This window comes from Candoia aspera, chromosome 8 (assembly GCF_035149785.1).
Source record: "Candoia aspera isolate rCanAsp1 chromosome 8, rCanAsp1.hap2, whole genome shotgun sequence".
NCBI classification, from domain to species: Eukaryota; Metazoa; Chordata; class Lepidosauria; order Squamata; family Boidae; genus Candoia; species Candoia aspera.
The window spans coordinates 75,260,845-75,388,210 of record NC_086160.1 but is presented as its reverse complement, the minus strand read 5'-3'; the positions used below and the strand labels follow the sequence as shown (position 1 = coordinate 75,388,210).

Sequence of the window (127,366 nt, the reverse complement as noted above, 5' to 3'; positions counted from 1 at the left end):
TGCTCTTTTCTCCCCTCCTCCTATGTCTCCTGAGATACCCCTTCCCCATCAGCAGTCTTCTGGCCTCCTTGCCAGTAGGAGATTTAGGGAAGACTCTGAGAAGATAGCTCATTCCTTTAAACTGTTGTGAAGTTACAAGAAACCAAAGACGTAAGAAGAAAGCCCAGGAGGACAATCTCAGGCCAGTCTTCTCATAATGCATATTGAACTCAAGGAGATGGATCAATGTTGACTTGAGAGTAGAGAAACCTGATTTCACGAGCAAATAGAAGAGAATATTTGTAACTCAGGGTTGAACTATGGAGTCCTTGGTGCTCTCTGAGCCTTGCTGTTTTCTTGTGGATGTTTCATTACCCGACTAGGTCACATCATCAGTGCATCATCAGCGCTGATGTTGCCTAGTTGGGTAATGAAACGTCTGCAAGCAGACAACCAAGCTCAGAGAGCACCCAGGACTCCACAGTTCAAGGGCAAAGCTCAAGGGAAGGAAGCAGATGGAAAGTGGCTGTGCCTTCTTTCCAAAGACCTCACAGCGCTGACCTGAAGCTCATTGTAATGGGACATAGTGAATGCTCAATGCAGCATCAATCATTCCTCTGCTGATTGGTTTTTGAAATTCCCACATAGAAGAGCTGGCTAGCTCCTGAGTTGACTTTTGGCCTAGCTGTCTGTCTGTCCAGTAATACATTATTCTGCTCTTTCCCTCCCCACAAGGAAGCCCTTGCTAATATCCCACCCCACTGACTGTTTGTCATGTAGAACCTTGTTCTGCTTTTCAAGTCAAGGCTGGAGCCTCACCACTGGAATGAATGGGACCAGTTCTTCAGTCAAAGAGAAAGTAGATGCTGTCTTGATTCTGATTCTGCCCATGTCTGTACCCTGAGGTTTTCTTCCTTCCCTCAGGGGCTCTGAGAAAAAGGGGACAAAGTCCATGGGGTATCTGGCCAAACTCAGAGATTTGGCAGTCCTAAAGAGCCTTGGTGTCACCACAGCTTAGCTTTCCCCAACTTGACACCTACTGGATGGGTTGGATTTCAACCTTCACAATCTGTGCTGGTTATGGATTGTGGAACCGCACAATGTACCTGGACCAGACCATACCAGGTTTAGAAAACATACTTGGATCATACCAGGTTGGAAAAACCGAACCTTGATGAATTCTGTGCATATGCCTGACAGGGTCAGTTTAATTTAGGAGGGTGCCAGTGTGCTGTGCTCAAAACTCTATTGTTAACAGGGGGCCCTTAATTGTCAGGGGGCCCTTCAGATAGTCACTCATGCCCTGGGCACCTCACAGCTTGACTACTGCAACGTGCTGTACATGGGACTGCCCTTGAAGACCACCCAGAAGCTTCAACTGGTCCAGAATGCAGCAACGTGAGCAGTAGTGGGCAGCCCTTCATCTAGGTTCAGTTTTTCCCAACCTTGTATGATCCAGGTATGTTTTCTAAACCTGGAATGGTCTGGTCCAGGTATGTTGTGTGGTTCCACAATCCTTAACCAGCACAGATTGTGAAGGCTGAAGTCCAACCCACCCAGCTGGTGTTAAGTTGAGATAAGCTAAGCTGTCCATGTAATACCTCTGCTTTGCAATCTGTACTGGTTGCCAGTTTGTTTCTGGGTGCAATTCAAGGTGCAGGTTGTTATAAATAAAGCCCTACAAGGCATAGGGCCTGGTTACTTGAGGGACCACCTGTCTCCCATAACATCTGCCCAACTGGTTTAATTCTGCTGGGCTGGCACACTCCAGAATCCTTCAACTAAGCAATGCCATCTATCGGGACCCCAGAAGTGCATCTTCTCTGTAGCAGCAGCTACCCTCTGGAATGAGGTTCTCCCCAAGATCCAAACAGCCCCCACCCTGCTGGTTTTGAAGGGGCCTGAAGACCTGGCTCCATCCAGCCCTTTGGTAGGGATGACTGAAGCCTCCTTCTAACCTAGGTTGTTTTCTTTTGTTCCCACCCAGTTTTTCTACCATCTCTGCCTTTTTTTTGTTTCTTGTTGTTTTTATTGTCATGTTTTTCTTGTTTTAAATAATTTGTAAAAAGCCTTGAGTTGCTGGGAGTCGGGCAGCATATAAATAATAATAGTAATAATAATAATAATAATAATAATAATGGGCCTGATCTATAAACATCTGTTTTCTCTGCTGACTGGCATTAAAAATTATCTCTGCTCCATTTAAAAGGTTGGGGGTCTTCTTCTTGCATAAAAGGGATTTTTGAACTGATTTTCTGACATACCACTCATGGGTTTTCAAATATGCAGCTTTGATCATCAGACCAGAGAACAAGGAACAACACTGATTAATGGATTTAAATTACAGGAACGTTGTAACTTAATTTTATCAGAATGTTACAAAAACTCCAACTTTCTCACAGTTGGAGTAGTCCAACAGTGGAATTGGCACCCCACTGAGATCCTGATCTCCCCTTCAGATCGAGGCTAAACAACCTTTGGTTGGGGATGTTTTAATCTGGATTTCTGCAGTGAACAGGGAGTTGGACTGGATGACCCTCAAACTTAATTATTCTTTTATTTATTAGCTTGCCTGCTTTATTTAGTATACAGCAAATTGCATACATTTCTCAGTGCTTGAAAAATTAAAATGAAATGAAACATAATGAATCCAGAGATACTGAAAACAAGTGAAATTGACTGCTTTAAAAGAATGCAATTCAGCACCTTTCAGAAAGTCAGCACAAATGTTAGCCCCCCCCCCCCGCCCATTTAGCAGCCCAGAGGACCTAGACGGTGCTACAGTACTTTCCCATTCCCTTACAAACTTAGTGAAGAATATCCCATGCTAAGAGGAAAGATTCAAGCTTTCGGTGTGTTAAACACTGAAGAAGCGTGGGTTTGTTCACAGCATGCTTAATCTCATTGCGGCATTAATTCAGTTTTTAGCTTCGTTCTGTACTTTCAACTGTAATCTAACCAAATCGGCTACTAAGCCACACAAAAACTAGCCAAAATTAGATGTTGCCAGAATGCAGCTCGGAGGTCTTGAACTGACCCACTTCCGTGGATGGGCTAGACAGAGGCACTGTATCATGTCCAGGGCTAAGCAGTACAATAAAAACTCCCCATCACATGCAGCCAGAAACAAGCAGATTACATACATTTCCAAACTACCATTCATTCCATGCCTTTAATTCCAGGAACACCATGCCTTTTAAGCTTGAAATGGTAAGACCTGATCCGTCCATTTCTAGCAATGGGCACAATCCAACATTCATGCACAGTGACCATCAATGGGAACCAGAGAGGAGAAGCACTGATGTTGCCCTTGAGGCAACTGGACTCTATATGGAAGTTGTTAGCCACTGCCTTCTTCTGGGAGGAATGTGCTACAGTCCTGGTATTTCCTGGAGGCTCCCCATCCAGATCCTATCACACTGGATCCTGCTTAGTTTTTGTGCCCAGACAACATTGTCTGGCTGCTGTTCATATTCCACCAAATCCTTTTCTCATTTGACACCAGCTTGGAGAGGGTACAACGAGACTACCATTTTAGGCCAGAGAAATAGGTACTAATGTTTAATATTCCCCCTCTTAAGCATGTTTTTAAAAAATTCAAAGAACAACAACAGCAATGAAAATCCAGTCTTCGTCTTGCTCTGCTCTCTTTTTTTATCTGCGTGCAGTTTTCAAGTGAACCCCATAGTCTGTCTTTTTTTTTCCCCTTCTAAATTCTTCCCCCTTTGTTGACATTTGTAGGATGCTGGAGATGATCCAAGAGGGAAATAAAAGAGACCAGAGACCAAGAGGCCTGGAATTCGGGACCAAGCAGGGAAATTTCAGCACCTCGGACAGCACACAGGAATTGCAGCTGCCCAACCTGATGCTCATCAGACCTCATGGATTTCATGCATGCACACACCCATCACGCTATTCCATTTTGGGACAAGCAGCGCCATGCAAAGCACAGAAAAAGAGTAAGAAACAGTAAGCAAAAGAAACTCAAGGCAGGGGTCTCATCAAGTTTATTGTCAGTCTGTCGGATCTCAAATTCCAGAACCGCTAGCCAGCACTACCATTTTATTTCATCCCACAAGAAGGTACGTCAGGCTACGGTACCCACCGGAATTGGATGGCCAATACATTCAAATAAATAAATAAATAATCAATAGGTCAAGCTGACCGGACATTATGGCCGGTGTAGTCAAAACCTTTGGAGGGGCGCCCCGCATTAGTAGGATGAGAACGGAAGGAAACACTTTCCTGTTTCCATCAGACATTTTATAATAATCTTCGCATCACGAAGGCCTCCTCTGCTGCTTAAGGCGTTCCTTGTTATTGCAAGTGGCTTGACATTTTCACAAAGGTTCAAGTCAGAAAGGGCATCTTTTTCAGTGGGGGCCTTACTTCCTGTAATATCATTTCGTAATTCCTGCACCCTGAAGGGTATGTTTTGACCTACTTCTCTATGGCATGCCTTCAAATATTTGACGAGTGCTATTCTATTCCCACCCACCCCCAGGCTCCACCTCTCAAGAGGGATCATTCCCAGTTCTCAATCCCTCAGCATAGGAGTAACGTCTTATCATTCTTGCTTTCCTCCTCACCTGTTCCAATGTTTTTAAATCCCGCTTAAAATGTGCGCCCAGAACTGGACACAGTATTTCAGGTCTGACCAATGTGGCATAAAGCGATACTTTTATGTCCCATCATCTGGAAACTACCTTTTTCCTAATGCAGCCCAAAACTGTGTTGGCCTTTTTTGCAGCTTTGTTGCAATCTACCTATTACAGGTATTCAGCTTATTAATCGAAGCAAATATTTGTAGCAATCAACCAAGCAGCAAACAACAGCCCAATCAAAGAACTCCCAAGGAGAGAACAACACCCCCACCAACAGAAGCAGGGCAAGCCACGGTATATAAACTGAGAGCAAGGCCCACTCCCTCTTTGCACTGAAGATGTTGGCTAGTCTGACAATGAAACGTCTGCAAGAAAACAACCAGGCTCAGAGAGCACCAGGGACTCCACAGTTCAGCTTATTATCATATACAGTCCCAAGATCCAGTTCACAGGTACTATGACCAAGCCAGATATCCCCATCCAATACCATGCACTTGATTTTTTTTTCACTATGTGAAGAACTTTGTTTTTATTCTTATTAAACTGCATTGTGATTTTCACCCCATTTCTTTAATCTAGCAGGTTGAATTCTGCTTCTGTCTTCTAGAATATTAATTATGCCACTCACTTTCATATTATCTGCAAATATAAGCAATCCCTCCATTTGCTCAATCAAGTCAATCATGAAACTATTGAAGAGTATGGGGCCCAGGAGCGAATAATATACACCCTGTTTGATCAGGAACCACTGATGAGCAATCTTTGAGTATGACTTTTGATCTAGTTATACATTCATTTAATCATCACACACCCCAGCCCACACATCGCTTGCTTGCTAATCAGAATGTCATGGAATGTTTTGTCAAATCTTTTACTGAAATTAAGATATATTATGTTCACAGCATTCCCACCATCTACTGAGGAAGTTATGTGATTGTAAAGGGAGTAAGATTAATTTGACAATACTTGTTCTTGACAAATCCATTCTGATTTCTACTAATCGTGGCATTGTTTTCAAGATGTTTACATATTGATCACTTTATGAGCCGTTTTACCTGTTTTATGACCTGTTTTACAATTCTGACCATGATTTCAGAAACCAAATTTCTCTGATGAGCTATGATATTTGCACAGTTAATATCATTCATTTGCAGGGAATCTTGCAAATTTGCAGGGAATTTTCCCATGTTAATTGGAAGGCCAGGAAGGAAATTAGAATTAGAAAGCTTGAGGAAGGAAGGAAAGGAGGGAGGGAGGGAAGGAGAGAAAAGAAAGATGTTCCAGTATAATATATTAAATATATTAATTTTGCCTCTAAGGAATCCATTATAATGTCTTAATGCTGGCTATTCACAAGTACGCAGACTCCATCAGCATATGTGTGAAGCGATGGGGTTTTTTTCCCCCACGTGTTATGCGCCATCTTTAGATTTCATTACACTTGATCATATTTCACAAACTCAATCCAGGAAACTGCTTTTGAAACTCTTTGCTTCTGTGTTCACTGTCCTGCACCATTTGGCAAACTCAGTCATCCATCCCCCTACAGATTTGCATTGCATTTCACTGCTTCTTAATATTCATTATAGGAGCACTTCATTTACTCCCACCCCCCATCTCCTGTTGTCAAGGTGGTCCCTTTATTTTATGGTGGCTGCGTTTACCCAGAGGCCTTTCAGGATAACTTTTAGCCCTGTGAAGAACACTGTCCAGAGATGGTGGGGTGCAAAAAGAAGGAACACATTTTGTACTCACTGGTCTTGGGAAAAAGACCTAATTTAGGGGAATGACACAGAAGTACCATCTAAAACAGGGGTGTCTGCAAGGTGTGGTCAAAAAAGTCAAAATGGCGGCCATGATGGTGGGATGGAAGCTCTGCCTGCTTTTATGTCCATTGATGCACACAAAAACAGGCAGAGCTTCGATTGCAAGCATTGTGGCTACCTGCTTGACTTTTTTTGACCACACCCTGCAAACACCCCTGACTTAAAATATATCATAAATTATCCCCCTGTTCAGTGGTCTGAATGGATGGAATTCGTCTTTTGCTTTCTAAAAAATCAAACAAATTCCAATCTTCTCTTCTAATCCCACTTATACTGTGGTGTAACTGACAAAAACTATCTGAACTCCACCCAAAGGTTATTAGGAGGGGCGGTTCAACCACTACATAACTTCCTGATTTACTTGCTGGAGGTAGAATATTTTGCTTGATTGACCAAGACTGTTCTCAAAGAGTTTGGATTTCACATGTAATCCATATTTTACCACACAGAGGGTAGAGCTCAGAGGAACAGAGAAAGAAGAAGAAAAGTATATCAAATGCCCACACTTTTTTTTTTTACACTGGAGGTAGGGCATCCTGAAGAAGTCATCGCTGCAGGGAGCTGATGAGAATGGACTCTAGTGTTTGGTCTGGTGGCAGAAGAGAACGCCCTTCCCGGTTTCTGAAAACAGGCCAGGAAGAGAATTTACTGAATAACCGGCCAGAACTCAAAGGCAGCAATAAGGGAAGATATGCTAGACTCTATGCAGAGAGGAAATACTGATGCTTGCCTGCCCAACCCTGTCATAAGGATTTCCCATCCATCCATCCATCCATCCATCCACTCTCAAACAATTCAAGGGAAATCGTAAGTCATCGATGTCTAGATGGGACAAATGCCGTGTTTTTACCGTAGAAAAAGGACATCCAGGTTTAAGTCCAGTGACCCACGTTCCTTCAGAGGAGCCAGGATATACTGCAATGGTCTCTCCCGCTATCCTGCCCCCCAGAGATTACCGGAAATGACAAGCTGTAATAAATTCCTGCTGAAGGATGCATCCAAGGAAGCGCAACAGCTAGTCTCACGATGATTTCTAAAGGAGGCCATGGAGGATCATGCGGCAACCCTAGAGATGTCTCCTGGGGGACATCAGTTGATGGGAGCCATCGGGGCTTCTGACCCACAACTCCCTGTGGAGCAGGCCCACTCTGAGTCTCATACGCTTGTTTGATGAAGGCCTTCCTCCCCTCAGAGAATTAATTGGAATAAATAATCGGAGAGCCTTTGCGACCCTGGTGGGACTGTTGAAGTTAAACTAGCAGGCTGCCTGAGACCCGAATTCCTCTATTCTGCTCAGGTCATTCTTGATGGCGGATCTGACATCTGATCTGGGCCAGTCCTTCTCTAATTTTGACTCAGAGATACAGGAGGAAGAACAGGCTATGGCTGGTCCAGAATGTGGTGCTGCGTGCAGTGTTGGGCATGCCTTGGCATGCACATGAGACACTTCTGCTCTCTGAGCTGCACTGGTTTGACCTTGAGGAACTTCCTGTGGGATGGTGGGACTGGAATCTGTAGAGACGGCTCCTGCCAGTCCAGCACAGCCAGCGTGTCTTTCTTCCAGAGGCGCTCTCCAGTGCATTCAGAGCTTTCATCTGGAACACGCCATATTTGATGGGGCAGCTCACTCATTGGCGTCCATTATTCCTTATTCTTGGGAACAATGCAGAATATGGGTTATGAACTACAGAATCTCTCACTTAGTGGGATCTGTTTAATAGTTTGTATGCTCTGAAGGTATTTACGGCTTTCAGGAGCAACCAAGGTTTAGTTGCTTGGTGTGACCTGGGTAGCGGGGGGGGGGGCAGATGGGAAATTTGAAGATGTAACCATCATTAGTTCATTCATCTCATGTTCTGTAGGTCCATCAGGTGTCCACAGGGAGGCTGAAATGATCACTGTCGTTTCCATCTCCCCACTGACTGAGGGAAAAAGTGTTTGGGATGTGTTTTGGAGTCTCTGCTCTCCAAAGGGAATCTGTGATCAAATGTTTTGGATGAAGTACAGATAAATGGAATGGGATGGATGACCTGACATTCTGCTGCCCTTGCCTGATTTTTTTGTTCGTTAAGGACAGGGTTTTCTTCTTGTCTTTAGTCTCAACTAGGACTTTTCTAAATAGCTTGAACCCCTTTCAATGGGCCAGATATGAGGGCAGATTTGGAGTCTGTATTATTCAAAGTGAGTCACCAAACTTCTGGCTGAGAACTGGGCACTATTTAGACTAGCATCTGCTTGAAAGTCGACCATCTTGGTTTGTTCATCCTGCTGAGCTCTCTCTGGTTTGGAGGGATTACTCTATTGTTTGCTTCCACAGGAAGCTGTTGCCCATCAGGATCTCCATTTTCCTGTCCTCTGAATGTCTGGGGGGGGGTCCTCTCTGTCTTTGTTTACTAATAGCCTCTGAAAGCAGGGCTACCACAAAGGCATCCATGGGTGGCTATTAGTTTGTGGCCACTGTCTCAGCTGGTGGTTCAGAAAAGAAGGCAAAAGGCAAACAGAAATAAATCAAAAATAAACCAAAACAATGAAGTGAAAGTAAGAGGAGACACATCAGCCCTTCAAGGTACTCCAGAAAGAAACCAAAACCGTGAGTACTGACACGTCCCTTATTGTAAGCTTCTGGTAAAAGAGTCTTTCAAGTCTGAATGCACCTCTCCCCTCCCTCCCTTTTACTTTCCCAAGAATTGGGAGGGTCTCTTCTGAGACGCTTTCCCCGTCCCCGTTCCTTCCATCGGCTGAGATACCTCTTGTCTGACCGTTGCCTAGGCTGCGGATCTTCCTCCTGTCTCCCAGGGTTATTCTCATGGGCCATTACAAGGTCTGGGGTTGAGGTGGTCCCGGCTACAAGGACGATAGGCAGAGTTCTCTTCTATACTCTCCAGAGCAAAGCCGAGCAGGAACTGTGAAAGTGAGCTAGGTTGGAACCATTTTTAAACCTGCATTCAGGGTGGGGGGAGGGGGAGATACCCAGATTCCACTCTGGAAGGAGGGCCTGCCTAACAACACCTAAGCATCAGGCCAGCTAATGCCTTCCTAACTATCTCCTCTGCAATGAATTCTGAAGATGTACTAAAGCCCAGTAATTTATTCAAGCAATAAGTAACTGGTTTAGTTACTCTGACAATATTGGCTTTAACTGCCATGCTGGGCATCTCTGACAGTTGCCTTTCCCTGTTTTCCCCTCGTTCCCCTTTCCTCAATAAATTCATTCTTACATCTAGAGATAGGACTTCATCTGTTTAAAAGGGGGATCTCTCATTAAAACCTTTCCCCCGTGCAAGACTACACAGTTGCATTGCTACTTCTCAAGTTGGTTTTGAGCAGGAAGAGCCAAGGCAGAATTCTTCATCTATTTCCCAGGGCTGGGCTGAAGGGAGAAACAGGGATGGGCCTGAAATGGGAAAAGTGTTTTGTTCCAAATTTGAAAAAAAAATCACTGTGGCTCAGAAGTTTGGCTGGACTATTCTGGACAGGTTGCAACCTGGCTAATTCAAAACCAAGAATAAATATCTGGGTTGTTCAGGTTTTGGTTCATATGATGTTCAGAGGGGTCTGGCAGGGCAAACACCTCCACCCTCACTTCTTCTTTTCATGGCCTGTACATCAGCTCACCTACCCATCTTTCCAGCATCTTCCTTTCCTTGGCTTTTCCTGACCCGCTGCCAGCATGCACACATTCAGACCCAGCTCATCTGACCCATCCATTCCTCCCTCCAATCTTATTTATATTTATTTACATTTCAAATTTCTCCCCTGTGAATTACGTGAAATTAATTAAGAACTTTTTAACATCCCCATCATGGATCTTATATTTATATTTTTGTTTAAGAATATTGTTGTCTTTTAATCTTTATTTATTCCAGTTTTATTGTAAACCGCCCAGAGTCGCTCTTTGATAAAAACAATATTCTTAATTAAATTCACGTAATTCACAGGGGCATCTTCAAGGCCCTAACCACCCACAGGATTGATTATCCCTCCTCCCACCCCAAGCAAGGTGGCAAAGCCAGGTCTTCACCCCTTTCCAGAAGGCCGGGAGAGTGGGGGCCTGCCTCACTTCTGGGGGAAGAATGTTCCATAGGGCAGGGGCCACAGCAGAAAAGGCTCTTTTCCTGGGCCCCGCCAAGCAACAGTCTCTCATGGATGGGGTCTGTAACATGTCCTCTCTGCCTGACTGGGTGGGATGGGTTGATGTAATGGGGGTGAATCTTCTTCTGGCTGGGGAATTCTGGGAGTTGAAGTCCACACATATTAAAGTTGCCGAGTTTGAGAAACACTGGTTTACGCCTTCCAAGACAGAATCCTTTTCAGTTGGCAACAGCCTCTTCAGAGAAACGACAGCAGTTTTTTCTCAGGAGGGCTAAGAGAAAAGAATTTTCATGGATGCTTATTTTATTGAATTTAGTACTAGCTTTCTGCCAAAAAAGGCACAAAAAAAGCACTTCAGCAGCTTTCACTATTTCCCCATGGGTTTACCCTGGTTGCCTTTAACCCATGCAATGCAATCAGGTTAACTTTCTGAGAGCGAGGAAGAGTGGAACGGCAAGCCGCCATATTTTGCTAGAAGAATATCAGTTCCACATGAAGCATCCCCTTTTCTGCTTTCCAGACTGAAATCGATTGTTTGAATTGAACCTCCCGCCCCCAAAGCTGCAGGCAAATAGTCAATCTAAGGTTGCAGAACTGAGTCACCCTTCTGACATGCAGACTTGACCCTTTCCTTACTGTGAATTCGACAGCCCTTGAATTCTCAGCTGTTGGGAAGGAAGCCAGCCCAGCACTGGGGCAGGTGTTATTTACATAGTATTACTATCCCCAGCACCCCAGCAGGGTGTCAAATCAGCACAGGTCTCTTGGCATCCACAGGAGCCTTGAATTTGCCAATTTTTGAGTCCAAAACCTGATACTGGGATTACTTCAACTTTATATCTGGCTTTCAACCAAACGGAATAATTGAAATGGAGGGGGGGGGTGCTCCTTCTGCTCATAGCAGTAAAGTCCCATCCAGCCAACAGCAGCATTTTATGTCTGATCTTCCTGCTAGAAAGACAGCAGGCAACCCCACCCCGCTCTTCTCTACAGACTTCCGTAACAGATATTCTTAACGTCCAAATCGAGGATTCGCATGGTCCTGCTGAGAAAGGTGGACTCAGTTACAGTGGCAATGGTTGAAGTGTTGGGAGACCTGAAGGGCCATGTTGGGACAGATCCACCTGGAGAAAACCTACCTATGTGGTTGCTAAGAGTTGACACCATCTTGATGGTACATAATCAATCAATCACTCAATGGAAAGGAAAGAGAAGGACAATCAGCAGCAAGGTGGATAGGCTTAATTACAGCTGTGATGGGTACAGCTTTGGGAGACTTGAAGGAACAGGTTGGGACAGATCCTCCTGGAAAAGATCTACCTATGGTCACAAGAATCAACACCCACAGGATGGCATATCATCAGTCACAGAAAGAGTCATGACCACAACTTGGTTGCTTCCGGTACCTGCAGGCAAGCGTCTGATTTTGCACACCGATGTCAGTTAAAAAGCTAATGGCTGCATTTGCACACCATGCTATAGCACACAAACACACACAAAGTAACCAAATATTTTGTGAGCCCAATTCTTGAGAAGGCAAGAACAGAATTATCAGGTGAGTCTCACTCACCCAAGCATGTTATGTATGCCATGGATATTGGTATGTCAAATGTTAGGAGAGTTATTGTTCCTTCATCGTAGTGGTAACAGTAAGAAACCAGGAACTGGAAAAGAGTAGAGAATACCAAGATTTCCAAAAAGAAATTTGGAAGAAACTGACATGGTATTAATGGTTATTGGGTATTAATGGTTATTGGGGACCCAGGTGCAATACCACAAGGACTTAGAAAGAATTTGGATCGCCTAAATTTGGAATACAGAACCAGGTTGGTGTCGTGGTTAAGGCAACAGGCTAGAAACCAGGAGGCCATGAGTTCTAGTCCTGCCTTGGGCACAAAGCCAGCTGGGTGACTTTGGGCCGATCCCTGCCTCTCAGCCCCAGGAAGAAGAAGGCCAGGGCAAACCACTTCTAAAAACGTTGTCAAGAAAATTGCAGGGACTTGTCCTGGCAAACATCAGGAGTCAAAAGCACCAAAAAAAGAGAGAAAGGAATAATTTATGACAGCCCAGCTACAAAAAAGAACACTGATGGGCACCTCATATTTAATCAGAGGCTGCTTTTATGATTCCAGAATCCTTGATTCGGGCTCGGACCATGAAGAAGAAAACCACCCAGTATCAGCTGGGATGCATGATGGGTGGAACTGGCAATAATAGGAATGGGAAGTAAAGAAGGAAAAGGCGACACAGCTTGGCGCTGAAATTCTTTCCAATCCCTGAAAAAGGATGCCCTTTGGGGCCACATGACCAGGAAGGCAGGGCTGAGAATAGAGGAGACAGCAGCCTTCCGAGCCACTGCCCACCTTCCTCCCAGGGGGATGCCTGGGGCAATGGGGGGATTTTTTCCTCTCTTCAACCCTTGGCTGGGTCTGATCCATCTTCAGCCTAGATCTTTCTTTTGCCGGCTTCTTCCCCCACCCCCAAGAATGGCCCAGTCAGTTGGTTCCTGGAGATTGCTCTTGCAACCAGGCAGTTGGACAGAGCCCCAGTCCTTTGTATAATTTCTTTCCATCACTTTGTTGAGTTGAAAATAATAATAATAATAATAATAACAACAACAGCAGCAGCAGCAGCAGCAGCAGCAGCACTAATTTTCAGACCCAAGTTTAGAAGGGACAGACTGGAGTTTCCACATGTTAAGGGACCACATTAGAAAGGAACCGAGATTAACCATAACTAACCAAGGCTATCCTAACTAGGCTAAGACCCAGAGATGGAATCTGAGGTGGTCTGCATGCAAATCAGGCGCCACCGTAACCATGCCTCTGCTTTTTTTCCCTGCCTGGATGAACACAGCAGGTAAAGAGAGGTTGTCATGGAAATTGTGTGTGGCAGATCGAGATGAAAGTGGTCGGTGAATAATCTAGACCAGCCTTCCACAACTGAGGGCCTCCAGACAGGCTGGAATGTTGATGGCCCTGGCCTGCTGGGAAGAGTGGCCTTGTTGAAGCCCACCTGGAGGGTGGTCGGGGTTTAGAGGCCTCCCTGGTAATGCTGTAAGATCTTACGTTTTTACACAGTTGCCACCATGAAGACAGAGGGGTGTGTCAGTCTCAGAGTTGTGCATATAAAGTTCCTCTATACATTCAATGCAGAGATACATTGTCCCCTCCTTGCAAAATTGGCGGGGGGGGGGGAAATATGGCATGAAGTCCCTTGGTTGCAGACTGAAGAAGAGTCCCAGCCCTACCTTGGCTGTGAAGACCAGAGCTTGTTGTGATCCAGTTGCAGATCTCAGAGCATGTTATTTATAATTAAAGGCAAGTTCCATCTTTTCTCCGGGAGTCTACATGCATGCATAGATCCATCACACCATTCCCTTTCGGGGTAGGCAACCTTATGCACGGTGCAGAAAAGGAGTAAGGGGAAAAAGGCCCAAGATAAGAAAAAGGAAATAGAGCTAAGTCTAGTTTACACCAACACCATTCACTAAACATCTCCAGGCCGTTCTATTCTTGCAAACTATCCTTGTTTCTACCACGTCCAAATACCACTTCATACACCACCTTTGTTCTTTAAACTCCTCCCCTCCCTGTTTTTCAGGATATCATCTGCTCCATCCAACAACTTTCTGGTCTTCCTTGTTCCCACCTCACTGTCTCTTCCTTCACATGCTGGTTTTGCAATTCAGTCCTTATTCCTTCTCTCTATACAACCCATCCCCCTCAACACATTCCTTTCACTTCTATCAATAAAGTGTAACCTTCAAGTTTATGGGGTGTCACCATCATGTTGATTTGCAAGCTGACCCGAGAACCTAGACCAGTGTTTCTCAACCTTGGGAGCTGTAAGAGGTGTGGACTTCAACTCCCAGAATTCCCCAGCCAGCATGGCTGGCTGGGGAATTCTGGGAGTTGAAGTCCACACCTCTTACAGCTCCCAAGGTTGAGAAACACTGACCTAGACTGTGTGCATGAACAAGCTTGGGGTAAAACTGGGCTTTCAATATGCACACTGCCTCCAATGGGCCAGAACTCACCAGTGTCGCAAGTGGTCCTGGTATGACTAAGTCTGGGAAGCTAGCCCACGCTTTATCTTAGTAAAAAGCATGCTGTGAAAACATGCTACAGGCCCCCCCTCTATTTAATCCCCCCAACCATCTCATGAGGCAGGCCAGGCTGAAAGAAGCCATGTGAATGTCACCCCGTTGAGGACAGCCCTGAATTTGGGTCTCCCCATCACCTTTAATCACGCAGGACTGTTTGCCACTTAAGGCGAAGTTTGCCACTGAGCTGCAACCTTCCTCTCTGAAACTCCCACCAAACCCTGGATGAGCATCACTTATCAGGATGGACCAATTGGCTTGGAATTGAGCTGAGCATCTTCTCTACCATCTCTTGCTGTCTTCTGCAGGTAGCGTTTGAGACCTGGTTTTTGGCCGCCGTGTTGTGGGTGTGCATGCATAAAGCATGGGCTTGATGCCCTGAAGGGTTTCGGTGATTTGGGGGCATCCAAAGGGATTCCTCGTCTTTTTTCAGGAAGCTCTGGTTGATGTTGGCTTGACAAGGAAAGCAGACGATGCCACCAAGCTTATCATGAATATGTAAAATACAGTAAATTACAGCGAAAGGTAAAAGCGCTTAGGAAAAAAAGAGAAATCTGACTGGCTTTTTTTGGAATGGCCAGCAATTACACTCTGGCTGCTGCGTCATCTCGAGTTCCTATTTTTTTTTCACAGACTGAGCCACCCCACTATCAAGCTCAACTCCCTTTTGCTCATAAGGACAGATCCCGCAAACTAAATGGATCCGCTGGTTTGCTTTCTCAGCTGCCTGTTCAACCACAGCCAAATGTGGAAGATTAGCACTCGCTCTTAGCACTGACACCACCAAGACCCACAGGCCAGGAGACCCAGTTGCGCTGTCGTGGGGGAAGTGGGTTGAGCGAAGAAAAATCCCAAATAAGCAACTGACATGATGGAGGGAGGGGTGGGAGGCCTGGCACAACCCCTCCTGAGTTGAGGTGCAAAAGATATAAAAGAGAGAGAAAGAAAGCTGCTTCTTAACTTGCTACATATATATATATATATATATATATATATATATGAAAACACAAATGAGATAGCAAAGTGCACAGAGGTGGGGGAAGAGGCATAGGTGATGCCTATTCAGAGCAGGCCCAAAACAACCCAACGAGTTGGGCACCGCCCGAGGTGGCAGGTGGAAATGGGTCACCAGAGCTCCACTCCAAGACCTCCTTCTTGCATGTAATCCTCAGGAAAGTTTACTCAGCAAAACTGTCTCATTTGTTCTCAGGAAAAAAAAAAAGAGAGAGAAAATATATGAAGAAGAAGAGATACGGCATAAGACACTGACCGAAGAGATGTTCGTAAAAAGGCAGAAATGCATAGAAGCGGTGAAGCCAGCCAACAGCTCTTGAAAACGTCTGTCTCGTTTCCAGCCCCCACGTTTTTAAGAATTTGGGGTAGGCGTGGGGTTTAACAGCCGTTTCCTTCATGACATGCAGATTAAACCCACTCAGCGCTGTTCAGACGGAGCCCATATTTGAAATCAGTCCTTTGGAATCAATGGGACTTAGGCCACGCCTGACTAACCTTCATCCAGGGAGCCTACTCTAAAGTAGGTATGCCTGGATCTGCCCTTTTTTCTTTTTAATGCAAACACAGATATAAGACAGCCTGTAGGACTATTTGCCAGCAATCTCGTTAACACCCAAGTACGTCATCCTCCCCACCTTCAGTCGCAAAAATGGATTGTAGCAATAACTTCTCTTGTAAAAGTGAAAAATTAAAATAATTTTTGTTCCAAACTCTAGTGGGAAAATTATGATGACTGCTATTATTGTAGCTGTTCTCACTGTTGTTCTTATGGTTATTTTATAGCAGCTTTAGCTCTTCTAGCACCCCACATATCAAGAAATCCAAACAACAGACATGCTCTTGCAGGATAGCAATTAAATAATCTGCCGTGCATTCCCCAGAACAGGATTAACACAGTATTTCTTTTCTATCCACTGCACCGTTTCCTTTGCGCATCTATAAAACCAGGGTCATCTGCCTTCTATTTTTTAAAGCTCTGAAAGCAAACTACAATTCATCCTCCCCTCCCCAGGAGCAAAGGCATCCATTTCTAAGAATGATGGTTTGTGCACCCAGGTAAGAAGAAAGCCCCCGATTGCAGCGCCAGAGCAACGGAACCGCACATGTGTGGCCATATCTTACAAACAAACCCAGACACCCAGCAAGCGTTTTCCTTTCCAGAATAAGACTTAGGACTCTTCCTTAATGACACAGGAATTGGTGGGATTTGGAACAGGCCACCTGGTTTGTCACAAAAATCCAGAGCAAGAAATGAAACAGCCCCAAGCAAATCCTCCAGCAATTTTTGCATATCTGCACATGTCCAGATCGAAATTCCTAAGACCCCGTCCTGTTTGCAGCCCCGTAGTATGATGGCACCCTGTATAAACAAGCCACAGCACAACCAGCCATTTATAAGGAGCGACCAGAACTGTGAGATCTACCTCGAAAATACCACCCACCCCTTTCCAGCCAACTGATTCTTGTTCTCATGCGCCAATAATCTAGAATTCAAGCATGCCAGACATCAGTTTTTAATGAAATTTCACTCGGTGGAAGGGGAGGGAGATGCATGTGGAGTTTCAGACAGCCCACAATATTTTAAAATGCACAGTCCATCTTGCCCACTGCATATTTTGAGGCATCTCCCACCCCTTCTGGTTTTGCAATATAAATACACAGCCTTCATGATACACTTCCCAGACCAACAGCCCCCGCCCCCAAGCCCACGTTAAGCTTGGTCTTCAACTTGATGACCCATTTCAATCTTTCCTTTGTAAGTCTACATATACCTACTGTACGTATATTCCAATATTAAAGTTTTGCATTTAAGAAGTCTACCCCCGGGGATCTGTATCCCACTTTATTGCATTAAATAAATAAATAAATAAATAACAGGGTTATCGCTGTTATTGTGGCTTAATATTTCTACAACCCACATCAAGAAATACCTGGTACTTGGGGTGGGGGTGGGGAGCGGAAGAGAGCGACTGATTGGTGGGATGGGATCGCAGAAGCTGAAACTGATGAGACTTTCTCGTTTTCTTTTTCTTTTTCTACAATAGCCCACATGGCCGTCCGGATTTCCCGCACGGATAGCGCGCTACCGGGCTGCCGTAGCAAATTCGCACCGGCAAGGGGTGAAGGGGGGGCGTCTGTTTTCTTCCCAGATATTTCAGCCTGAAGAAGAAATTGAGGCGGGGGGCCAGAGGCGCTCCCCGCAATTCCGGAGCCAGTCACCCCTCGCAAAGCCAAGCCGAGAGAGGCAGGGGAAGCGGAGGGGGTGGGGAGGCCGAGAAACCTGCGCGGCGATCGAGAATCCCTTCCCGGGGAGGGGGGGGCGGAAGGAGCCTCGGCCTTGGCATTGACAGCTGCCCCCCGCCCCCAATTTCTGCCGCCCCTTGGACACAGCGAGCCCTTTCCGCCCCTCTCCCGGAGCGAAGGCTTAACCCTCCCCTCGCTGCAACTGCAAGGATTCGCGGGCTCCGGGGAGGCGACACCCCCGCGCCGATCCGCAACTGCCGCCGCGGCTGGCGCTCAGCGGCCCCCTCCGCGGCTCGCCCCGGCCGCCGCCACCGCACCTGCGGGTCGCCGGCGCCTTACCTGCAGCGGCCGCCCTCCTTGCCGGCGTCCTGAGAGCGGCGCGGGGCCGGGGAGCCGCGGGGGGCGCGGCGCGGGAGCGGCCTGGGCGCGCGGGGAGCCGGAGAGGCGCCGCCCGGCCGCGGAAGGGGAGGCGGCCGGCTCCCGACCCGCTGGCCGGCTGGGCAGGAGGGAGCCGCGGAGGCGACGGAGGGAGGCGGGCAGGCGAGCGAGGAGGGGCGCTTCCGCTCCTCTCCCCCAGGGGGCGCCCGCGCTCTCCGCGCGCGCTCAGCAGCTGCGCCCGGGGAGCGCAGCTGGCGGCGCGCAGGGCGGGAGGGGGTCGGAAAGCCCTTTGTTGGCGCCGCGGAGGAAGCAGCCGAGGAGGCTAGCCGGCTTCAGCGCCCCTGGCCGGCGGCGCTCGGCGAGTGGCGGAGGAGGGGAGGAGGAGGAGGAGGAGGAGGAAGGAGCTGCAGCTGCTCCGGCGCCGGGAGGGGAGGGGAGGGGAGGAGGGGGGTTGGGCTGGGAGCCCCCGCCGTCCGCCGTCCGCCCCCCAGCCGGCTGCGCAGCGGGCCACCGGCTGCCTGCGACGCAGCGCCGCTGCCTGGCCAAGCCCCCGCCAGCTGGGGGGCACCTGCCATACGGGCGACTGCCCCCTGCACGCCCCCCGGCCTTCTTCCCTCCCTCCCTCCCCGCCTCGAAAGAGAGTCTGTTCCACCCCCCAAGGTCACCCCAAGCCTCGGGAAGCCGGGAGGGAGCGGCGAGGGGGGCGTGTTCGTGCGCACAGTGGGGGGGGGGCGCAGGTTCGCGCTGTTTCGCAGCGAGCCCGTGCGGCGTGGCCTCCCCCCCAACCCCCCCGAAAGGTTTCCCCCGGGAGACAGCCTCGCGGCCAAGACGCACTTGGAGCCGCGGCGACGCGGCACCGCGCTGTGCTCCAGGGGGCCCGGTCACGCCCCGTCCTTGGCTCGAAGGAGGCTGGAGAAAGGGCTTTGGGTGAATGCAGAAGGTGGGAACGGAGCCTCTGCCCACATGGGTGTACTCCCTTGCGCATGCCACACCAGAGGAAAACCTTGCACACTAACTCTTGCCCCCTGCCCGTCTAGGTGGTACAGCCTACCATCTGGCTGATTCAGGAAGCTCAGGGGGGTTGGACCTCAGTAGGATCTGGATGGGAGACCACCAGGAAGTCCTCTGGTTGTAGTCTGGACTGACACCCTTCTGTTTTGTGGAAAATAAATTAGTGGGCATGTCCATGTTGTTGCTAAGGATTGGATTTGACTCAAAGAGGACTTTACCATATTAATTTAGGAGATCTCTCTACCTGCCCAGGCTGCAGTTCTGTGTGCCTAAATGTCAGTTTTGCATAGCAGAGGAAGGGAAGCTGACAGACCACAAGGATGAGGTTGTACCACTCACAAAGCCATCCACCAGAAGAGTGGATTTGCCCAGACACCAAACCAAAACCAATAACGTGTTCTTACTTTGATGGGTGGCCCACATCCTTAACCTGCTTTACCCATTGCACTCTGCTGTGGTTTGTTTAGCCATGGTTTGTTAAATAATCTGCAACAGAGTTGACTTCACACTTAACGCAAAGCCACACGTCTTGGCTTGTGGTCCCTATGATGTTGTGTGCAAAGCCGTAGCTGTGTTTGCGTAACACAATACATCAAAAAGAAACCAGCTGCATTACAGTAAGGCCTTGTGTAATGTGTAATGTGGGAGAAAACAGGGAAAGAATTGTGTTCTGACACCCTGAGCATGTGCCATTCTCTGCTCCCCTTAAAAACAGTCATTTCTTTCCTTCCTTCCATCTGCACTCGGCTTCAACATTTGTCTTCATGTGTGGTTTAGCTTGTCCTTTTGATTTTCCATAGTTGGGGTGTCACAATTTTCTATTTTCAGCTTATCTCTCTCTGCATGTGTGTGTGTGATTCAGTTTGTACAATCTGTGACTTACGATTTTTTTAAAAAATGTGCTTTTCCTTGCTCTTGAAGAATTTGAGCAAATGGGACCTTCCAAAGTGCATCGGGGTCCACCAGGGCTGTGCTGGAGGCTGCTGAGCATGGAGGAAGGCCTCTCCAAGATTCAGGCAGAGGTGCAGAAGATTCAGCCCAGGGGACAAGCTGGGAAGCCAACCAAGGTGATTTGAAGCAGCAGGAAGCCATGTCTGCAGGAGGAGGCGGCGGTGGTGGCAGCAGGCAGGCACATTTCAAACTAAAACTGGAAGGGGTACAGCTTTGACAGCTATCCTCTTCTGCTCTGGTGGCTTTCAGAGGTTCTCCTGGAACAGTGGCAGAGCCTATTCAGAGTGAGGGCAATGTCCAACCAGGAAAGACTGCCCTTGCTCCCAGTTGACTTAGGACAGTGCCTCTCAACCTTAGCAACTTCAAGATGTGTGGACTTCAGCTCCCAGAATTCCCCAGCCATCTTAAAGTTGAGAAGCACTGGTGTAGGGAGATCGTCACCTGGTCAGATCCCACTGGGTACCTGGGGTTGTGGCACCGTCTTACTCCCTACCTGAGTCTCTGCTCGAATTAAACTCCCACGGAAATGAAGCCATGGGGGCGGGGGGGAGAGATGAAATTCAGAATTCAGCCCTCAGTGCACTAGTGCTGGTTCTCCATTGCTATGCTGAGCCTGGCAAACCAAACATCATGCTTTTCGGGTGTATTCTGGGCTCAAAGCCCAGGCTGCTGGAGAAGTTCATCAGCTGGTCTCACTGGCTCATCTGGATGCATCAGGTCCAAAAAAAAATCTGGGCTTCGAAGGACCTCCTTCCGGATCTCGTTCTCATGGAACTGCCTGGTTCCTGTGGATCCTTTCTTGACCTTCCTCATCTCTCAATCTCTGCTGCCTTAGTTCTTTGTTTCTGCCCGGACTCCGCTGCCCACCTCATCCAATGGATGGATTCCCAGCTGGAATGGGAAGGGTAGGATGGAGTTTCTCTCTATTATGGCCCTTGGGATGACCAGAATGAAGCTTGGATCCTGGAGGCTGCTGAGACCTAGTGATTAGTTCCCTGGGCAACCTACGCAGCCAATGGTCATCAACAAAGGAATCAAGATCTGCTAATCAGCCAGCATTTCAGATCTTTGGAGGGTCCCCTGCTTGTGGCAACTGCAATGGGAAATTTGCAAGGAGAGGGGGAGCGTTGACTGAAGCAGGGCCTTCTTGGGGCAGGGGGCTCCTGACCCTGGAATCTTCAGCCTCTGAAGGTGCAACAAATACCTTCAACACGGCAGTTGCACCCAAGCGGACCAGGGAAGCAATGGTTCTCATCTTCCTGTTTCAAAAGGACACACAAAGGATGGTGCACAAGGAAAAAGTGTGCCAGTGGCCCAGCCCAGGAGGGTCTCTTGCCAGGAAAAGGAGACACAAACTATGACCCCTTCACTGAGACCACTCCAAACTTGGCGTTTCTGTTTGGAGTGGGGGGCTGAGGAGCAGACCCACGACAGCCAGGCCGACCAGCCCAAAGAAGAGGGGTTATTCTGCTGTCTCTTCAGCAGACAAACTGGGGGGGGGGGGGGGGCGGGCTCGCAGAGAATAAGGCTGCAGGAATAGCAGGGGCCCACTGATTCCCTGCGCAGAGCTGTGCACAAAGCTATTTATTCCACTCTGCCTTTTATGGGTCTCCCAATTATCTCCCCCACAGCTAACTGTATCCGGGGAGTTTTAGCAAATACATCTGGGCCTTTATTTTCAGCCCCTGCCTAGCCACCCTGGCTCCTATTCTCAGCTGCGATTGGTTCACTCAGGGGGATGAAAAAGTGCAGCTTGCTAGTCACACCTTGGCCACGAGAGTCCCAGAAAAGGGTGGCCATTCTTGACACGCAGAGAAGTTGGGGGCGGGGGCAAGTGGGTGTTGTAAGCTTTGCAGTTGCTCATAGCACCCATGATGCCCTCTGAAACTCCCATCCCACTCTCATGTGGATCCTGAGCCCACTTGCTTTTGGAGTATGGTGCCCTCAAGTTGACAGATGAGATTCAGTGTTTTTTCAATCAGTAAAATAGTCAAATGCTTTATAGAAGCCTTTTTTTTTAATTCAAGCCATAAATACAACTTGATCTGAAGCCTGCCTGCCTGCCTGCCTGCCTTCCCTCCCTTACTCATGCCTTAGTCTGCTCCTGATTAGGCTACTGCAAGGCACTCTATATGGGGCTGCCCTTGGAGACCATTTGGAAGCTGCGGCTGGTCCAGAATGGGGCATTCCTAGTTTTCCTGTACGGCTCCGCTGAGCGCCGCGCTGGCGGTGGTTGGCTTCTGGGTGCAGTTCAAGCTGCGGGTTGGAAACCCTTTGTGGTTCAGGCCTTGGAGATATGTGGGAACGCCTTCAGCCGTAGCATCTGCACGCCCCCAAAGATCTGATAGTGAGCGCCTCTGGGTCGCTCCTTCTCTCTGGCAGCACCGTCTCCAGGGAGCATGGCAGTAACCCTTCCCAGACGCTGCCCCTGCTGTGGAACAGCCTCCCCTCCTTTTCCAGATGGTCCCTTCCCTCAAAACCCCTGGATTTCAGGGGCCGCAATGCTGCGATCTTGTTCCCTCCAGGCAGGGAAGCCCTTCAAAGCTTTGCTCAAAGCTTGGTGATTATTCCTGATGTTATATGTAGGGTTCGTAACACCGATTTCTTCTATTATTGTACTGTTTTTAGCCCAGTTGATGGAAGTTGGGGCATACATTGCTCAGAGCTGCTTGCATTTGGAATAGCCTATAAGGCCAGTAAAGTAAATAAAGTAAGATAAATAATGGGCATAAGAAAGTGTTGATGGTAGAACACTTCTAAAACATCCACTTAAGACCAGAGGAGCATTTTCAGGGTCCGGACCAAGCCAGCTGATGATCAAACTAGTATCAAGAGCTGATACTTTTCAGAAAATACTTCGAAGGTCTCTGTTGAATTTGACAGCGGGGGCCATCGGGAAAGAATGAAGTTGCAACAGTACTCTGCAAGCATGGGGAATATTTTGTCATTTTTGAAGCCAGCCACTTGAGTTGCATTTTCATTTGCAAAAACAGCTGCTGTGAATTCCAGAAAAGAGCTGCCAATATTTTATTTATTATTGGATTTATTTCCTGCTTTTGAGGCCTGACAACCCTCAAGGTTTGCAATTGAAAAGAATTGGTGACAATATTGACAACACAGCTTGCCCCTGAGTTACCAAACCTATTGTTTAATGATTACTCAATGCCAGCCTGCCTGATCATCTGTTTTGAGCCAGTTCTGGGTGGTGAATTTCAGAGCTGGAAGTCAACAATAGAGTATATGTCTGAAGGCTAGAATCTCCCCACCTCTTGATTGATGGATTGATTGGTTGGTTGATGGATTGATTATGTGCCATTGAGTCGTTTTCGACGGCTAGCGACCACATAGATAGATTTTCTCTATGACAATCTCTCCCTAACCTGGTCCTTCAGGCCGTTCCAACTCTCCAACTCCATCTCCACTGTGATTGAATCCATCCGCCTCGGTGCTGGTCGTCCTCCCCTTCTCTTTCCTTCCACCTCTCCCAGCATCAGAACTTCCTCCAGAGAGCTGGACCTTTGCAGAAGGTGTCCGAAGAAGGATGATTTTAGCCTGGTCATTTGTGCCTCGAGTGAGACCTCTGGGCTGATTTGTTCAAGAATCCATCGGTTTGTTTTCTTGGCTGTCCAGGGTATTCTCTTCTCCAACCCCAGAGTTCAAAACCATCAGTACTGCTGCTTCAGAATCCAAGTTTTCCTTCCATAGAATGTCACAGGGAATGCCATGGCCTGCACAGTTCTGATCTTTGTACTTACAGACGCATGACGGCATCTGAATATCTTTTGCAAAGCCTTCATGGCTGCTGTATCAAGGGCTAGTCTGCAGTGTATTATTTTCTATCTTTTTTAATAAACAATTTTATTAAAAGTTTTAAGATGGAAGATAAAAACTAATACAAACTAATGTGAAGTAAGAAGAAAAAAGAAAAAAATCAAAGAGAAAGCTAAAAGTGCAAGAAAGGGAAAAAAAGTAAAGAAAGAAAGAAAAATATATAAAAAAGTGGCTCCTGTTCTTTACAGCAGTTATAAGTGCAATTATAAATTTACCTCCTTCTCTAAAGTTACAACATGTCTCTCTTCTCTCTATAATCTATCCTATCTAATCATCAAAACCATAAATCATAAATCATAAGTTCTTTTTTTTCTGTTTTCTGCAAAAAGTCCATAAAGGGTTTCAAGTCAGCAGTAAATGAAGATATTGTCTTTTCTGTAATCAAATAAGTCAATTTGACCATCTCCACACGTTCCATCATCTTCACCAGCCATCCCTCCATTGTGGGCAGTGCTGAATCTTTCCATCTTCGTGCATACAATAACCTCGCTGCAGTTGTCATCTACGAAAATAAAGTCCCATGATTTGTCCATCAGTCCCAAAAGAAAAACCTCTCATCTCAATTGTATATTACTCTTTAAAATCCTCTGAATCAGTATATGTATTTGAATCCAAAATTTTCTAGCCTTTTTACACATCCACCCAGCATGATAAAATGTCCCTTGTTCACATTTCCAATATGAATTTGAAATGCAATTACATGTTCATCATTTGTACATAATTCCATTTCAAACTCAGTCTTGTAATGTTCAAAACCAGAAACTCTTTTGTCTACTTTAAATCCTCCTAATAATTGTAAATAAGAAAACCATTGGCAACTATGTCCCTCTGCCACCAGTTCTTCTCTTGATTTTATTTTGTATTCCCCTTGACAAAATTCTAGTATCTCATGATAAGTTAGCCATTTGTGTTTGCCTATCATTTCTCGTCTATAAAATGCTTCTTGTGCTGAGAGCCACAAAGGTGTTTTCGGGCACAACCTGGACCTGTATCTCTTCCATATTCTCAATATGACACATCTTACATAATGATTTTTAAAATCCACATTAACCGTGACTTTGCCATCCAAATCTCAGGTCGTGTCCTTCTAACTCCAAAAGCTATTTCTCAGCAACACCCACTCTTTCATCCAAACCAAACAGCAAGCTGCAAAAGACCATTTCAAATCAGGTAGACCCATCCCTCCTCTTTCCTTTGCATCTTGGGACACCTTATGTTTAATTCGTGTTTTTTTTCCCCTGCCACACAAATTTTTATAGATCCTTTTGCCACTGTTTAAATGGTGCATCAGTTGTTGTCTGAAACAAAACATCATTTTAGGCAGGACATTCATTTTTATCACAGAAATTCTCCCCAGCAATGACAATTGTAGTTTCACCCATCTTAACTAATCTTTTTAAACTTCATTTCATGTCTTAACATAGTTACCTTGAAATAACAAACAATTCATATTTGTCATAGCAATACCCAGATATTTTACTTTCTTCTCAATCTTAAAACCCGTTCTATTCATCAATTCTGTTTGATGTTCTATTTTCATGTTTTTTGTTAATGCCTTCATCTTCTGTTTGCTGATCTTAAAACCTGCCAATGCACCAAATTTTTTAGTTTTCCCATTAATGTTTCAATTCCCTTTAAAGGAGCTTCCAAAACCAACACCAAGTAATCTGCAAAAGCCTTTAACTTAAAAGTTCCTTTTAAAATTTTTACTCTCAGCTTGTCTTACATGTCTATGCAGTATTTCAAGAACCAAAACAAAGAGAGGAGACAGTGGGCACCCTTGACTTGTTCCGTTTTGTATCTCACAAGGCTTTGTTAGATCTCCATTAACAATTGTTCATGCTTTCTGTGAAGTATAAATCGATCTTACCCGTTCTATATAGTTTTCTCCGAAGTTCATTACCTTCCAAAATTTTGAACAGGAAAGCCCAGTTCAAATTGTCAAAGGCCTTCTCTACATTTAAGAAAATCAAACTGACTTATTTTTTCATTATGTTGCTCCAAATATTCCAAAATATCTAACATGTTTCTATGATTGTCCTTTAACTGTCTTTCAGGTAAAAACCCACATTGATCCTCATGAATAAATTCTTGCAAAATTATTTTCAGTCTATCAGCCAGAATCATTGTAAACAACTTGTAGTCATTATTCAATATTATTCAATTATTGAATAATTATTCAAAGCCTATAGTTTTTTGTTAAAGTCAAATCTTGTCCCTCTTTAGGTATTAATGCTATATTGGCCTCTTTCCAACTCTCTGGCATCTTTCTTCCCTGTAAGATAGAGTTCATCATATTTTGTAAAGGTTGTAAAAGTTCATCCTCAAAAGATTTATAATAAGAACCTGATAATCCATCTGGTTCAGGCATCTTTCCTGGTTTAATCTTTTTTTATAGCTTCAGAAACTTCCACTATTGTTATACAGTAGGTCCATTCATAATCTGTTTCTGTTCCTCTGTAATCTTCAGCAAGTTTTGTTTCTTTAGATATTCATCTATTCTCTCCAGAAAGATGTCACATCCTTTATACAAGTTAGAATAATGAAGAAATGCTTTCTGCATGGCGTGCTATCCATTAACACAGTATCTCCCTCTTGTAATTTCAATATCATTTTCTTTTCTTTTTCTTTTCATAACTCATGTGCCAGCCATTTCCCTGGTTTGTTTGCAAACTCAAAGATTTTTTTCTTCTTCATGTAGTTCATTTTTATTTCCATTTCTCTTACAGTTAACATAGATAACTGTCATTGTAAAAATTTGTTGGAAATTTCTTTAATTCTTCTTCTTTTCTCTTTATCTTGTCCAAAATAGCTTGTTTTCTCTTGCCTCTTCTTTCTAAGATCACTGTTATGCCGTATGAAATAAGCTCTGATAAAATCTTAACTTGCATCCCAAGCCATTCTTAAATCAATCCCATTGTCTAAATTGTTTTCAAAAAATTCTTTTAATCTCTTTTTACAATCTTCCACTATTGCTTCTTTCTGTGACAACATCTCATGCAGTCTCCACCTAAAAGAATTGAATTTCCTTTTAAAAATCAAAGGCGCAGGATTATGACCCCAAAAAGTCTTTGGTAATATCTCTACTTTAGAAACCTTAGTAGCCAAATTCTTCCATATTCTTATCATATCTATTCTTGAAAAGGTTCCAAGTCTGCAGCATATTTCTTGTTCCTTTGCTGTTGATGGTTGAGCCTAAAAGGCAGAAGCTCACCACTTTGAAATCACCTCTTCATGATTGACCAGAAAATTTGAGCATTTCTTCTGAGCCCCACTAGGTGGCAGCACATGTTTCCTGTTGTGTTTGAGATTCCTGGCATCCCTTCCTTCCCGCATTCATTTTTGTACCATTTTTCAGCCACTTTTCTAGCCCAGTGCTTAACCCCAAACAATGGTAAATGTGAGATCACTGAACCTGAATTTTTAAAACTGCTTGAGGAACACCTGGTAAGCTCTTTCTGAGCCCGGTTAAAAGTGTTTGCAAGCATTTAGCACAAAGCAGCAATTTGGAATATTTTCTTAAGGAATAAGCGAATGTTTAAAAATCCGCATATCCAGACTTTCTGAGCTATGTTGGCACTAATCTGCACGTTGTAAGGCAGCTTAACTCAAGCTGATGCTCTGCTGATCTGTTGGGTCTACAGCTCTGAGTGCTTAGCCGTTGTAGGCCAAAATAAAATAGAAATGGTTATCATAGACAGTATGCTCTTGATGCAAAGAAGACTAGGCTTTGAAATCTCCAGCCTGCAGGTTTTACATGGCTGAAATGTTTGGTGCATGGATTTTGCATGGGAAAAACCGTAGAGGTGATCTGGGCATCAGTTCTTGCTTCAACATGGGACAGTTGAACCTCAAAGCCACCACTGATACCTTCTGCGATGCCCTGGAGCAGTTTTTCTCAACCTCAGCAGCTTTAAGGTGTGTGGACTTCAACTCCCAGAATTCTCATGGCTGGCTGGAGAATTCTGGGAATTGAAGGCCACACACCTTAAAGTTGCTGAGGTTGAGAAACACTGTCCTGGAGTATGGATTGCAGATTGTTTAAAATGGTACCAGCCACCTGATCTGACAATTCAGCTAGGAAGTAATTATATATCTCACCAGTCCTTTGTGTAGTTTTAAGTGACATCACAAAAACTCCAAAGTGGAACCCTACCCAGACAATAGAAAAACAGCTACACAGCCATAAACCATATTTAACATAACTAGACAACAGTTAAAAAAAGAAACAGCAACAGAGTAATGGATGGAAGATCCTCTTGACAGTGAAGCTTTTACTCCATTTTTAGGGGGCTGTTCGTGAGGAAGGGAGACAGACCCTGCCTTTAAAAGAGCCCTGCTCTCATCTGTTCCAAGCAGATAGATTTAGGTAGGTGCAGATGGGAGAAAGGGGTCCTTCAGATATGGTGGCCCTAAACCAGTCTGTGTTTTAAAGATCATCATCACGCCACCCAGAAACAACATCCTGTGGCATAGGGAAATCGGAACGGGAGGGCCTGGCTGGAATTCTGGCCTAACAGCTATTCAAGGATGGTGCCACCATGTGATGGTTGCAAGGTTCAAACTGTGGCTACGTTTGCACGTTGCGCCCACTCCCGGTGAACAAAAGATTAATCCAGTGTCCCGGGCTCACATGCTGACTGGGTTTAACTTGACAAAAATGGGGTTGGCTAGTTTGTGGATCAGGGGGTCAGGCAACCACAGCAAGGGTGTGTATCTAAGAGGGAAATACTGCACAGAAAGGAAGGAGTAGTTGCTTCTGAAATGTTCAGCTTGTGTGGCTCCACCCCATTAGATGCTTGGGCCAGGTTTCTTCCTCCGGACCATGCAAAGATCTCTGAATGTAGAATATTTTATGTTAGAGGAAAGGATCCAGGTAGCTGCTGTACCTCATCCTCTTCCTTAATGTTGGAGGTTGAAGAGTTCTTTGTGTGAATGGTCTGAATCCTCTAGTAGAGGATCTATGTAGCTCAGGGCCGAATTGTTAGGTTCTCAGCCTTCTCTGAGCTTGGTTGTTTGCTTGTAGACGTTTTATTACCTGGCTAGGTAGCATCATCAGTGTGAGGGAGGGTGGGGTTTGCTAACTGTTTGTATATGGTAGTTGTATATTTGATGGGAGTGTGGTTACCTCCCGATGGTTCCTTGGTTAGGGTATTGTTTCTTCCTGATGTTAGCTAGCCTGGTAATGAAACATCTGGGAAAAACCGACCGAGCTCAGAGAGCACCAAGAATGCAACCGTGCTACGAGTGATACCCTTTTCTTACTCATTTGCACTCTCAGACTAGAGAGCGAATGGGTTCATTCCTCTGGGCCTCAGAATCGCACAAGCCATGATATTATAGGCTGTGGCACTCTGAGGAAGTGAAGGTTGGACTCTGAAGAAGCAGGATGGGAAGAGTATTGACGCCTTTGAACTTTGCTGTTGGAGAAGACTCCTGAGACTACCCTGGACAGCCATGAAAACAAACCGATGGATCATCAAACCAATCAGCCCAGAGTTCTCACTCAAGGCAAATGACCAGGCTCAAATTTCCTGCTTCGGACACCTTATGCAGAGACCCAGCTCTCTGGAGGAGGCTCTGATGCTGGGAGAGGTGGAAGGAAAGAGAAGAGGAGGTTGGCCAGCAGCAAGCGGGGTGGACTCAGTCATGGTGGTGATGGGGGCACCATTGGAAGACCTGAAGGACCAGGTTAGGGACAGACCATCATGGTGAAGGTCTATCTATGTGGTTGCTAGGAGTCAAAAATGACTTGATTCAATCAGTCATACTAGAAACTCCCCCCTTATGGACTTTAAAACAGAAAAAAATGAATTTATGATTTATGGTTTTGATGATTAGACAGGATAGATTGTAGAAAGAAGAGAGTGATGTTGTAACCATGGAGTAAGAGGTAAATCTATAATTGTACTTACCACGGCTGTGAAGATTGGAAGCTGCTTCTTCATATTGTTTTTCTTCCTTTTCTATTTTTCCTTTACCCCCCCCCCCCTTTCTTGCACATTTAGCTTGCCCTTTGATTTCTCTTCTTTTCTTTTTCTTACTTTATATTAGCTGGTGTTAGCTTTTATCTTCCTTTTTAATAAAAATTATATATATAAAAAAATCATACTAGAACCATCCAGACCACCCCTCAAGGAGGGGTTATCTAACTGTATTCCAGCGGTTATATTCACCGCAGACCACTAGGAGGCTCCCTACAACTAGCCTGTGACCTTGCTTGACCAGTTGCACAGTGCCACCTAGTGGTCAACAGTGAATGGATTCATAAACGGTATCACCTACCCTGATGTGGTTCAGGGAAATATTGAAGACCCCGTTGCTGGGTACAGGCTGACGGTGGAGCCCCCGTTGTTGGGTTGAGTTGTTTTGATTGGTTTTGATTTGGTTTTGAATACTTTGCTCTTCCAGTCAATTGTATCTTTTAATCTTTTAAATTAATGAAGCAGTTATATAACTATACAGTATCAGAATATTAGATTTGCTTTCAGGAAGTAAATTGGAAGGATAGGCTATACATCCCTAACTACATCCTACCAGGAGGATATTCTCCATGCAAATGTGCCTGGGAAGAAAGGCAGGAGGGACCGACCTCAGTTAAGAATCTCTTAGACCAGGGTTTCTCAAGCTCAAGTTTCTCAAGATATCTGGACTTCAACTCCCAGAATTCCATAGCCAGCATGCTGGCTGTGGAATTCTGGGAGTTGAAGTCCACACACACTGTGGAATTTTGGGAGTTGAAGTCCACCCATCCTGGCTGGGGAATTCTGGGAGTTGAAGTCCAGACATCTTAGAGTTGCTAACGTTGAGAAACACTGCTGTAGACATTTGTTATGTGTGGCTGCCCTACTGCTATTTTATGTTATTTACAGTTTTAGCTTATTGCTTTTATTTTGTTTTTAATTTTATTTCTTTATTCATTTGATTTATATGGCGGCCCACTTCATCTCAGTGACTCTGGGTGGCTCACAAGTAAAAACAAAAACCAATATACAAACATATAAAAAGATATAAAAAGTCTCCATAATCAATTTAATCATACTCAATTAAAAAAAACCCTAGCAAAGAAAAATATATGCTAGCAGCTAACCAAAAAAAAAATGTTAGCTGCTCAGAGTCATGCATTTGAGATGGGCAGCCATCCACATTTAATCAATCAATAAAAATGGGATAGCAATCTAACATTACAGTAAATCAAACCAATAAAGAGGGGGTAAGTGTATTGGGGAACAGGGAATAAAGTACCTGTCATGTAATACAAATGTTTTGGGGGAAAAAATCTCTGAATCAGGTGCCATTAAAAGGCATAACTCACTAGTCCCCTGAACTTTTCAAGCATACTTAACATAAACCACCTGGCATTTTGCATTTTCATGAGAAAGTCATTAATTGAGGCTGGTGAGTGAAATCTGACTCAGTTGTTTTACAGGTGTTGGGATGGGAAAGAGAAAGGGAATTTGGTGAACAAGCTGTGGATGGGAGCTGAAAGCAGAGGCTGTGCTTTGCAGTAGATTTGAATTCTGGTTTCTTAGAATTTAAATCGGCAGCCCACAGTGTTGTGGGGGGGGAGGGGGCGCTAAGGGCATCCTTTTTTCAGCCACCCCCAAAAGTGGGAGCAGTCAGGAGAAAACCAGACTCCTAAGAGGGTGCTGAGGTTCTGTTTCAGAATAGTCAAGGGGTGCAAGAGCTGATCTGAGCGCTGAAGTTTGAACCATTTCTGCAAAATTCAGGACGGCCCATTTAGGATGGGAACATTCAGCAATGGACCACTCTGCCCTGTTCAATCTCATTCCAGTCATTTAAATGCAATGAAAATCACCTTAAATTAAATGCGCTCCATACGGCTAATAAGGTGCTCCTGGGGTATCGAAGGCTGTAGCAGGTGGGAGCACCCAGCTGACCTCAGCCAATCTCAGAAACTAAGCAAGGCTAGCCCTGGTTAGGATGCAGATGGGAGATGACCAGGAAACTCTTAAAGCAGCAGGTTGTCTGGGAAGTTGAAAGGGGATCCCAGAGGAGGGCACTGGCAAACCCCTTCCATAACTTTACTGAGAAACTGCGTGGATGCAATCTGTGGGCGTCAAGCTCAATCCAAGGGTCTCTTTACCTTTGAATATATTTCATCATCATCCCTGCCTGTTGGAAAAACGTTCCTATTAGCAGCAACCTTTAAGGGGGTTTTAACAGTTGCATTCAGCCTTCAGAGAGTTGCACACAACCAGGAACCACAGGTTGCAGCTGTGGTCGAGAAGATGAAGCAGCAGGGACTGGAAGGCACCGAAGCCTGAAATCTGGTGCAGAAAGGGTAATGGCTTAGTCCTGAATGGGGCACATTCCTGCATTTCTTCTCCTGCTAATGAACAAGGATACATGACCGTGGAGAGAGATTCCAGCCCAAGGCATCTACTTCCCATGCTGAAGGTCCCGAATTGAGTCCTTGACATTTTCTGGCTGAGCTGTGAAGGGTTCCAACCTGAAGCATGGTCCCCAATCTTGTCAAGTGGATGTTTCTGCCCATGGTTTGGTTTAGACCTGACCAGGATTGCTATATGCCTCCCCCTAATGCAGGAAATGTGTCCCTTGTCCCCAGACAGATGCCTACCAAGGACCAGGCCCAAACCTGTAAGTTCAAGGTCATGCTGAGAAGGTCTGCTTTTCAACTTCCTGGAAGTGAGGATTTCTTTCCTGTTGCTTGGTGATAAGGAACAGGCCTTCCTGGGTTAGGTGCTAGAACTGAGAATGGTCTCTGGGGCTAAGCCTTGTGTAGGAGGCTCAGCCTTGGGAGACCACCCCCAGAGCATGGGCTGGTTTGGTATATAAACTATAGGAAGCATCAGGGAGTGGAAACAGCATTCATCATTCAGGGTTTCGTTGTTATGGGAACAACTGCTCTAAATTCCTCACGGGTAAACAAGCCACTTCTGTAGAATGGGGAAAGAACAGGGAGTCTTGTAATGCAAACCCAGGTTCACAAATTCAGTACCATTGATCAGAGTTCCCTGGAAGCCCCAGATCTCCTTTAGGTTTTCCTATCAAGGGTAGACCAACGTGATTATGAGAGGCTACCAATCCGCCAGGCAGACACGCTTTCAGTTTAGTTAGGTCGTGCTCAATCTTACGTTCTGCTGCAACATCTCTTTTCTGGTTTTATCAGTCGCTCTACTCCTTCGGTGTCAGACTTAAAATGGTTGTCCTATCAAGGCCATGTCAAGGAAGCCTCACAAATCAACTAATGATAACAACAATCTTGTGCCAACGTCTGCCTTCTGAGGGCTCAATCTTTCATCCCCTGCAAAAGACGCTAGTGTTTTTCTACTCTTAGGTTTGCTTTTGGCCTTCTCTCAGAGATACTCCTGCAAGCGCATCTCGAGGTAGTCTTCTGTCCTGTTCAGCCTCTTCTGATCGCTCTGTGGTCTACTTGGCTGCTTTCCCACCTGATGGGCAAAGTTTCTTCCTCGTCTCTTTCCTTGGGATCTAACGAAAGCAGGGGGGAAGCCAGGGAGGCTGCAGATCACCAGATCTCCTCCCTCCCGAGATCAAACACGTATCAGGCAAATGACATGCAAAACGTTACGATGTACCAGGAACGTTGGAACGGTGAACATGACACCAGAGCACAGAGTGAAGGACAAATGCTCTTTGGGAGGTTTGATAAAGAGATGGAAAGTGGACCAGAATCACCAAGGAGTTTCATAGCAGGATGGAGATATGAACCCAAGTCTCCCCAGTTCTAATCTCTCTGACTTCTGACCCAGGTATGGGCAAATCATGGCCTGCAGGATGCATGTAAAACCTTAACTTTATTTCTGCAGCCCCCTGGAATTCCTCATATGATGCCACCAGTTTTCAGCAGGGAAAGACTGGTGATTTCTAACCAGCTTTTTTGATGTCTCTAAAAGGAAAGAGAGAAATGGAAGTGGTGTCTTCACACCTTGTCCTTGAAGACACTCCCCCAGATATCTCCTCCTCACCAAAGGGCCAGGCCTTCTCATTTGGGGAGTGGGACCCATGTGTCACCTGCACAGTCCTCTGCTGCCCTTGGCCTCCAAACCATTATTTTCAGAAAAGGGTTTGGTGTCCCGGCTACCGGAAGACTCAGCTATTTAACTGTTACACCGTCCGGAATCTGGGACGCTCTAATTCCCAATTTCTCATCTAGAATGAGATGGTTGTGATGGATTTAGGTGGTCTAGGCACCACACATTTAACCTGGTTACCGGATCAACCCATTTTCTGGGGTTGCACAATCCATTGACAATAACCTCATTCCAATGAGACGGATGCACACAACACACAAGGATACAAAAGCCAAAGCTAACACGAGCCACATTTAGTGGTGTTGGGTCTTTGTCTGAACCTGGGAAAGCCTGTTAATATTTAGGGACTGTTAATTTTGCTAGTCCTTCTGATGGTTTATATGAACCCAAGAGTTCTTGAGGCACCAAGGACCAGGCTCAGACTGTCCTTCTCCAGACACCTTATGCGAAGGTCCAGCTCTCCGGAGGAGGCTCCGATGCTGGGCGAAAGTGGTGCTGATCCCGGTGAGAACTGAAGTGCTTCTGTCCTTTGACTAGCACTTGTGACTGTGGCTGTTCGTAACTGTTGAAAGGAGGAGAAGCAGACAGAGAGGGAGTGACAGGATAATTGAAGGAAGAGTGACGGAAAACCTTTGATTCAGTCAGTGAGCTTGCTGCAAAGGGAGTGATGCAGTCGCCCCATCAGCCTCCTTCACACACGGGAAACAATACTGTACTTAAGCAGCCTGTTTTGAACCCACGAGAAGATGACACGAGGAAGAAAACATCCCTTGGTGTGATCTCACGGCTATCATGCTTGGCTTGTGGCCCTGAAATTTCTGACAATGAAGCTGCTGATTAGGACGAAAGCACTGATTGTTCACCAACACTCAAGTGGCCGAGGAGGCAAAGCAAATGTTTTGGGGAGGGGAGGGGCATTGGCAGTGTGCTGGGCACCAAAGCTTCACCCAAGTTGTTCTCCACTCTTGGCCCACTGCCTTCCGATCTCACTCCTCCCATTATTTTTCTTTTCTGCTTGTCCTGTTCTCCGGTGGGGGCTTTTCACGCTCTTCATGTGTGAGTGTGAAGCCTGCACTGTCCAGCAAACAGATTCCAGATGTGGACTGTATCAGCCTGGTCAACACTTGATACACAGCAACCAGGATTTGCCACATGCTGCCCGGGCATCTGTCAATGAAAAGCAAAACAGGATAGCAGAAAAGGGGCAGCGGGGAGGACAGGACCCCAAGGAGGAACACCGGCAGGTTGGCTGGGACAGTGGACCAAGTGTCATAAAAGCGAAATCAGAACATGAGCTGAGGTTGATGAAGGATTCAAGAACAGCAAACGGGGCAAGTTTGGATAGGTTCAAAATTAAAGATGGAGGGAGGGAACTCGGTGGAGCTGGCAAAACGCTGGCAGGAACTAAAGAAAAGGGGGCAAGGCCTTTCCCACCAGGCACTTGTGGAGAGCCAGTGAAGGGGCGTCGTGGGCAGGGAAGATCCCTCCACTCTGAATGAATTTTTCAGAAGTAAAAGAATCGCAGATGACAGTCCTAGAGGAACTTAGAAATCCTGGCAAACGGGTGAAGAGCTAGACATCTGGAGGAAGGCACATGTTATCCTGAAATAAAATGTGGGAAAGGAGGATCCAGGGAGGTACAAGGCTAGCTAGTCTGACATCAGACCTGAGAAGATTCAAGAGCAGATCACAAAGAGACTGATCTCTAAGCAGTTTGGAAGAAATGCTGAAATTACTCACAATCCACGTGGTTTGAACAAAAGTTGACAGTCAAATTTTATCTTCTTTTTTTTTTGATTGTGTAATATTCTTAGTAGATTGTAAGTATACCGTATGGCTGATTTAGAATATACTGATTTCAGTGAGCCTTTAATCAGGTATCCCATGATGTTCTGATTTGGCAAGTTGCTTAAGTATGGCAAGAAGGCTTTAAGCAAACACACAACTCGCCCAGAAACTGTGCTTTGAAGTGCTCACTGATGATGCCTCATCAAACTGAAGTATTGAGTGCTGCGCCTTAAGGTATGTTCCTGGGTCCTTACTCTTCCTCATTTTTATTAACGACTTGGGTAAAGAAGTGGAGGAAATCCTTGTCAGATTTGCCAATGACACAGAATTGGGTAGCTTGATAATGCTCCAAGACAGAAACAACATTCAGGATGATGAATGGATGGATGGATGGATGGATGGATGGATGGAAGGAAGGAAGGAAGGAAGGAAGGAAGGAAGGAAGGAAGGAAGGAAGGAAGGACAAATGTAATTCTAGGCTGCATTAACAGAATTATTGTTTCCAAATCATGGGAATCAATAGTTCCCTTTGGTCAGACTCTACCTCAAGTATTGTGTCCAGTTCTGGGGTTACAAGAAGGCTTGAAAGAAACTGGAAGAGTTTCAGAAAATTGGAATGAGACTGATCAGAACCCTCACGAAACGCAATGAAGAGAGGCTGGAACTGGGGAGGTTTTGCCTTAAACAGCATTATAATTTCAAGTATCTGAAGGTGTATCCTACAGAAGATCATGACCTATTGTCTGCCAGACTCAGAACAAATGGCTGTAAATTACATAAAAGCTGATTCTGGCTGAATGTTGGGGAAAAAGCTTTCTAACAATAGCAGTGACCCAGAGAGGGGATTGGCTCCCCATGACTGGATGTTCAGGTGAAGGCTGAACATCCATCTGTCCGGGATTCCTGCACTGAGGAGGGCGTCAGACTTGATGGCCTCAAAAGGTGGCCTCCTTCCAGCTCTGTGACTATCATCTCGGTCCAGTGTGCAAATCTGGGCTGGTGGGTCATCTGAAACAGCTCACGAGGTTTCCCCTGGGACCCCGCCCACTTTGGTTACCCTCTCCTTGGGGACCCACCACTCCCCCATTTTCTAGCTGTCCCCACAATATCCTTGTTAAGAGTCTGGCAGGTGTCCTTCTAGAGAGAACTGCTCCTGACTTACTCAGGGCGTGGAACTCTCCCAGGGGGTGACCTGGGCTTTTAAGAGAAACGAGCAATCTCTTCCCCCAGTTTGAAGATGGACATTTGTGTGACCCATCATCTGTCTAGGAAACTCTGGAGAGCAACCTGTGTAGGTACAGAAGACCAGACAGGAGGCTAAAAGGTATTTTGGGAGCTGCATGGAGAAGCAGGGCGATCCGTAGATGGGACACTGATGGGCAGGAACAGTCAAGGACCATAAACAAAACACATTTGCTCTTCCCGCTGTTGCACGTGCACACACACACACAGACACACGTAGCGGCTCTGAGGAAGCCACTGTGAGTTACTCATCTGTCAGCTCTGACTAATACCTTGAAAATCAGCCTCTGTCAGTAAGGACAGGCTGGGTAAGAAACTTGGTGCACTCACTTTTCCCCATCCGTGAAAAGAGCCAGGGTGGTGCTGTTGCTGAGCCACTGAACCAGTGCTGGAGAGGTCTCAGCTCGCAGGGTGGTGTGGGCCAGTCTCAGGGTTGTGTTTGCGGGGCTGCAGCCTCAGGGAGGTTGTTGTGGGGGACAACGCACTGCTTTGAGCTCCAGGAGAAATGGTGGAACATAAATCTAAGGAACAAAAATAAATCTCTACAAGGGCAGAATTGCAGTGATGAGTCCCCAGGGCAATTGTGGATTGTGGGGGGCCTCCCCAGTCATGGAGAAGGTTTCATCTTTGTGCACAGTGGGGCAGAGGACAATACCTGTGGGAAATCTCACCAGAAGCTGGAAGGGTGAAACTGACTGTAGATCACGCTTGGTCTCTCAGGTTGACCAGCTACAGAAAACGAACTCTCTGCAGCCATCTAGAGATCATCCATATTTTAGCAGCCCAGATCCAATCGCTCTAATTCCAAGGCATCTTTAACACTGCAGAGCAACAATAATGTTACTAAACATTTAATTAATAGTAAGAGATAAACTTTTACGTAGTCTTGTATCTGTGTTGGAGAAGGTCAGAAGCCACCTGTCTTATATGTTTTTCTGTCTATTCCTGCATTGTTTTAGTTTTCCTTGCTTCTTTTTTAGACTTGTATTCTATCTGTCCTATAGTCTGTATTCTGAGTTTTAATTGTATCTTGAAAATTAATAAAGCGTTAATTAAAAAAAAACACCACTGCAGAGCACAGGATGAGGTTATTTGGGGGACTTGCCTGATCTTTGATTGTCATGCCAGGATCGGCAGATTCAACACGCTCCAGGTTCTGTCTATTAGGGAGTGTCATCTGGTAGCACCCAGGAGCTGTGACTGGGTCATATGCCTGTTCTATGGGACAGCATCCCCCAGAGATCTGGAGGGATGACCCTGAGCCTGTTAAACTTTTATACGACCATTAAAGACCTGGTGTTCCCAGGTATTTCGGGCCAGGAGGTTAAGACAGCCCTGCTGGCTGATCTGTTTGGTCCTTATCTGATGAATATTTATCTATTTCATTACACTTAGATGCCACCTGACTCCAAAGTGACTCTATAGACCAGAAGTGGGATGGTTTTGGCATTTCTGTGCATGTTTATGTTCATCCTGTTGCTCCTGGCTGTTATTTATACTGGATTTTGTTTTGGCTTTTAATCCTGGTTTGCTGCCTAGAGTCACTGCATTGTGGGATGGGCAGCTGTATAAACTGTATAAGTAAGTAAGTAAGTAAATAAATAAATAAAGGTTCATCAGTGGATTAATATATTGTGGGACCATCTAAGCACTGTCGGTTAGGAAGGGACAGTTTTTACTCAAAATAATCTTGGTTATTTGGGGTTAGTGTCCTCTCCCAATCAGCCGCACCATGTGCCTGTTTCAACTGGGTCAAACGTGGGGCAGTTGCCCAGCCTAGTCTTGTCAGTCCTCCAAGGAAAAGAGTTGGAATGGCAGAGTGGCTGGAAAAACCAGGAATTCCGCTATGAACTCACTGCCAGGATCATGCCAATCTTGGAACACATCTCCCTAATGCTGATTGGCTGCGGGGATAACAAGGGCCATCTATCCCAGTTAAGCTGCTTTTACTCTCTTCTTCTGCAAGTAATTATGAGCAGCAATAACTCCAAATAGGGGAAAAAGCCACAACAAAGCCTCTCACTTCTCAGTGTGGCCAATATCCTGCACTCCCCATAAATTGAATAAATAAATAAATAAAACCATGTCCAAATGCATACATGGGGACGCTCCACACAGTGCTACTCGGGAGCATGGCTGGCATATCCAGTGCAAAGGGTGAGGAGGGTTCTGCCATCTGCAGCCCTCTTAGGGCTGCCTAAGCCTGCAGTCTGTCCCGGATGTTAGGGTTGTGCCCAGAATTATAGGGTGTCTTCCTCTTGCCCACTTTCTCCACCAGGTTGTGTTATGTCTCTCTTGTTGGGGAGACCATCTCTTCTGCAAGAGATTTTGCCCCATTAAGCTTGGTTCTCCTTGCAAGAAGGATGAGTGCATTTTCCTTTCCTTAAACCAGTGTTTCTCAACTTCGGGCACTTTAAGATGTGCGGACTTCAGTTCCCAGAATTCAGATGGGGAATTCTGGGAGTTGAAGTCCACACATCTTAAAGTGCCCAAGGTTGAGAAACACCGCCGTAAACCATTTTGGGGGTGGGGGAGACTGGCCTGAGAGATCGTAAGATGGGTGAGGAGTTTCTTGTCCCCAGTGCTCTGCTGGGGGAAGAGAATATTTTGGGCAGAAAGAAGGGGAAAGGAAGATGAACTGGGAACTGCTGGATGGGAGAACATCAGCAGAGAGCTGGGATTGTAAGGTTTTCTTTCAGTCTGCCTTTTGGAGCAGTAGGACAGACTGGTGGGGTTGAAATTGGCCCAGGCTGTGAGTTAAAAAAAGAAAAAGCTTATCTACATTAAAGCAAGTTTGTTTATTGTAAAAATAAACATGGTTTCCTCTTAACTCAACACATTCCTTTTTTTTTTTTTTTTACAAAGAAAGAGATTTGCATTTATTTAAAAAATTAACCCCCCCCCAATCACAATTTTATGCAAAATGTTCATTAAAGCAGTTTTTCAACTCCAGAGCAACAATTGGGATCGTTCACAAAAGCAATAAATCATGCTGATTTTATACAAGTTCAAAGGGTTCTTCTTACACCCCCTGCTTTTAACATGAGGAAATGTAATCATAGCATTAAAAAAAAAAGCCCCTTCCTTCTCAGGCGGTTCATTAAAGTGCTTATGAAAGAGAAAGGTTCAGTTGATTAAAAATTATAGTGCTTCCAAGGTAATCCTGTATAAAATGTAGGCAGTTATTCACACACACGCACGCACGCACACACACACATATACCTCTTTAACTAAAGCTAAATACAAAAGCGATTTTGGAAAAGGAAATTGCATCCGCTCTCTCTGTCCCCTGTATGCGCCTTCTAGGAGCTGTCCATATGTCATGGTGCTGAAATACATTGAAAAGCTGTAATAGTTGGAAAACCGGCTATTTATCTTTATTGAGGGCCCCCATAGATGAACACATACTGAGTTTCAGCTGCTGTGAAACTGTTGCTGAAAGCCAACAGTCCTTTTCTGCCCCTTCCCTTGGTTTTCTTTCATCCATTCGTCTATGGAAATTGCCTTCTCCTCTGCTTAGCCTGGTGAGTCAACCAGCTGGATGGACAGCCCTTGTGTCCATCAACACTCGTTTCTTTCCCATGCTACCTGTCATGGACAGGTGGTTTGTCTAACCTGAGCATTCCTGCAAAGTGCTTCAAAGAATTTTCACTCCCACCCAAAAAGCAGTGTCCCCTCCAGATCCCCCGGGATGCCGTTTAGAGTGTCCCAAAGGAAAGTCCCATTGTGTAAAACCCAAGTCCCTTGAGCTTCTCTTCTGCTCTAGCTTTCTGCTTCAAGTGGACCTTGCTATGCCTTTTCTTCTCGTCGCTCCTGGCGAACCGGCGGCCACAGTCATCGCAGGAGAAGGGCTTTTCCCCTGTGTGGGTCCTGATGTGGGTGGTCAGGTGGTCACTGCGACTAAAGTTCCTCAGGCAGATGCGACATTGGAAGGGCTTGTGCCCGGTGTGTATTCGGAGGTGTCTGTTGAGTTCATCTGATCTGGCAAAGCTCCTGACACAGTTTTCCACTGGGCAGGCAAATGCCTTCTCGTGGGATTTGGGGCAGAAGCATTTAGAGGAACATTTTCCTCGGCGGCTTTTCTTCTTTGGCCCTGCTGTGCTGCCAGGGGTTCTGCTGAGTGCTAAACTGTTGGCTGAGGAGCTTGGGACATGAGCTAAAAAGTCCGTCATGGAGACTGATGGTGGGGCATGGTTGCCAGGCACCTGGATACTGTTGGGGCTCATCAAGGTTGTGATGGCTTCAGGATGGGGTAAAGAAGCTTCAAATTCCTGGCTGAGCTGAGGTGAGAGTTTAGGGACCTTTGCATCCACAAAGTCATTGGGGAGTTGGCCATGGGTCAGGAATGCTTCAGCGTTGCACCCAAAATCCAAGCGGGGTCCAAAAGACCCTGAATGTTTAGAGAGATTGTTGAGTTCTGACTGGCAGCTTACAGTCAGCACGTTCTCGGTTTTTGAGGCCACTTGGGAAAACATGGTTTGGCTTGCCTCGATGGGATGGAAAGTCTCTGAAGGAGGACATTCGGCCGGCAGGTAATTATGAGATTGGCTGAGGTGCTCCCAGTGGGAACAGGAAGATTTGAACTTCTCCACAGGTGGGGAGATGGAGGACAGCTTAATGTCCTGCTTACTGTCCAAAAGCTTCTCATGAAAGAGACAGTGAGAAGAGCTCCTCACTTCAGGGGGCGCCTGGAACTGCTGAAGGCCATCAGGGGTCGAGAAGGAGGAATAACCTTGTTCAGCTAAAGAAGGCTGTATAGAGACATTCAGTTCAGGTTGGCAGGTGGAATAGAGGTCCAGGTGGTTCTGGAGGGCCTCCGGGACAGTATAGCTGGCCTCTGACTGCCTCTGGTGGGCTTCCAGAGCAGAGAAGGGAGACAGTCCTAGGATCCCGGACATCAGGTTGAAGAGGGATTCCTGGTCTTGGCATTGTTCGGTTTTGATAAAAAGGCTGCCCGTGTAACTGACCGGAGGAGAAGTTTCTCCAGAGAGGAAGTAGTAATCCACCGTTTCAGAGTTCATTGTAGCTCCCATCAAGTCACCTGGAAAATCAGAAGTATGAGAAGTTCAGTTTAAAAGAAACCCCTAGCTTTTCCAGCTAAAAGGGGTGGATTGATCTTCTGTGCCTCACAGCCTGAATCACAGTGACAGTATTGTTAGTACTAACCTAGATTTCTAGAGACTGGCCTAGGATAAGTCAGTTTCCCATGATCATTTGCAATAGTTTAGCTAACATGAGGATCATGAGTTTTCTTCATTTAGGCTGGTTTTGCACCTGAATCCGAGTGTTTGGCATGGGCTGCTGAGATATTTGACTGTAACAGTGGATATTCTTTTTTTTTTTTTTTTTTGTTATCACCATGGCAATCCTTTGGGATAGTCTGGATTCAAAAAATGGCCCAAGACTGCATGAAAGTAAAAATGAAGCAAGTCAGTGCTTCAGAGCACACACAAAGTGCCTCTCTTTGGTCAGTCACAAGTAAGGCTTACAAGTTTAAAATATTAAGAAGTAACATTATCTACAGTATAATAGATGCCCTCCCTTCCCATCAAGCACTGCCTAAGCTGGGAGATGAATGAGTTGCACTAGGGAAAAAACCTTCTTTGGATTTTGGACCAAAATGCAATTCTGCAGTGAGTCTAGCTTAATTATAAACAGATTTAACTGAACTTGAAGCTCATAGCTTCTCAAGCACAGATGGCAAATGGACTTCCTTGAGGGGTCATTGTATTAATAATGGCTTCAACCACTGTCCTGGGAACAAGGTCAGGAGGATAGTGGACAGATCACCCTCCCTGAAATCATATCTCCAAATTACAAAGGAAGTTATTGAAATGGAGCAGATGCAGGGTGGGGGTGGGGGGTAAAAGTGTGTCCTCGCTTGGAAGTTTGGGAAAGACGCACCCAGAATCTCATGAATTTACAGCATGGGTTGAGCCAGATGACATCTTGGGAGCCCTTCTGATTCTACTTTAAGCATCTTCATTGCCTCCCACTCCAAACACACAGCTCTGAGCCCACCTCATGCTTTCTTGGCAGTGGTGGTCACCTACTCACCTCCCAGAAACAACCCTTTTAAAATAATTAATGGACTATTGGAACAGCCTTGCATGAATATTAGCAGTTGAAAAATACTACATTAGCTTGGGGTATTCAGACACTGAATCCTGATATCTGGTGCTTGCAAAAGTGGTGCTTCGGTCATCTAGAACATAGACGGGCAAGCTGGGACCACAGCAGGGTGTGTGCCCAAGCTTTCCTTTCGGTGTGTGGCCTCCAGGGAGCCCCCCAGTCCCAGCTGCTGAAAACCGGTGGCATAGATTCCTGCCATTTTGAGATAGGCATCACTCAAAAACACCACTGAGCCCTTAAGAAAATAAATAACTCCCACGCACACAGTCCCCACTTCTGCCCGTGGCATCATCTCCTGGCTTTCTACCCTTTGGCCCTCTCCCCCAGATGGTGAAAGGCACCCCAAGCCCCCAAAGGTTGCCCACCTCTGGCCTAGAGGAAGGACCTTGGCCAGCGAGGAAGCCGCGATTCTGAACCTCAGCCCGAGCATCCAGGACGGGATCATCCAGAAGTAGGCGCGGAGCCTGGTCACCCCGTCCTTACCTGCAAAATATTCCGGGGCTTCCTCCCGCGAGGGCTGGTTCAGGAGCGGAGGCTGCTGTCCTTGGTCGGGGAACTGGCCATCTTCGGGTCTCGGCGTTTCCTGGTGGGAGAAATCCATGAGGTTCAACATGTCCCGATTGAAGACGAGGAAGAAGAAGAAGAGGAGGAGGAGGAGGGAGGCAGGTGGGTGGAAGAAGCCCCCTCCGCTGCAGAGCTCCAGCGCTGGGCTGAGACGGTCTCCTCCCGGGGTGCACGTGGTGAAGGGGAACCTCGTCGTCCCCACCCGGGGCTTGTTTCGCCTTGCCGGCCCGCCAGCCGGCCTGCCCGCCTGCCCGGCTGCCGGCCTCACCTGGGCTGGCTGGGCTCCGCAGGTGCTTCGCTGCCTCCTGTTGTTTGAAAGCAAAGAGTCCAGGAGCTGCAGGGCCGCTTTTTATATCTGCCTCGGATCTTCCGCTGCAACCCGGCGCTTCCATTTCTGGAGTTCCCAACCAGGCTGCTGTGACGTAAATGCCCATATATGGACTCAGGATGCAGGTCAGGGAGACCCAATAAGGAAATCTCTCCTGGTGACGTTTCCTCTCTCCTCCCCAGCATCTTTTTTGGCACCTCTCTTTACCATCTCACCCTCTTTTTTTTCCAACAATAATTAATCTTTCTCAGTAAAAAAAAAAATAAATCCTGGGAAATGCTGAGCATCAGGAAGTTGCAGGCTGGAGGAGATTCTCTCCCCCCCCCCCCCCATCCCACAAACCTGAGAAACCAGCAGCAACCCACACTTCCCCTACATTTAGCTTCTGGACTGTTGCAAGAGAAGGACAGACTTTGTGGCCCAAAGGGCTCCAACTGGACCCCTCTTCCCCACTGGCAGTTGCTGGGCTGTGGATGCCCCTGGGAGAGAGGCAGTATTTGGGTCACTGGGACAGGAAAGTTTTGGATAAAGGAGGTGGGGTGTGTGTGTGTGAGGGAACAGGAGAAGTGGACCATGTCGCTCTCTCCTTAAAGGCAGATGAGTCATCAGGCATTTTAATGGATGTCTGTCGCACTTTTGTGCCAAGGGAGGGGAAGAAAACTGCTATTTTGCCATTCCTCTGTCTCTGTGGATTTCTCATGATCACCTTCCCCTTCCTTGAAGTGATGGTTGATAATGTGAGCTTTGGAATTGTTTGGGCAAGGGGCGGGTGGGAAACTGGTGGTCTTCCAGTGCTGGAAGAGAATATCAATGCCCCACAGCAAATTATGGACTGTCTGTCTCTCTTCCTCTCTCTCTCTCCAGCCCCACCTTCAGCTGACCCCAACCAGACAAGCGGCATCCAGAAACAGAGTGTTAATGCAAACTAGACAGTGGCTGTGGAGCAAGTAGCGGCAGAAGGTTCGAGGAAGTGAGCCACATTTGCATTCTGGAGGGCAGGGAGTCTGGAATCACTGGACAAGCAGACCTAATGGCAACTTCTTTTAAGCCTGTCCCATTGTCTGATGACAGGTATTTTAAACAACATGCACCATCCATATCAAGAAGCAGGAGCAATCTCACGATTCCTTCTCAGATGCTTGTTTTCAGTTCTGGATCTTAGAGTCCACCCGAGGCATTCATAAAAGTAAGCCTGGACATGTACTGGGTGCTTTCTCCTTATTGCTGAATCAAGGTGACCAACCCACACATTTGGGGAAAGAAAGAAGAGGTGCTTAACGATAGGCCTGGCAAGCGTCCATATACCCCAGGTTTGGCATGTCCATGCATGAACACAGACGTGTTTATATGCATGACCGTCTTGAATATTATGCAAGAAGACATTTGTGTATTTCTGGTGCTTAGATAACCATTTCCTGTAAAAGGAATATGGGTATGCAGAATTCATACAGATGTATAGATGGGTGACTGTTCCTGCCATTGTGGGAAACGCTGGGTTGCATTCTAAGAAGAATTGGGGTGCAACGCTCCAAAAGACAAGAAAACCGGCTCTAGATTTCTCTTTCTCCTAAGCCTAACCAGATGCAGAACAAGAACACAGTAGTCCCCCCCACACACACACACACACCTGCCCCATGTTCTGCAGAAACTGGCACTGAGAAGCAGATACAGCTTAGTCATTAAGAGCCTTATCTAGAAACGAAAGCATATGTGCAAAGTATATGTACTGTAAAATTGCAAGGATGTTGTGACTAGAATAAAGACACACACACACACACACCAGTTACGTTCTCATACAGTATATGCCTCCTGCATATCCTTCCTGGGCAGGCATGAGCCCTATGTTCAGACATCTGACCATACAAAGTAAACACATGTGCATTTCCCAAACATGCAATTATTCACATCATTCATGCATATCATTCTGTGAGTGGACAAATTAGTTTACAAGTATATATCCCATTGCAAATACCTTGCTTATAATAATGCATAAAAATAGGTATTTTTGAATGTCACTCGAACACCCTTGCATGGATGTAATAAACAAGCCTCACTGGATATATGGAGGTATTCAACATGTAAGTACACAGCCTGGTTCATGTATGCCTGAGTGAAAATCCACATGCACCATGCAGTGTCCAATGGATCTTCCCATGCAGGTATGTCTGGAGGGAAAAGTACCACACCTATGCTAGTTACCCATACCCTGCATTTCATTAAAGCTTACATGTATCACTGTATCACTGATATGTATGCTTATAGACTCACCTATGCGAGGAAAAAATATATGTGTTACATACATGGGCCCCATACACAGATATATTTGCACCCCCAGTTTGCAAATCTGGCAGCTTTCCTTGTATGTTTTGAACAACCAGAACCTTGCATAATGAAGCTAACCTATCCCAGGGCCAGGAGCCCAGCAGAACCATGATGAGGACTTAGAAGGTCCAGGTAACTCCAATTCAGGGGAGGCCCTCCTGATCGCTCTTAACCTTTCCTGTCATGAAGCTACAGTCCTCACATCCTCTGGAAGGCTGGGACAGCCAGGTAAACAAACTGATGGATCATCAAACGAATCAGCCCAGAGTTCTCACTCGAGGCCCGAAAGACCAGGCTCAAATCATCCTGCTTCGGACACAGTATGCAGAGACCGAGCTCTCTGGAGGAGGCTCTGATGCTGGGAAAGGTGGAAGGAAAGAGAAGGGGAGGACGGCCAGCACCGAGGCGGGTGGACTCAGTCACGGTGGCGTTGAGTGCAGAGTTGGAAGGACCTGAAGGACCAGGTTAGGGAGAGATCGTCATGGAGAAATTCTACCTATGTGGTCGCTAGCCGTCGAAAACGACTCAATGGCACATAGTCAATCAATCAATCAGTCAGTCAATTCTGCAGATACCCATGCAAAAGTCCAGTGCCTACACTTTGCAGAGGTGGAGTTAAGGTCTCGGCTGAGCTCTGGAAGCCCTTGCAGAAAACACAGCAGCAGCTTTTCCGCCAAGGCTGTGAGTTTTGCCTTGTGCTGAGCTCTAGGCCAGTAACGTGGAAATGCCTGAGGGGTTGAGCTGGCCACTCCTATCCTATCCACCCTATCCTGTCTGGGCTCAGAAGCTAAACTCTGACTGGTGCCTGGATGGGAAATGCCAGCACTACGGGCTAGACTGGATGTCAGCAAGGGATCCAGGACGGAGTGGCAAGGCGCTTCTGTCCTGCTGCCAAGACACCCATGTGGCCAAGTTGACCTCAGTTCCGGCAACTACCTTTATCTTTAGAGGTTTCCTTGAGGTCCTGAGCCCAGACCGTTCATATTCATCAAGCCAGCTTTCCTTGACTTGGTGATCTCCAGTATGTTAGAACTGCAGCAGAAATGGGATGTAATCCAGTCACAACTAGACAGCATCAGTATGGGGAAGCCGGCCAAAATCAATTCCTTCCATCCTTCTGGCATCCCATGTCTAAGTAGTAGTAGTAATAACAACAACAACAACAACAACAATTGTTATCTATTTGATCATGTCCGATTCTCAGAGGCTGCCTGGACAAATCCCTGCAGTTTTCTTGGCAAGGTTTTTCAGAAGTGGTTTGCCATTGCCTCCTTCCTGGGGTTGAGAGAGACTGGCCCAAGGTCACCTAGCTGGCTCCATGCCAAAGGGGGGGACTAGAACTCACAATCTCCCAGATTCTAGCCTGGTGCCTTAACCACTATGCCAAACTGGCTCTTGTGTAAATTATAAACCTCACTAAATAAGCTGAGTGAATTCCCATGCCTGTAATGGTCCTGTTGTTTGTGCAGGGCTGCAGCCTGGTGTTTTAGGTGCAGGACGACAGCAACTTTCTCCAGGCCACCCATCTGCCCTTCAGCTACTACATCTCAGCCAATGCAGCTAACTAATTTGTGTTGCATTCTGGAGAGATGCAGTTTCCAGCCCCTGTCAGGAGCTGACTGAAGCAAAGCAGCTTTTCCTTACACAGCAGAACAGGGCTTAATTACTTTAGGGGAAACAAATGTCAAGGCAGGTTTACACCTCCTCACGCTCGTTGTGCTATTTACACCCAGAATGCACCAGATCTCATCCAACCAGGATCTTCTAGAAGCACCAGGTGATTTTATCTGCTTCCTGTTTGCCCCCCCCCTCCCTTGTTGCTTTTCTGCTTCTGTGCTTTGGGTTGCATTAGGCAGAGACAGCCTTGAGACGGTTAAGGGTGCGTCTCAATTCTTTGCCATTTTGACCCATAGAGACCCCTTCAGAAGCTGTTGCATAACGTGCACTTGCTCTCCTGCACGAGAAAGGATTTCTGCAGATGTTCTGACATTTGAAAATAGGTCAGTAGCAATGGATGAAAAAGGCACACTTGAAAGGCTTACCTATTTGGGGTTCTTCTAGACCCCTTAGTTCTAGATAGGTGGGAACTGGGTTTAGCCGTGTGGGTGACAAGAGAAAGATTTTCCCAAAGGCACTTACTCAGAGGAGTACTTTTCCTTTATTGCTGTTCCTTTAAAGCTCAAGAAATCTGTGCATGTTTTGAAAATGATTTGGAATAGACGCTTTGGACCATCTGTGAACATAGCACCCCTCCACTATTTATTAAAGGATCCTACTTTTTTTTTCTGGTTCTCAAGAGAGCCTGAGTGAAAAAGGAACTGCTTTAATACTCATATTAATCTTAATGAACTGACCTTGAAACCCTCTTCCCCTTCTCCAAGATGTCAAGAAAATAAACGTTCAGATGAAACTGAAAGGGAAACTCGGACTGGTGTTGTCCCAAATGGGTTTTGGTACAAATTTCTGAACAGCCATGAGGACCAGAAAAAATTAACCAAACAGGAGATTGAGAATCTGGATGCTCTTCTAAGGGTGCACTTGTACTTAGTTGCATCCTGACTAAGTGTAATCTAATCTGATATCTTTAAATGTTTCAGCCTAGAACAACCAGGCAAGAAATTCTGTATGACAGTGTATTTAGGCTGATTGAAAGACAGCAGCATAAGAGTCAGTTTGTCATAAGCTGTACAGTTTGTCAGAATAATAAATAATCCCATTAATTAATGCACTGTGTATCAGTATATTAATGTCAGGTTTGGACTGGCCAAACTTTGATGGACTGGTCAAGCCTTGTTAGAAATATAACAATGTCTGGGAACTGAATTGAAAGGGATGTAGAACTGACACTGGAGATAGGAAAGGAAAGAGTGAGCTATTAAGGGGAGAATTTTAGAAATGATTCCTCTGTCCAGAAAAAAAGGAAAGGGTGAGAAAGAAACTCAAGATAATCCTGCCTTGGTTTTGTTTAGTATAAGATGAGACAGAGAGAAACTTGAAGAGATTTTCAAGATTCTATTATTATACCCCCAAACCTGGAATCCTTGCTGTGCCCGTTTCTTGACCTGGCCTACCTCGAAGAGCTGATACTATAATCCTTTGGACTCATCATCCATCACCCCAAACGAGGTATTATGCACCATGTGGGTCTCACTTCCGTTCTTCCAGAACTCAAACCTAACCTGGCCCAGCTAGACTTTAGCCTGGGTGTGTGAAGGAGTGGAACTTTTAGATCAGAAAGTAACAATGAAAGCTTTTAACTTGCCTTTATGTAATGAAATTCTCTGAGCTTAGGTTCAGGATGGCCATTTGCAAAATATTGCAGAACCAAAACAGAGGTACATTTCTAATCTATCTCTGGATTAGTTAGAAAGAGGATCGAAGAGGATCCGCCTTGATGTTCTTATAGGTAAATGGAGGCTAGAACATATATATCTGGTTATACAGTATATCTATTTTCCAAGGTTCTGTAATCTACCCCCTTTCTCCTCGCTATAAATCTGATGGAGAATCTTGCCTTCTTGATTGTGAGGGGTCTTTCAGGGGCTGACAATTGCGTGTGTGTGTGTGTTTTAATCTGAGCTTGTGGCTAAAAAAGAACCAGTAGCACCAGAGTTATGCCCTGGTCCTCCAAGTGATGAGACTGCCTGCCTTCCCCATTCAACAATGTTTGTATTAGAGGGGAACATCTCATTGGCCCTCAAAAGTCACCTGACCTCCCAGATGAAGATGAACATGCAATGTTGTGTGAATGGCCCAGATGGAGCTACCATAATTCCAGCTCTGCATGGTGTAAGGAGACCCACATTCAAGTTTCCACTCTGCTGCATGCCTTGTTTTGATGCCATGTTTTGCTTTTAGGAGAAAAAGCAGGCTGTAAATGCAATGAACAAATATGCCTCCCCTATAACAGCAGTGCCACTGGGGCCAGGATCAGCAACTTCTTCATCCTTGAGCTTTCTCTTCTTCCTAAAGCATGGCATGTTCTCACTCATTTGTTCTGGAGGGCCTATACCGCCCTCCTGCTCACCTCAGTTTGCAGAGGGTTTGTGTCTGGATTGCATAGCTTTCATCTTCCATTAAAGAAACCCAACATAAGAAGCTAGGCCAGAATGTAGAGTGTCAAGAGTTATGAAGCAGTTGCAAGGACTTTGGGTCCAGGTGAATCACGCAAGACACCTCGGTGGTTGCTCGGTGTTAAGCCCAGCATGGCTTGTGCATCATTCACTTGGAGCTTGCAAGCATGCATTTTTTAGCACCTCTGTTAGGGCTAGAGATGATGAGGATGCAGTTGAGGGGAGAATGAAAAGGCCTCCTAGCTGCCCTAGACATTAGGGCAGAAAGCAAACCTCCCCAGATCAATGGATAGCTGATTGGAAACGTATCAACCATTTACCAGGGATAGGAAAACACAGGGCCTCCAGGTGTTGCTGAATGGCAGTTTCTAGGAGGTGACACAGAACTGCCAGTGAGGAAGGATGCTGGGAGTTGTAGTTCAGGGCTCTGTAGAGGACCATAGGCTCCCCACCCATTGAGAAGTAGGTGTTCTACTATTTAAAGGGGACACACCCTATTTTCAAGGCTGTGTTGAGGCTGATAGATCCTGCTGCCTTAGATGCCCGTGTGACAGGAGAGGGGCACGCTGAGCAAGGAGAGGGGCATTTCCTGGCAGAACTGTCAGTAAGTGGGAAAATGATAAGACCACAACAACTTACAAAAGCAGGGGATGCTTAAAACATGAAAATTTGAGGCTAGATCCTTGGCCAGATCTGTTGGATGGGTCACGAGTTGAGAACCTTTCATCTCTGCTTCTGGACTCTGGCCTTTCCAGAGGTGATCTCTCATTCAGCTTTTCAAAATAAACCCTAAATGCATTATTTCTGTTTCTTCCCACTGGTTCTAAGCACTAGCCATTCCTCCCATATGGGCTTGCACCCCCATACTCACGTGCTTGTACACACGCTTTTAAAAAAAAGGAGAGCTCAGAATGCTGGGATTCCATGACAGCCACCACATGTTGCATTTGGAGGCCACGGGGCACTTTGTGGGATGCAGCAACTTCTTTGCACGCCTCTGAAGCCTTCTGGGCCTGGGATGATGGACTTCCATTGTTCTGGTCAAGGCAATCCATCCTGAGAGGTGAACCCCTTGTCCAGCAAAGGAGCATCCCCCTTATTTGTTTTGTAAGTCTTTGACCCCCACCCAAATCGAAGATCAAAGTCGGTGATGGAAAGGCAAATGGAGGTTTCAGAATTGCTTTGCTGCTGGGAAACTCACCAGAACAACCAAGACGTGGCTTTTCATCTGAGGGTGGAGCTGCCCCCTCAAGGCAACTGCCCAACTGACCCGGCTTTGGCTTTCCTTTCAGGAAAAATTCTAGAATGTGCATCCTATGAGTTCCTATAGCAACTGGCCTGGGGCCACCAACCTGACACATTCTGGCACATGTTCTTTCACAGCTTCTCAACATCCCCAGCACAGTCATGACTTTGGGGAGAAAATAAACAAGACAGAGATAAATAAAGGCAGGGTGGATCCTCTTCCTTTCTGGCTGGTCAGCAGCAGACGCAGCCTGGGTCTGCAGGATGCTGGAGATGGACTTCCTTGTGATGCTCCATCCCTTCACAGGAGTGAAAATCTGAAGGGGCTTAAGCTGAAGAAACATCTAGGAGGGCCAGTGAGTTGGACAGGCAGGGATTGCTCCTCAAGAAAGCCACTTTGGTGTAGGGGAGAAGGTGCTGGACAAGGCCAGTTCTGGTTCTTCAAGAGGTGTGAAAGCTGGCTGGGTGACTTTGGCCCGCCCCTTCCTCTCTTGGCCCAGCCCACCTCCCAGGGTTGTTGCTGTGGGGAAAAGAGGAGGCAAGAGCATTATCTACACCAACCTGAGTTGTACAAATAAATGTGGGATAGAAATCTAAAAAGGAATGAATCATGGTAGGTCAGGTGGTGTAGCCCTGACAGGAGCTTGCTTGCAATTTGAGGTCTATCTAGAGCAGCAGTCCTCAGCCTTGGGAACTTTAAGATGTGTGGACTTCAACTCCCAGAATTCTCCAGGAGTTGAAGTCTACACATCTTAAAGTTCCCAGGGTTGAGGAACTCGGATCAAGAGTTCTGCTCTACTTCATTCTCCTGTCTGCTTTCTTGAAGTTGGCTTGTTGGGGGTGGAAAGGAAGAAGATGGAAGCTGCTGTAGGAAAATATGGAGGGGTAGATATGAGTGATGGCTGAATCCCATCCCTGCTCAAACCCAATGAAGGAGGAAGGGCCGTTGAAAATATTGGGGGGCTTTGCACAACCTGGTTCTTAACCAGGTCAGTTTAAAAGGTAGTGGTGCAACGTTCACACAAGGAGCTGAATATGCTGCACCAGTCTAACCCATTAGCTTAGGTTGCGCTTGCATGCCATGTGTGGATGCAGAGAATCCAGTCTTGTGCGAACACAGCTGTTGTAGATGTGGAAAGGATGTGGATCCATTAAATTAAAGGATCCATTAAATCGATCTGCTGGCAGAACAAATAGTCTCCATGTGGCAGGACATTTCCGAGTTTCAGGGCTTTAACTGAAAAGATTGACATGAAAAATAGCCCTAAAAGCATGCATGGAAAATGATCAGGCAGATGGTTTTTCCCTCCTTTTCCTGCAGCTGGCTTACTCACCTACTTGATTCATTGACACAATTATTTGCACCCTGCCTGGGTGCTGAGGGGCTCAAAAAAGTCAAGATGGTGGCCACTTGATCAAAGCCCCTTGCTTTTTAATGTGCATCGCATGGCCCACTCAGGGCCACCATCTTGACTTTTTTGACATTCCCTCCAGCCCAAGACAGCAACCTACAGTAGAAGAACAATAGTCAATAAAGTACGTATTAAATTCCACTTCTGCTCTGCCTCCGAAGCTGGGTTTTGCTCCCCGAAGGCAGATAATGAGCAGGTTTATTTATTTAAATTATTTAGTTTGTATGCTGCCTGACTCCCCGTGACTGTGGGTGGTCACGAAGTGAACACCAGGATCATCTGGTGAAGCTGAACAGTGGGGGATTGAAGGCAGTTTATGGAACTCACTGCCACAAGATGTAGAAAAGGTCACCAACTTGGATGGCCAGGGAAGAGGATTTAACCCAAACCAGGGACCAAATTAGACCAAGTTTTATTCAGTTTTCTACAAGATGCATTGGGGTGGCAACGACCGACAGGAAGCTCTGGCATGGGCTGGTCCATGATGTCACGAAGAGTCGGAAGCGACTGAACGAATAAACAACAAACAAGATGCATGCATGATGGAAAACTGTGTTGAGAAACACTTTTCAGTGAAAGGAGCATTGAAAAAAGCATTATGAGGGAAAATGTCTTGCCCCAAATGCATAGGGTTGACCTGAATTTTAAAATTTCAAACCAGTGTAGTACTGAGATGAATCAAATTTAAACCTAAAATGATGATTAAAAACCAGAAATTTAGATTAACGAGTTTCTTGCCTTTTCCTCCTTTGGCCCTCATGAAAAATCAGATTTTGGCTCTCCGATGATCAAATAGTCTCTCTCTTTAGACTTCAATGGCTACTCCTCAGTGACCAGGCGGGGGTCTTCCTCTATCTCCAACCCTCAGTGTCTCCTTCTCTTTATTTTATTGTAGCCTCCAGCAAACCAAGAGCAAGGAAATGAATCAAGATCATTCCTAATTGGTGGGAGCTGCTCTGTGTGGTGACACTTTGTTCGGTTGGTAGCTTGCCCTAAAAATTGTCCTTTGAAACGTCGGCCTCTAGAGCTGAGCTGGCGTTAGCTGTAAGCGGCAGGGAGGTGTGTGTGTCTCACAGCAGAGGGATGATGAGGGATCTCTTCGGGAAGAACATCATCTTTTCGAATCTCAGGCCCCCAAAGTTGGAAAAGTCCCTTCAGACCATCTAGTCCAGAGTTTCTCAGCCTCGGGAACTGGCTGAGGCATTCTGGGAGTTGAGGTCCACACATCTTAAAGTTGCCAAGATTGAGAAACACTGATCTAGTCCAGCCCACTGCTTAGTTTAGCAATCCAGATTAAAGCCTCCCCAAGAAATGGCTGTCCAGCCTCTCCCTGAGCGTTCCCAACCTCTTAGGGTTGCTTATTCAGCTGTTGAACGGCTCTTGCTGTTAGGAAGTTTTTTCACAATCCACTTTCAATCCATTACGGGTAGTCCTCACTTAATGACCATTCATTTAGTGATGGTTCAGACTTACGATGGTGCTGGAAAAACCGGCTTACAACCGGTGCTCACACTTAACAACCATTGCAAGGTCCCCACGGTTACATGATCATGATTTGGGCACTTGGCAACCAGTTCGCATTTATGACCATCACAGCATCCCACGGTCATGTGATCACCATTTTCTACCTTACTGGCTGGCTTCTGGCAAGCAAAATCAATGGGGAACCATGTGATTTGCTTAACAACCACGTGGCTTGCTTAACGACCATGGTGATTCACTTAATGACTGCCACAAAAAGGTTGTAAAATCGGGTCAGATTCACTTAATGACAGCTTCACTTAGCAATCAAAATTCTGGTCTTGATTGTGGTCATTAAGCGAGGACTATTTGTATTCCATGTCCTGCACTCTAAAGAACAAGTCCAGATCTTCTTCCATGTGACCTTGTTCCAGGTAGAATACCATCGCATCCTCCCCTCCACTGCCCCCATTTCTCAAGGCTACACATACTGCGTCTTTCAATCTTGTGTCATCAGAATGAGTTTCTAATCACCTGAATGACCTCATGGACCTTCTCTGGACCTTCTCAATCTCTCCGAATCCCTCTTGTGGAGTGGTATCCAGAAAACTAGATACAGGTCTAGAAAAAGGGTCTGATCTCAACATCTTGCATCGCTAAGTTGCCTCTTGGCTGTTATATTTGATGCTGCTTTCCAGACAGGCTGCAGGCTCGCAAACTGGCTTGCATCAATTAAATGGAGGGGGAATGGAGGGGAGAGAGAAACAGACAGACAGACAGACGTGGGTTCTGCCCATCAGAAGAAACAGAACAAAGGCCAGGCACCAGACCAGAAAGGAAGGCAAAGGGAAAAGGCCAAAGAAGGGAGAGACAAGATCTTCAGAACTAAACAGCGAACCAGAAGGTGACACTTTCATCCAGCACAGCTTCAGCTGAGCAGCTTTGACCAGGGGCCTTGCTTGCCAGAGGTTCTCGGACAGACATGGCAATAGATTTTTTTTAAATGGGAGAAATGGCCCCCCCTGCAAGGACTTCTTTTCTGTTCAAACCTGGGTGAGATTAAGCATGCTTCCCCTTGGTGCTCTTCCAGGGAAGTGAGGCAATATGGCCACCAAATGGCCCCTTAGTTCTATGACCTACAGGTAGACCAGGCAGGAAACACGGCCAGATGAGCTAATACTACTTTATTGTAAGGCTACATTAACAGAATCTTGCAAGTCTGAAAGTACAGATCTCCCGCCGTCTCCTTTACAGCCTGAGAAAGTAGAGAGGGTCCCTGCTGAGCTTCTTGCCCCTCCCACTATGCAGCTGTGGGCTGTGCCCTCTCTTATCTGACCATTCCCTAGGCAGCATCTCTTCGTCCCGTGCTGGCTGGGGAATTCTGGGAGTTGAAGTCCACATACTGTATCTTAAAGTGGCTAAGGTTGAGAGACTGATCTAGCCCAAACGTTTGCAGTGTGCAGGAAAACCTATTAAATCATCCGTGAGAGACGGCTGATCACATTAAGGGTCAGATTGCAAGCATAAGGAAAATCATTAACCTGATGATCTCTTTGGGCATCTGCGTCCAAGCTGGTTTCCTCCAGATGCGTCGGAATGAGAATCTTGAATTCCTCTTGGGATCTTGCAAAATATGGAATAGGGTCATAACGATAATTTGTTCAATTTATAAAGTTGCCTAATCGAACACCATAAAGGGTCATACAGCGGGTTAAACACAGAATAAAACAAGATGGGAACAAATGGAATCCAGTAATGTTGTATTCTTGCATTCTACTTTTTATTGGCTTATTCTTTCAAACGAAGGTCTGCTGGTCTACCTGGGAAGGAAAATCTTTTGAAAAAGCAGACAAAAATTTGGAAGAAAAGTGCAGGGGCTCCTAATGTAATTGGCATGGCGAGACAGGGAAGAATTTACTCCATCATGTAAGTTCCACGTTCCTGCTGATGCATCAGCCCCCCCTGCTTCACAGACTTAGGGAATTATGCAAAATGTTCCTTTTTTCAAAAGCCTTAGTAAATACCATTAGTTTTTTCCCCCTGTCATGTACTTAACACTTTTAGGTGGTTTATTAACAATAAATGGGAGGCATGACTAAAAACCGTGGGGCCAATGTCTGCACTTACCTGCCCAGTCTTGGCTGAGTCACAATGGTGTCATAGGATGCTCTCAATGATTCTTATTATTCAGAGTGAAGATGACAGTTACAGAATGTTGACAAATAGTACCATTGCCATGAGAGAACTACAAAGATCCGTTTGAAGCGGAGAAATACATCAAACAGGGAGCATAAGAAGCTGAGGAGAGAAGCAGCAGACTGGAAAACTTTTATGATTTGAATTGGAACATGTGTGGGGAAGCTGTGGGTCAGGACGTATGAGCAAAACAGTTTTTTTTTTTTTGAAGTGGATAGCTTACTGAATTTCACAGCCTGAATTTCACAAACTGAACTAAACAGCCAAATTTCAGAGTTGTAGGTCTCTAGTAAATAAGAGATATGGGTATATTTAAGCCAGCTAGAGGCTACCCCGCTCCCAGTGACTCTGGGCGTCTTACAAATTAAAAAAGTAAGAACCAGGGAAGTAAAAAGATTCATCAAATCGGCTAGGATGTTGTTGTAAATTGCATTAGTTACGGAGCAGAGTGTTGCTACTCTAGTATCAGGCAACAGTAGAAGGTGGTGAATGGGGCTACACCAAAATCTTACAGTACTTAAGATTAAGAGCCCATTGGAGCCATGCTGGCTGGGGAATTCTGGGAGCTGAAGTCCACACCTCTTCAAGTGGCCAAGGTTGAGAAACGCTGCCCTAATCCCTTAGCAGGGGTCTTCTCATTCACGTGTCCTCCATTTTCACCCACCCTACCAGTTTCCCATTGTTTCTTTTCCAACAGGCTCTTAATTCGGAAATTACAGAGTTTGGCTCAGCCTTCTTGGCCTATTTCAGGAGTGGGTAAATTCCTCCTTATCAATAAGGGGGTTGAACTACAAAACCTGCAGGATCTCTTCCAGCCCTAGGATTCTATGAACTGACAATGCAGTACAGGTAGTCCTCGCTTAACAACCATTCATTTAGTGACAGTTTGGACTTATGACGGTGCTGGAAAAACTGACTTATGACCGGTCCTCACACTTATGACCATTGCAGCATCCCTATAGTCACATGATCACAATTTGGACACTTGGCAACTGATTCTCATTTATGACTGTCACAGTGTCTTACGGTCACACGATCACCATTTTCAACCTTCCCTGCTGGCTTCTGGCAAGCAAAGTCAATGGGGAACTGCGTGATTTGCTTAACAGCTATGTGTTTCGCTTAACGTCCATGGTGATTCACTTAACGATAACCACAAAAAGGTCATAAAATCAGGTCAGATTCACTTAATGACCAATTCACTTAGCAACCAAAATTCCAGTCCCAATTGTGGTTGTCAAGCAAGGACTACCTGTAACAAGGTCTTGGGACCTGCTGTGTATCTTGTTCAGGAACCTGAAAAGGAACTGGGTAGGAGAGAACTTCGGTTGTCACTGCCAGGAGCACTGCTCGGCTTCTAAGCCAATGGGATGTGGGTGGCAGAGGGGTCGCGTGGATAAGACAAGGAATGGACTGATGCAGTTGTTCTCCCCAAATTAACAGCTCTGCTCACCCATCATAGCGCAGTCACAGGCAATCCGCAGCCATCCGGAGGCTGCAGAACTCCAATCCCCATCCACCTCGGCCAGCCTGGCCAAAGGTGGCTAGGCTGACGGGTGTTGCAGTCCAACGATGATGGAAGGTTGTACGTTGCTCACACCATTTCAACGGCTGTGTGAACCTCTCTTTATGGCCTTCCTGCTTTTAAAGATTCCTTCAGAGCCACCCCTAAATTCAGGAGAAAGGCATGTTTGGAAGGAGAGGGCAATCCGCTACGCCAGAGCAAAATTCCCTGGACGTTTTAAAAATATTATCCTCTTTTGCTTTGAATGTTATGCTTTCAAGAGGACCCTCAGCACAGCAGCGTTCCCAACCCCTGGCACAGGGCAATTTCCTTTCCTTTCCTTCCTTGTTTTCAGGTGGAGTAACAACAACAAAACAAGCACACACAAAAGGCTGGAGCGTCACTGAAAGTGCACAGAAGTATTTCCGTGGAAACAGGAATGCACAATACAGCACAGCCGACAAGGGACGATGGCAGGCAGGGAAGGCTTGACAAAGCACCCTCATGAAGTGCTTGTGTACTGAGGTGGTGTTGCGGCTCTGCCACAAGACTGAGATCCCAGATGACATCACCTCCAGCTCCTCCAGTCACCCTCTGTGATTTTCATTTCTGGTCAAAAATTCTGCTGCGATCTTCCTGAATTAAAGTCGATCCGGTCAGTTTTGATTCTCAGTGGCTGGAGAGACGCATCTACGTAACCTTTGGCAACAATTGTAGGCAACTGTTCCTAACTCTGGCAACGCTAGAACAACAAAGCACAAACTATGATGTCACCATGAAAGCTCTGCCCATTCCTCTTTGCACTGCAACATTGTGATGCGCCCTTGCAGATGCCTCTTTTGACAACATGGAAGTGATTTGCCAATGTCTGTTCTAGTCCATTATTATTATTATAATTATTAATTTCCCAGTTCTACAGTTCTAGGATTCCCCAGTGGTCTCCTTTCCAAGTTGTAAATATATATTAAAAAGAAAAAGAAAGCAGCAAATCCCTGTACATGCTCAAAACATTTGTTTAATGTATAGATGTGAGAAGGAAAGTTTAGTACCCATTTGCTGAATTGCAGAAAGCATATGATAAAGGGAACCAAGCTTCTGAAAGAAAGGGGGGGTATAAATCTAACAAACAAATAAACGAACTATGGAATGTGTTGCGGGAATAGGAAGGTTGGTTTGCTGGAGGTGTAACAATGGTGAAGAGTGGAATTAAGCATACTTGAAATATTTAGTGAATGGTTCAGCATTAAACACAGAAGCAGAGAAGGATATACAGTACAACTCCTGTCCTAACAGCCAGGAACCACGCTGAGACAAGGAACAGGTCTCTAGTGTTTTATTGCTGCTACATAACAGGAAAATCCTAACAAACTGAAGAAGCGTGGGAAAAACCCAGACATATAAACCCCAAAGGTTAAGGCGGGCCCGATCTGTGCCTCTTGGAATGGCTACCTAATTCCTCAGTGCTACGCATGCGCTTGACCGTCTGGATGGGAGCCCCCTGCTCACCATCCTTACTCATGACACCTCCTGTTTGTTTGACATATTTTTGGATCAATGCATAGGGAATGCCCATGGTGATGTTGGGTGTGTTGGTTGGGGAGTGACCACAGGTGAGGCTGTGTCGTTGGCCGAGAACCTGAACGGTTTGCTGCAAATATCCAATAACTTAGCAAATGGAAGCGTGTTCAAAGGAGAGCATTGCAGCAGTTTGGAGAAATGTGAAAATTATGCCTGATGAGCAACCGATGAAAAAATTGGGCCTGTTTTGCCTGAAGAAGACAGGACCCCCTTCTGCAAATATCCTGTTCTCTGCATGGCCAGAGATTAGACGAAATGAATGGGAATTTCAGGGGAGCAGATTTTAGGCTAATCTCTAGGAGCAACTTCGAATGGACAGGAGGTGTTTCACAGCGGAAGGGACCATTGCAACCTATTCTGCTGGAGATGCTTAAGCTGAGACGTGGATGGACATCCATCAGGGATGCCATAATGATATCTTGTACTTTAAGCATGCTTTGAGAGGGTTGGACTAAAGATCTCCAGGAATCTTCCTATCTTCCAACTCTGATTCTAGACTATTAAATCCACCATCTTGTTGCAATGACAGTTCCCTGTCAGGGCTGTACCACTTCCTCCTGCTGCAGCCTTCAGTGCTCCAATACAAAAGAGGCAAAGTTCAGTAAGTGGAATAAGCTTTGAAAATTCCTTGTACCTTTAAAGAGCACTGGATTTTCCCAATCTAGGAAAACGACGCTGATCAAAAAAAGATACAGTATGTGCTTTTGAGAAGGAAGGAAAAATAGCCTATTTCATAACAGAAAGAGAACAGATGAGCTGCAGAAATTAATTGCATGACTAACATGGTCATAATAATTTCCCTTGGTTAATTGCCAGGAAAACAAATCTGTGCAACTGCAAAGTATGAACAGAAGTTGATCATGTAACAAATAAAACTAATTGCAGCAGATGAGTAGCTGTGACATAATATTGCTAAGATTAGGCTTTTGATTTCTTGCCTATTTTTTGTGTGGGGGGGTTTAACCACCTTGGGATTCCTGGCTAGAAAAAAGTCTAATATTTTAATGAAATGAACATTCAATAGCTCTATTCTCACCTTATATGCATAATTATTAGATGCTTAGGGGAGATTTCTCTTTGACTCACCTTCCTGGACATGATAGATATAAAGGGAAGAGGCTGGCCAAGCAGAGACCCAACTTGCCCAATGGGATATAAACCATGGTCCACTCCCACCTTTCCTACAGCTCCCCCACACACCCCATTGCACCATCCTGCTTGGTTGAGACTCTGACTCCAAAAATTCCCAGCTGATGCGGCTGAGAGGCTTTGCAATGCCACCGGTTCCTAAAATTGCCAGCTTGGAGGCGAGGGAGCTATTCTAAAAACCTCCTCCAGATGTTGCAAGATGCCTGTCTTAAAGTAACCAGTATCAGGCTGGCTTGCAAATGGGGAGGAGGGCAGGGAAGGGGGCAACCCTCCCCCCCCTTCCCCTTTTGCAAACCTGCTGAATTCTGGTTGAATGCATGCAGCAACAACCCTCTCCGAAAATGTACGTATTATTAAATGCACATGCCATCTTTCCACTTAGGTACGCTCTCGGTTAAAGAATGCATCCATGCAGCATGCTCTTAGAAACACACAAACAAATGTTGACTTTGGGTCTTTCGCAAGGCTTTGCAAATAACCAGCGTTCCTATTTCTCCCAGTCCCTTTCCCAAATCAGACCAGTTCTCTCACCCTCATTACACATGCATTTCTCTTTATTCTTGCGCTTAGCCCACACAAGGAAGGGCAGCCTGTTCTAAGCTGATGGGCAGGTTATTAAAGCAGCTGATTTTATAATAACCAAGTAACTGAATCGGACTGAATCCCTCTTTGATATTTTCCCATTCTGGAGCGTTAGCAATGTCGTCACATGGGAAGATTTAAAATAGTCTGCTGCCAACACGCTGCCACAAGCAAACAGGGATTGCATAACATGCAAATATTTTATCAGCCTTGCTTGGTTCATCGCAATGGCTTTCTGGAAGGCATCAGAACCCACCAACTTCAGGCTTGTCTGTGTTTTTTCCCTGCTGGAATCTCTCCCAATCTACCTGCCACACTGGGTGGGGATGATGGGAACTGTCATTTGTTACAATGAAGAGCACCCAATTGGGTCTATAGCTCAATCTAAGGGGGTGGGATATCCTGGTGGTCTCCCGTCCATGCACTAAGGGTGTCTGACCATGCTTTTTCTCCCCTGATTTCAGCCAAAGTTGCTGTGTGCAACATGAGTATGGTAACAGGTTGGGGAAGGCAGCTTTAGAGAAGAGGGAGAACAAACACAGTTACAATCTTCTTAACCCACTGTTTGTTTTGCTTAATGCCTTATGTAAATGTTTTTGTGGACTTTTTAAAACATGCCTTCTAGTCAGTGTTGACAACTGGCAACTGCCTGGACTAGTCCCTGCAATTTCTTGGCAGGGTTTTTCAGGAGTGGTTTGCCCTTGCCTGCTTCTTCCTAGGGCTGAGAGAGAGGGACCGGCCCAAGGTCACCCAGCTGGCTTCGTGCCTAAATCAGGACTAGAACTCACAGTCTCCCAGTTTCTGGCCTGGTGCCTGAACCACCACACCAAACTGGCTTTTTTTTGTTGTTGTTGTTGCTTAACACAGATTAATTGGCTGCTTCAGTCAAGGCCCCAAGATCTTGGCTTACGCAAGGCACACCATGAGCCAAGGCCAGCTGCCATGTCTTAAGTGAGTCTGCTTTGTCTCCTGGCTTAAAAACATAAGGCAAGCTTTGCTGGATCAGATCCCAGAAGCTTTTCCAGCTTGGCTTCTCTCTTTTCCTCAGCTTAGAATAGTAGGCTTGGAAGGGACCTTCGTGGTCTTCTAGTCCAACCCAGGGCAGAGATCCTCAGGCCATCTCAAAGGGTTCCCCAAACGCGGCTTGGAAACCTCCAGGGATGGCTTGGAAACCTCCCCATGATCCCAGGCTGTTCCTCTGCTTAAGAGCTCTCATAGACATCCCTGCAAATTTCAAGTTGGGATGTGAAAAGGTTCCACCTCCTGGTTCTTGTCCTACCTTTGTGCACTAAGGAGAATAAATCCACCCCGTATCCTGGGACAGCCCTCGATCCTGGTTTGCACGAAGGACCTGCTTCCTTTTTTCAATGTATTGCTTCCTTGCAATTTCAGGTCTGTCTAGAGCAGTGCTTCTCAACCGTGGCCACTTTAAGATGGGTGGACTTCAACTCCCAGAATTCCTCAGCCAGCGTTTATATTTCCCTCCTCTGTGTTTTTCTGAGTATTGTCAGCACTATTCAATGTTTGCTTTCATCAACCTGGCACCCTCGGAAGATAGCCAGTCTGCAATTCCCATCGCCCCAACCTGCATAATCTGTAGTCCAACACGTGAGAAGGAGCCAGGTTGCAAAAAATGGATCTATGGCCCTCGCTCACAAAGAAGCCGGGTTTGAAGCGCCAGTCGTTAAGTAAATTTTGGTAAACGTTACCTACTTTATTGTATACAGAAGCAAACAATTGCAAAGGCCATTCACGAATTCACGGAGGAAAACTGGAGGACGAAATGGAACCTCCAAAGTTAGGTGCAATCATGCCTGGGGGGGTAGAGAGCGCCTTCCATCCGGGTCTTTCAAGCACTTCCGCCTCCCTCCCTCGGCGGGGATGAGCTAAAGCAGGCGGGAACTGGGGAGCACCGCCTCCTCATCCAGACAAACACACGCGCGCGCCCCACCCCCTCGAAGCGTTTGCCCAATGAAAACCGAAGGCGGGAGCAACTGGCTTGAGTCTATTGGTCCTCGCCTGTCGCACGGGTGGAGGCCGAGTCGACTCGCCTCGGCTCCTCCCCCTCCCCAACGGCTGGAGAGCGCGAGCGCCACAGGGAGGGAGGAGCCGCGCCAAGCCCCGCCCCTTCCCCTTAGAGCGAGTCCCTAACAACCAGGGAGCGGGTCGGGCGGGGCGCATGCGCACATCGATTCCTCTCCGGCGGCCGCGTGAGGGGCGCGCAGGGCTCGGGGCACCCTCGTCCTGCCGCCCCCCCACCCGGTCGTCCTCCCCCTCTGGCTCCCCGCAGCCATGGAGGCGCCTCCGCAGGAGAGCAGCCAGGTGCCTGTGAGTAGGGGGGGAGCTCCCGGGGGGCTGGGGGGGTCTTTGGTCTCCCGCCCCCTCCCCACATTCCTGCTTGGGCTCCTCTTTGCTTTGAGACCCCATACAAGCACTCTCCCCCCTTTGCAGAGTTGCTTTGAGGTGTAAAAAGTTTAAATCCCCCCCATTTGACCCCCTTCCCTGGAAGCCCCCCCCCAGTTACGGCAGGGTCTCCTCACCCCTTTGTGGAATAACTACCCCCACAATAGGATGAAGATCTCCCTGAAGCGTCCAGAATATTGGACTTCAAAGCCCATCGTTCGCCCCTTCCCACCCTGGCTGAGGTAACCCAGCACTCCGGGGACGCCAGGTTGGGGAAGGCTGGTCTCTGGACTAAAGACAGCTGGAAAGCTTGGGCTTGCTGGCCTGTAAAATGTTTATTGCTGGTTGTGGGGCTGTGGGTTGTGCTGTAAAGTGCCCTGGGAAGACTAGAATGTGGTGTGTGTGTGTGTGTATCCCCACACATAGGTATGTGTGTGGGGGGGGATCAAAGTGGGGAATTTAAACTTTTTAAATCTCAAGTGTGTGTGTTTGTGTGTGTGTGTGTAAGCTACCTTGTCTAAAGAAATGTCTTATTCTATATACTGTACTGACCTTGCTCTTTCAGATTGGGTGATAATGGCTTCACACATTTTTTCATTGTCCTCTAGAATTTCTCCTTTCCTTTTGCAGAGTTTCTGATGTCTTTACACAAAGTGGAAGAAGTTTGCTAACTTTCCAAGGACAAATGGCCACCTAACGTTTTATATTGTTAGCAGCCAGGGGCCGAACTTCCACCTGAACTCCTCAGAAGCTTTAGGGACTGCATGCTGAAGTAGCCTCTCTCCCTGATGGCTTACGCAGATTGATAGTAGTTTGTGTGAACACCCTGACTGTATCTTACAAGGAATTAAGATGTATTTTCCTGTTTGCAACTTTAGAGATGACACGGCCATATAATGGGAGTGCATCACAAAAATTAACCTTCGTGCTATGGTGTACATCCCACAGGTGGAAAAGTTGCATTATGTGCAGTCAGAATTTAGCACCCAGGCTGTATTAAACTGCAGTATTTTACACTGTCCCATGATAGAGTTTGGTAAGGGAAGATTCTTGAGAAGATGAGGATTATAGTAAATGGATGCAGGACTGAAGAAGCTTCATGTACAGTATGTTTGAAGCATTTCCATTAGAGGCTTCTAAAAATTAGGAAGTGCTGTGCACTGCTCCCTCCCTGCGTCTTTCTTCTTAGCAGGCTTTTGGTGAGGAAAAAATGTAGGAAGCACGTTAGGGTTAGGGTTAATCCTAACTGTAACCCTACAGTATAGGAGGATTGTAAATGGGGAATGACATATCCTAGAAGCTTTATAAAATTCTCAACCTGCTGAGTGCCTTTGGTAGAGTGTTTTATAATTTTGCTGTATATCTTTTGATGTCAACCTTCAGTAAAAATCACCAGAGCTGTTTCTTTTTTGTAAAATGAGAAACTGGGAGGGGAAAACAGGTACCTCTTCCAGCTCTGACTGAACAAATTAACCTGTGATTTTTCTGCAGGGCTAGCGATAGTAATAAAATGATGTGATGTTTAATTTGACCTTACAGTGAATTAAATATAATAAGCAAATTCTGAATAGTCAGGTCCAGTAACATTGAGAATGAACAACTTTACTGGATGAGTATATAATTATTCTTAGGCTTGAGATGTAGCATGTAAATCTATTAATCCAGAAGGATGGGAGGAAGAAGCCTAGAGTTTAAACCCTGGAGGATGGGTGTCTTAAGTTTCTGAGTTCTTTAGTTTAATGTGCAATCAAGCAGGAAAAAATTTAGTCTAGCCAAGGCATGGCTTGGGGCTGGGTTACTTAAGTGACTGTCCCTCTCCAGTGGTGTCTACTTGTCCTGTTAGATCTGGCAGGAGAGGCATGCTCCAAGTGTCATCTGTCGTGGCCCAGGAAGAGAGCCTTTTCTGCCGTGGCGCCCGCCCTTTGGAATATCATCCCCCCCAGAAATTAGACTTTTCCCCAGCCCTGCTGGCCTTTCACAAGGCACTAAAAACCTGGCTTTGCCATTGAGCCTGGGGCCCTGATAGCATGGGTGAGCTGGTGTTGTGGTTGTGAGTCTTCTTGGCTGTTATTTTTGTTGCTTTTTTGTTCCGTTTTAATTGTAAGCCACCCAGAGTCATGTATCTGAGATGGGTGGCCTATACATTTAGTAAGTAAGTAAGTAAATAAATGTCTATGAAGTCATGCTGAGACGTTGTGGACAGATGGGGTCTATATGAGTCCATCCAGTTTGGATAATAAAGGATCTTTCGGAACAGTGGGGATAGTGAAAGTTGCCACATCTATTCTGTCAGTGCTCACTGGAGGACTTGGAGAGGGAAAACCTTCTACAGGAGACTAGCGGACTTGTGTCAGAAAGTTCTGCTGTGATCTAAGTACCACCCAAAGTGACTTTCCTGAGCTGAGATGCTGCCATCAACTTCTGTGTTCTGATCTCTTGCTTGTTTGCAGCTAGGAAGTTGCCTTCTGTGTTGTGTGGTAATGAGACAGATGTTATGGATTTGTTCAAGTGCAGCTGTTTTCAAATTTATGTGATAAAAGGGACAATCTCTGCCCCACCACCCTTTGCCCTGCTTTGTGCTTATTGAAAGCATTGTTCATAATGGCACCCTGGCTTATACACATTTCAGATGCAAGTCCCACTGAAAAATGGACTTGTAATTAGACATGCTTATGTTTGGGGTATAGACTGTTATCTTCAGCTGTCAATATTCACAGTAGCTTTTGATTTTTATTAAGCATTTAGATGTGTTTATCACACATTGCCAATCTTTAGGTGTAAAAATCCAGGCTCTAATGAATGTAAGGTCTTGTGGTTACTTTCCAACTGTGAGCCAATTAATATTCTTTAAATTTGATCTCTTGCAGTTGCTTTATGGTTTGTGCCAGACTTCACATAGGCATGGCTGCAAATTTTGGCACTCTAGAAATTTACACCTTTATTGAGAAATCCGCTTACTCAGCAGAAGGCTCACGGATATGATTTGGCAAGATTGGTTTCTTTATTGCAGACAGAAATGAAGGTTTGTCCATTGTAATACACAGGAATCAGGTCTGTGCTCCAGAGTTTAAATTCTAAACTTTTTCTTCCCACCTTTCTGAGTCAATTGATACTTGGCTCTTCTCTTGATGGACTTGGAAGGCATCTGATCTGGGCTGATACAAGGGTTCTGTTATGCCTGGGAACTGCTGATTCCTGCCTCTGTTTTATTACTTACTTGTCTGGGTGAGATTGCAAAGTAGTTTTGTTTAGTTCCCATTTGACTTAAAAAAAACCCCACCTTGCTGATAGTTTAGTACTTCCCAAAAGTAATTGGAAGGATGTAGACTTGGGGAAGAATTCTTATATGGAGCCTACTCTTGTGGTAAAATAAAAGAATGTGGCCATATTCCTTCTGTTTCATAGTAACTTTACCAGCTGAATGTGATGGGGAAAAAAAGGAGAACTTTAATGTCTTTGAGTAGTTGGGAGAAACAAAGGCATTGGGTTCACATAACTTGCTATACTGCAAATCGCAGATTACAAACTGCGCTGCCTAAATTCGCATAGTACCCTGTAGCCTCAAAGAAAGAAGCTGCATGACCAAACGCTGTTAGGGGCAGGATACATGCATTGAATCTTCCTTCCCTCCATTGCTAGCATGATGGTGGGAGAAGAGAGGAGCTTTGGCAGTATGGACAACAAAGGAGGGTGAGCCCTGGTGGAGCAGGAGATGTGAATAGGTCTAACAAGGCTCAGTGTGATGATTTGGGATCCTTGAGACAGGATAAACCCCTAATGAGTCTGACCGACCCATGCAGAATTGGGAGTTCCAGCTGAATTTCCTTTCAGGTTCCAGGGTGGACATTAGATTATCATTTCTGGGCTTCTTCATAGAGACAGTCTTCAGAACCAGCCAAATTCAGGGCATCTTACACAGTGGTGAAGCTATTATCTCCCATGAAGAAGATTGTGGAATAGCTGCCTAGGCCTAGCATCAATGAACCAGTAGCAGCTTTGATTTCTAAATCAATTGTTCCAAGTGGTAGAGGAGAGGCACTATGGATCCAACAGGCAGAAGTCAAAGAAAAGGCAGCTTTGAAAATGAGGCTAAAGTCTTCATGAGACCTGTATTAGTGGGTGGTGTTCTAGCATCTGCTCCCTTTGAACCCATCAGACATTTCCTCCTTATCATCCTTTCTGGTAGTCCTAACCTCAGCTAGGAGAGTTGAGTAATGAGGGGCTCCTTCTGTGATCAGGAATCTATGCCGTTCTGTCAAGACCAAGACCAGGTCTCTGCTTGATGCCCAAGTTCAATTCCAAATTCCACCAGGTTCATGAGAGTGTACTCCCCAGCCTCTTGCCCGGACTCTCCTGAACATGGCACGACCTTGATGTGCGTAGGGTGCCAAGAATATGCTTCAGATATACTCTGTAAGGGCGGAGGGCCTGCTTGCCTCTTTTAAAACAGCAGAGCCGAGAAGATGAATTACAGTACATGATCCAACATCGGCAGGTGGGTTAGGGAATGCATATCCAGCTTTGTGGGGTGGCTGCATCAACAAACAGTGGGAACCTCAGTAACAGGTATGGGTAGTGGGGCAATGGCCTGGGTGGAACTGTCTATATTCATGAGGCATGATAACATAGGCAGATTTGCCTCCACAGATGTGGCCTTTGGTGCCTTGAGCAGCAGAGAGTGCTGTAGCCTCCACTGACTCTCCCAGTGATGTCACCCTCTCCGGTTGGTTCCATCTTTGGCGTACATTTCTAGTCACTCAGTGGTTTCATCCTGCAGAAAAAGGATAGAGTCAGAAGCTGTAGAGAGCCACGCAGACGACCTTGGAGAAAGAATGGCGCCACAGTTACAAAAACAACACCTCCGGGAAATGAGGAAAGTAGAAGAAAGAAATGTGACAGACAGACTCAGTTCAAGGGACCATGAATGAAATGGCAGTTGGTTTACTATGTTTGCGAACTCTTGCCTGTGTCCTCTTGCCAGTGGCAAGGTTTTCTGTTATTACAGTGAACTCCTAGTAAAGGCGTTGAACTACACCTGTCTACTGCTGTTGACACTTTGCTGGTTCACACATTATGTTACACCATCATGAGGGGAGGGGAGGAGGACGGGGGGTTGCATACTAGTTGAACCAGCAGAACATGGCTTACTCAACAGATAGTAACGAAGCACACCATGGCTGCTGCTGCTTTTTGTTTTTTTAAAGTTTGGCTTATAATTGGCTAATGCGTAAAATATTACACCCTGCACCAAATGGCACATTTTGGGGCACTTACAGTTCTTCTGCGTTGTTCTTTCATGTGCTGCTGCTGTTGAGGTCTTCCACTGGCTGATGTGGTAGTCTCAGGTTCTAGTGAACGAGCTGTCTTCGAAGGAGTGAGCTTTTCCGTTTTGCTTTTATTCCTGGGGCCAGATTCCTCAGGCTCTGCAAACTAATAATCGTTTAGGCTTCATACAGCCTTTGTCTTGAAAATGGATGAAATCAATATAGCCTGTAACCCTACAGATTTGATGCAGGAGTCCAATATTTTGTAAGCATTTTCTCCCTGGAGATGGGGGAGATGGGGGAAAAGCTTGTCTGCATGTCTCCCCAATACAAGGTGACACTTTGTGTGTTCAGCTAAGCATGGGAGTTTCCTGTCTGCTTGTGTCGGGTATAACGCGGCCTGATAATTTGTGAAAGGTGTCAAGGCGAGGCAGACTGCATCTCACAAAAGGCCTCGGTCTTCACGACTGGAGTGACAAAAGAAGAGGAAGGTGCCTGTGTTGCCGCTCTCCATCCCTGGAGAGTCCGGCTGTTCCTGCATCCATACCTCATGCATCCTCCTGGTGAGGGCCGCTGTGGTAGGCTCCAAGGTTAGTCTCCATGTGCAGCGTGGCTTCAGAACACATCTCCTCCTGCCCCCATGGCTCCTGTTTTCCAAAGGACATGCTGAATTGTCATGAAAAGATGGAAAGGCAGCGGAGCAGAGAACTGAAGAAGGCAGAGATTGAAGGCCTGGTTCCTGCTGGAGAACCGTTTGATACTGGCTGAGCTCCGCTTCCGAATACAGGTTGCCTCTTCCCCCACTCTTTCTAGCCGTCCCCATTTCTTCTGGGTTTGTCATCTTCCACCTTGTCGCCCTGGTGGAAGTCGCACAACATCTAAGAGCTCTTGCAAGGACCAAAGTATGATTTTTTATTTTTGCTTTTAGTGGTTGCTCTGTTTCACTGGTTTGACAGCACGAGGCGTGGAGCCTGCTCTTTCAGAACATGTGCACCTTTGAGGGGGATTCTCGTGTAAGTGGGGCACAGCTGAAGTCTCTGTTTTTGCCTGGAGGTAGCTGCTAACTTGTGGCTTCTGGTGAGAAGAAGCTGGGCTTGCTTTTATCTTGGTCTCTTTCCTGAAAATCAATTCATTTGAAAGCATATTGGAGAAATGGAGAGAGGGAGAGAGAAGGGGGTGGGGAGCTTTCTGGCACAGGGCTTGTTACTGTAATTGTTCATCCTTTGTACGTATGAACCTTACTTCATTTGGAACCTTAAGATTTCCATATGCATAAAGTATATTTTGAAGTGTGTATGAGAGAGCCAGTTTGATGTAGTGGTCAAGGCACCAGGCCAGACACTGGGAGACCGTGAGTTCTAGTCCCGCCTGAGGCACGAAGCCAGCTGGGGGACCGTGGGACAGCCACTCTCTCTCAGCCCCAGGAAGGAGGCAATACTTCTGAAAACCTTGCGAAGAAAACTGCAGGGACTTGTCCAGGCAGTCTCTGAGAATCGGACATGATTGAATGGATAAAAAATACATGTTTATGCTGAGCATTTTTGTGTCACAGTTGAGAAACAGAGCATATTTCACATTTGGTAAATAACATGTGGAAAACCATTTTCTGACAGTCAGTGTGTAGCCCTTAGGCTCCTGTATCTTACAGTTGGAATTTCAGCAAGTGGAATTTCAGCCCTTAGGCTCCTCCACAGTCTGCTAAAAGTTCCTCTTGTACTTCTTCCTGCTATCCAGAGTCATCACCTGTATTTATTTTCAAAAATAGGAAATTGAATTCTATGTGATATGGAGCACACTCCATTTTTATTTATGATTAGTTACTCTTCGAAAACATGCCAATGTGAGTAGATTAATAGGTACTGCTTCGGTGGGCAGGTAACAGCGTTCCGTTCAGTCATGACCATGGAAGTGTCTTCGGACAAATGCCGGCTCTTCGACTTTGAAATGGAGATGAGCACCGCCCCCTAGAGTTGGACACGACTGGACTTCATGCCAAGGGAAACCTTTACCTTTACCTTACTCTTCTGACAACTAGATAGCTAGGTAGCACTGGCTGTGTTCTGGTTGCTTTGGGGCTATTTGGAGTAGTGTGAAGTCCCTACTTCGGCAGAATGACGGTTTCCTAACCTTATGATAGGTGAACTGTTACGTATTTGCTTTGTGCGTTGTAACACAGCAGTGTGGCTGCTGCAGGTGGCTGTCTTATACAAAAACCACCTGGTTTCTTTTGCTTAACAACGGAAATATTAGGCTTTATTCATAAATGCTGGATCTGGTATCCTTTTAGGGAGACTGGATGTATAAAGAGCAAGGGTTCACTAGCATGGCGGTTGTAAATGAAACAGAGTTCCTGTGTTTTCCTGCCTGCATCCTTATGGGGAGGGACGGCGGCTTCAGTTCTCAGAGGCAAGCGGTGGTCGATGTTTGCTCCCGCTTCCTTTCAGTTATTGGGCTGTGCTTTTCGTTTGAGGGTAATGTTTGCTGCTCACCTCACCATCTGAACTGCCTTAAAATAGCCTGGAACACCTTAAAGCTTCCCTCCCTGTATTACTGATTTTAAGCAGTTGTGTTTGTTTCAGCCGATTGCAACCACACCGCCGCATCCTGGACTGAAGGAAGAGCTACTGAGCCAGAGCAGCAGCGGGACCCAAATTTCCATCACCAGCGGCGTTTCCTTGGGAGAAGCCATTAGGCGTAGGTCTCTTATGAATCGGGTAAGGGGAATACCGTCCGTTCCTTCTTTTCCTGGCATCCGGTTGAAATACTCACGTAGCAACACAAAACTTTAGAAAAGCCGTCGTTTAGCCACTTGCCGGGTAGAAGAGACGCCTGCATTTGTGTGGAACTCTTATATAGGTTTCCTTCAGGCCTGTTAACAATGAGGCAGGAGCAGGAGAGGGAGGTGGATTCCAGAAGCTCCTTTTCCTTTTCCCCTTCCCCTGTCAATTCCTGATTTTGCCCCCTGCCCCCCCCACAATAGCTTAGGAGTCTCTTGCAAATGTTGGTTTGCCGAGAAGTACAGTATGTCCGTGCCGAACTGTGCCCAGCCTGCCCAGCTCTGCCAGATGGGTAAGCCCTTGCTATATTACACACCAGACACCCCCGCAGTTCTTTTCAGTAATCTGCTAGCTCTCCAGGAGCCCTGCTACCCTCTTCTTGCCACTTCAAAGATCAGCGAGTACACCTAGAAAGTGGACCAGAGGGATCCGGGCCTTCTAAAATGGGATTTCGTGTATGTGCGTTCAGTTTTGAAAATGTGCCGTAGGAGAACGGGGCAGGCTTTGTTTGCACTGATCTTTTTTCTATATGCCTGTATTTTTGCTCTTCTTTCTTCAGGAGATGGAAGCATGGTATCTTCCTAGTGCAGAAACAGACAACAGCAATCTCATAGTGACTGTGGGATGGAGGGTTGGCCAAACCCAAGGGGGCTGTAACAGAACAGAATTTCCGACTATGGAGGAAGGCTTGGTCACTCCCACCGTAAACTCTAGAAGGCATCAAGCATCTGGAATGAGTCACTCCCCTCTTCTGGGTATGTTCCGTCCTTTTTAAAAACTCTTTACAGAAGTTGGTTTGTAGACCTCAGAAGGGAAGCACAGCACAGTTAGAGCCGCTTCAGATTTGAGGCCATTCCGTACCAGCAGTATTTCGCCTCCAGCCCCGGTCTTCTGCAGGGCAGTTTGAAAGCCCCTGCGGTAGCTTTCAGGTCCGCCTCCTCTTAAACGCAGAGAACATTACGAACCAATTGGTGCTTCCCTTTTTTCCCTCCAGTCGACTAATAGGAGTCTGCAAAAGGCATCATTCCCCCAAGCCACTCAAAAAGAAATAATTTGCTAGCACCCCTTCCACCATCCATTTCTTTCACAGCTGTATTTGTGTGCCTGCGCAGTGTGCCAGGAAATCTGAGTCGGTGTTGTCATGGGGAACTCAGCAAGGGAAGATTGATTGTCAAAAATACAAATATGAGGACTGAAATCCTCCCAAAGCACCTCTCAGCTGTAAAGGTGAAATGATGCAATGTTGACAGGGTGTGAGCAGGCACTTCTCCCGGTAGCTGTGATTCCGGCAGCCAGCTGCTACAGCAGCCAGATGTAGAGGGGAAGATATAGTAGCACTTATAGGAGGAAAGAAGCCGAGGAAGATGGTGCTGAACCTCTGTGGGGAAGGGGAGAGTAGCTCGGCTTGATTTCTACTGCCGTTACTGGGGCTTACGTGCCGCTGCAGTCCAACAGGACTCTAATGGCTGGCTTGAGTTCTCAGGAGCCGGGAGGTAGTGAGAGGTGAAAAGAGAGAAAAGGGACTGTCCGCAAGAGTTGCAGGAGTGCTGTGATTCAGTGGGAAAAGCCGGTTTTTCTGGGGTTTCCATTATACCAGATCAGAGCCGGAAACGTATCAGCTCATCTCTGAAAAACAGACAACGCTGTAATATCTTTGAGTCAATCCTAAAGTGACGGCAGAAGATTGTTGTGGGGTATCCTTGGTCTTCACCTGCCTTCAGGCGATACTACTCAGTTCCTGTTTTGGCTTCTCCATTAAAGGAGAGCTGGGCTTAACCTAACAGGAGAGTAAAAATATGAAAAATTTATCAGGAAATGGTCAGTGGGTACCTATACTTTAAACCTGTTCCAATGTCCTGGGCCAATAACTTACGTTACGGGATGTGGAAGAAGTGTATGAAAAAAATGCCACAATTTCATTTCCCACGAGGGAAAGCCAACAGGGGCTAAGCAGCATCTGGTTAAAAAAGGTGTAGGTATTCTAGAAAATGCTGCTAGCAATAAGGTCCATGCTGGAAATGGGTTAATGAACAGACGTGACAACGAAGAGATAAAAAGACAGTGAAAAAGGTTCACACCATTAACATCTGGAGAAGAGTGAGCTGTGTAAATAGTTCCAGGCTAGCGCTAGAAGTCTCTGAGCAAACGTCAGGGGATTAGAACGCTGGTTTGCAAACAAAAGCGTAAGCATAGTGGGTAGATCAGAAACCTGGTGGAGGGGAGAGATCAGTGGGGTGTATGGACATTTCCTGGGTACTTTATGGCAAGAAGAAGTCAAAAGGGCGTACTAGAGGAATTATTTCTCTTTATATCAAAGAAGGTGTAAATTTAATGTGCAGGAAAACACAGGAAGACCTACATTCTGCTTGGAATCACTATAGATGGCAACCTCCGGCCACAACTGTAAATTAGAACTAGAGATGCGTTATGACAGACTGGCCAGGTTAACGCTAGTCCTGTTTGGGCGAGGAAACCTGGAAGAAATTGCTGAGCAGCTGGTTGGATACTTCTGGAAAACAGTGTATTGATTAATAGAAGCCAGCTTGTGTTTATTAAAATGAGTCACGCCCGGCCAATCTGAATTACTTTTTAAAAACAGAGTTACTAATTGGACAGTTCATGAGCGGACTGTGGCCATAATGCAACACGATTCCAGCTAAGCATGTGGGTTAGATGTCAGCCGTTGGGAGAGCCATGCTTGAAGGGTGCTTATGAAGGGCATTTAACCGAGCAGGAGAAAGGTCTCAAGCAGCGTGCCTCTTCCCCAAGTTTGTAAACGATGGGGATGGTGCAAGTATCTTGGGTTGCTTATCACATTTGTTGGTGGCATGACATGCTTAAGTGTCAGGCTCCACTGATAGTGGAAGAAGCTGGCCTGGAAACCAGTGGGCTTTTCTTTGCTCAGAAAGCTTAGCAGGACAAAAGAACCTCCTGTTTTTTGAGAAAGTGCTATACCGTAAAGAACGTTTCCAGTCTCCCAGGTTTTAAAGTAACATCTTGCGAGAGATCAGGAGGCCCGGCTTTTAAAAAGCCTGTTGGAGAAGCCCCCTTGATGAGGGGCTTAGAGATGGACTGAGTAGTCAGTGGGGCCGGGCACCTGCACTGGGTCACTGCAGTTCTGCCTAGTAGCAAATTGATCAGCATTTCAACAGGAAAGGCAGGCAGACGGACACAATCCACCGACATGTTCTCTGCGGATATGACAGACTGGTTTTTGGACACAGGAGGTTGAAGATACATGAAATATGGCTGACTTTTCTTAAAATGGAGTCTGAACAAGCAAATGATGCTTCACTGGATCTTGGGACAAGATAGGAGGTTTCCTGTTGCCCTGTAAAGACGCTTCTTGAAATTGACCTAATAACTGCAGTCTGTTTTTTCACTACTCAGCCAACAAGGTCAAATAATTTCTGGACTGCTGTTTCCCTGTACATGTCGCTGGACTTCAGGAGGGCAGAATTCATGGAAGTGCCAGCCTGAACATCTCCACTAGCAAAGGAGAGGGTAGTGCTAATGGCTGACCTGGTTAACTCGGGTGTTGACAGGGTCACTGTGAAAAGTAGCTGCTCGGTCCCAAACCCCAACCCACTGTCACTGACGAGCATTCTTTGAGGGTGGTTTGTAAGCTGGCTGTGGACGCACATGATGGGTGTGTCATCCAGCCCAAACTTAATTAGTGTTTTAATCAGAATGTCACGGGGTGCTTTATCAGGTGCTTTGCAGAGTCAAGATACATTCAGAGCAGTGCTGTAATCTAGCAAGGAAGCTACCTGATCAGAGATGAAATAATTGCATTGTGCCAGAGAAACGACAGAGCGGAGAAGCTGAAGGTGACGGCATTTGAAGGAAGAGTTGGGGCCAGTGTGCAGGAGCAGGAACCGTGCTGATGGAGTAGCAGGGCATTGGCTGAAGAGGGCCCAGGAGTGCTAGCGGTCCAGAAGGGGTCCAAGGTGGTCATTGGACAGTGGACTGAGGGTGGCTTCAGTGGCCAGTCAGCAAAGAGATTAGGCACACATGGACCGCTCTTTTACAAGGACGTAGTTGGACTGCCAGTGGCTGACTCAGATTTCCTTTGAAATGTAGCCCTTTATGCTTCAAGAAATGCAAGCTTGGACAACATCTGACCATCAGGAATTTGACAAATGCTTAAACTACTTCCAGGAGACAAGGAGGAGTTGAGAAGTCCTGTGGGCGTAGGAGAGGTCTTGCTTGGCATTTTGGATCCTGGGCTTATTTTTTATTCAGTAGTATGTGCCCACAAAGATTAGGTTGGGTAGCTGAAAAATTAAAATAGACAGAATAGTGCTCCAGAACCAGAATGGTTGTAAGCTAACATATGCAAACTCTTAAAGCATGACTAAGGGAGTTAAATTTGGATTCTATAATACCCAGACATTTTAGAATTTTTTAAAAAAGATACTGAAGATGATATACCTCCTACGGCCTGATGCTTCATATTCTAACTTTGCGTGGCAGCTTCTGCCTCAGTTCAGCTTCAGCACCCAGTCACAACTGGATTTCCTGTTGCAATCGCTTAAGGTTTGGATGGCCACTCCCGCCTCAGTCACGTAGTGCGTGGGCTAGGACAATGTGCTCTATGTGGGGCTTCCCTTGAAGACCACTCAGAAGTTGCAGCTGGTCCACGGCATGCTCATGTAACATCTCTCCTTTGTGAGCTGCCCTGGTTGCCAGTACGCTTCCAGCCTGGCTATCTAAGGGTCTGTCTGTTTCTGGTAGTTTCTACCCATCGTGTATGACCAAACAGTGTCATCTGATGGGACCCAGGAAGCTGGTTTTCTCTGTCACAGCACCTGCCCTCTGGAACAGCATTCCCCCAGAGATTCCCATGGCCCCTGCTCTGCCCTTCTTCAATCAGTCCTTAAAATATGGTTTTCCCCCAGGGCATGGGCTAGGGTCCATGACAGGCCGTTTAGGGGAATAGATATGTTAGGTTGCGTGTTTTATTACTCTGTCTGAGTGTCGTCCTTTCCTCTTTGCAATGCCATTTGCACGCTGATTTTGAGCGTTGTGTGCCACCCAGAGTCATCATGGAGCAGGCGGCCTCATAAATTTGATAAATGAATATCTAAAGCATTGTTCTTAGCACTGGGATGCAATAATGGCTGGTTCTGCCTTTCAGTGGCTTTGAATGGGGACGGGAGCAGCACTGCCTTGTGGTGATTGTGGAAGCATCGGTTTCCCGCCGTAGCAACAGACCTGATTTTCTTCCACCTGTTTTGTGATTAGGGCAATTGGGAACAGGACATGTACAGCCGAGGGACCACTTGCACTTGTTGTTGTTGTTGTTGTTAGTTGCCGTCGAGTCGTCCACGACTCATGGCGACCCCATGTATAACAGAACGAAATGCTGTTCGGACTTGCGCCATGCGCCTGGCTGTTCCAGTGTTTGCATCCTTTGTTGCGGTAATTGTGTCAATCCATCGCACTGAAGGCCTCCCTCTTTTCCGCCGGCCCTCGACTACCTGACACGATGTCCTTTTCGAGCGATCGGCCTTTCCTGACGATGTGCCCAACGTGTGCACATAAGTACAACTTATTCCGCCAACGCCTCACCTTTTCTCTAGTAAGCCCAGGCGATGTACGCGTCTTGTGTATTGTCCAGCCCAGTGTTTTTCAAACCTGGCAACTTTAAAATGTGGGGAGCCACGTTTTCCTCTCCCAGCACAATAGTTTGTGGAGCGTGGACTGTGCTTTACCGAAGACCATGGCGTAATTCCTGTGCTCATCCTTGAGGTACTTGCCCTCGTTTTTAATACAAAGAAGACTTGTTGCTGCTGCCTCCTCAGTCAGCTCCAATGAAGCTTGGCTCTTTTGTCCAGGCCACTGAGAATTCCAGACCGGGTTTTGAGGGAGTTAGCTGTCACTGTCGTAGGAATTGCCACTCACCATAAGAGACTTGGGTGATTTCAGTGTAAGAGCAGAGGTTTGAGATGATCGGCTGGTCACCTAATTCACATTTGAAACCTGTTCCTAGCAGGGCTCCCTGTGAAAAACAGCACCTTGTGACTTCCTGTGGCTTGCAAGTTGATGGCTTTGGCTGTTTCAGCATCAGGTCCTGGAGGGGCAGATAGAATTCATTAACGCAACCGGCACTGTCGTTCTTTCATGTAACTAAGAATTGTATTGTGCTTCTGTGCAGCACCGCAATTTATCCCATTACTAATAGCTGCCTGACAGTACCTAAAACTGGGGGAATAACTGACAGGAGCCAGGCAAAGGCAGACTTAGGATTTTCTTCTTCAGAGACCTGCCAAGTGGAGGCAGCACAAGTGACCCAGCCTTAGAAATAAATAATCCACAAACGCAAGGATTTCTTTGGAGCACCAGAGTTGAGGGCAGCGTCCTGCTGCATATAAGTCCTTTCTGATTAAATCCCATTTTCTTCATTTAAATATAGTACACCCTGATTTTACAAACTCCAGAATCTGTATTTAGACTGTTGCTTGGCAAATCAGGCCAGTGTTCATTTCACATGCATTTATATACATTGACCTTTGACTGACTGGCTTTAATGGGCGTCTCCCTAACTGGTCCACAAAAGTGAACTTTGACATATTGCAATAGAGAGCAAGGGTGGGTGCGTGGGTATGCTTTGTTGTAGGGGTCATTTTTGGGTGCTAATGGTGTCGAGTAATGCCTTACGTGTAACCAGGTCACATCACAGAAATTAAGCCAATTGCATAATTCCACTTTTGTGCTAGATATTTTCAAACTTTTTAATTACTTAGACAAAGTTGTAGAGGATGGGAAATCAGGGAATGGACTGAGGAAATAGTGTACATTCCAGGAATCAGCATCCAGGGATGAGTTGTGGCGAGTTTGCAAAGCTGTCTATCGAATTGGGAGTTTTTGTTCAGCGTTTCTGAAAATGTCAGCTGCTTCCATGAATGTTCCTTCCCCCAGACACGGACTAGGATGTTGATGGAGCTGGCATGGGGTGGGTGGTGGATAATTGTGAGTTTTATTGGGGCCTCAACATTGTTCATTGGTTTAAATTGTCTTTTTAGTATATCTTTTTTTATTTTGTCCATGTCCAGAGTTCTTTCCAGTAGATGGGCAGCTATATAAGTTTGTTAAATAAATGTGCTTTTTTTTTTTTTTTTAACTTTCACCCTATATATAAACTTTTCAAACCCTGAAAGTTTGGGAGTCAAGACTGGTGAATTCTGTGATTTAAGTTTAAATAAGGACTCTGGCTTTCAAAGCAATTTTATCTGACTCTCGTTAGGTCTGTTATATTTGTGTACTGTACTGAAAAGTGAGCATGCAGATTTGTCTTCAGATAGTAAGAGAACACAAATACCACTTGTGTGGCATCTCTTTGTTTCATAAGCAGCACACTCATTTTGCCAGAGTGTGCCTTCTCCGTTGTGAAATCACTTATTCTGTTGTTGAGTTTGACTGCGGTTTTTCCTGCATGCAGAAGTCTGAAAAATAAAGTGACATCCTGAATTAGGCTTACTGGATCTATTCTGAACATTAAAGCATCAGAAAATACGTGCGAGGTAGAAATAAGGAAAACTTCAAGTTTCTTGAAAAATAGAGGGTTACGTATAGCGGGATATGCTTTGTCCTTTCAATCATTGACAGTCACACAAGTCTAAATTCTGGCTGAGGTGCATAATTCTGTGCTTTTGAGCCCGGTGTGGTGGATGCTTCTGAACTGATTTGTGTTATATTCAGTGTGTGTGTGTGTGTGTGTGTGTGTGTGAGAGAGAGAGAGAGAGAGAGAGAGAGAGAGAGAGAGTGTTTTCTGCATTAGATCCATTACCCAGTCACCCCTGATTCAGAGAACAACAGAATTACTTGCCCTTACAGGAGGCTCCCTGTTCCATCTTTGTATAAATCAGTGCTCTGAGTATGTATTTTTTAGATAGGAGGTTTGATTAAAACACTGTTGCACAAACACATACAGAGGAAGGTGAAGAATTTATCTTTGTCGATGTTGTTAGCAGACTGTCTGGCTGTAAGAGTGGTGCATTCTGTCAAATATTAAGCACAGTCTGTCCGAGATGGGGTACGTACCGAACATGAGAATAAAACTGCTGTGGAAAGTAATGGAAGTGGCACAAGATGTTAGCGCATTCCTGGCTGGAGAGAAAGAGGGAGATGCTGCTGGACAAATGTCCTGAGGCTTGTCAGCTCTTCCCGTTCTTTCCTTACAGTGAAAGCAACAGCAAAAGACTATCCAGCTTACATAGAGAGTGTTATGAATGAAGGCTCTCTTGGGCTTGCAATTTTTCCCCCTTCCGTTCTGTCTGCATTTCGGCTGCCTCTTCATATGCCCATGGAAGAATTCTGAGGCGGGAGTGAATCTCCCCCTTTTTTAAAAACGTTATGCAGAGTTAGCAGAAACAATTCCCCAGTTACTGCGCCCCAGCACGACAGCTAAGCAGGCATAACGTCTGAATTCGGCTTACGCTGCTGGGTTGCGATGCAAGGAAGACAATTGTCGGCAGGACAGTTTCAACGAATTATTCCGTCAGCCAATTACTGTACAGGCTACGGGTCGACGAGTGGCTTGTTCAGAGCTGCCTTTTGCATTGGCCTTTGATGATCTCTTTAGCAAATGAAACAACCTCTTCTTGGTTTAAAAGTCTGGTTAAGAATACATTTATTTAAGTATTTTACTGTAGCGAGAAGTTCTCAGATCAGTGTTTCTCAACCTTGGCCACTTCAAGACGTGCGGACTTCAACTCCCAGAACTCCCCAGCCAGCAAAGCTGGCTGGGGAATTCTGGGAGTTGAAGTCCGCACGTCTTGAAGTGGCCAAGGTTGAGAAACACTGTATTAGATCCTCGGTGGGAATCTAACTATCCTGCTTAGGTGAACTAATCCTTCTCTTCGGAGGTTGATACCCTTTGTTATTTTTTGCTATTAGGCTGAACAATTGGTTTAAGGAACCTGCTGTTTTCCTATCAGCTGTTCAGATAGATTCCATTATTAGGTATTCAGAACAGATCAGGCTTCCTACTAAAATAACACGGCCTTCGGTTGAGAAGAAGGGTGATGTGGTGCCCTCAGTACTATTCTGTAAACGTTCTTGAATATTTGAGGCTGTCCTTTAAAACGAGGAGTGTGTTATTCCCCTGCTAGGCTTTGAACTTCTTACGCTTAATGAATTGCATTCTTTTTATACAAAGGCTTTTATTCTCCTTTTTGCCATCAGCATAGCCTGGTTTTATTCTTTATTTCATTGTTCAGTGTTGCTGGGCTTTTGACCAGAGCTGGTTTTTAAAGCCCGTGCTGCTGGGCAGGGCCCTGCATTAGCCAGCTGTATTGATTAGCAAGCTGGGACTTTTCACCTTGCCATCATGGAAATCATAACCTTTACAGAGATTCAGGACAGTCAGCTTTCGCCCAACCTCCCGCTGCTGGCGACGTACGCGACACAAGGCCAGACTTTCTTCAACGAGACCCTCTTTCAGCAAACAGAACTGGATTTCGCTCCACTGAGGTAAGGCTAAACCTTCCACCTGTTTAAACTCTGTTAGCCCCTTCGTTTAAGGCAGTTACTTTCTGTTTGGTCTAATCATCGATTTAAACCCTTTCCAGATCAGGTCCAAAAATCCACAACGTTTAGCTCGCTAGCTAGATGGTCCAGGCCTGCGACCAGCTAGGGCAGCCTCTGCCGCAGACTTAAGTGCTTTGCGCCATTTGCCCCATGGAGTAAAAGCCACACGGAAAGCGAAAAGGCGTAGTTTCTCTCCACAGTCGCTTTTGCTTGCCATGGCGGCAGCGGCAGCAGAAAGGTGTTGTTTATGGTTTTTGGAGTTCTTCTGCAAACACGTTATTTGGAGGAGGACTTGACCTTGGCTTCAGAAGTGCTGTGCGTGCTTTCTGGAAAAGCCAGGCACAGAAGAAAGAATGCCAGCAGCATCCTAGTAGAAACATGCTACTACTTCCTGTAAAGGCCCAGTAGAAAGAGGGAAAAACGATTCTTGCTGAAAGAGGAATGGTTTTTCTTTTTTTCACGTGGATTATCTGAAGGGTGGACTTTCGCAGGAAGTCAAGGCAGTCTCTGATCTTTTTCTTCCCTGGAGGAAGTCACTATTCTGTCTTACAGGCCAAAGTTGCATGAAAGCGAGGAACGCTTGCTAGCTGAGGGAGGTCCTCTCTGCCAAGAAGCAGGCCAGTGTACTTACGGAATATTGATTGTGTGTTTAGTACAGCTTTTTCAACCTTTCAACCTTGGAAGAACCCTTGAAATATTTTTCAGGCCTGGGGGAACCCCTGCACATCCAGGCTCAAATATAGGCCGGAAATTGCAAAATTATTAACTTCGTTTCATGGGTAGGCCTGTCTATATGGATTCACAGTGTTCTTAAACTGAAAATAAAGAATGAAACGTACCTCTTTAATGGAAGTTGCCTGAATTTGAAATAATTTTTTAAATAAATCATGATCTCCCAGGGAAACCCTTAGTGACCTCTCGTGGAATGCTAGGGTTCCACCGAACCCTGGTTGAGAAACCCTGGTTTAGTATATCAAGAATTGACACTTTTCTCTGAAACTTCCCTCCATTCCTTCCCCCAACCTCACTTCTTATTGCCTTGGAGTATTGTGGACAGCTTTTTATATGAAAATTTACCATACTTGTCTGGAACACCTATCCTGTCTTTTCTTATGAAATCAACTCATTGCAGAGAGAAATTCCATGCCAGGCTGGTTTTCCTGGTGATATCCTTCACTAGCATGGAAAATCTGCTGGTTAACTAGAAGGAGGGTTCCAATGGCAAATGTAGAATTAATGCAGACAGGAGAAAGATGACCCAAGATAATTGGAAGAAAATACTCCAAGAATACTTGCATCAAAATAGGATTTCAGGAGAAAGGAAATGATGTTTTGAAAGGAAATATCCAAATAATGAACAACTGCAGGTTAATTTGCTATAGAGTGGCAGTTCAAAAGAGTCGCTCAGACTAAGGCACAGAGAATAGGCAAGGATCTTAAATGGGACTGCAGTGAGCCTTTAAAGCAAGCACAGAAATTTAAATGTTACCAGAAAATAAAAGGAGAAAGTCAATAAAACACTACAAAGAGGGGAAAGCAAAGCAGACAGGAGAAGCAGCAGAAAAGAAGATTGCATTCTTTGTCCTTCTGGCCTGCGAATTCCCTACTTGCCAGCTCTCCAGAGAAAGGGACATTGGGAAGAGACATTTGGCTGCCTGGGTGACCCAGGAATGTCACACCTGTGGAGTGGATGTTGGATGATGATGTGGCCAAGTAGGCTGTGAAAATGCATCTGTTTTCCAACTGGAATATCTGAACATTTATTCAAGAGCCAGACAGAGCTTCTCTTTCTAGTTCTCCCCATCTGATGTCAAATATCCCCAGCACCCAGTAGGCTCCTTTCCTAGGTCTAGAGAGCCCTGCACACCTGAGAGGCTATTTTGCTTAGATAATCAGAAGCCCAGAAGTAATTGGGTTTTCCATATATTAACATACACATCTTGAGGATCAGTGGATTCACTTGGCCGAGTAGGAAAGCCAACCCTTTGTGCCTTTTGCGCCATAAAGCTCTAAACTACTTTAAAGGCTTAAAGAGAAGAGTTAAATAAAGTTTAACGCAGCACTTAGCAGAGGCCTCATTTACACACACTCCTTGCCCCAGCGCCAAGATGGCCTGCAAACTCTTCTTTTGAGGACGCATCCTTGCAATGGAACCTCCACCCCGGGGCCAGCTTGCCAATGAAGATCAAAGTGATCTGGTGGGGAAGTGGTGTTGTCCGTTGGAAGTGTGGTTCAAATTCTTGGGCAAGCTTTCTGATTTGTGGGGAGGAGGACCCTGAGACAGGTTGGCGACCAGCAGTGCTCCACTTGGCCGATAGCAGAACCATCTCCTCCTATCCGGCCATGGGGTTCTGTCCCTCCGTGGCTGCTTCTGCTCTGTTGCAAGAGAGAATAGAATCTCCCCAGCACCTAATTTTCCTTTTTCTTTTTTAGGCTCTGGTAGGAAGATCAGCCTTCTAGAACAGTGTTTCTTAACCTGGGTAACTTCAAGATGTGTCGACTTCAACTCCCAGAATTCTCCAGCCAGCATGTGCTGGCTGGGGAATTCTGGGAGTTGAAGTCCACACATCTTGAAGTTGCCCAGGTTGAGAAACATTGTCTTAGAAGGTGCTCCACAAGCTTCTCCTTGCTAGTAATGTCCACCGCTTGGTTTTTCTCCTTTCTAGCAGCTGCAGAGGTTTGTTAGAAAGCAGAACAAGTGGGGAGCAGGTAGCCTTGCTGGAGAGCAGAAAATCTGGGGAGATGGGTAAATCCTTTGCCCTCTCTGCTGCTCTTGCTGTTGCTGCCCCTCCTCTTACCTCCATCCTTCTCCTACAGTAACCACTGAAAGTTGCAGCTCCTTCCTTGCGAGCTGGCCTCATTTTGGAGCTATGGCAAGAACACTTTCGGTGGAAGTAGGTTCTTGAGGCATGTGCTTTCCTCTTGTCTCAAGGTGAGGAAGAAAGCACAATGTCAGGGGTGTGGGGAAACGCCCCCAGGAAGCAGAATCGTCACTTCTTCAATGACTTCAAAAGAGTAAACTCTAGGTGGTGAGAAATCATCCTCCCAAAAGCCACGTCTGTCTGTCTGTCTGTCTGTCACGGTCTCTGCTAAAATGACCCTATAAAGGGGAGAACCTAGACTGTGTAGTCCTCGGGCCTAGAATTGTTTTCCTTTGGCTTGTTGGACTGTAATACAGGATCTTTTTCCTCCTTCCATTTCAGAGGAACTCCAGATTTTTCAGTTGCAGCTTCTGAGAGGCCTTCAACACATTTGCAGATAAGTGAAGCTGTGCAATTGGCAACCGGAGAAATTGGCCCAGAATGCTCCAGGGAGTGCTTCTCTCTGTCCCAGCATCCCCTGGCTTTCAGCATCATGGCTCAAAACAGTGCCAGTCTGGGTAGCTATTTATCACAACATCCCCTTTCTTTTTCTGAGCAAGTAGCTGTGGAGCAAAGGAATTACAGTGATTGGCAAATGCCTCATGTTGACATGAATGCTAAAACCCTGGACTCTAAGGAGGAGAGTTCTGGAATGCCATGTTCACAGATGTGGCCAAATCAGCAGCTGGCTACACAGCATCTTCCAAAGGAATCTTGGGGAACTGCGCCCAGCCAGGATATGTTCCTTTTGGACAACAGTGTGCCAGCACCTGTCCTGCTTGAATTGCTGGAGGAAGAGATGGGGTTATCTAAGCACGATGGCTTCTTATCTTCTGAAAGTTCTTCTTGTAAAAGTGCTTTGGGAAAGGATCCAGAAGAAAATGTCATTAGTCAGCTAATGAAGAATGTGGATCTGTCAGAGAGTGTGCCAAAATTGTTTGCAGAACTGCGTCAGCCTAAAGGCAAAACCACTCCCAAATCCGAGTCATCAGAACCGCTTTCTGATCCAGCAGGAAAGCTCTTTAGAAATGCCGGTGATTCAGAACGTATATCTGCAAACATTTCACCGATGTTGGTGTCCTCCAGGGGACCTCAGCTGGGTTTGGGTGATTCTTGCATGGTTACTGAGATATCTCCAACTCCTGTGCCAAATAGCCAGCATACGCAGCAGAATTTTAAAAGCGTGTCTGAGGAAGAAAAAAGTAAGTTTGGTCCGGCTCCAGCTGATAGTAAATTTCATGCTCCTGCGCCCTTCCAGCCAATCACTTTGGCTGCAGAGGAAAAGAATGCCATGAGAGAAACCCTGACAAGTGTGAACAAAAGTGAACTAACACCGTCAGACTGGAGCGTAGAGAGTGAGCACAGAAGTGCTAGAATTTCACTTATTAACGAGGGATCGTTCTTTGTACATCTGGCTCATCCAATTCATCATTCTACCCCAGGGTTTTTCACACCCAGAAGCGTGAACTGTGAAGGCCCTGGCGGGGCATTCCCTGCCAAATCAGTACTTCAGGCCCCTCTTTCTTGCTTACGTGAAGAGATGTCAAAGGCTTCTTACGCCAGCGCATGGGCTTCTTCAGTGGAAGAGCCTTGCGTTCCCTCTGCGGAAGACTTTGGAGTATTTCCCGCTAAAGAGAATTTTACATTTCACCGCGGCCAAGGCTTAAAAAATGAAAATAGCAACGGTTCTGCAGTTCTGCAACCTCTTAAAGGTAGAATTCAGTCCATGCCTTCTCTTAATTTTATGGAGAAAGTAGGGGCGTGGAACGTGAGCCGTTCAGCCGAGAAGCTGTCCGATGCGTTGGCTTTACGTGGTTCGGATGGCATTTCTCCCAGGCAGAGGGCCTACAGTGCGATTGCCGATTCCTTAAGCTGCATCTTGTCAAAGCAACAGAGTCTGGCTGACCTTAAGGCAAGGCCGGCAGCCTCTTTTTGCGGGCCAGGCTCCATGACCAATCTTCACTCCCATGATAACAAGTCTCCACAAGCGTTACCATTTACCAGGTCTCAGTCTGAAACCTCCATGGCTGCAACCAGCAGAGAGAGTTCAAGGGCAGAAAGAGGCAATGAAACAAGACAGAAGGATACTCTTAAACAAGCTGAAGTCAATAGCGATGTTTCGAGAGCTTCTAGAATTAAACAAACTGATGTGACCGAAGAAGACTCACTTGGCCAGCATTATAAAGCTACTCCGATCACTGCTGTGTCCAGCGATGAGGAAAGTGTTGGCACAGAGAGACATTCAGGTCGCCTTATTGCAAGCAAAAGGGTCGCTCAACTCCTCAAAGAGGAAGCCAGTTCTCTCAGCGGTAGCAGCAAAGAGGAATCTGGCGGCTCCGAAGAGAATCCGAGAGAACTGCCAGGGCGCTGTTTTCATCCCGAGAAAATTGGGATGGACTATTTTAGAGACCTTTCCCCAGATAATTTAAACCGAGTGACTGATTCCAGAACAGGAAGCTACCCCGACTTGAGGATGTCTTCAGGGCTGTCTTCAGGATCTTCTTCGGGTTTTGGAAAGTTGCAGAGCAGTTTGGAAGATGAATTGCGAACTCCAAGTCACGGTGAACTCAATATAGAAGAGCGAATACCGGTAAGGTCCATCATATGCTTCTTCATCATTTTTTTAATGTTTCCCTTTACTGTTGAATTCACTGCTGGGATGCTTGAGTCACTGCTGTATAAACCTTTGTTTGCCTTGCAAGGCGTATCTATTACGTTTATTACATTTCTTTGTCTACTACCATCATGTTACATCCTTTGCAGGTTTTACTTTTGCAGATTCTACAGATCTGCCTTATACTTGGGTGGACTGTTAGGTTATGTGGTGAATGCCAGCCTCATTGCCAGCCTGCAAGACACAGGCAGACTCCCCCAATACACATTTTTCAAGGGGGAAGGCTGTCACGTACACAAAGAGACTTCCCAGCCATTCCCTCTGCCCAGGAGAAAACCAAGGCAGACGTTGCTGGACTGAGGCTGAGTAAAGAGGGGACAAACTCTGTTCCTCAGACGCTCAGATTAAACACTTCAACAGGGAAGTCCAGGAAATCTGAAGCAGGGGAAAAGACATTTCAGGTATCAGTTTGGAAGGGGTAGGTAATATGTCCACGAAAGAATTGGCAATGAAATTTTAAAATTTTGTTTTCTGTGTTGGGTAAGCCTCCTATCATTTGTTTCTGAGTGCAGGCTCAGTAACTGTGTCTGTTTCATCCTGGCAGTTTTTAAACGCTGCTGTTTTGATTTGAAGAGCTTTCTATTTATCTCTTTCAATAGGGAACATTGGCATTTTAATATCTAAATATTACAGTTTATCTTTTTAATCCTGTTAATAAAGGTTGGTTTATTATTTATCTTTGGAGCAGACTGAAACCTCTAGTTGTATGCCTTGACATTATAAAACCCAGGTGGCGGCACTGTAGAATTTGTTTTCCTGTTAAAACTTTTTTAATGGTCCTAAATGCAGTGCAGAGTTGAGAGCCTTCTCTCTCTCACCTCCTGGGGGTAAGGGGGGCACTCAGTCAGGCACCCCCTGGAACATAGACAGTGGCGGTAGGAACTATTAAGTTGCTACCCCAAAGCAGGAAGTAGGGCCAGGATTAGGAAGATACAGACTGCTCCTGAGACAGGATGCTTGAGACTTCCAGCTTTCTACCATGTGGGCTCAGTTGGGTTTCTGCTACAGTTTGTCTAAATCAGTGTTTCTTAACCTTGGCAACTTTTAAGACGTGTGAACTTCAGCTCCTCGTGCTGGCTGGGGAATTCTGGGAGTTGAAGTCCACCCATCTTAAAGTTGCCAAGGTTGAGAAACACTGCCCTGGAGTCAGTGCAAGCCTGAAAAATGTGAATGAATAGGGAAAGGAGAATCCAGGGGCTTTCTGATGCCGCCAGAGGCGTTCATAGGTATGAATATATCTATAGGCACAGAGACCTCAGAAGTAAAATTCCTGCAGACTAGTGGGAATTCTCTAAATTTAAACTTACATACAGTTTTCTGCAGAGACTTACCAATGGAATTATTCCTCTGTGCATGTTTTGTTTTCTTTTTGTCCTCCTCATAAAATGGTGGTGTGTTGGGTGAAATTTGGGATTGGCCGTTGTCAAAGGCCAGCCGGTTTTGATTGCTTCTGCAGTTTAATTTTCTTCCCTTCTTACATCAGGTGTACCTCCATAACCTGGGGATTGATCAGTCACCTTCGTCTATCCTGACTCCATTTATGCCTCAGGGGCCCATTAGAGAAATCGAATTTTCTCCAACTGAGCTCAGGACACTGAAGGCATCTACTGATTTATTCCACTTACACTTATCGGAAGGTACGATGGGAAGCGCTTGGGCTTCATGCGAGGTGATTGGATTGATCTGGCAGCAGCTCTTAGCCTTGTGAACTGAACGGGACCTGCAGGTTCAGAGGCCCGCTCAGCCTTGGAGCTGGTTGCTGTGATTGGTGTTGGAGGCTAGATTGGATGGAACGCTTTGATCCAGTACAACAAGCGGGTGGCTTGCTCATAACGGCTGCGGATGCTCATCCTGCCAGTGAAGCTGTAGAAGTCTAGCAACTGTCAGGTGTACAGTGAAGTTGCAATAGAATACCCCCGTCCCTGGCTTTTAAAAGCGTTCTGGGCTTGGTAGCAATCTCTCCAGTGCTGCAGTTCTAAAATCAGAAGTTTCCTTCCTGAAAGAAGAGGAAAGGAGGTGAGCGGGGAGCTTTTGTAGCAATACTTCTTTAATCTGACTGTACAGAATCAGATCAATTTGCAGCCATAAATAATCGCATGTACTAGAAACGGATATTCACCTCTGGTGGTTGTCTGAAATATTTGAAACTATTTCTTTTTCCAGGATAATTGCTGGTAGCGTATTTATTTCATTGTCTGTCAACAAATGTATGGGAATTGGCATTAACAAGGAAATCTGATGTTCTTGATTTTTTCAGAAGATTCACAGTCTGTGAAGGATGCTGTGCAGTCAACGCTGAATTCTTCGCTGCTCAGTGGGCCTGCTCTGGCAGGGTCAGCCGTCGTCTCTGACGCCTCACTGCCTACCGAGCCTTCTCCACAACCCTCCAGAGATGGTGATCCCCTCCATCAGAGCAACGCTCACTGGAAATCTCGTGCTGTAGCACCACCTCTCGCAGAGCCTATTCCTAAGTTTCCACCTACTCCCGTTTCAACAGAAGAGAATCAGGTAATCCCAGGAGTTCCATCCAATTTTGGTAAGGAAAGATCAACAAAATACGTAGAGCCGGAGGACAGTTTAGACTCAGACAAACTGGGTGTAAGTCAAGGAAAACCATCGTCCGGCTCTTTGTCTCAGGATAATGTTGAAAAGTGTGTAAGTGAAGAAATCAGACCTTCAGATGCAATTCCTGCTGGAGAAAGAGGTGATTCCTTCACAGGGTCAAACACACCAAAAGAGAGCCAGAAGCTTGTGGCAGAGGTAGACCCTAGAACTTCAAGTGGGGAATTCAGATCTACTCCATCCATCTCTTCTTCCGGCTCATTAAAACATATCAATAGGAGGGATTTGTCTGGAGCTCCTGGATCAGTTAAGAGGAGTAAACTGGGGATTCAGAGAGTCTGGTCATGGGATGAGAGCATGGCCAAGCAGAATATCGCTGGTAGCTTAAAATGGGAAGATTTGCAGATTGCAGACTCCTGCAGCAAGGAGCCAATTGTACCTGAACAGTTGAGGTCAGGATCCTCGAAAGTGAATGAAGAACATGGGATGACAAAACCTGTAATGCGATCAGAACCGGAAGGTTGCAACATGATAGCTGTGAATAAAAGTCTTCCTATTTCAATAGGCAGGTCTGCAGATAGCAAAGTATGCCCCTCTCCAGATCTAAAAGAGATCCAGGCTGTTTCAAATATGGAGCCCTTGGACGGCGTATCTAACATCTTGGGAAATTTTCAGCAAGTTGAGGAGAGAACTAATGAAACTCACAATAAAGGGATAGGCAGTGCTCATGAAAGTGCAAATAGCAGCAGCGTGGACTCTCTGGGTGTCAAAGTGAAGAAACTTCTCCAGTATGAACATTCTGTGGGCCACAGAGCTCCTTGGATGGAGATGAAGGAGCCTGATGGATCTGGTCAGAAACAGCATTCTGTTGCGACCAGTGCTGCCTTCAGCAGAGAGGATGTTGGTGCCCAAGGGAGCGATAACAGCAGCAGTTTGGACTCACTGGCTCACCGTGTCAAAACTCTTCTTGAAGAGGAACGCCCTGTGATGCACGCAGCTCAAATCCTACGGAGCGTAGAGGAGGAAGAAGAAAAAGCACGTGGTAAGTAACTGAACCTGAAGAACTCCAGGATGCGTAATTGCTGGGTTTACACCTTAGAATTCACCTCTGAAATGAAATAAGGTGAATGAAATCTTCTAAATGGTCACTTCTGCCCTTGGGCTTTACGTGTTAGCATGGGGCAGCGTACTTCCAGGATTCCTGAGCCCATGGGAAGCCTCTTGGGAAAAGGAGGGAGATTTCCATGGCATGCAGCTGGAATGCAGTTCTTCTTGTGTAGATGTTTCCAGGGAGACCCTCCCCATCTTATTCCATCATCAAGTAAGTCTGGGGGGAAGAAAAGGGGAAGATGATGGGCTGAAGGGATTCCAGTGCGTGCCTGGAAGGTGCTTACGTCCGATCACGCTCCATATGGCGGAATCAGTGGTTCTTGACAGATGGATCGTGGCTGTAGCCTTCCTTGAGCATGTTTAATTGGGTCCAGCTTGCCTATGCCCCTTTTTTTTCCCTTTCTTTTTTTTAAAATCATTTTTGGAAAGGGAGGAGAGAGAATTTTCCAAAGTTCGGTGGAAATATTTTTTTGATGCTAAGGACAATTACGTCACTTGGGAATGCTAAGGTACTTTAGAGGGTTCTGTAATTGAATCTTTTCAGTAATTCGTAATCGGTCTACAAAACGTTACTAATTTCTTAGGAACAAACCTGCTGCAGTCATTCCTGTATAAGTTGAGGTACGTAACAGAGGTATGATACTAGCATAGATCAGTGAACTTGGGTTGTGCTCACCTTTCCAAGCCACGATTTAATAGCCACTGTTCTGGCCTCACACAAACCCTTCTTCTCCTTTTCTGTGGGCTGTCTAGGAGGGAGGAAGGGGGAGAGACTCAGCTTTTTGCAGGAAGTTTTCCGAAGGGGAGAAGGAATGTGCGTAAGTGCACAAAAAATACACATACTTGTGGATGGAGGGAACTAAAAAAAGGGGAGGGGGACTATAAAAGCCCATACAAAATGCCTGTGGTAGAAGGCACATTACTACATGTGATGGAAAAATAGGTTGGAACAAACAATGCTGGAAAAAAAATCTGAAACTGAAATCAAACACAAGGTTTCTGTCTCTCAGCCTGGGTGAAACTAAAACTGACAGCTCAGCCGCAGGACTCCGTACCTGACTTGAATGAAGAGGACAGGTGGATGATAGAACAGATCAAGAGAGAGCAGCGTTTGTGTTCTGGAAAAAATGAACACTTGGAGGTAAAAACAAAACTTGGGGGACAATTAAATAAAGAAGCTTTAGATCTGGACTAATAACAAGTTTTTGCTTGTGGGAGACCTTTCTCATCTTCAATTTACTAAGAAAAAAGTTAACCCACAGTGCAATCATGTCTTGCCAGTGACGTGCATCGTATTGAAATGAAATGTCCATCTAGCTTGTAAAATGCAATAACTGTTGTGGAGATCTATTAAAGAAATCACATAATTCATGGTATCATGGAATGTAGGCATTGGAAAGGAGCTTCTAGGCCACCTAATCCAATTCCTGTTCAGAGCAGGACCATCCCTCAAAGGTAGATAACCAGATTGAAGACCTCCAGCAATTGGGGGTTCACAACTGTTCTAGGCAGACTGTTCCAACAGCTTTTACTGTCAGGAATTTCTCCTAATACTTTGTAGGGGTGTGCATGAAGTGGAAAATGTGTTTTGTTTTGAGCCCAGAATACATATTGAACCTTGGAAGTTCTGCTGAACAGTTCTGGGTGGGCTGTGGTTCAGGAGAACTGCATCCTGGAACGTCTTGGTTGTTCGAAGCGTCAGTCGAGGAGCCTTATGGACTGAATAGGTTAAGGCTGGTGCACTGGGTTCCTCTCTCCCATCCTCCACTGCTGTTGATCTTCCTGAAGCCTTCCTTTCCCAATCACCTTTTTCATTTGAAGCCCAAGGCATTATCAGTGATGCTGGAAAGTTCGGGGAGGGATGTGCGTAGGCTGGTTGGATATACCACATTTGAAGCCCTCCCAATCTTCCCAGCACTTTCCTTTCCCTACCTCCCCTTACTTGATGTCCCTTAGCTAATATTCTTGATATATTCCCATTTTTCCCCACTAGAACACTCTTCCCAGAACACACGTTTTGATTTGGGCGTGGACCACCAGCTGCTATTGTTCTGTGGATGGAACTGTTTGTGCATAGAACATTTTGCACATCCCCAGTATTCTACCGGAAGTTGTTTAAGAATACCTGGGAGGCCATGTTCTCTACATAAGCCTTGTCTTGTAATCTGAAAGGTTTGGCCCAATTCTATATGCAAAGCAAAGGCCTTGGAAGTTCAGAGTTGGTTCTCCAGATCGCATAACCCCTCTGGTGGCTTAAGGAGTGATTCTCTTTGGCCAACTGGAGAAAGAGTAAGAATCACCTCCCCCCCCCCCAATTTTTGGCCACTGACTTGTAATTAGAGGTGGGATATAATTTTAACATTAAACTATATTTAGTATATAATTGAAACACTTCTGTTTCATGGATTCCAGTTTTTTTTTACAAACGCTGCTGTTGAAGACCCATGGAAGTAAGATTTATGCTCTATGCCCATGGGTTTACCACAAGTAGTAAGGCTTTATTTACTGTTCTTTTTGCTTACTACCACTATAAAAACTTCCCATCGTGTGTCTGCGTATATGCATATGTATGCACCTGAGTGTGTGTGTGTGTGTGTGTGTGCGTGCGAGAGAGAGACCCGTATTCAGATCAGACACACAAGAACAGCATTACTTGGTATTTCTCTGTCGTTCGCTTGCCCTGCAGTCTTATCTAATTAGTATACACAATTAGAATTTAGGGTATAATTACTTGTAATTAGGAGATCTTATGTTGCAGTTTTATATTATGGTTCTGTGATAAATAAATAAATAACCCCCAACCCCTGGCAGCACTGGCAGCCAAAAAGCATTTACAGGCAGACACATGCTCGGTGGAACATTCAGCCAGCGGGGCTCGTGGTGACTCATCCCCAGTTCTTTTTTCCTCTCCCCTCCAGCTTAGCTTTTACACTGGGGCATCGCCAGAGTGCCTACGGAAGCTGATCCGTGGCGATCACCATGCCCGGCCCTCTGTCAGTTGATAATTGCCGCATGATTAAAATACGTGGAGTTGTTTGTTGATCTAGGGCAGCATTTCTATATGTTGGTGTAAACTAGTTTTTCTGTGTGACACTTACTGTAATTTGTATAGTTTTTTTTTCTTCCTTCAGAGTGAGCGTTGAGTCATTAGACAGCATTGCAAATAATGCTGGGTTGATAAAAGTAATTAGAAGTAATGGGAATATATTGGATAGACTAGGAAAACCTCCATGATTTAAATAGTAGATTTTTTATAAATAATATCCAGCCTAAGAAGCCACAATGGAACGGTGGAGCCTAGTGGGATTTTTTTTGCTAAAGGTTATCACCTTGTGCCACAAAAATAAGGAGAAGAATGAAAGAACATTCTACTGGATCTTGAATTAAAACAGATTTGGGGCTATATATATACTTTACAATAAACCTTGATTTATTAATAAGGAACCTAGTAAAAACTCAGGGATGCACATTCCTTTTTACTCTTTTATTCTTTTGACCTAACTAAAAAGAGCATGTCCTTTTTAAAAAGCAAACTAAATGTGCCTTCTTGTTCCATCTGCATTTACTCCAAGCTATGATAATGTAGAACAAATAGCTTTATAATCCATGGCTTATTGTGCATCCCAAATGAATCTAGGTATGTTAACCCCAACATGACTGATGGCATGCATGGTGTTATTATATTACCACATGCTAGTTCAGCAGAGGAAAGAAGTTTTCATTTTTGCTTTTTTGGGGAGTGGTCGTGTCAAAAAGTATTGATCCGTTAACTCTACCAGGGTAGAAATGCAGGGATTGTATAAGTTCCTCGTCAGCATGTACCCTTTGCGCTATAAAACAGTAACTGTCTGCAGCAAAATGAACAGCTGGGCTCATCTGTAAGTTGACATTTCTTGAGGAAACTGGAGAAGCTTCAGAGCCAACCTAAAAATACAGCCAGGTAATCCAGTCTTCCTGATTTCAACATTATCTAAGAGGACTTTTTCATTCTGCATCTACAACTTCTCCTTGGAGGTTTTCTAGACAACACAATTGAGACCTGATTTTTTTCAAATGCTAACAAGCTTCCACACTAACCAAGTTGCCATACTGTGTGTAAGGCATAATTTATCTTAACCATGATTTTTTGAACAAGCCACAAGGTTTGGATTCCCATAATACTTAACCACAAACCATCCTTTATAAGCCACAGGGGCTGGCTTAACCCAACAAGCAAGGTCAAACCCAAGAGATCACAAGACAGTCTATGATGCTGGAGTTTAATGGAAAAAATACCGTGAGGAATGTCTGCACATTTTTAGAGGGGGGGGCACTGTGTTCCCCTTTATCATGGACAGCAGCCCCCCTTCCTTCTGATGGTTGTCTTGTCTGTTTCCAGCATAAGATAACGATGGCTCTGCCGACACGGGGGTGAGATTACCGGTGTGCATTTCTGGCGTGTTGTGAAGCTTTGAACAAGGCACCTGGATGCTCTCTGCTTTTCCCTAGTTGCTGGCAAAGTGTTTCCATGGTAGGAGACAGGAGTTGCTGGCATGGGATTTTCTGCATGCTTCTGGAGGAGGGGTTTCTTGCTATTTGACTGGCCGCTGTGTGATCTTTGCTCTACCAACGTTGCTCTCCTGCTTCTCTCTGTGCAAGTGGCTGGCTTTTCTCCTACCAGGTGTTGCCTGTGTTTGGTCAGCTCCAAAGAAGGATAGGTCTTCCCAAAGCAATGCTGACTACTTTGGCATTATCTCTGGTTCCTGTTAAGCTTAATTTTAACTTCAGAAAAATGAAGGTTTTTTTTTAAAAAAATATAGTTATCTGCTGGATGCCGGTTTGTCTGCTCTCAGTTCGCCTCTGACCTTACCGTTTACACTTTCTATTTATTATTAATAAGAAAGTCTCAAACAAACAAACTTCCATGGGGTGATATTTGCTCATGCCTTGTTTAGTTGGGCCATTCAGTAAGGAAGTCAAACCTGGTGATACCAGAGTTGTTGGAAACTTCCTTCTGATCTAGACCAGAGTTCTCCTGTTTATGTAAAGTTAGCAGGCACAGATAGTCCTCCAAAGAAATGTAATACCTGCTTTTGATTTACAGAAATTCAAAGCCACTTGCGTGAAGGTTCTTCCCTTCCTTGGCTATATGGAGTGCTCAGTAGAAACTCCTCATCTGAGCTTCTGACATAGTTACTTATTTTGATTTCTTTTTTAACATATACAAGTGGGATACTAGATAATATTTTTGTCAGTTCCTGCCCTTGCAAATATTCAGGAAAAGAATATTTAGTAATAATCAGTTCTAATACAGTCTTGGATGTGTCACTTCCATGAAAAAACTTTCAAAAGAAATGTCACCTCTTCCCTTCGCCCCAAATTTCATTACAGGTAGTCCTCACTTAATGACCTCAATTGGGAATGGAATTTTGGTTGCTAAGTGATGTAGTTGTTAAGTGAATTTGACCTGATTTTACAACCATTTTGTGGCAGTCATTTAAGCAAATCACATGGTTGTTAAGTGATCCACATGGTTGTTAAGCAAATCACACAATTCCCTACTGATTTTGCTTGCCAGAAGTTGGCTGGGAAGGTCGAAAATGGTGATCATGTGTCCATGGAGATGTGATGGTCATGTGAGGACTGACCACAGGCTGGGTTTAGCACCATCATAAGTCTGAACCATTGCTAAACGAATGGTCGTTAAGCAAAGAGTACCTGTAAAAGGACACTTTTTCATAAAACAAGTGTGCCTTTTTGGAGGGCTGCAGATAGAAATTAGGTGTCTTGGCATCCAGAGCTCACTTTCTGCTAAGAACTAAATAAAATATTTAATAACACCTAAACTTCTTTATTTTATTTATTATCAGCTTTGGCACACAAGTTAGATCAGCCTTCTGTGCATGAATCACACCAGGGCCGTTCTGGAACCTAAGGTGTAAGGAAATTATTTCAGTTGTGGATCCATAGTCTTATGTTTTCTTCTGGGAAACCAGCCAAGTATGGTTGCCTTCCAGTCTTGAGTTTTGCTAATTGTTCTTTTTTGTAACATCCTTTGTGACTGCTTTGTTTTCCTTTATTTCTAATGGATTTTTAGATCTTTATGCTGATGTGTGCTAATCACTTGGTGGTTATACTTTTGTTCTTTTTGAGAAGCAAGCAGCCACTGAAAACCTTTGTTTTTAAATATGGCATGTAAATGATGAAAATTAAAATGAATACCTGGTCACACCTGTTTTAAGCAGTTCTTCACACTCTTTACATTTTATATTTGTTCCTTCCTTGTTGGTTTTGGAGTCTGATGACATCTTACCATGATTCTGTCCCCAGAAAGGAGGCAGAATCTACCACCAAGTTGGGTTTTAGAAGCCTGATTCCCACAAGATACTTAAATATCTACTTCTGTTTACCTCAGATGCCTAGGATTTTTGGAGAGGATTTACATTGAGACATTTGATGTAATGCAAAGGCCTCTATTTCTGCTAGTCTGAGAATTTGGGGGTAAATGGAAAATTCAAGCCATCCCCCTTCATTTTGACAGATAGGTATTGAAAACTCATATTTAAATACGTAGAACTAGCGTTATTATACGCATGTTGTGAACCTGTTTCTTTTGGATTCTTAATAGAATCAACGGTGGGGAAGCAGCCTCAGAAGGTTTTCAAACTACAATCCTACTGCAAAGCTAGATTCGGGACTCTCGAAAAGTCCAAGGGACACTGAACAGCAAAAGGCCCTTAAGACAGACAGTTTGCAACTAGCTGAATTCTCCAAGGAAAATGCAGTGTGTGGAACTGATGGTGTCTTAACGGGTGAACAAGAGATTAAACCCTTGAACAGTGTCCAGAGTCATGTCTCCAGCCAACTACAGTCCCCCCCTGTTAATGCCTTGGGCTCCAGAGCCGATTTTCAGGTTCCCTTGGACACCCATCTCACAGAACTGAAAGGTGCCTCAAAGGCACCCGTAAGAGGGGACATTATGTCAGCCCAGCTGGATCTCGCTGAGAGTGGCATGTCCGTAGAAGCTGCCAAGCAAATTACTTCTATCACTTTTGCCTCTCGGAGGAGGTCACCTTCTCCTGCCTCCCAGGTGCCCTGGGCTGGCCTTGCTGAAGCTGACTCTCGTGATCCTGTGTCTTTGGAAGCCCAGCCTGTGAGCCAGCGGGAGCAGAAGCGTGACAGACTGCAGCTGGAAAGTTGCAAAGCTTGCAATTCGGCAAGCCTAGCCTCTCCTCACGTACCAGAGAAGAGCGTTGGTTTTTCTTCCCTCAGAGTCGGTCCTCTGCCCGTGTCTGTCACGGCCACCGGGGATGAATCTCACCAAGAAAGTGCTGCTGCTTCCGTGGAGAAATCCCCAGGCAGTGGTGTTGGACAGAAGGACCTCGTTACAGAGAGCCGTGAGGAAAAACAGGGCTCTTCTCTACTTCTTGCTGAGCGGGGGAAATACGACAAGCCTATGGACCATGTTTATGGTAACAGATCTAACCCAGAAAGAACTGTGACTTTGGCAAACCAGCCCCCACAAAAGACAGGTGAGGTGCTTTCCCAGGACGGCTCGGTAGTTGGCGTGGGAAGCTTTGGCCACACTCCTAAGCCTCTTTTTCCTGAAGGCAGAGAGAGTATGTTGGCAAGAAAAGGCAGGTGTACTTCTGGTTCATATTCATCCAAGGCTGGAAGTCTTTTGCTCTCTTCTTCCCCAGACCACATTTCAACAGCCCTGCCAGCGTCCCCTTCGTCGCCAGCCAGAAAAGCCCTCTCTGGTGTCCACATTACTCTCTCCCCAAGGCAAGTCAATTTGGGTCTTCCAGTCCCAGCAGACATCGAACCAGAAGGGAGGGAAGTGGAGGGCTTTAGGGCTGCCGTCAAGCCAGCCACTCCAGATGCTCCCAGTCCTTTCTTAGAAGATGCCTCCAAGTTGAAGCCCACAGACCTTAAGCCAAAGACCCAAGAATCATCCTACTTCCCAAAAGAGGCATCATTGCAAGATGTTCCAGGGGGGGCTAAGCCGGCCCCACAGCAAAGTCAAGAGTCCCGGGGAAGCCGAGAGCACGTACCCGTCCCAGCGCAAGCAAATGCAAGAGCTCAGAGTTCAAACAGACTGAGCCTAGGTGATAACTTAACGACTACAGCTTCTTCCCAAACAGAAAGGATGTCATCAGATGCCATCACTCAGATAACAACAGAAAGCCCTGAGAAAACCACCTATTCTGCAGAAATATTTGTCAGTGCTGAGAATGGTGAGGCTTCTCATCCGAAGAGCCATAAAATCCCCAGCAACACAATTCACAGTATCCCCAAGATCTCCATTTTGAATCGACAGGACGGTGAGAAATATGATTGATTTTTTTTTTTTTTTACCATTTGGAAGAGGGATGTAGAATGGTCTGAAGAACAACATTAGTGGGTGGGGCTAACACTCAGGGCCTCCTTCCAAAAAGCTGCAAACCCTGATGGTGTGTATCCAGGCTTATTAACAAAAGTTTCCTATTTGAGCAATGAAAAGAATTGAATGCTGGGCCATTCTAGGATTCAAACAAGCAAAAGGCTATTTGGTTTCCTTTTGACAAATGTAGGAGTGAGTATTCTTTTTGTCCCCTAAGAAACTACCTTTAATCTATGCCAGTGTTTCTCAGTCTTGACAGCTTGAAGCTGTGTGGACTTCAACTCTCAGAATTCCCCAGCCGGCCATTCCCCATTCCCGGGGAATGGCCGGCTGGGGAATTCTGAGAGTTGGTCTACTCATCTTAAAGTTGCCAAGTTAGAGAGACACTGATCTATGCATTTGTACTAAAAACATTTGTTCTTCCCAGTCCCCCCGCTATTATTGTATGTGTTGAAGGAAAGTAAAAGAGTGGCTTAGGTAGGTTCACAGCGGACTCACAGTTTGGGTCAAGGTGGCCTGATGGGTTTGGCAGGGAGGGAAAATGAATAGTGGCCCATCATTCCACGGCTGAAATTCACCATTCTCGGGGTTGGGGCATCCAGCCACATAATCATGCCAACTTCTGCCCTTTGAGTGCTTAGACCTCCATCTGCATAGGAAAGCTTATTCCCGGTTGCTCGCTTGAGCATTCGCTTTCGAAATCCGAAGCCATGGCAGGTTACTGATACGGAACTTAGCAATGTCAAAGACAAACAGGGACTGGCTTCTTTCATATGTATTCCTTCCAATCGACAGAGTTCTTGCAAGACACTTGGCTAAACTAAACGCACTTCCAGAACTCACCAGACAAAAAAGTGTTAAAAACTTAATTCAATTCCCCCTTCACTTCCGACAGCTGAACTTCCTGTTTGCTGTTCTCAGCTCGTGAGCTCCTTGGGACTCTCAGTCTGCTTACAATGCAGCAAAGCTGCTCCTTGCGTCCCCAGCCACCTCCAATATTCCGTAACCTTTGCAGCTGAGCTGTACAATGGGACCCTGCTGGAACCAAGCCGAAGAAGCAGCTCTGGCATCTCTTGTCTCCAGGGTTCAGTATTCCAGCTGTAATAATGCAAGCTGGCTTAGTCTTTGAGATCAAAACTCTGTCTGCAGCCTGAACCTAATGGATGGTTCAGAGGGCTGTCTGCATGCAACGTCTTAGTTAAAAGAGTGCTTCTTGGGTTGTTGGGGGGAAACAGCCAGGCCTTGTTGTCAGCTGCAGGAATGAAAAGCTGCCCAGGTATTCTGTTCGCAAAGCCTCGCGGTTGGGTGATGTACAGTAATCCGACTCCTGCTTTGTCTTGTCTTCAGATCAGCCACTGGTGCTGCCATATAAACCTCCTGGTTGCTCGGAGGTGTATTACGTTCCCTGTCCGAAAGAAACCCTCAGACTATCGCGCGTCCAGTCGGGGACTACCATGGAGAGCTCCCACTCAGGTATTTGGCCTTTCTTACCCTGCATTTTATATGCACGCCGATTTCTAAAACTAGGGAGCTGAGTTTGAATAAACTGAGGCAACATCCAAAATGGGTTGCGCTGAAAGATGTTGAATAGAGGTGAGTGGAGGTAATCCGAACCACTGTTGCTTTTAGATTCAAATGGCAACATGGTTAACGACTGAGTGGCAGGGAAAATGGCAAGTTTCCATTTTCCCAATAATCCTGCGGTTGGATTGTTTGATTTCCCTGCTTTGCTTAAAACGACTGCTCCCTTCTTTCACGGTCTTCCTTCTTCCTTTAGTTTCACACCTTTCTCCCCTTTTGAACAGATACTAAGGCTATCTTGGAGGAAGCAATTAAAACCTAAATATAAAAGGTCAATATTTGATTCCCCCTAACTGTACGTACGCAGGGGCACGTTGGTCTTTCCTATCACTTTACAAGGTGAGAATGCAAAAGTCCTGAGACGTGAGCGGGGCCTACAGACCACAAGGCACCCATCCTTGCCCCAAGGCTTTTATTGCATTTATGCAGCCTTCTCAGCAACTTGCTTTCTTACAGGCATTTTCAGTCTGTGTCTGATCAGATTTACTGCTTCTCTCTCTCTCTCTCTCTCTCCCTCTCCCCCCCCCTCTCTCAATTGTCCCTGCGGCTTTCTTTCCAAACAGGATCAAATGATGCTGTCCCTCCCGACTTCCCACCGCAGGCGCTTGGCTCAAGGGATGATGATTCTCCAGATGCAGCAATTGTCAAACACAGAGAGGGTATTTATAGTAAGAAGGCTGCTCCCAAGACAGTGTGGATGGAGGAGAAAATAGCAATGACAGGTGGTCCCAGAGGTAATATGTTTCTGATGACTTAGCATGTCTTTAGAGCAGGGTTTCTCAGCCTTGTCAGCTTTAAGTTGTACAGACTTCAACTCCCAGAATTCCCCAGCCAGCATGCTGGCTGGGGAATTCTGGGAGTTGAAGTCCACACAGCTTAAAGTTGCTGAGGTTGAGAAACACTGCTTTTGAGAAACAGCAAAATAAGGATTGGTGGAAGTCTTTGGGCTACAGTGTGGTTCCAGCGTGTCCCAAAGTTGCTTTTTCAGCCTGGGACAGAGAGAACACAGAACCACATACTGTGTATTTAGCAGCCAGAGAGAGCTAGGTAAAGATAGTAATACGCGAAAACTAAACACCCGGTGGTAATCTCATCACCATAGCTTTTGAAGAAGAACTGAAGTTAAAGGGGCTGCCTTTTTAAAGAAACAGTTGCTACCTTTGCTCAACAGAAAGAGCAATCATGAAAGTTTCTGGTGCATCGTGTTGTTTTTGTGTCTGTGGCCACCTCCGGCAGTTTATTGTCTTGTCCTGTCTTTGCATGATATGGAAAGTAGCTGTACTCAGAAGAAAAGTGTAATACAACGTTGGCCCCCAAGCTCTTTTCCTCTGTTCTAATCAACAACCACATTTCCTGGCAAGGCCCATTGAAGATGGGTAGGAGCATCCCCCCCCCCCCCGTATGCTAGAATGGGGTTGCCGTTCACACACACACACACACCGTTGCAAGTGCTGCTCCTTAGGCCTACTCGATCACAGGAGAGTTTTTCCTGGGACTGTTAGCTATTAAATTTCTACCTTAGCAGAAGCAGGAGAAGATCCAGCCCTCCATCCAATACTGTTGGTATCATCAGGATGACTTAGCTAATGTGAAATCGGTGATGGGGGCCTCCGCAGTGCTAACCTAATGTCATCAAATGGAATGCGTCTGCACTAGAGAGACGAATCATTGAGTTACGCACCATTCTCAGGGTGGAGGCCCTGGGCACGCACATCACAAAACAGATTTGTCTTCTGTTGTTGCTATCCTCCGGGCCTCCCCGTGTTTGGTTGGTTTAAAAAAAAACCATGAGTCCTAAAGAGCGAAGATTCTTGATCTATGTACTGTATGCTGAGGTGATGAGGTCACACTGGATCATGTCTGGGTGGGATTCCTTGGCAACAATGGGTCTTAGCAGCATCAATGAACCTTTCAGGGAGAGGGTGACGGTACCAGCTGCCTGGCTGAGGATCTCCTATAGGGTATGTTTCTTCGGCAAAATACCAAAGCGCCATGGCTTCATTTGATTATGTTCCTGCTAATTGCTGTATCAACTTGGAATTTTCCAACCTTTTTAAACGTTAGTTGTAGATATACTACCCTTTCCTCTTTTTTGAACTGCTTAGCCCCAGTCTAAGAAAAATAGAAATAAACAGGGTGAGGTGGGTTCTTAGCACAGTTGGAAGTGGCTTTGTCAGGAGCAAGGCAGCTGGAAGTAAAGTCCCTTCAGCACCTAGGATCAGTTTCCTCTGGCGATAGGGACGATCTGAGATACGAGCTGTGAGAATACCCCTGCACCTCAGAAAAGGAGGTGCCAAGTTAGCCTTCAGGCTGTCTGTCAAACATAACTAATTGTGTATAGTCACTGAAATGACTTCTGGAAGGGTAATTGTTTACAAAACTGTACAATCTCGTGTGAATTCAGCTTGAAGCCTGTTGACTGCACGGGGACATCCGTTTTGTTTTCTGGCAACAATATGGAAGTGATGTGTCTTTTTCGGGGATTGTTTGACAGTGTAGCATACAGAGGTGGAATTTCCTGGTGGTCTCCCCTCCAAATAATACTTAGTTTAGCCTCAGCTCATATTTAAACCTGTTGCGTAATTGAACATGCAGAAGACCTGAGGTTGTCTGATCCCCTCCTTTGGCAGGACATCTGGATTACAGGTAGTCCTCACTTACTGACCACAATAGGGACCGGCAACTCTGTCACTAAATAACACAGTGATAAAGTGAAACATCATGTGACCTCTGTATCCTATTCATATCATGCACTTTTTTTCCCTTTAACAAAAAGTTTTTTCCTGTAACATAAAAGTTACTTTATAGAGATCTTCCATTGTCCTAAAGATATTCCACTTGCCAGACTATTTTATTTGGAAGCAATGTTGTAGAATTTTTAAAAACTTTTGCTAGTCTTTCTTACCCAAAAAAGGCATCAGGAATAATTCCAAAATGCGGTGGGATATTTGGCTGCTGTTGAACAGTATGGTTGGCCAAATACTGTTAATCCGTTTCCTGTGAGCCATGTTCAGTGGGCGGCTGTATAAATCTTTTGAATAAATAAATATGCAAGAAGTAAGCTAATCTATCCGATTAGGGGCCTTTAGAATGGAAACTGTCACACAGTATAAATAATACCTCTGCTCTAAGTGAATGCAATATCTAACATTTCTTTTTTCTCTCCCCCCCCCCCCCCACTTATCTTTTGCTTAGACAGTATCAGTGCCCAAAATTCCTTGGAATCTCTCAAAACTACCCATTCTGTCTTTGGACCTCCTCAGTTTTCCCTGCAGCACCCAGCACCTCTGCAGGATGACCCGGATTCCTTACCTGGAAGCAGGGTTTTGGGGCAGGATACAGCATCCAGGGGTTCAGCCCCTTCTTCCCGAGATTTATTCCAGCATAGGGGAATACTAGAGAGCCCCCCATCACCCCCTCCTCCTCTGCGTCTGGCTAAAAGGGCGGACAGCTTTACCCTGCTGAATGGTGAAGTAGATTACAGTTTTCTTGAGGAATTAAAGATCAACGAGGCTTCGAAGAAAGACTTGCCTGATGCGAAAAAGCCCGGCTTTGAAATAGTGAGTGAACTTCCTCCGGGAAGCCAGCTGACTAGTGTCAAGGAGAAGCAGGCAGCTGACCCACCGGGAGGGCAAAGCGCTCATTTAACCAGCAGGTTAGATGACCTCTGGGCCCAGTATTTGGAGCGACAGAAGCAGCACCAGCATCTGAACCCCGGTGGCGGTGGCGGCAGCAGAACTGAGCTCTCTCTGGTGGAGCGGCTGGACCGCTTGGCTAGGCTGCTGCAGAATCCTGTCCGGCATTCCCTGGCGCTCGCCCTGGGGGAACAGAGCAGCAGCCAGAAGGCGCCCAAGAGGAGAGAGCCAGGGATCACCAGCTCTCGAGACAAAAAGCTGGCAGCCGGAAAGGAAATGGCATTGCAGCCCAGCCTAGGGGTGGCAGAAGAGACCCCTGTTGCCCCCCGCAGTGCCTGGCAGTCAAGATCCAGGTGCCAGAACCCTGGAGGCGCCGTGGGTAGAAACGGGGAGCAGTCCCAGACCTCTGAGGCGCTCAGTGACACTTCTTCCGAAATGAGGCCTGCGAGAGATTCCAGCGTGTTAACTGACGTGACCTCCGAATCCGAGGTGGCTCAGGTAGAGACGGAAAGCGCCACCCAGACCGAGGCAAGCGGGTCCGCTTCCACAATCAACACGGCCAGGCTGATCAGGGCGTTTGGGCATGACCGTGTGCAGGCCTCTCCCAAACTCTCCCAGCTGTACAACAACATCAACTTGCAAAAGTCACGCTCCGAGGACTGGGGCGGGCGAAGCAAGAAGGCCAAGGGGGCCGGCTGCCCAAGACCGGTTCGGGCAGAACAGAAAGGAAAAGACGTTCAGGTATGCGGTCAACAGGAGACCGGCTTGTCACCACTCTGTGATTTACCTATAGCAGCCTTCCCCAACCTGGGGTCCTGCCAGGTACAGTGTATAAATAAAAAATTAATTCAGAAATACTATTTCAAATCCGTCTGCACCCTAAGCCCGTTCATAGCTTTCCAGAATCAGAGTTCTAATCGCCCTTTTGCTGTTTATTCCAAAAGAATTTTTTTTAAAGCCCTTAAACTTGCATTTAAAACTTCTTTCGCTAAGGATCGAAGGAAACTCGCCTGGTGCTGTAAAACTTGCTGATCCAAAGGTTCCCAATAGCTGAAAAGCAATTAACAAGCGATTTCCGAAAGTGATTGGAAAAGGAAGTGTGCGAATCCAGTGCCCTTTTGAAGGAGCCAGCTGCAGATTGAGCCAAAAAGTGGCGCTTCGCTCATCTCGCAGAGCTCTAAACCCGCCAGAGACCGCTGTCTTATGATCTCCTTGCGAGGAGCAACTGCATGGAGCACTCGTGGGCAATCTCCAGCCCTCTCGTTGTCTGGAGAGGAATTACCAAAAAGCTGGTCTACTTGCCGGCTCTTCATTCTGCCGCGGTTGTCAGCTCCGCTTTTAGTGGGGCCGTCTTCTGTTCGCCATTTCCTCCCTGGAAGTCCAGGGAAGTCTCTTAGAAAACTTTTGACGGCATAACCGATTCCCTTTGAAATTCAGTGGAGCAGTAATGCCTGAATGAAACTGCTTGATGGGTGCCAGTGGAAATCCCCGCCTTTGCTTTGCTGATGCAAGTGCCTTCTTCCTCCTCCTCTTCCTCTTTTACGCTATGGAGCTATGACTTGTTAATAGAAAACAAGTCGCTGCTATTAATTTGGTCGTACCCATCATTTCCCCTCCTCAACTTTACTGCAAGGCAACTTGGCTTTGTAATTAAAACATAAATGTGACAAATTTTGCAATAGCCGTTCGCCACATTATGAAGAAAAGAATGCTGCTGTTAATTGCCACGGTATTTAAGCAACAGCAGCCATATTTATGTAACTATTAAGATTTGGATGATTAACTCTATTTTTAATCCTGGACAAAACTACTCCCCCCAAGCCGTATTTTTTTTTCCCTTAAACAAATGTGTTCCAGCCTCTCCATTTGCCAATAAATTATACAAATTAAACAGGAGCAATTATTAAAAACAGCAGTTCAGTGGCCCGTTAAACACTGACTTGCACAGATGTGCCTGCTAAGATAACCCAATATGGAATCTGTGAAAGCATGCCCAGGAAATACTGGAATTTGGGGGATGCTTATAACATCTGCCTCCCCCCCACCCCAGCCCCTGCCTTTTAATTCGCTTCCCAATTTTATTTTCCCTCTTTGGAGGCAAAAAGCGAATAAGCCGTTATGTGGGCCTGGCTTGGTTCTAGGCTTCTGCTGATGGAGCAGAGGCTCTGTTACTTCTTCACTTAGGTATTATCCCCCTCCGTGTGTCCTCTTTGCCCCGCTGCTTCCGTCAGAAGCCACAGTCCCAGTCTCACCTGCTGTGCCTGTGATCCTGCTAAATGCCATTTCTGGACAGCAGTGAGCGTGGTCAGAAGGCAGGGCGTGTGTCAGCCTGCGTGTGAAAATTCACAGCTTGCACGCTCACCCCATTGTCTTGGAGTCATGCTAACAGCAGACCTTGCCGCCCCACCTGTTTCACCTTCCAATCTGGCTTCGTGTCCTTTGATTGCCCGTTAAGGAGGTCAAGGAGGACCCTACACATTTCACTCGTATCGGCCAGTTTAGTGCAGGAACCCGTTTGGCAGCGATTCCTGCTGTGCAAAGTTTATTGTTTTCATAGCATGCATGTAAGGCAAGTAATGCAGGACCCGTGCTCCTCCCATCTGAGCGAAGTGCCCTGTCGGTCAGGGCTGTCCATTTGCATCAAGAGCAGCTGCAACAGGAAGGTGAAAACAGTCAGTTGCTTTAGTACAGATGTAACCAAAATCAAAACCACCTTTGCCATCTGCAAGTAGCCACTCTGTGCTTGCAGTCTCTACCCTGATGACCCAGAACTGGGTGGTCTGCACTGCAGGTGAACTATCCTGGTGAAATCACTTTTTCATAGTTGGGAAGGAGGTTCATAGACTGCGATGTGAAGATACATAAATGACTGGTCAAGACTCCACATTTCTGAGCTCAGATTTGAATTTCTGGGTTCAAGCTCCTTTTTTCCACTGCATCAGGACACGCCAGAAAGATGTTTTTTTATCATATGTCAAATTGAATAGGGGTCATGGGGTTTGAGAATGCTAAATAGGGGAGAGAGTTTAGATTCCTCAAAGTGGAAATTGGATCGCAATCCTCTGAAATCCTGATCTGTTGCTTTCTTGTTTCTTTTAGGCATCAACAGCTTTTATGTCCTCCGATTCCGTTTCAAGCATCAGTTCCCACGGGCCAAGCCCTGCTCTCAGTAGCAAACGGATGTTAAATAAGGCCATTCAAGCAGGTGAGCAGCTTCAGTTCGTAATCTGGCTCTCTTATCATTTCTGTTGAACGAAGTGGGTTTGTTTGCAGAGTGTTCTCCCCCCGGACGCCTTGCAGCCTTTCAGCTCAGACCTTTCCACAAAAGAACAGGGAGTTGAATTCAAAGGCAACATCCCTCCTCTTTATCTGTACTGACACCTTCAGTTCTGTGTTCTCACTGAAGGCTTTCTGACTCTGTCTTCCTAATAACTTTGCTTGGAGAACTGATTTGTGCAGAGTCAAAACTACTTCAGATAAGTCTCAGTTCCTTGGCTGAGATGATTTAAGGTGGATTCTTCCTCAGGTTTTGCTCCTTGAAGGACCTTTCTTTTGTGTTTTGGGCCCAGACCTGTACAAAAACTGGCACACATTATAGAGCTGAGCAACAGCCTCGCCTCCTGTTTCGGCAGAAGCCCAGCAGAATAGCTGGTGCTGCTCCCAAGAAGGAAGAAATAATACTGGCAAGGCCTAAGCAGGCACCAGTTTCAGCCTTATATTCTGGGGTAGGTGGTATGCATGTTCCATACCACCTAATACTGGCATTGAGTTTGAGAGAGAGAGGGAGTGTATATGTTTATTTATGGCCAAAAGATCCAAGGCTTTTAGTTGTTTATTCGTTTAGTCGCTTCCGACTCTTCGTGACTTCATGGACCAGCCCACGCCAGAGCTTCCTGTCGGTCGTCCACACTCCCAGCTCCCCCAGGGACGAGTCCGTCACCTCTAGAATACCATCCATCCACCTTGCCCTTGGTCGGCCCCTCTTCCTTTTGCCCTCCACTCTCCCTAGCATCAGCATCTTCTCCAGGGTGTCCTGTCTTCTCATTATGTGGCCAAAGTATTTCAGTTTTGCCTTTCATATCATTCCCTCAAGGGAGCAGTCTGGCTTGATTTCCTGGAGGATGGACTGGTTTGATCTTCTGGCAGTCCAAGGCACTCTCAGAATTTTCCTCCAACACCACAGTTCAAAAGCATCGATCTTCCTTCGCTCAGCCTTCCTTATGGTCCAGCTCTCGCAGCCATATGTTACTACGGGGAACACCATTGCTTTAACTATGCGGGCCTTTGTTGTCAGTGTGATGTCTCTGCTCTTAACTATTTTATCGAGATTTGTCATTGCTCTTCTCCCAAGGATTAAGCGTCTTCTGATTTCCTGACTGCAGTCAGCATCTGCAGTAATCTTTGCACCTAGGAATACAAAGTCTTTCACTGCTTCTACATTTTCTCCCTCTATTTGCCAGTTATCAATCAAGCTGGTTGCCATAATCTTGGTTTTTTTGAGGTTTAGCTGCAAGCCAGCTTTTGCACTTCCTTCTTTCACCATCATAAGGCTCCTCAGTTCCTCTTCGCTTTCAGCCATCAAAGTGGTATCATCTGCATATCTGAGATTGTTAATGTTTCTTCCAGCGATTTTAACTCCAGCCTTGGATTCCTCAAGCCCAGCATGTCGCATGATGTGTTCTGTGTACAAGTTGAATAGGTAGGGTGAGAGTATACAGCCCTGCCGTACTCCTTTCCCAATCTTAAACCACTCCGTTGTTCCGTGGTCTGTTCTTACTGTTGCTACTTGGTCGTTATACAGATTCCTCAGGAGGCAGACAAGATGACTTGGTATCCCCATACTGCTAAGAACTTGCCACAATTTGTTATGGTCCACACAGTCAAAGGCTTTAGAATAGTCAATAAAACAGAAATAGATGTTTTTCTGAAACTCCCTAGCTTTTTCCATTATCCAGCAGATATTGGCAATTTGGTCCCTAGTTCCTCTGCCTTTTCTAAACCCAGCTTGTACGTCTGTCAATTCTCACTCCATGAATTGCTGAAATCTACCTTGCAGGATCTTGAGCATTGCCTTACTGGCATGTGAAATGAGTGCCACTGTTCGATAGTTTGAACATTCTTTAGTGTTTCCCTTTTTTGGTATGGGGATATAAGTTGATTTTTTCCAATCTGTTGGCCATTCTTGTGTTTCCCAAATTTGCTGGCATATAGCATGCTTTACCTTGACAGCATCATCTTGCAAGATTTTGAACAGTTCAGCTGGGATGCCGTCTTCTCCTGCTGCCTTGTTATTAGCAATGCTTCTTAAGGCCCACTCAACCTCACTCTTCAGGATGTCTGGCTCTAGCTCACTGACCACACCGTCAAAGCTATCCCCGATACTGTTATCCTTCCTATACAGGTCTTCTGTATATTCTTGCCACCTTTTCTTGATCTCTTCTTCTTCTGTTAGGTCCTTGCCATCTTTGTTTTTGATCATACCCATTTTGGCCTGGAATTTACCTCCGATGTTTCTAATTTTCTGGAAGAGGTCTCTTGTCCTTCCTATTCTATTGTCTTCTTCCACTTCCACGCATTGCTTGTTTAAAAATAATTCCTTATCTCTTCTGGCTAACCTCTGGAATTTTGCATTTAATTGGGCATATCTCCCCCTATCACTGTTGCCTTTTGCTTTCCTTCTTTCTTGGGCTACTTCTAGTGTCTCAGCAGACAGCCACTTTGCCTTCTTGGTTTTCTCTTTCTTTGGGATGTATTTTGTTGCCGCCTCCTGAACAACGTTGTGAACTTCTGTCCAGAGTTCTTCCGGGACCCTATCTACTAAGTCCAGTCCCTTAAATCTATTCTTCACCTCCACTGCATATTCCTTAGGAATATGAGTGAGCTCATATCTAGCTGATCTGTGAAGGCTTTTAGTATCTCCTGCATAATCTAAGCATCCTGGGAGTCTTTGTTGTTTTTAAGTGAGAATCTGCTCTCTGGTCATGGTGATTGAAGAACAAGATAAATCATTTCTGCAGGCATTTCAAAACCTAGAGTTTTAGCAAAATGCAAAGATGTCTCACTTTTTTGCTTTCACTCAACTTAAATTTCTGCATTAAGCAAACCTGCATTTTCAGAAAATACACATGGAAATTCGCACTGTGGAATTTGGTTGTGTTGGTAAAAAAACTAACAATATGACTAATTGGAAGACAGCCTTTCCCAAGTAGGCAGGGTTTTTCTGCGTGCTTATGGGTTACAGCATATATACAGGCTTTGGCGGTATAGAATTATGCCTGAACAAGATTTGCCTAGGGCTCCAAAGAAGGAGATTCTGCCATATATCTCTGCCTTGGCTTTACAAATGTTTATTATTATTTGGCTGATTATTACCCGGACCTGTTGCAGTCGGGTTTCAGACTGGGATATAGTACCGAGACAGCGTTGATCCACTTCTGGATGACCTCTGGCAGGCCCAGGTGGGAATAGTGTAGCTATCCTGGTCCTCTTCTGTAGCTGTTGATACCATTGATCTTGGAATCCTTCTGGACCTGTTCAGAGGGCTGGGAATGGGGTGTGTGGTTCTTTGCTGGTTCTGGTGGTGGGAGTGGGGAGAGGCCCAGCCCTAGGCTCTGCTTTGTGGGGTGCCACAGGGCTCAACTCTCTCCCTGCTCCTATTAAACATCTACATGAATCCACTAGCTGAGGCCATCCATCTGTGTGGGGATAATTGTCATTGCTACAATGTATACTCAGTTATACATCTCTGTACTGGGCCAACCAAGGGATGCCATCAAGCCATGGAGGCTGTGTGGGTCTGGATGGGGAAGAACCAACTTCAGCTCAACCCTGACAAGACTGAGTAGCTGTAAGTTTTAAGGCCCTTCTAGTGATTTTCTGTTGTTAATTCTGGTGGCAATCTGTGAGTTCTCCTGGACTCATGGCTCCTGCTTGAGGAGTAGGTGGTAGTCATGGCTAGGATAGCCTTTGTGCAGGTCCATCTTGTGCGTCAGTTGCGCCCAATCTCACACGTCCTAGTCACCTCCCAATTGGATTATTGCAACATGATCTACACAAGGCTACTCTTTAAGCCCATTTGGAAGCTTCAGCTTGTCCAGAACATGCAATAATAGGTAGACCACAATATGCCCACGTAACACCTGCACTGGCTCCCAGAGGACTTCTGTGTGCAATTCAAGATGCTTGTTGTCAAACCCTACATGGCATGAGGCCAGATTACCTTTGGGTTGGGACTGCCTCTCCCTGATGGTTTTTGCCCACACCACTATATCTGGCATGCTCCAGGTCCCATCGATGAAGCACTGTCACCTAGTGGGCCCCACAATTTGTGCCCTCTCTGTCATAGAGTCTCTCTTTTGGACCAGTCTTCTCCCTGCCCCTCCTGGACTTCGGGAAGGTTGTGAAGACCCATGTTTCTATAATCACAAAGTCTCTTTGTTTCTTTGTTTCCAAATTTCAGCCAATCATCTCTTTCCTGATAGATTAAACAATTTATGTTCCCACAAAGATCATAATTTGTTTACTTAGTTATTTGAAAAATCTTAGCAAAAGTCCTAATATTCCAAATTGATTTGGTCCCTTAATTCATTTATAACTTCCTTGAATTAAATTCTTATTTAGCTTTTTGCCATTTATTTTATAGTCTTTAAATTCTTTAAGCTGGTAGTTAGTTTTGCCTCTATTTTGGGTTGAAGTTTTACTAACCAGGTAGTTTTTCAAGCTTGTTGCTTGGAAGATCTCTTTTAACTTTAAAATAATTATAAATCCAACAGGTGTTAGAAAGTGAGGCTGGACGAACCCAGTGGCCTTAAAGGGTCTGCTGCAGTTGAGAGCGTCGTGGCTTCCCTTGTTTCCCGGCTCTCAGACTTGCGGGTTGACCGCTGTCCTGTGGTCTCCTCACGAGGAGCATCCATCTGGAGCACAAGTGGGCGATCTCTTGTCTTCTCTTCTCCTTATCTAGAGGGGCTCCATTGGACTGAGCTTGCCACCGGTCCGTCGGTCTTGGCCACGTCGTCATCTCCACTCCTTTGGAGACGTCTGAACTAGTTCACTATTCCCTCACCTGGAAGTCCCTCCTTCAGCCTATTTTGAGGATGCTTGTGGTCATCTGTACCACTGGTGGGAAGAGTGCTTTGTATACAGGTAGTCCTCAACTTATGACTGCAGTTGGGACCAGAATTTCTGTTGTAAGTTGTTGCAGTCATATGTTGAATCTTCATGAGACCGGACCCTGATGTTGCAACCACTTTTATGACAGTCATTAAGCGAATCCAGCTTCCCTAGTGGACTTTTTTGCCATTTTTTGCCAGAAACTGGCAAAACAGGTCACAAATTTCAATCATGTGAGTGCAGGACGCTGCGAGTGGTCGTGAATGCGAGCCAGTTGCCAAGTGCCCAAATTGCAATCATGTAACCCTAAGTGCCAGTTCAGGTTGTAAAACACTTTTTCTGAGGCTGTCTTAACTTTGAACCATTGTTAAACGACAGTCGTAAGTTGAGGACTACCTGTAATGGGGCTGACCCCAGAGAAGGCCTATTGTCTGACCCAAGGCCATCAGCCTCACGAGGAGGGGGCATCCAGAACAGGCCCTTTTTAAAGACTGGAGAGCAGAGTTGATTTGGGCACGGTGTTGCCTGATACATCGTGGTGTTCTGCTGGAAAGGTCTGGAAAGGTGATAACCAGCACTTCCATTTGCACCCAGAAGTCCACTGGCAACCAAGGCAGCGGATTTGGAGTAGGTGCTGCTCTCGCTTGATGGTGTTAACCCATCAGGAGTCTAGCCGCTGGGTTCTGGGCCGGCTGTAGCTTCCAGGGTACCTCCAAAGGCAGTCAACATGGAGCTCACTGCAGTAGTCCAGCTGGGGGGTGATAAGGGCAGGAGTTAGCATTGCCAGGATGGTTGGGTCCCGGGTGGGTCGTAACTGACCCCCTTGGCCACAGCTTCCCCCTTCCCGTCAAGGCAAACCCCCACATCCATAACCAGCAAATCCTGAGTATTACTGATTGAGTACCAAAATAAACCTTCTGGTCTTTCTAGTCCTTGAGATAAATTTGTCAGCTTGATAGCATATACTTTTTAAAAGGCTCAGAAACCAAGAAGCAAGCAAGGAAGGAAGAAATCAAAGACATTTTCTTTTCAGGTGTATTTTTGAGCCCATTTTAATAACTCAAGTGGGGTTTCCTCTTGGGTTTAACAGTTCCAGAATCATTCTTTTAAATGCCGTGGAGTGAAATGCAGTTTGTCCACCAGCTGCGTCTTGGCTCCCATTTATTCCATTGTGCAGATGATTTCCAAATTACATTAATTACCAATAACAGAAATGTGCATGTTTATTATTGTTTCTCGCATAGTTGATGAGCAATTTGGGCTAGGTTAGTTTCCCATCCTGTCTTGTATATTATATTCAGTTGTTTTTCCTGCAGACAAACGTTTGGGATGGTTTCTTGTCTTTAATTTCTGGGTTTAATAAACTCCTGTCAAAACCAGTATATCCAAATAAATTTCAAAATTACTAGCTGGTCTTCCTGAACTTCATTCTTCTGCAGTATAATAGCATTCTCCCCAGCTCCCTGTTAATCTGCACTAGTCACAGTTGTTTTTTTTCCTGCTCAGGAATGGGAACGAAAGGTACAGGCTCCACTTTTAGATATGTATCCAGTCATCTCCCACCACCTTGAATAATTTAGTGTAGTTTTAAAATGCTGCACGGACAAAGGGAAGATGAAACACAAGGTTTTTAAGTTCATTTGCCATGAGCTTCATTGCAGTTAGAGAGTGAGCTGAGGGAGATCTGTGTTTCTTTTCCCTAGCAATGGATCTGTTAAATTTGATCCGGGAACAGCTGGAATGGCACATGTCACTGTCTGTCTCACACTTCCTTGTGCAGAAGGTGAAAACCCAAAAGAGCCAGTACCACCTTTTCAGACTAGCAAGCCCTATTGAGAGGCGTAAGTGAAATCTGACGCCTTTTGATCAAAGTGGTTATTTGGGAAGGTGCTGCTAAACTCCTCCTGATTTTGGGGTACCGTGGGTTCTGGGAGTTGAAGTCCACATATCTTAAAGTTGACATGGCTGAGAAACATTACTATAGAGGATGTATGACATGTTTTACTTTACTGTAATTTTTATAGGGACTTGTGAGACATATTAATTAGGCCCCTCATAAGAGAATTCCCAGACAGAAATGGAGATTGGCCAGTGTTGTGGCTGCGCTGAGGGACGAACTGTGTTTCCTTTGACTCCCAGGAGACTTTGAGATCGTGAACAGCGCAACTAAGAAGCACACTCGCGACGTGGGCTTGACGTTCCCCACCCCGACCTCAAGCCAGGCAACGCTCCAGGGAGGGGCAAGGAGCAGGACAGAGGATGCGTTGGCTCAGCGAGGTGGGCTCCCGGCGGAAGACAGGGACCAGCAGAAACGGCAGCCAGGCAGCTTCCTGGCAGAGAGGAGGCCGCGAAGGAGCCAGTGGCAGTGGATGCAAGGTCTCTGGAAAGGGGTTGCTTTGGAGTAACGCGGGGGGCTCTTGTGGATAGCATCTGTTTGTGCTGCATTACAAGAGCCAGTCTGGGGTAGAGCCAAAGATGCTGGACCAGAAAGCGGGAGACTGTGAGTTCTAGTCCTTCTTGGGCCTGGAAACTAGCTGGCTGGTCTTGCCCTTGCCCTTGCCCTTGCCATATCCGCAAGACAGTTGGAACTCGGCATCTCTTTTCTCCCTTGCCCCCTTCCTAGGAGTCTCTTGGTTCGTCCCTGTGGCAGATCTAAAACGGGATCCCCAGGAGGAGGCTGGTGCTGACGCCGGCTTCCTGCCCAGCCCTGCCCCGCTGTGGTCAGCGTCCCCGCCCAGAAGAAAGCCGTGGCGAGAGCCTCTCCGTGAGAAGAACTGGCCGGAGCATCACGGGGGCCTCCAGGTGCGTCTGGCGGCTCCAGCCCAAGATGCTGAGAATGAGCCTCCCCCGGCTTTGGGGGAAATGAAGTTGCAGGTAAAATCCAGGCTTCGCTTCTGGCTTTTGCCCCCCACCCTCCACGTTGGGGATGCTGATGCTGCAGCCCCCAAGGTGATCTGCCGTGTGGGGCACCCGGGGTGAGGCTCTGCTGCTTTCACACTCAGGACAATGCTTCGGCGGGAGTGGGGAAGGGCTGTCACCATCCCCCTGCTCTGGGGGACTCCATTTGTGGAAGGCACTAGAGAGGAGAGACCCCTCCTTGGAGCCAGGCACAGACATGACCTGCACCAGCAGGAAGACGATGGCCTCGGTGCCACCCTTCTGCTCTCTCGGCCCTGCCTGTTTACCTCGGGGCGGGGGGGAGGCGGCAAAGGCTGGGCGCATGGATGCCTCAGGAAGGAGAGCAGCTCTGCCCAGTCCTGCCAAACTTTTGCACGCTCATGGCTTGTGCATGTGTCTGCACGCATATGCATGCATGCATCTTCCTGAGTGTGTCATCCATGACATGTCGACTCTCTCATCAACTACCCAACCCTGTCATCAAATGCCAGTTTGGAATAAAAAGACCCCGCGCTTCTTGCGGCTTCCCGCCTCCTGGACCAAAGGCTGTCCAAGGATCATAAGGACGGGAACGTGCCCTCCTCTTTCCTGCCTCAGGCAGATATCAGCCCCTTCTCCAAGAAGGACCGTGAGCTAATTTGATTTTCCCATGGCTGTCTTGTCTTTTGTTTTGGTTAGAAGCTTTGTTCCACGGGTCCCACGTGCACGCTGCTTTGTCGCGCTCGTTTAAAATATCTGTTCCCTTTTACAAATATGCGGGCACACTTATTCCCCAGTCTGATGTCTTTCCGGTGAGTTGTCCAGCATCAAAGCCTTTCTTAATGAGTCCCGGAGAGAGAAGTCTCTTGAGCTTTGCGGAGGCCTTGTTCTGGGCTTTGCAAAAATCATTCTCTGCCGCCGAGGCACTTTTTCAGGGCTGCTTTAGGTCATCTCCCCAGGACTGAAGTGGTTTTTCCTCCTTTTGCTTCCCCACTTAGGCGTCTCTTGCAATGCATCGTCCTGATTTCATTTCCAGCTCTGGGGAACGTGTGAAACGCCTCAAGCTGCTCATGGAAGAACGAAAGCTGCAGAGCATGCTCCAGGGGGAGAGAGAAGAACTGTTCAATCCCCCTGATGTGAGGAGTTATAGGAATACCAGTGGTCTCTCTAACAGAGGTGCCTTCTTATTCTACACATGGGCCATGCTCCAAAACGCTTGTGGTGTCGATTGGCGCTTTGCTGAAGAAACGAGCGACTGTTGAGTTCAGGGGGGGCAGCAGAAACAGCCTTAGCAGGAGTGGCAAAAAGACCCCCAAAACCTGGCTGCTTCTGCTACGTTAGACTTTTTGCTTATTTAACTTGCTGCTTAAATACAGGTAGCCCTTGTTTAATGACCACAACTGAGACCAGAATTTCGGATGATAAGCAAAGCAGTCATTAAGCAAATCCAACCCAATTTTACAACGGTGGTCATTAAGTAAATCACCGCGCTCATTAAGCAAACCATGTGGTTGTTAAGCGAATCACACGGTTCCCTGTTGATTTTGCTTACTAGTTGATTTTGCCTACCAGAAGCCAGGTGGGAAGGTCAAAAACAGTGATCACGTTGACCACGGGATGCTGCGATGGTCATAAATGCGAACTGGTTGCCAAGCGCCCAAATTGTGATCATGTGACTGTGGGACACTGCTACGGTCATAAAATGTGAGCAGCAGTTGTAAGTCGGTTTTTTCAGCAGCGTCATAAGTCTGAACCATCACTAAATGAATGATCATTAAGTGAGGACTACCTGTAAAGGGAACTGCTTGGTGCATCCTAGGCAACTCCCACATGCGAGTCAGCCCCAGGGAACCCCACCGCAACAATCCGTGCATCCCAGGGAGTGAGGCTCCTCCGGGGTAGGACACCAGGTTCCTTGGGAGAGAAATCAGTGCATAAAGCAGTTTTCTGCAACCAGGTACCCTTCATTTACTTCATGCCCACGAAAGCTGGGGAGGCGGGAACAGTTGCTCAGCACATCTAGAGGTGGAGAACACATACCTACATGCCTTTCATGCTGTTCCCTTTTGGGGGGGAGCATTGTTAACGCAAGGTGTGGAGAAGAGGTAGCAAGGAAAAGAAAATAAAGGCAAATATAAAGGGGAGGGGAGGAAGCATTGTGAGACCTCGTGTACCCCTCTGCCACACACTGATGTCTCCCCACCTTTCTGTACTCACAAGTCATCTTGGCTTCCCCCATGCTCATGCGAAACGCTGCTTCATACATTGCCTTTGGTCCTTGAAAGAGTTGGGGAAGGCCGTAATAAAGCTTTCTTGTACATAGAAAGCTAAAAATCCACCTCACTGTATGGACAGGCAGCTGTCCTCTTGCGGATCAGAATTGGATAAATGTTTTTGTGTGAAAGATGCTTGAAAAGTCACAAATTCAGAACCCCCTTTTTACTTCCTTTTCCTTTTCCCCTTTCTCCCCTTAAGCACTAAGTAGAGAAAATGCTCAGCTCTGCTCCCCTCTTGTTTGAGCAGAAGAAAGCCCATGAAATTTGGCTGCAGACCCTGCTCCAGCCCAAGGGCAGACTGGCCCTGCCTTTCCTTATAAGGAGGCAGGTAACAATTTCGGATTTTAGGCAAGAGTTCCAGACCGACCGACTTCCCTGGCTTGCCCTTTTTTATGCATGGTGATATTTGAGCAGAGTGGGGATGAGGAGGTATGTCTGTCCAGATGACCTTCCAAAGGGCATTCCCACCGATAGTTTAATTCTACCACTTCCTGTTCAAAAAAAAAAACTCTCAAAAGTGCTGTTAGCTCTGCACCTCAAGGACTGTGGGGATAATCCTGCCTGGCTGCCCTGCATGGTGGTTGTTGGCAATGGTGGAGTTTTGTTGGTGTGCCAGTTTGGTTGCTGTGCACTTGCAGCCTCTTAAGCTTCGCTTTGGCTTCCAAGGGGGGCCCAAACGTGCTGGAAGGGGGCCCTGCCCCTCTCCATCAGCGAGGCGCGGCGTCCTTTGCCCCCGCGCTTCCTTGCAAAGGGTGGTGGTTCTCCTAACATCCATCCCCGTAATGCCCTGGGACCTAGGGTGATCGTCTTGCACCAGCAAACTGGGATTGAGTTCCTTGGCAGTCAGGGAAGGCCGCTCTCATCCCATGTGTTCTTCCTTTGTCTAGACTACCGGACAATTCGGAAAAGAGCAATTTCCAAGAATGAAATGGTTGAGCGATCCAAACGGTAAGGGGGTTGGGTTGATTTTGCCTGGAAAATGACTCTCTTGGGTTATGTTCAGAGGGAATAATGGATAAGCATCATAAATAGCACAGACTCGGTTACTTCTACGTTCCTATTAAGGAATTAATGAATTCCTATTAAGACGTACAAGCTGGGAAATGAGGAAAGCCGAGCCGTGCTTCTTCCTGGGTCCTAATTAAGCTGGGGCATCATCTACCAGGCAGTTCTCCTGCACGGACTCTGCTGAGATGGTGCCCCGAACTGGGCCTTTGAACCAGACACTTCATCCTTTGGCATGGCCAGCCAGACGCGCATCAAGCATATGAATAAATCAGAGGCTTTAGAATGGAAATCTGGAGCTTTGGGGACATAAACCCACAATATCTGGAACGCCCGAGGAACTGAGAATGGTTTATGGCAGGAGAAAGGTTTACTGCCAGTTCAACAAAAAACAGGCATCTGGCAATTTGCAAGCAAGGATCTTGCATCGTGGTGGAGTCAGATGGACAATCAGGATCCTGGACAGAAAGAACCAGCAATAGACAAAGCAGTACAAATGTAATCACTGAGGGACATAACCCATACCGAAGTTAAACAAACTGCCCCCCCCCCCGTTTTCTGCAGTTTCTCAGAAAACATAGAAGCAAATCCTCCATATTTTATAACGATTCATGCATTTAACTGGCATAAATGGGGTTTCATAAATGTTATAATTCTGGAGCTTGGAATCTGGGAGCAATTCGCAGGCAGTCTTCTCCATAAGCATAAGGTTAGCCACCTTCTATGTCGTTTCAGTAGTCCCTTCTGTCCCTTTTGACAAGTGCCTTCCAACTATTTCTCTAAGGGAGAGGGTGACCAAGGCCACCCAAGTCAGAATCGACATTTTCCCAGCTCCCGTCACCTGGTTTAATCTCCCAACCCTGGTTCCGCTGGATACTAGCCTGTTGCTCACCTTCAACAGCGGCAGTCCGGCTGCTGCCCCCTCCCTCGATGGGGTTATCAGGTTCGGGGAAATTCCTGGAAAGTAACATCCCATAAAACGGCCACCTTTAGGGGTGGCATCCAGTTCCAGGCTAATGAATCCCGGCTTGATTTCTGCTGCAGCCTTTTGAGTGAGTCAACTGCAGAATTGTGTAGACCAGGGTTTCTCAGCCAGGATTCCGTGGCACCCTCAGGTTCCACGAGAGGTCTCGGGGGGTTCCCTGGGAGATCACGATTCATTTAAAAAATTATTTCAAGTTCGGGCAACTTCCCATTAAAGAGGTAAGTTTCATTCTTTATTTCTAGTTTAAGAACAGTGTTAGTGCATATAGTGTATACAGGCCTACTCATAAAACAAATATGATGATTTTGTAACTTCTGGCCTACATTTGAGCCTGAATCTTTATTATTACCTTAAATATCTTAAATATTTAAGATATTTATCCTAAATATCTTAAATATTTCAGGGGGTCCTCCAGGGCCAAAAGGTCGAGAAGGGCTGATGTAGAAGGTTTTGGGTCCCGAAGCAGGGATTTCTTCTTCCTCTGGCTGGCAATCCTTGTTCGGGGGAAGATCGTAACGTGGGCATTCCTTCTGGGGAGCACGGCAGCCCCAGGAAACTGAGCTGACAGCCGATCTTGAATTTGGGCTGTGACCGTGGCTTTGGCCAAAGGAAGCCACCGCGAGGAGCACCACAAGGATGTTGGCGTGAGGTCTGATTCTGGGCCAGAGAGGCTTCCTTCCTCCCGGCCTCATCTCCACCTGCATCCCCGTGACTCTCCGCTCCCTTAGCCTTGCTAGGATGCAGGGCGGGACCGCTTCCGTCCAAGCCGCCTTCTCACTTTCCCTCTCCTCCGCCAGCATATATGAGCAGCTGCCTGAGGTGCGAAAAAGACGTGAGGAAGAAAAGAGGAGATCCGACTATTCCACCAACCGCCTGAAGGCCCAGCTTTATAAAACGGTGGGTGCCCGCTTCCTTTTCCTCCGGTCGAAGAGGGCCAGAGAGGGATGGTTGGGGCTGGTGGCCGGGGATGCCGCTCAGTTCTGGTGGAAAGGGGGGCCCAAAAGCTGTCGGGCAGGAGGCAGTCTGGGCAAGAAACCACCGGAGAGAAGGGGCAACTGTGAAGTAGTCATGCTAACTTACGCCCAGCTATGCAGGTCCAGGCGTGGTGCGTTGACACCTTATTCGGTTAAAATAAGTGCTTGCTGAGGGCTAGTCCCTTAAGTCCCATGCCCCGGCAGAGCCCAGCCCAGCCCTCCCCTTTGCCTGTCCGATGGCAGCCTGTTCCAGAGGCAGATTCTGCTACTATAAGAGGACACCTTGGCTGTCATCTGACTTGGAAGAAGGATCCAGGAGAAGGTGGGCTGAAAGGGCTCATCCTTCAGCTTGGATGGGAGGACCTGCGAGTCAAGGAGTCATCAGGAAATGGGGTGGTGGGATTCTTCCCTGTTTTTTCCTCTGCTCAGAGACATTAAGCCTTGCTTTTTGGTTGAGCAGGAGGAAAGGGAATGGGTTTTTCATTTTGATTTCTAGAAGCGCAGCACGATAGGTACTGTGATGGTGTTGAGCCTTACGAAGTGCGCTCCTAGAGACAGCAGGTCCCTAGACCTGCTGACTGGGGAATTCTGGGAGTTGACGTCCCCCCATCTTAAACTTGCCAAGGTTGAGAAACGCTGCTTTATTGAAATGAAGGGGACACCAAGGGTAGTGGGGTGTTCAGGACTCTGTACGGTGGGTTAAATTTCCATCTCCCACCTGCCAAAAATCTATCCCCTCCCCGCCCAGAGCTCCTGAATTCTGGGTCCCACGAAGGGAGGAAGAAGGAAATCTATTCTGGAATAGAAGGGGTGCCTTTTTCAGAGATGTGGCCTTGATGTGTGGAACCCCCCACCCAAACACCGATTCTTGGTTGAGGAAGGGCATTATGGCTTATCAGGAATCTGAGATCACAGCTTGGGGGCCACCAGTGAGCTGATCGGTTTCATCAGTCTTGAAGCACCGAGCACCTTAAAACTGGGCCTTGCCCTGTTGGCTGTGGCAGGTGGCTGCAAACCGACCTGCCTGAGAAAAGGGTGATGGCGCGGAGATTACATTCTTGGCGGAGAGCGGCATTATCCCGTAAGGGGCAGGGCTTCCCTAGAGAGCCGGTTTCTCAGGCAGGGCATGAAACAGGCTTGCAATTTTGCCCTTAACGTAAAAGTCCAACCCTGGCCAAATGAAGGTGCATGAAAAGGAAGCCGCCGTTGAGCATGAGCCACTAGGGGGCAGCACAGCAAACGGGATGCAGGGCTGCAATTTGCACGGTGGGGTGTCTCTTCTCTCGTCACTTTTATAAGGGCTCCACCAGGCTGTTTTTCGGGGGGGGGGCTGAAGAACCCCCGGGCTTTCTTAGCAGCTCTCAAACTTATGCGGAGGATATACCTTTGGCTCCTGTGGATACCTGGAACAGTGTGGTCCTCTTTCAGGGTTGCATTGTTAAGCCAAGGGGAAATGAACAAGGCGGGGCTGTTGGGTGGCAGCATGGTATGGAAGCCTCAAGTTTCATGCCTCCCCACAGATGGCCCTGGCTTTCTGGTCCGTTTCCAAGGGCTTTCCTCTGCCACCTCCACCAGCCACTGGGGGCTTTTTCAAGGATCTCCTCTTCCTCCTCCCCTCCCCTTCCCCATGAATCTGGACATCTGTCCTTGCAGGGAGGGAAAGAGAGATGGGAAGGAGCAAAGGGGCTTTCTGGGGCAGGGTGGGGGATGTTCCCAGTCTTAACTGATTCATTCTTTTCTTTACCAACAGAAAATCACCAATCGCGTTTTGGGAAGAAAAGTCCCTTGGGAATGACGCTGAGAACAAACAGCATCCTCCTGGGTTTAATAAACCATAACGCATGTAGAAGGTTTTTAACTCTTTTTTTTCTTGTCTAGGCTAGAGTTTGTGCAGAGAGACTACTCAGGCAGTTTTCCCCTTATGCACCTTGGATTTCCTGACATTAATGCGGGTTCGTGGGCACCCTTCCCAGTCACCAGGTAGCTTCGCTGTTGTGTTTGCAAACCAATGATCGTAGGAAGATTTTTTTTTTCAACCCACAAACAAGGATTTTTCATATTCTGCCTACATTCTCATGGATCAGGGTTATGTAGAATTAATTTATAAACAACTATTAAGTTGGTGGTTTTATGTGTGAAAGTAGCTTTTGTTATTTTTATATAAATATTTGTATTTTGGGTAGTTTGTATCACCAGTAATTGGATTATTGCCCTGTGTGTTTTTATTTATCTGTGGTAGAAAAAAAAATTAAAATCTCTTACAATATCCCTGCTCCTGATACTTCCACTGATCATTTTCTTCAGCTGTTAACTAATATAGGAACAGAGGCCTCCTCAGGAGGTGTCAAAAAAGTCAACACAATGGCCATGACTGTGCAATTGAAGCCCTTCCCATTTTCTTACATGTGTTGAGCATAAAACGAGGGAAGGGCTACAACTGCATGGTCATGGCCCCCATCTTGACTTTTTTAACGCCCCCCTCCCCATGTCCTTTTGTGAGAGAGATTCATACCTTCCAGGAGTGACGCTTAATTAGTCGAGCTGCCACTGGCTTGCCCTGGGTCCCTCTCAAAACGAAATGCTTCCAGGTGAGCTGGGACTACAGCTCCCAGAATTCCAAGCCAGCCTGGCCCAAGACCTTAAGGCAGCGTTTGTCAGCCTTGGCAACTCTAAGCTGTGCGGACTTCAACTCCCAGAGTTTCCCAGCCAGCAAAGTTGAAGTCCACACATCTTAAAGTGGCCAGGGTTGAGGAACCCTGCCTTAAGAGATCTGGAGCTGGCCAGCCGGGGAAGGCAGTTCCGATTCCCCAGGGAAATACTCCCCGTTGCTGCTTTGGCTTGTTCGTCTCTGTCTCTTCCTTCTCCGGCCCGCTCTGTCCTCTTTGCTGCCTGCTTGCAGTTCTGCAGGCGGACTGTTCTTTGAGTCAGAGGGTGTTTCCTCGCAGAGCCCTGAACGCCGGCCAAAGACAGCTGTGATCCTTTGCACACACACCAGCCCTGCTGAAACAGCCCAGAGTGGTTCAGCCAGATGGAATCTCAAATTAGCCGGGGCTGTGCGGTGTCAGCAAAACATGAGAAGGCAGTCGCTGTGCCTGTTGGGTGTGGATTTGAACCAGGGGGGAAAAGCTCCAGAGCAGCCCCTGTCGAGGCCTGGACCTGCGTGCCAGAGATGCATCCCTCCGAAGACCATTCCAGGCTATGGCAGTTCTGACTTCTACCCAAGAAGATTCACATTCCTGCAGATTAAGAACGTTTTTTTAACCATCCGCCTCTTAGAACATAGTATGAAGAAGATGGTTTTTATTGTATCGTTTTATCGTATTTTGACTAATGTTTTATTCCTATTTCATGCAAACCGCCCAGAGTTGCTCTCTGAGTGAGATGGGTGGTGAATAAATTTGATAGATCAATCAATCAATCAATCAAATGTATCTACATGATGCCCCAGAAGTAATGGGGCAGTGAAAAATTGACAGTAAACCAGGAAAAAAAAATGTGTGTCTGTGCAGGAGAGGAGGAGGAGGAGGAGGAGGAGGAGGAGGAGGAGGAGGAGGAGATTACAGTGACTGGTACTCATCTCAGTGACTGCCCCATTACTTTTGGGAACCCATATGTATATGTAGTACTCGCCCTGTATGTACACTTACACACACACATGGAATCCATATGTATGTGTGTATGTTCCATTGTAATAACCAAGAATGTCCATTTCATTGTCATCGTCCATTTTATACTAATGCCAACAGAATCTTCCCTGTGCGGCATAAAAGATCTACTTGGCCTTCTCCTTTGCTTCTGTGGAAGAGAAGAATCCTGGCCTGACTGAATTTAAAAATGGTCTGAGCCAAGCCAAGCATCTGAAGAACTGTTAACGGTGCAGCTCGAGCTGAGCAATCTACCTCTGCTCATCTTCCGGCGGTTAGACGCCTTGAATGAGAGATGATTCATATCCTTTTTAAAAAAAATCTGAAAAGGGAACAGAAGAGAAGCACAATTCATCTTTGGTTTTACAGCCATATCAAGTTAGAAGGTTTTCTTCCCCACTAAGTTAGGCCTCACTCCAAAAACAGGAGAACAGCTGGAAGTGTGACAGTTGCATTAACATGAGCTCCGTTGACTGCCAGGTGCTTGCAGCAAAAAAAAAGTTGGAGTTAATAAGTTGCACTGGCATTTCTCCTTTTCAGGGGGTTTCAACTTCCAGACTGGAATTTCTGATTTCCTACAGTCATCATAAAATCTTGTGGTACGAAAGGAGGATTTTTTTGAAGGTATCAGGAGCTCACTGATGGCACTCAGTAGTTCAACCCTTGAAGTTGCAATGCCTCTCTGTGTTCAGTAACGGCACAACAAAATGATTTTTGGGTGCTGGTCTAGAAAGCTTGTTCAAAAGTGTGAAGTTCTTCCTCATTTAGTGGTTTGTGTGAGGCTTTCCACCAATGTAGCATGGTGGTTTAGTTCTGAAATAAGGGAAGTGGGGGCTAAAATAAAATGATGACTGTGGACTTCATGGAATACTAAAAATGATCTAATTATTACCACTCCGTTATTCAGTTCTTCTAAAGACGCTTGTTCCTGAAACTCCAAACAATTGACAGCTGGGACTTTTTCATATGTCAGCTTGATTCATAGATAATGGTGAGCTGTGATTTTCAAACCAGTTGCTTGGCAGTGCAGCATCTAGCTAGCCTCATTTGGGCTGGGAGGACTGGGACTTGGGTTACTGTCTTGAATACCGGAAAATCTCAGGACCATCAGCTAGATGGGAAAGTTGCAAAAACATTCCAATCAGGGAGACCCCACTTTCATACTGTTACCCAGCAACTGATGTGGATGTTTCCATGAAGTCACCAGGAGTCAAGCTTGACTTGGCAGGAGACCACATTCTGCTGGACAAGCCATAGTTCGCAAGGCAGGCATGTGTTTGTAATGTCAGTTCAGTTAACTGACTGGGCTCCTGCCTCTCTAAGCCAGTGTTTCTCAACCTTGCCTACTTTTAGATGTGTGGACTTCAACTCCCAGAATTCCCCAGCCAGCATGGTTGGCTGGGGAATTCTGGGAGTTGAAGTCCACCCATCTTCCAAGTCCAAGTTGAGAAACACTGCGCTAGTGATTGTACCATACAAAAACTCTACACATGTTATTGTGATTAAAATAAACTAAACATCTTACAAAATTAACAACAAAACAGCCATAGTGTCAATTTAGTACAACATTAATCCAGTCCTTAAAGTTAACATTAAATCTAGCCCCAGCTTCTCATTTTTAGAATATAGAGACACTCCAAAAATTGATAGCACACACACACATCCCGAATCCATGCCTTAAAGTCAGAAAGATGATTTTCTTTCCATTTAAGGAAGATCATCCTCTGGGCCCAGCCTTCCAGATGCATTGACCTCCCGCTGGGTAAGAAAATGGTGCGTTGGATGGATGGAGGGCACCAGCTTGGGGAAGTTGCTGCCTTTGATTTGGAGGACCCCCCCCCCCCAGTGCCACCCTCCAACTTTCAAAACTGACAACTAGCAGCTGTTGTGCACTTCCACAGCCCTGTTGCACAAGTCTGGCACTTTTGGAAACCTACGTTTTATTTTTTGAAAAAGGACTTTCTGACCTCCATGGCTGTGAGCAAAGGACTTTTGTTTGGAGGAAGCTTGGCCCAAGCGGACCTCCACGAAAACAACGTGTTGTGAGGCTTCTGAGAAGATGCTTTATCCTTCCTGCACAGCAAGGAGAAGCAGAACCAGTTATGCAAATGTTGCTATTTGCAAACTTTACTCCGTTGCAGAATTCCACTTTTCAAACCACACCGCTTGGATGCTTTGGCGCAGTATCGGCGATCCTTTCGTGATTCCGCTGCATCGAAAAATGCTGAAAATAGCGTTAGCCGGAGTTCAGAGGCAGGACCGTGCTCCTTTCAAACTGTATGCTGGGAGCACTTGTGCAACACAGTGGGGGACGTGGGATTGCCACTGTTTTGCTTCTTGGGGGGCAGACTGGAGAGTCCCCTAAGCAAGACAGGCAACATTTTGATGCCCAGAGGCCCCATATTATACCACGATTGAGTGATTTGCACTCAAATTTCAGGTCCAGAATGCAGGCTGCAACTTTTCCAGCCCTGCCCTTAGATCTAGTGTTGAATCAGCAACAGCTGGGGACTCTAGAAATTGTAGCCTGGTGGAAAATCCAGGGTATTCCTGGTTCATGGAGGGGAAACAAGGTGGGCCTTTGTGGGTTGGCTTGGCATCGCTCCTTTTAGTGCGCTCTCACAGCGCATACCAGAGAAGGACAGTGTCTTCTGCCTGGTTGCCTGTTTTTCTCGTAACGTAACACATTCCCTAAGCAGCAAGTAGCGTCAGCCTTCTTGAAGGTCTTGGAAAAACGAACATCTCCGGGGCAAACTCGAGGGGGAGGCTGGTCCTGAGCAGGGAGGGGAAGGGTCAGGTGGAAAAGGAAAATGGGAAATGGCTGGTGGGCGGAGGGCAGGGTGGCCGACGGGATCCAGCAGAGGAGCCTCCTTAGGAAGGGCGGGGTTCGTTTCCAGCCCAGCAGGCTGGGGGCCAACAGGTTAGGAGCCAACATGGGGGCAGAGAAATATTGGCCTGCAGAAGTTTGCTGAGCAGGGTGGGGTTTTGGACAAACAGAAGGGGAGGACTGTCTCTCCATCTCCACGCAGGCTCACCGATTTCCGTGAACTGCAAAGTGGAGACCCAGACTGAAAATGAAACACCG

General features: G+C 46.2%; 2 protein-coding genes across 2 annotated transcripts; one reads left to right on the top strand and one right to left on the bottom strand.

Annotated features, from left to right (window-relative positions):
• Positions 1–40,800: 40,800 nt before the first annotated feature.
• EGR4 (early growth response 4) lies at positions 40,801–42,135 on the bottom strand. Its single transcript, XM_063309708.1, has one exon. The coding sequence runs from the start codon at positions 42,133–42,135 to the stop codon at positions 40,801–40,803; it is 1,335 nt and encodes a 444-aa protein (XP_063165778.1).
• A 21,716-nt stretch (positions 42,136–63,851) lies between these two features.
• On the top strand, positions 63,852–122,987 carry ALMS1 (ALMS1 centrosome and basal body associated protein). Its single transcript, XM_063310753.1, has 19 exons — positions 63,852–63,976; positions 71,895–72,029; positions 72,652–72,847; positions 81,449–81,569; positions 84,830–87,077; positions 88,645–88,798; positions 89,419–90,765; positions 91,844–91,974; positions 97,441–99,136; positions 100,543–100,668; positions 101,340–101,510; positions 103,972–105,152; positions 107,511–107,616; positions 114,660–114,896; positions 115,144–115,322; positions 116,396–116,573; positions 118,561–118,621; positions 120,461–120,560; positions 122,388–122,987. The coding sequence occupies exons 1-19, from the start codon at positions 63,941–63,943 to the stop codon at positions 122,430–122,432; spliced, it is 8,448 nt and encodes a 2,815-aa protein (XP_063166823.1). The 5' UTR covers positions 63,852–63,940; the 3' UTR covers positions 122,433–122,987.
• The last annotated feature ends 4,379 nt before the right edge of the window (positions 122,988–127,366 follow it).

Bases quoted from the DNA above. Each gene is read 5' to 3' on its own strand.
- EGR4 (XM_063309708.1), bottom strand. From the start codon at position 42,135: ATGGGAGCTACAATGAACTCTGAAACGGTGGATTACTACTTCCTCTCT.
- ALMS1 (XM_063310753.1), top strand. From the start codon at position 63,941: ATGGAGGCGCCTCCGCAGGAGAGCAGCCAGGTGCCT. The intron at 91,975-97,440 runs GTAAAAACAAAA...GATTCTTAATAG, and splicing joins GAAAAAATGAACACTTGGAG to AATCAACGGTGGGGAAGCAG. The intron at 101,511-103,971 runs GTAATATGTTTC...TCTTTTGCTTAG, and splicing joins AATGACAGGTGGTCCCAGAG to ACAGTATCAGTGCCCAAAAT.